This window comes from Agelaius tricolor, unplaced genomic scaffold (assembly GCF_023055355.1).
Source record: "Agelaius tricolor isolate 1412-34295 unplaced genomic scaffold, bAgeTri1.0.p SCAF_4, whole genome shotgun sequence".
NCBI classification, from domain to species: Eukaryota; Metazoa; Chordata; class Aves; order Passeriformes; family Icteridae; genus Agelaius; species Agelaius tricolor.
The window spans coordinates 25,040,370-25,164,065 of record NW_027269264.1 but is presented as its reverse complement, the minus strand read 5'-3'; the positions used below and the strand labels follow the sequence as shown (position 1 = coordinate 25,164,065).

The following is a 123,696-nucleotide window of genomic DNA, read 5'->3' as shown; positions in this document are numbered from 1 at the left end:
CGCAATGCATGTACACAAGATTATGTATTCTGGTCCGTGGTTCAGGGGAAGGAAAAGCAGCAGATCAAGGTTCAAAATCCACTGGTAACAATGAGGGTCTCCCCTAGATTCCATACTTGCTAAACACAAAACTGATGATCTGGAAGTTTCTACTGCTATGTTAGCATGCCATTCATTTCAAATTCACCAGCTCCAGTAAGAAGCAGAGTTTAGGTATCTCATTTTATTAACAGGGACACATGGCTTCCTGTCAGACTGGAGTGTAATGCTGTGAAAACAGAGCTCATCAGTGTTGACCTACCCTAAGTTACAGAATTTATAACTACTAACTCTGTTTCTCCATATAATCTCAAAAAATTCTTCACAGGGTTGCTGCTTACTTCTGTTTAATTGCTCATTTCTGAATTATGTTCTTGTAATCAGAAAAATGATGTTCTTGTAGTCAGAAACAGAGCCACTCACCCCCAGTGCTCAGAACCAGAAGTAAAGTGAACTTAAAAAACCAGGAATGTTAATGAAACTGGTTTCAGATTCATAGCTACTATGCTTCACAATCTAGTAGCGTTTTCTATCAAATTGGCAAGCCTGGGCTGGTAGCTAACATAGCTTTGAACAAGGGCAAATTTTCCTGAGTTCTAACAGGAGTTTCCAGATATTCAGTACCTCTGAAAGGCATGTCCAACTCATATTCAAAATAAAGTTGCCTTAGAAACTGGATTCTAGTTTTCTTAGTGCTTCAATTTTCCCAATTGTAAAATTAAAACGATGAGTTCACTTTGTTATTAACAAATAAATATGAAATGCATTCAGTGATCTCCAGTCGTTGGGAAAGTTTTGATCTGTAGTCCTATATCTTTGTAACTAATCTTTAAGGTCCCTTCTAACCCAAACTATCCTATGATTCTGTGATTTTATGCTCTGCATCTAATCTAGCACTCTTACAGTTTTATCTTACCACTGGAGGGGAAAAAGTTTTCTTAATCTGAGTAAGAAAGTATTTTTTATCTGAACTAATTAACCAAAAGTCCTAATGTAGGAAAAATGTTTGTAGATTTAATTTCAATGGGATAGTGTAAGTCTGATAGTTAAACTGTAAATTTGTGTGAAAACTATATCTTCATTGACTGTACAATCAGTAGGCAAATTTAAGAATACTTCTTTCCTTTTCAAGAGCATGTGGAAAACTCTTTCCCAATCTCTTTGTCTTTGTTTTGCTATATGAGGTTACTTCTTCCTTAGATTTATTGGCAAAGGACTCCCTGAGAGTGTTTCTTAATTTACTTCTGGCAAGATAAGTCTAGCTAAGCTCGCCTTGACAGGTTCAAGGCAGATAACAAGCAACTTGCATGAGGACGTGAGATGATGTTTCTCAATGTTCTGTCATCTGAAGTTCAAGGAAAGCTAGTAAAACAGGCAGATGCTGAAGGTTGTTCTTTGACAGCTTCTGTTTCCTCTTAGAAACCAGAAGAACAGACATCAGCAAATCCACAAAGGTCCAAACTTGCAACAGAAACTGAAATGGAGAAGGAGAAGAAAAGCACTTAGGATAAAAAAATGGTATCTCCATAAACTTAGTTGAGTGTCGCAGATATCTTTTCACTAAAAATCCCTTCTTAGGATTTTTTCCCTTCTGAGGAGCTGAGGCCTCAGAAACAAAATGTAAACAATGGTTATCTGCTGCTGTGGAATGCATCAGGTGGATTTTTGATTGGCCCATCTTGGATGTTTATAATTAAGGGCCAATCAAGGCCGAGATATCTCAGACAGAGTCCAAGAGAGCTGCCTTTTGTTATCATTCTTTTCTATTCTATTCTTGGCTAGCCTTCTGAGAGACAAAACCTTTCCTTCTATTTCTTTTTGGTATAGTTATAATGTAATATATATATATCATAAAATAATAAATCAAGCTTTCTGAACATGGAGTCAACATTCTCGTCTCTTGCCTCATCCAAGAACCCCTGTGAGCACTGTCACAGTTGAGTTTCTGAAAGTGATAGAAATTCAGCATTTATACTATTTTGTTAAATATATTCTGAAGATTAAAAAATCTGGTCCTCTTTCCCACATGCCCACCAGGGTAAGATTCCATCACTCATGAACTTTCAGAATTTGGATAGCTCAGCAATTACCCATCTTAAAGTATCCACTTGTATCAAGTTCACAAATAATTAATGGATAATAATGCCTCATTTGTTATGGAGAGGAGCAGCCATATTTGTTTGAGGGTACAATGACAATATTCTGAAACTTGTACAAAGTTCACTGAAGAGGAGCTGAAAGGCATTTTAGTCAACAAAACCACCAAGTTCTTATTCCTCTGATGCCCTGGCAGGTTAAATGCAGAGACAAAATGGTACAAAGAAATTGAGAAAAAATTGCTACTTTAGCATTTCCCAGGTGTCTCCTCTTCTGTAGATAGAGATGTCAACACCTTCTCAAATCTGCCAATGGAGAGAATTGTGTAATACTCCCCATGTCCATCAAATTACACCTGGTTATTTCAGATAGCTTAAATAACGTTGTTAACTCATCTCACATTGCCTCACATAGGTTAATGAATGAATAATTTACACAAGAAGATCAACCTCTAGATATGAAACCCTTGTAACTTATTAGAGGATAACAATCTGTTCCATCAGCATTGGTGAAATGAAAAGAAGCTGCTTCTCCCCTGTACAATACTGTAATCATGCAGTAAAATCATCACAGAAGAGAACTTGGAAGAATTACATTCTCAGCGAAGTATAATTTCATACATGAATAGTCTCCCAGGATTTAACTTTGAAACAGCTGGAATGAGGACTTAGCACAGTACCTTGACATTCTCTTTGTAAAGTTCTGTAACCAAATGAACAATAGGTGGTGAGCCTATGAAAAACTCTGCAGTTAGACAATGAAACTGTGATCATAAAAGGTTCCAGGACTAAAGTAAAGTCAGCTTGAATTATGTGTACAGAACAAGGTCATTTGTTGGAACTACATCTTCCATTCTTACAAGGGAACATGTAAAGAACAAAGCAGGGTAGAGCACAGAAACGAAGAATGTAATGGAAGGATCAAGACCATCAGGCTCTTTTGTAGAGCTTATTAATGCCAGATGAAACTGAAAATGGACTATTTTGGTGGATTTTTTTTTTTTAATATATCTTTTCTTAGATAATCCTGGCTATTCCTGGAAGGCACATGTGCCTTTGGTACATATGTACCTTTATGCCAGTTACGGACTGGTTCTCCTCTTTGGGCAACAGTTTTTTACAACCAGACTGAAATCTGGTTCCTAATTTTCTGGGTCTGGAGGGACACCTTGCATTGTGCTGACTGTTAGGTATGTTCACAAGCACAGTTTTCTCCCAGGAAACCTATCAGTATGACTGCTTCAAATACCAAAATAAATGTCAAATTTTTACACATTAATTAGTGTAATATATATACTAGTTACTGTGGCAAATAGATTAAAAAGCAGAAGACTGGAGAGGAGTCATTTACAATTGTAAATTGCTCAAATGACTTTGCAACTGGGAATAACTCTGGATAAGCAAAAGTGAAAAGCAGACCAGTGATCCTCTAGCATGGACTGAGTTTAAAAGTGTCTGCATGCCCACTTCTATACCTCTGCCCAGGTATTGCTTTGGGGATACCCCAGTTCACAGGGGTATTATCACAGAAATTAATTCACTCTTTGTGTTCAAGCCACAAGTCCGTGGTTGTTCCCTCTGCCTGCCTGTGTCAGCTCACACACTAATGTATGCCAACGTAAGTACTGTAAGTGCATCCCTCCTCACAGGCTAACCAGGTTGTGAGTTCAAGAAAGTCTGAGCTCCCCATGCTGCACAGGCTGGCCACTCCATAAGGGAGGGGAGCTGGGTGCTGAAGGAGACCCCAGAAGTTTGCCCAGAGCCCAGGACATCAGGCAAGGTCAAGGTCATGAGACAGGGCTGGGGAAAGCCAGCAATATGAGCCAGCAACTCAGAGTTAGGATCAGGCACTGTAAGATTAACAAGTGATCACCTGACAGGACCATAGTGATGAGGAAGGTCCAAGGTCAGGATGGGACATCATCCTGTGCTCAAGGGTCTGGACACAGATTAGCAGGCTAAAGGTCAGGCATGGACAGGACTGTGATGCAGTACTGCCTGTATCTCAGGTAGGATCCAATCACTACACAGCAGCACCTTACGTCAGTTCCCACAGGAAGGTAAGGACTTTCTGCAGTACTGTCTGCAAGGAATGTCTCTTGGAGGGATCTCTCCAAGCTTACCAGAGAGAAGGGATAGTCCTCAATGATTTTGGCTGAGGGAGCCAAACCCCCAGGAGGAGGTCTCAGGGCCCTTTAAACAAGTGAATTTCATAGCTCCAGTAACCAACAACCACTGAGAGGAGAAAAAAAACGTAACTCAAGGGCTGAGAGCTCTTCTTATTTCTGTCAAGCCAACTTCTTGCTCTTTCCAGATTTCTTTGATTTTTTTTTCCTTCTTCTGCCAGATACTTAAGGTTTCTGTATTGAAGTTTAAAAGCAGAAGATGATACAAAGAGAAAGCAGAAATTAATTCTGCTAAGTTACTCCATGCCTGCTAAAAAAGGTAACAGTATGTCTCTTCCTTCAAGAGATTAGGACAATAGATTTATAAATTCACCCCAACTTACTGCTTAGTAAGTAAATAGTGCTAACTGCTCTTTCAAACAAGAATTATGACAGATAAGCACTAACAATTATTTCATTAAATTGCTGCTAGCATCACATAAGAATGAACAATTAGAGACCTCAACAAGTGATTTTTCACTCAAATCCCAGGAAGCAGGCACTGCATCTGAAGGCATGCAAAGAGCCATTTGAATAGCCATGCCCTTCCTAATCCAGCAGTGGGAGAGTTCCAGGGTAACTACTTTCCAAACACCTGCAGACATCTCCCTATAAGGGAGGTATCTCTCTTTAGTGCCTTAAGCAAGTGGAACCTACTTTAAGCTTTACTTACAAAATTATCTCTAGCCTTTTTCTTGATATCTACCAAAAGCCTGTGTTTCTTCAACTTTTCATACTTTGTCACAATCAGGTTTTATCTGCACTAAGCAAGTATACTTTTGGCTTAGTCAGCATTTCTGTTCTAGCTAGGCTGCCTCTAAAAAAACCAGAAGAAAACCCCATATCATGTGGAGTTAAAACCTATTCCTTTATACTAAAAACCTCGGTGTCTTTTTCCTTGACTTTCCTCAGAACAATTCAGCTAATTGTGAAGTATTCTTCTCATATGGAACCACTTTTTCTCAAAGTGAACAATAGTGAGTCAGTGAGTCAGCAGACAACAAGCTTCCTGAGTGAAGTCAGTGGTCCCTATTTCCCCTCAATTTTGTAATGCAGTGGGATGAGTCAGACAGACAGAAAGATTGCCAGACTGCTGTATGTATTTACCAGAATTGCTAAATACTTCATCTTTGACCTTTCCTCTAGTTTCTCTTTCCTTTCTTTTTGTATATTCGTAGTCTTTTGTAGCAAAACCAACACCCTTGATTTTAAAAATAAGGAAAGACAACAGATTCACAAATTAGGGTATCTTCTCCTTTTTTTTTTTACTTGCTCATCCCTCTGATCAGTAACTACATTTACACAAATAGTAAGGACAGATCTAGCCAGGTAGCAGAAATCCATTAATTTATTCCTCTAAATAATTGATGTCAATACCTCACTTTTTGCTAAATCCCGTTATGGCCTATTTATAAAGCTCTCTTTCTGATAAAGCTGCAAAATTATGGAGCTTCTGTCAGAAAACAGACATCATGGCTTCCTTTAGATATATAATATTTCTTATAGCAGCTGAGAAAAAAACGAAGAAAAAGAAAGCCAAAAAAACAAACAAAAAAACCCACCCCAGCTCTGTGCTATTGCTCCATAAGAACTTTGAAATTTTGGAACCACTTACAGTGACATCTGAAAATGTAATCCAAAAGAAAAAATTATAACTTTCCAAAACCACATAATCTTCTCAAATGTATTATACACTATTTAAAGCACAAAACATGGTCCTCCTCATGGAAATTATGCTAATAACATGAAATAATAATGATATTCAGAATGATTTTGCACCAATAATTAATAAAGTGTAGGAAAACTTAATTAGGAGCAAAAGGGCTTTTTAAAATTGTTATTATTAAACAAGCATTTCACTTCTGACAGTCCTAATTCTCAGACTTAAAAAATACATCAGAAACTTGTTATTAACTTCACTAAATTTTGGATTAGATTGCAAGTGATCTGTCTAACATCCCTTAATGAGCAGAAGAGGTTCCAACAGGCACTGAATAAATCTCTCAGAGTTGGAGGCCACTCTTTTATGTCAGTCCTTTTCTGGACAAAAAAAAAAAATCCTACTTTCTTATGTTATTGGCAGATAATGGTTCATTCAGATCTGAATCAAAATACAAAAATAAAGCATCATGCTGTAAAATGGCTCATATTTGTAAGCTCAGCATCAGTATAAACCATGAGAGTACATGCAACTGAATAGCTTTGATGTACTCTGTTCCCTCAGATGGAACAGCCTCACAGTCTTTTATTGCTTTTGTAGAATGACTTCACTTTCATGCTCACTTTCTTATCCCTCTTTCAAAGACAACCCTTATGAACTTACTCAAACTGCTCAGGTTTGTTGGCTTCTAGACAAACTCTAGGGTATTTATATTTGAATAAAAAATGAGTGGGTGTGACCTGTGGACAGTTATGGTCACTAAGTATACAATTCTTAAACCTATTAATCTTCCTCCTTCTTAGCAGCTATGGCTTTATCAGCTTTTCAGCATTTTTCTATTGATAGTCTTAACTCAGTACTAATCTTCCAAGCTTTTCTCACAAAGCTTAAAAGTACATATGTAATTCAATATGAGTAAATTTCTTTCCTTGCTTTTTGATGTAGAATCATAGAACCATTAAGGTTGGAAAAGACCTCCAAGATCATTGAGTCCAACCTTTGACCAAACACCATCATGACAACTAAACCATTTCGCTAAGCAGTATTCCAGTCAGTTCTTAAACACTTCCAGAGATGGTGACTCCACCACCTCTCTGGGCTGCTCATTCCAATGCTTGATAACCCTTTCAGGTAGAAATTCCTTCTTTTGTCTAACCTGAACCTCCTCTGGTGCAACTTAAGGCCTTTTCCCCTTATCCTGTCACCAGCTGCCCTAGGGGAAGGGGCCAATTCCCACCTTGCTACAACCTCCTTTCAGGAAGTCATAGATAGTGATAAAGTCTCCCCTGAGCCTCTTTTCATCCAGGTTTAACAGCTCTAGTTTCCTCAGCTGCTCCCCATAAAATCTGCGCTCCATACCCTTTACCAGCCTCATTGCCCTCCTCTGGACATGCTCCAGCCCCTCAATGTCTGTCCCACAGTGAGTGACAGGCCCAGAACTGGACACAGGATCTGAGGTGCAGCCTCACCAGTGCCAAGCACAGAGGGACAATCCAGGATGCCATTGGCCTTCTTAGCCACTTGGACACAGCTGGCTCATGTTCAGCCGCTGTCCCCAGCACTGCCAGGTCCTTTCCCACTGGGAGGCTTTCTAGGCACACTGCCTCTTCAGCTTGTGGTGTTACATGGGGTTGTTGTGCCCCAAGGGAAAGACCTAGCACCTGGCCTTGTTTAACCTCATTCCACTGGCCTCTTAATTCTGCTTACTGCTGTAACTTCACTTGGATTTCCTCCACCAGTTGTTATTTAATGTACCTCTAAGTCCCTCTGCTAGCAAAATTGTTTAGGTAGTGGATCTATCACAAGCCAAGGCTGTTTGTAAGTAAGCAATTTTAGTTTTATACATATATTTACTAAATTCATATTGGATGTGAGCAATGCATTCATTTTTAAATGGATGTGAGCAATGTCTTCTCATGGACAAACACTTAGCTAACATATTCCTGAATAAATTCCACATCATTTATAAAAGCATTGTCCTATGCTAAATATTTAAAAACAAAAACAGATTTGGGCATTAGAGGTATACTTTAAAAAAAGTATCCATGTCTACTTTAAAAAAAATAGGAACTTAGTGTAGATGTTTGCCATGAATTTTGTGTCACTAAGTTACTGGTGAACTTTTCTGTATTTAAGTGGAATTTATAGTTTCTCAAACTCGTGAGTGTCTTTGACAATCATATGAGCAGGAATAAAGAAGACATCTATACTCTGAAGAATACAGTTTTAAAGCAGACTCTATATTTTTGGTAACTTTCATCTCTATAACTTCATGTAATTTAGAATTTAATTTTTAACTCTATTACTGGATGCAAACAAATATTCTGAAGACCAGAAAAACAAAAACCTTGGGAATACCAAGCTCTTCTAATTCCTTAGTATGTTTGATAATGACTGGATAGAAAATTTCCAATACAGTCTTGAGTATTAGAAAGCATGCTGGTCACTTGGGGGACCCTTTCTCCATTTGAGTGCACCAAGCATTGATTGAACAGAGTTTTTATCATACACACTGATTATATATTCATTAACTATCCCCACTTGCTTGACTTTATTTGACATAATCACACCCCTTTAGTGGAAGTCTTTATCTGATTCTTTGGGATCTATATTCAATGTCCAGTGTCCTTTCTATGTGGCTGTTCCTTGACCTCTGCTTCTGAGTAAGTGCAATATCATTGTTTTGCGCAACTTCTACTTTGCCAGCCAGAGCTGAGCTGGCATCCTGCTTGTGTTTTGCATTACTTCTGTTTGCCTGGGTTACATACTTTATTTATTTCTCCAAACTTGTGCTGTTGTGTTTTACTGTCCTTGATAAGAGCAAATGTTGTTCTGTTCTACTGACCTTAGCAAGTGAGTAAAATGCTGCTCTGTTCTGCTGTCCTTACCATGTTGACCAGCAAATTTCACAGACTTTTCTCAATCTTCAGTTATTGTAACTTGTGGCAGAATGACTGCAAGCTGCCTCACGAGGATCTGCACTATGTGCTGGAGGGGAGTCCAAGGTCTGGAGCCTGGAGTGCCTCTTCCCCCTCCTTCTCCAGTAACCTTGGTGATTGCAGAGCTGTTCCTCTCACATATTCTCTCCCTGTTCTTCTCTACTGCTGTTATTTCTGCTCAATACTACGTTATCACAGAGGCATTATCACCATTGTTGATGGGACTGGCCATGGCCAGTAGCAGGTTCCTCTCAGGGCTGTCTGCCATTGGCTCTGTCAGACATTGAGGAAGCTTCTAGGAGCTTATCAGAGAAGATAAGCTCCCCCTGCAGATCCCCTGCTACCAAAACTTTGCCAGGCAAACCCAGTACTGATACACAGCATAAAACCTGTCACTAACACAAGTCCGATCACAGTTTCATATGAAAGTATGAGATCTGGTGTACAATTCCACATACAACATATGAACTAGATGTACAAGAGTGAAACAGTCATTCTAGAAGAAATTATTTAGAAGTAAGCATACCATGTTGCATAAGACATATAAGAAACCCATAACCATAGTAACATGACAAAAAGTGCTGCCCAGTTCAGCACAAAAATAATAATTGAAGTGAAAACTTAATTCCTGTTAAATTTATACAGATCTGCTGAGTAGTAAGATTAACATACCATATTCTAATTCTAAAAAAATTATGTCATTCTCTGGGTAACTACTCATTTTCATCTAAAAAACATTGTTATTCTTATTAAATACTAAAGGATGGCCAGCCCTAGTCATGTGGCTACTGTGAAAACCCATTCTTAGAGGTCAAGCAACATCAACCTAAACTACACAAAATTCCTCCTGACTTTTCAAGACTCCTTAAACACACTAGATTTTACTAAGACAAGAGGCATGGAGAGACTCTTATAGATTACAAGAGCCCTCAATGAACTGAGACAATTAACCAGGACAGTTTCACTCAGGAGAATCAGTCTCCAAAACAGTGACAACCATCAAAGCTTGCAATTATCTTCTCAGTGAAAACAGTATTAGGTGCTACTACAGCAAGTGATGGGTTATTATTTCTGTCCCTTAAATACCACAGAAATAACATTTTATTTGCTAAAAAAAAAGTGTTTTCTCCTCCATAAAACCAGTTATAAGATTTGCTTCTGCCTTACAAGTATCATCTAGCCAATTTAACAGTATTCTATGGCTTGCAGTTTACAGACTGTTAAAAATGAAAACAATTAATTGAACAAATTAAAAGAATACTGGCTTTTGTGTTTTATATTAGATTTGGAAAGAAACATGTGTCACAACAGAAATTAAAGTTTAGCCTATTAACCACAATTTTAAAAACCTTCTTATGAATACTACATCATTAAAAAAATTACAAAATCTTTAGAGAACCTTATACATAGTGTGAAGGACAGTATGAAGGAACATGCAGGAATTATTCAAAATATCTCAGTGGAATATAAACAAAATAGAATGCAAACAGCAGCTTTGTCTATTTATAATAACCACAAACTTATTTACAGACTTCCAGAAGGAGTAGCTGTAATTTGGAATACTTTTCCTCCTCTTCCTCCAAAAATCACACTATTGCTAACATGTGTAGAATCTCTTGTGTTCCTTCCCTCATTACAAAGAAGAATAAATCCTATAAACCACAAGTTGTTGCCTTCCTCCCTCAGGTCACGACAGCTGCATGCCCTGTTAATTACAAATAAAATTAAGACATTTGCACTCCCGTTTTAATTGTATCTGTGTGTAGCAGCACTCTGCCTAAAGAAAGTCCATGCAACACCAGCAGAACACAACACATTCGAATTATGTTTAAGTATCAGGACCTCCCAGATCACAAATTTTAGCTGGTTTTAAAAATTTTAAAAATTGTCATCAGAAAGATAGGTAATTAGGTATTTAGGGTCCATGTGATAAACAGGACCAGATAACCAGATATTTTAGTGTAGCAATCCAGACATATAAGGAATATGTAAGACACAACCCAGTAAAGTGCTTAAACATTCGTTTAACTTAAAAGCTTGACATAATTAGGGAAGCCTTCATTATGATGATTTTATTGCTGAACTTTTGAAAATTTTCAGCTTTTTAGTAACAAAGCTAGTGTCTGAAATTTCCTGAAAGGAGATTATACAATACTGCCACTCTCTGTCAGGGAGAACTGAAAACACAACAAAACCAAATAGAGGTGGAGACAATTTGATGGAACGAAATCAAATAACTTTCCCGTATAAGAGATTTTTAGCTCCACCTAATGGTCAGAAAGGAAGAGGTTTTTCCATACGCTTCCTATTTGCTACATCACTGTTTGGAGACAAAACTGAATAGGGTGCATCAAAGTAATAAACATAATTCTATCAAAATAACACTATAAGTAGAACTTACAGCAGCAATAAGTGAGAAACACCAGCAATTTTACCTCATGTATTCAACAGCTAATGGATTTTTGTTGTCCTTGTAACTCGATCAATGGCATCATGGTAGTTTCCAAAGAACAGTAAATGCTCTGAGTATTGCTGCATTTGTATATTAAATAATGGGAAAGGCCCTTTGTGTGTAAAGACTGGCAGCACTTGAGTGAACTGCCTGAATTTACACTGGTGAAGACCTTATATCATGCTTTGATTGCTGAAGCTTTGTTCCATACTGTACCAATTACTCATGTAATATGCATTCTCCAGATAAAACCAAAGTCCTTCACACATGCCACTCAAAGATCTCTGCACTAATTCATTAGGTACTTGCAGGTATGGGGTTTTCTTTCACTAGGTACAAACCTGCAGCACAGGCCATCAGATCAATTCAGTGACATCCCGCAGATCAGGTTGGTGGTTGGTTTTTTAATGTAGACATGCAAAAATTCTGTATTTACTCCAGTGGGCGTAACTGAAAACACCTTTTTTCCACATTTTGAGAAAAACAGTGTGAAGGTACCTTAGGCTGGATAAGAAGGATTCTTATACCAAGTAGTCCAGTTTGAATAATCCTATGAACACTGCAATATGTAATAAGCTACAAAAAAATTTCCCAAAGCACCATAAATTACTAAGGCAGTTGTGAAATAAAAGTTTGTCTTTTTTAAAAAAAAAAAAATTCTGTTCTCAGGCTTATAATACTCAAATTATCCATACCTTTACTAATATATACACAGATTACCTTCAATAGTACACCTTTTAGTCCAACGATATGTGCTTCTGGTTCTAGATACTAAGTCACCAAGTATGGGGACTTAGATTTGGTCTTAGCTAAAAATTTTCTATGAAAGACAGGAATACAGCTGAAATGGAAATTCCAAAGAATTTATGTAAAAACATTAAAAAAACCTCAAACAACAACAAAAAAAAAAACCCACCACAACCACAGAGATGAGAGGAAAACCAGCATTAAATAGACAAGAGGAATGAGTAGACCCTAAAAAGTAGATTAACATGTCCTAACAAAATTACATTTAATAGGCCATTAAAGATTCTTAGCTTGCTCAGAATTAAGAAAAAATCTTGCTGTACCTAAATCAGCTACTCCAACTAAATTTTTCTGCAAAATGTCATGTTTAGAAAAACTCAGTAAACTCATAATAGAAATACATGAAATTGTGGAATACACAATACTGATTTCTTATTAAGACACTTGTGATCCAGTTATCCAGATTCTAATCACAGTCAAGCTCCTTTGCCTTTTTTTTTTTTAAATACGGTAAGGAACCCTTCTATTTCTACAGTTTTGCAAATAGGAAAACCTATTTTTTTGGGAAACGTATGTATTTTAGTGTATAAATAAGCAATTTTAGACTTTATGCTACAGTACACAGCTATTCTGAAATTGATTGATATTAATATCCATGCACTAAATTGTTTATATATGCTTGTAATGTAAAACACCAGAGGAATAGCTTCTGCTGCTATACAACAGTATGCAGTTATGAGCCTTTAAAGCTCTATATCAAGTATTAATCACTCTACTGTTTTAAATATAGTCAACATAACAAAAATCATAGCCTAACAGGCCATGCTCCAGTTACATCCACTTGTGCTTGGGCAACATGTTAGCAAGGCTGATTACTTTATCGGGCAATTGTTTTGGAACTAATTCATGTGTTTTTCACCCAGTGCTAACTATATATTTATTATTGCCATTACTCATTCTGTTTGTAAAATAATTTTTGCTTTCAGATAATTTGAGGAAAATCTTGTTTGTATGTGCTTGGATTATCTCCAATTGAAACAAAATTTTCACAGGGCTTTGCAATGTTCCATAGTTATAAACCTTTGGAACAGTTAAATGAAGTCTGAAAACACTGTTCTAGCAGAGAAATATTTTGCTGTTTGAGTACTAGGTTTTTTAGTTAGTCATTAGTAACATAAAATTATAAAAACAATTAACACTTTTGACATGTTTTTATCCTGATATCACACAATGCTACAGAAAATATAAATTTTATAATATTATGATTAGCATAGAGAGATTAAGGAATTCATAAGAGGTAGTTAAAATCCTGGGGGAAGAAGTGGAAATACAGGGCCTTAGTATATTACTTGTGCCTTTGTGATATGCTCTAGATTTTTCTGTTGCCTGAAAAGATATAAATTAACAGCATGCATCTGGAATATATCTGCACATTTTGCCATCAAATGGCACTGATTTGATCATACACCTAGGCTTTCTCTTTGTTATGTGATATGTTACAAATTTAGGAAAGAAGTGGAGAACCGAAACAAAGATTCAGGGGAAAAAAAAAGTACAATGAGCAGTTACTCCTCTGAAAAGAGTGAATACATGCTCCAATACATGAAGCAAAGAGAATACAAACTTCTAAGGTCATGAGTGAAACCACCACCCATGGTAAGCTGCAGAGAACTCTATTTATTTACTTCGGAAAGATGAAAGACTGAGTCACTCCAGAGCCAATGGGTACGGTAGCGTAGGGAGATATCCAACCACATTTCTCACTCATCTGATGCCAGAAATATGTTACAAGGTCATTCCCTCTAGCTTTCTCAAGCAGGAGGTAGAAAACTTGAACAGAGAGACCTCTCGGAATGCTGAAGTCTTTTGTGTTCAAATGACAACACTATTAGCTCAGGAATGAGCTAATAGTGTTGTCATTTGAACACAAAAGACTTCAGCATTCATGTACCTGTTTACCTGCAGAATCCTGCAAGAGAACTTCTGTACTCTGGGACACTCCAATAGGGTCAAATATTCTATTTATGTTGTTCTATTCTATTCTATATTCTACTATGTACAAACCAGCCTCTGTACATAGTCTATTGTCCTATCTCAATTCCCATCCTTTTCCCTATAAGGCACCTAACAGATGAAAAAGAAACCGTGAAAGGAAAAAACAAAATCAAACATACACACCCATTTGCTGTATTTGCATATGCTCTGGAACATGGGACCAAACTCCATTAGTCACACTGAGTGATTATTTTTCCTGTTGAGATAGGGTCTCAGATAAGTGCTTCCAGGATTAAAATCTTAAGAGTGGACTTTACTTAATCCGCTAAGCTTTTAAGTTCACTTACACCAAATGTAAATAGGTTTTTTTATAGAAACCCAAACTGTCTGGATAAGGCAACTCTACCTGCTGCCTCACACATCAAACAGTACTTGCCAGCTTCCACTGTGACTAGAACTACTATGAGTCTCCAACCACTTTTCAAAGGTACTTTCTGAAGAACTCTTTAGGCAGACTGAGTGGCTTGGGAAGGGGGTGCTCTTACCGATGTCTTTGTTTTGCTAGTAAATCAAAGCATTTGTTTTGATGTCTTTGTGACATCCGTGGAGCCACAAAAAATCTAAACCTGAGCTTTTTGGCCTCCTCCATTGGCTTGAAGTTTTTGTGGAGTCACAACCTGAGTTAACAGGTCTCACTCAGATTGCATTAAGACATCTGTCTCTGCAGACACAGAAAACCTAGTCTTCATTAGTATATAGTCAAGGATTCTTGTATAATATCCTTGCTTAATAGGATAAGCAAGGATGTTGTAAAATATTTGTTGTCGTATGTTGTATATGAGGGAGTTTTCCCCCTCATATATATCCTCATGGAGTTGGATGATTGAGGACATACCGCTGTCACTGAGATTATAGAACAAGTGTTAACAGGGAAGAAATTGCTAGAAAAGGGGTAAAGTCAAAGGACAAAGTATTGAGAAAGCTACAGTCAAGCAACAGAGAGACTTGTGGTTAAATCTCAGGAAGAAACACCCCCCCGTATTTACAGTGAGTTAACTAATGCCATGTAGCTCCCAGACACCTGGGCTCTTAGCCAAAGATCCTCACAACAGTAGCTCCCAGCCACATTTCTACTCCCTTCCCAGAAAGCATTTTGTACTCCCCCAGTGTAAGAATTGTTGCTTCTCTAATTCTTAAACAAAAACAGCAATAGAATGATAATGTTTATGTTTTCCTTGACTCCAATTCCTTTTCTCTTGTGTCCTGTTTCTCTTGTGTTCAGCTTTGTAGGATCATGCCCATTTCCAGCAGTATCTCTGAGATTCAACAAGGAGCAAGAAACACCCTATGAATATTGACAAGGTCTAACTTCTATCTTTCTGTTCAGCATAGATAAAATAACAAAGTAATTTGGCTCAGTGTTATGCATTTCCAGTCAGTGCTCAGAGGACCGATTAGATACCAATTGAGTGGACCTATTTTATAAAATAAATGAGCTAAACGTTGGATTTAATCATAGATATTGAAGCCAAGAGAAGTTATTAGCTCATATTGCCTTCTTTAGACTACACATAAATAAACAATGCTGCCCCAAAAAGCATATAGAAATTAAATATCTACCTTTGTTCAGTGGGTTCTATCACTTATTATTACACAGTAAGAAACTATGTCTTATTTCACATCTGAGTTTCATATAATCATAGGATGTCTTGGGTTGGAAGGGACCTTAAAGATCATCTATTTCCAAACACCCTGCAGCAATACATTCCACTAGAACAGGTTGGTCAGAGCTCCGTCCAGCCTGGCCATAAACACTTCTAGGAATGGGGCATCCACATTTTCTCTGGGAAACCTGTGCCAGTGCCTCACCACCCTCACAGTAAAGAATTTCTTCCTAATATCTAATCTAAATCTGCTCTCACTTTGAAGTTGTTCCCCACGTTGTCCTGTCACTAAATGCTCTTGTACCTTTGTGAAGGTACCTACTAATTTCAATCAAGTCAACCCAGATGTTTTGATAAACTGAGCAAGTTTTTTGCTCAAGAAAAAGAGTCTTCTCATTTCCAAGAAGTGAATTTTCTTGGAAAATGAATAAAAAATGAGGTTCTGTTATTAAAACCAGCCATTAAGACCTAAGTAAGTGCCAACAGTTAAGAAGTCAGGTTAGGTAAGTGAGGGACAAAGTGAGTCAGCATAAACTGACCTGAATTTTAAAACAGAATTTGTGTTCAGAGACGTTCCTATTAGGACAGGATCAATTATCTCAGTAATTAAAGGGGGATCAAAAATTACACAAAACACAAATCTGAGTGTACTTAAAAAATTACTGTCTTTTCTGCCTTTTTGCTCATATGGGCTAATCAGTCAGGTTCAACATGCAACAGCATAGAGACCCTTCTGTGAGTATAGAGAAGTGGCTGTTGTATGACAGCTAACCCAGGAACCTGCTGAAAAAATCCAGAACCAAATCTAACAGCAAACAACAGACAGAAACAAGTCCTAGGAAAAATGGGCATTGCAACAAGTTTGCTTTCTGGAACCCCCCTTTTCTATGTGCAGCCAAAACCAAGAAGTATCATGCTCAATACTTTTTAGCTGGAATAACCTCCTTTTTCCAACCACTAAGGACATATGTAAGAAATAATACTTGAGGGAATCCTAAACATTTTGAAAACAATTCTAAGACCTGTTGCCTTCTAAGCTGGACACAGAGAGACTCTAACCAAAAGCTTTTACAAGGAAAGGGAACGTGATAGTTTTCAGAAAAATATACTGAGAAAGCCTTTGGAAGATAAGTATCTCAAAAAATCCTGCCACATTCCATGCAGAAAAGATCAAGATAACCAGATTTTTTAAAATTATTAATTTCAAAGTATTCTCAAATTTAGGCCAGTATTTTAAGCAGCATATATTATTCATTTAAAAATAATTTATATAAAGAAAGGTATCCTTACTCCCCCCTGCTGGTATTCATGAAGACCTTTCCAGCAAGAATAGCTTATCTTAGGTTTTGAGCTCATAACACAGTGACAACTAGCAAAAATTTATAATACTGGATTGAAATACTGACACTTCCAGACAATATGTGGTTTTTCCAACAGACAGGTTTGCTGAAATACAATTGCCAATTACAGGATACATGTTTTAAGCTGAAGCTATATATGACAAAGATTTTATGTTTATCCCATCTCTGTATGTCACTGATTAAATTACTAAAGCCAGAGAGAGCCTGTGAATCTTCAACTCCCACACATATCATACAGTCTGAGCAAATAAAAGTGAAACCAAACCAGCTGCACAATAAGAAAAAACACTCATATTCAGAGCTTTCTGTCTTATATGGAATTGCAGAACACAGCTATAACTGTTCAAGAGTAAACAGTGATCAGATCTTCCACGTATTACAGTGATGGCATTACCTCACAAAATCTTTAACAGATTGCGATCAGCAGAACTCCCCGGGGCAGCAGGCAACCATCCCTTTATTCATTTTCTCTACCCCCTTTATAGACCCAACTCCTACTCCATCTGCCAGTTCCAAAAGCCAGAGAAGATGAAGTGGTCTCTGATGTAATTTCCATAATTCATATAAGTGCAGGCAACCACAGGATTAAAGAATTAAATCTTCCAGCAGTTACGAAGAAATTTTCACTTGCTCTGTCAGAAGTCTGAAAAGGGAAGGTATTTTTATTCCCAAGGACTCAAAATAGACAAATTATTTGCTTCAATGAGTTTGAAGGATCAGGCCTACCTGGAGTATAAATTTGGCAACTGGTGATTAATCAAAGTCAAGGCAGTTTTTGAAAACTATCCAAAACTACATTGAACAGAGGGAGACTTTTTTGCTACTCAGATAGCAGATTTAAACAGAATAAATAACATAAAATTCTTAATTTATTGGTTTTCAGGGTCAGTAACAAGCTGCCTGACACATGCATGATTTAGAGGGTTATGAAAAAAATAACATTGATGCTTAGATTATCTGCTTTGGTTAAAAGACAAAAAGAGTAGAATGGATCCAGAAACTCATGGTTTTCCAGGAAAGAAAACCAACCCACTACTTCTTCAGATCCAAGGATCAGAGCTAACCTCTCTGGGTGAAATAGGTTCGAAACCACATAAATTAGCTGCCTTTCTCTTAACCTCATTTTTCCTTTGGGTATGTGGAATTTAAGGATGGCATGAGCAATACCATGACTAAGCACTACCAAAAGAATGGTCATCTCATTTTTTATGGCAGATACTATTCAGTGACTTTTTAGGATACATTTTTCAATCAAGAATTCAGAAAAAAAATGAATACATTAAAACACCACTTGAGCTTCCTAGTCAGTTATTGAATAAAACCAGAATATTGGAACACCTGATGTCAGAGTTGCTGAGGGGTGGTAGAAAGGAAGACACCTTAGGGTAGAAGCAAACAGAGTACTATAGCATAGTTCCTCTTGGAAGAGACCTACAACAATCATTTAGTCGAACTGCCTGACCACTCCCAGGCTGACTAAAAGCTAAAGTCCTTTATTGATGCCAATATCCTAAACCCTCTCAAACAGTGACAGGCTTAGGGCATTGGCCACTTCTTTAAGAAGTCAGTTCCAGTGTTTGACCACCCTCTTTGTAAAGAAATGCTTTGCGGAGTTCAGTCTAAACCTTCCCTAGTGCTGCTTTGAGTCATTCCCATACATCCCATCACTGGGTCCCAAGTAGAAGAGATCAGCACCTCCCTCTCTACATCTCCTCCTCAGGCAGCTGTTCAGGGCAGTAAGGTCACCCCTCAGCCTCCTCTCCTCCAAGCTAGACAAACCCAGAGTCCTCAGATGCTCCTCACAGGACATTCCTTCCAGCCCTTTCACCAGCTTTCTTTCCCCTCCTCTGGACACATTCAGGGACCTTCCCACCCTTCTCAGAGGGGTGCTGGGGCCCAGCACTGCACACAGGACTCAGGGTGAGGCGCACCAGGTCTGGATCCAGCGGGATGATCCCAGCTGGTGATGCTGTGTCTGCTGCACCCCAGGATGGGGTTTGCCCTCCTGGCTGCCCGGGCACACACTGCTGGCTCACCCTGAGCTGCTGCCCACCAGCACCCCCAGATCCCTTTTGCAGGGCTGCTCTACACACACTCCTCTCCCAGTCTGTACTTGTGTCCAGTGTTCCTCCAGCCCAGGTGCTGAATCTGGTATTTATTCTTGTTAGACATCATGACACTATTATTTCCAATGCTCTGATATATCCAGATTGCTTTGCATCCAAAGAGTCTCCCAAGAGAGTCAATAGCAGCCCCCAATTCAATATACTATATTAATCATCAGCAAATATACTAAATGTGCCTTCAACTCTACCTTCTGATCACAGATAAAAACATCAGTGATCAGAAGGTAGAACAGATCCTAGAATTGAACCCTGAGGAACACCACTGATGAGCTGCTGTCAGCCAGATGTACCCACATTGGCTGCTACCCTTTGAGTTCTGCCCTTCAGCCAATTCTTCATCCGCTGCACTATGAACCCGCTCCTCTTACTGCTGGACGATTTGTCCAGAAGGATGCTTCAAATACAAAAAACCTCATTAAAATACAAAAAACCAGTGTCTACCATCTTCCCTTCACTCAAGGTAAGCTCCTCTGACCTTGTCTATAGCACTACACTTCTCTATCTTTCAGAAAATGTTACAAGCGCTATTTGGTTAAATGAGAGCCACCTATGAAGTGCATAGCCTCATCAGGGTAGGTAGCTGAAATGATCATAGCCATACAAGGATAAGATGAGGTCATTTGGTCTGTTCAGCTTGGAGGAGGCTGAGAACAGTTCTCATCAGAGTCTACAGGTTCCTCGTGAAAGGAAGTGTTGAGGCAGGCTGATCTCCTCTCTGGTGAATAGTGACAGGACCCGAAGGAATGATATGATACTGTGTCAAAGGATGTTTAGGTTGGATATTAGGAAAAGGTTTCTCACCCCGAGTGTAGCTGGGCACAGGAACAGGCTCCCCAAGCCTGCACCAAGCTTGACAGTGTTTAAGAAGCATTTGGACAATGCTCTCAGTTTGATTCTTGGGGCTGTCCTGTATAGGACTAAGAACTGAACCTCGATGCGTCTCTTCCAACACAGAATATTCTGTGATTCGCCAAGTTTCCTTTCTTACTTCTTTTTTCCTGCAACAACCCAACACCTCACCGATGCCGCAGCGGGGAGAGTAGCACCCCCGTATCCCTGCCGGACCGCCCGCCTGAGGGCACATGGGGCCGGCTGCTCGGGGTGTCCGGGCACACGGGGCCGGCTCCTCTGGGTGGCTGCTGCAGGTGCCCGCGCTGCCGCGGGGCGAGCCCCGGCCTCCGGCCGCTCCCGCCGGCGCCCCCTGGCCGCCGGCCGCGCCGCTCCCCTGCCGCGCCGCTCCCCTGCCGTGCCGCTCCCCTGCCCCGTCGCTCCCGGCCCCGCCGCCACCGCCTCCTTTCTGGGCGGGCCCAGGACCCGCCTGTAGGCGTTGGAGGGGGAGAAAGTAACATGGTGGCCGCTTCCTCCCCAAACGGGAGCGGTGACGGGTGCGGCGGCTCCTGAGGCGGCGGCGGGCACGGGGCGAAGCGGCGGGGCGGGGGCGGCGCGGCCGGCGGCGCGCTCGAGGGGCAGGGGCCGGCGGCAGGTGAGCGGCCGCGGCAGGCAGGGAGGGAGGGAGGGGAGGGGAGGAGGCGGCCTGACAGGCGGGAGCGGGGGGAGGCGGGCGAGCCGCCGGGTCCGGCGCCCGCTCCCGCCTCGGGGCGCAGCGCTCGGCGGGGGAGCCCCTCTCCTACTCCCGGCTACACGGCCCCTTCCTTCCCCTCTAATCTGTCCGGAGAAACTCCCCTCCTGGCCGGACAGGCAGGGAGGCTCGGGGTGTTCCCCCGCGCCTACTCGGTCCCTGGGAAGGGCTCTTGCTCTGACCTGCCCCGGCAGAGCTTCTGCGCCGGGGCTCGTCCTTAACCCGCTCTGTGCGGCCAGGGGGCGGAGGCGCTTTCTGGTTTTTTTCACTATAATTATTACCGTGATAATTGTTACTTTCCCTGCTCCCGTCGGGCGCGGCCGCCCCACGGGAGCGCGGGGCTCTCCAGCGGCGCAGGTGGCAGGCGCTGCAGGTGAGTCCCGGGGCAGCTCCCTCCTATATTTCTCCATTTTCCTCTCTCTTTCCATGCCCTGGCTCCTCCCCTAAGCTCCGGCGTCAGCGAGTTTAACCCTTGCGGTGTTCTGTGCCGAACTGGGGATCGTCACCGGCTGTGGGAAGGCTGTTAGGATAACAGGGATCGTCCTGACTGAGTCACACTGGTATTTTGGAAGTTGGTCGTATGAGCGAGAAACGTAAAATACTGAAGATGTGAGAACAAGGAAAAGCTAAATGCATAACTTTTAATCAATCTGTATTATCATCTGAGGATATCTCGTGTGTCATTGCTGCACAGCCAGATAGCCTATGGAGCGGAAAGATCTGGTGATATGCTAGGGCTTTCGTATGATAAACAGTGAAAAAATATTCACAGACGGTTTAAATATGATGTAAGCTGATTAACTGTGCTGATAATGCCAAACACAGTCCTGGAAATTGTTGGTTCTGCAGTCTCAGAAGGGATGCAAAAACTGAACAACATTATATTAATTCTAAGCTTAATGTCAATTCTGTACCAATCTTTTTAACGCTCTTAAGTCCTCTTGTCTTCTTAAGATCAAACTCGTTGCAGACATGGACTGTTGTGCTGCTGTCAAACAATGCCTCTGGCTAACCTTTTATACCTGCGTGAGGGAAGGACAAACAACAAACAGGACATTTCATTTGACTCTTTTTTTTCCCCTCTAAGTTGTGTTAGTGCAACTTCTCTAATATTTTCTTGGCTTCCTATGAAGTTTTTAAACTTGATAGGAGTTTAGGTAAAGTTTAGAAGTTTAGGTAAATTTGAGCCTGCACAATTTTTTATGTTAATAAAAAGAGATATGCTGTTAGTTTTGTTGGCTGTTTCTTCATGTGGACCAAACACTAAGTTAGTAAAAGTTTTTACATCACTCTTTTTAAGCTGGCATGTTAGGAGTTAGGGAGTAAATGTTTTGTTCCTGTGGGAAAAAATAATGGTGGAATGCAAACTACTTCATGTCTGTTTGGGAAATGAAAGATTTTTTATTTGTATTTTTTTTTGAAAAGCAGTCATGACCAGACTTAAGTGATTAACCAGACTACTAACCAGCCATACTAGCATATATATTTCAAATTCTTTGCACAAAGGACACCAACTAAAAATCCGTAACTGATAGGTAGTTTGTGAATGTTTATATTATAGATGTCACTGCAAGTGGTTTTTAAGATTTTTCAATTTTTTTTTAAGAATTAGTTGATACGCTGCTTTTTACCATTCCAGTGGATATGAAATGCTAATAGTGCATGTCTGTCTTGAGCAGTGCAATGAAGTTCAGTAGAAACCAGAAATATAAATATTAGCTTGCCTACATGAGTTCTGACTTCTGTGTTAAAACAGTTACTAGTGCAACTTGACACCAATTGCTGCTAAAGTTTCAATGTTTGAATCTTTAAAAAAAAGAAATCTTACAAGTTAAGATGGGCATTTTCATAAATACTTATGGATAAGTATAATGTTACATCTGACTGTTTATTCTTCGGTTAAGATTGGTCTTTCCATAGCCCAGAGTAAAGTAATGACATCTTTTTGGACCATGTCTTACATATGTTTTCTTATTTGATGACTCTGTGTGTGTGATTTCTTTCTGATCAACTGTTACATGGCTTTCATTAAAAAAAAACAAAGAACAAACAACTGGAGCAAAATTGGAATATTAAATGTTGGTATGTATAGCATCCCTCTGGCTCAACATATATTTAATTCTCATTTGGAGTGATAGTGCTACATATTGTTGAAATACAGTTCTAGAAGTGGTATCTTTTTAAGCTTAGTTCTTCTTTAGGTCTGCATTTGACCAGTGGAGAATTGATTTTGGAATTCAGCCTTGATATGCTCTAAGGAAAAGTGTGTTCAAGTGTTCATCTTGACACGCCATCTGGGTTTGCTTAAAAATACAGTAGGAGGAAAGTCTCAGTAGAATTTGGTGGAAAAGATATATTGAAAAAGTTGTAAGAAGAAGGGAAGATAGTCTCTTGACTATTATGTCTTACTGTTAAGCTTTCAGATAAATTTCCCCTGTAGGTAAATGGCCCCTGTAGGTATAGAGCAGTGTGCATAAAGGCTAGTTTTGTGGCCTCGTGGCCTTCTTACTTGTTTCATGGCCTTCTGACTGAAATAACAACAAAAAGTGCCTGTAACCTCTAAATCAGGTCTATTTGTCTAAGGGTTGCTTGCACTGTCAAAGGCTATCTTTTTCTTCCTCTGCATGCTAGTCATCCCAAGGCAAGGATTGCCCACCAAAGCAGCATACTGCTTTCTTGGAAGATATTCACAGTACTGGAGATCTTGGCATAGGTGACCTGTAAAATAGTGCTTGGGGGTCGTAGTCATAGCTACTAAGTTGTTTCCCATGTGACTTGCCTGGTAGTTGTCCATACTGCTTATTCAGATCTGTAAAATGAAAATCAGTTTGCTGCACTTGCATCATAAGACCTGTTTTCCTCCTGTAGTGCTTCAAACAGTAAACTGAATGTTTTAGGGTTTTTTATTGGCTTTGGAATTTCTGGTTTGCTACAGAAATAATCCCTGTGTTAAAGTTGTTGCCCATGGCTGTACAGAAACGTGAGGCTGCTTCTTTCCCATCTGATAAAAAGGTAGTGTTGTTGGAAATGCTACACCCCTGTAATGATAATGAGAGTGTTTCATTCTGCAAATTTGTGTAGATAAAACTTCACAGTTCTCTGGTCTTAGAAGCAAAGTGACTTAGTTCAAGACAGTTTCTGGAGTGAAACATAGTTTCTGGTGCAGTGTTATTGTTTCATGTTCAGTTAATTCTTGTGCATCTGTCACAAAATGTGAGCGTGTAGAAACTTTATTCTAAAGTTTCAGGAGTACAAGTTCGCTGTGCTCTGCATTCCAAGCTCTGTTTGAGCAGAAAGTTTTGTCTTGGTTAGTATCTCACTTTAGCCCTTTCTTTCTGCTTACAGGCTTTTTGAGGGTATGAATGTAGTCCTGATGTTTACTGTTTGCTTTGGCAGGCAGGAAAATTGAGAAGTTTTCAGAATGACTAAGATTATGATTATGGTCTCTGTTTAATCATGCAACTATTTTCTGTGTTTTCTTCTTTTTTTAACAGCATCTCAGAGTTGTTGATCGAAAGAACAGTAAAAATGTACCCACAGTTTCTTTTTGAATGTTGGCTTGCATGTCATTAAACATTCCATTTGCTTTGTTTCAGTTAAATGCAGTGGGCCAGTTTTGCCTTACTTTGCTTTCATCTTTGCATTTAGTGACACTTCAGTTCCTTTCCTTTATTCTCAAAAAGTCTCTAAAGAGGCTTGATGCTTTTCAAGCAAAAACCAAGAGCCAGTGTTCCTCTGCCTAAAAGATATTAAAAATAGTGTAAATCAAGGATTGATGTGCAAATTAAGTTATTCACTTCTAGCAGCAAAAGCTGAGTTTACAATTGCGAGTGTCCAAAGGCATAGAAGCTTTCATCATCTTGAAATGGAAGTGTTTTCCAGCTGGGAACAAAGGGAAGGTATAGCACATAATCTAACCAATTTTTACCAAAGAGGCAAAACCCTTGATGTTCTTGATTTTTCTCTGAACCAGCTCATTTTGGTGATAGTTTTTGTCTTTATAATTAATTTCAGCCTTTGATCAGTAATGCATAAGCTGAAGTCTCTCTCCTGATGCATTCTTCAGTGCTGCTCTTCTCTTTTGCACACCTCTGTAATGTAGAGGACTTGACTGCTGAAAGCAAGACATTTTTTTTTTCCCTGTTGAGCAACCCAGTGCTGCTGTTCCTGGTGTCAAATAACATGGCTCCAGCCCTCTGTCCATTCTCTGGGGAAGAGGCTATACTCTCAACCAGATAAGAAATCTGACATAGATAGAAGTCTTGTGATTAAAATATCCTCCTGCTTTGTCTACATAATGTGTATATTTTTCTACTTCAAGAAGGCATTAAAGCATGGTTGAAGTTGGGAGAAAGAGAACAGCTACCTATGGGCAGCATATGAAGAAAAAGAAGTTCAAGGACTTAAGTAATGTTTCAGGAAATTAAAGAATTCAAGGCACCTTTGGTTGTTTAGTTAAGTCCTGAAGCTTCTGCAGGATATCCATCTGGGTCTAAGAGAAGGTTATAGAAAGGAAATAAAAAGTAAAATGCTGAGTCACAGCAATTCATTTAGTTACTCTAATCATCAAAAGGGACTATTTCAAAATATGGAAACTGGTGTGGCCAGTTCTCAACAGCTGATCAGTCAGCCATCCTTGGAAATAGAAGCAGCAGCAGCTTGCCTACACTACAGAGTCATACGTACCTGTGCTTTCACAGCTGAGCATGACATTTCATAATAACATTTTAAGTAATTAATGATTCTAATGAGAATGTAAAATTCTGGGTATCTAGCTGGAAGTGGCAGAAAATTGTCTATTTGCAGGTAATATGAGCTTAAGTATGCCGAGGTGTATTTTTTCACAACATAGATAATACATTTTGCAGGGTTCCTTGAAACAAATCCTAAAAAATAAGCTGTGTCCTTGCCAGAGTAAATGCTTTCAAGGAGATGGATAACTTGAGAAATATTTAATGTATGTAAAACATATATGTCTTTTACCTGTTAAGTTGCTAAAGCTGCCAAAGATGTGACTGAAGAGTAATATTGACAGAAGTTAATTTTAGCCCAGGGAGACTCAAGTTTCTACGCTTTCTTCTTCCCCTGTTATCCACCACCTTCTTTTTAGGGGGTAATTCACAATGAAAGCCTAACTTTAGGTGCCCTCAATTACTAGCTGAAGCTCCTCCTCCAGTTCTTGCAGAAGGAATATAGGAAGGCTAACCTTATGAAGTTCAGTTTTCTGAACAGGTACCACATCCATTTAAGAGTAAAATTTGGATTTGGCAGGAGGAGGAAGAGTACAAGTGCTTTTATTATAAGGTTTCAAAGTAATGAAACCACTGTGATGTGGCCTGCTAGTGCCTGGGAGCAGTCTGCCGCTTACAGGTCACATCCAGGTTTGTTTTCAGTTCTGAATATTCAAAGGTCAGTAGGACATAAAAGATAAAACTTTGTAACTGCATAAATGTGTTACTATTTTCTCAAGGTTTTGCTGAAACCAGAAAAAGCAAGTGTGTGTGTCTCTTGTATAATGTTTATTTGATTCAAAGTGAATTCTTGCAGTTAGAATCATCAGTGAAAGACTTAAATTTTTTCTGGCCTTAAATTCTTGCTTAACCTTGGGGATACATGCTTCCTTAGCTTTCTTTTCACTTTTTGTTATGTTTTAGTAGTGAATAAGTAAGTAGTAATTCTCCCTATACAGGACTGTTTATTTTGTTTGTGAATAAAGTACAGACATACCACTAAAGTTTTCCAGTACTAATCAACAATGTATGCAAATGTGGAGCTGTACTGATATTAGAAGATCTCAAGCCATAAGTAAACCAGACTTTGCAAACCAAAAATTTGTTTCGCTAGTGGTGGCGTACTTTCACAGGGACTTATATTGGAATCCTTGTGACTCTGAAGAACAGGATTCTTTTGTGGACTTCTGGCTATGCTAGTACAATTCTAGGAATAAACCAGATGTACCTAACGCACAATAAAGGGAGAAGTATGCCATTCAGCATTGGGTAGACAAAATAGCAAGTTCACCTTTGAAAAAAGGCATGGTGCACACACTTTCTTAAAAGAAACCCATGCTTTCTTGAAAGGCATTTCAAACTCTGATACATATACTTTGCTGCATTTTTGCTTTGAACTTTGTTTGTAGAAATCTACTCGTAAGATAATTATATGTAAATGCCTGAAGTTCTTTTGGACTATGATGACTCATTCACTGTGAATGTAGTGGCTAATGTGACGTTTCAGTTTATTTTAAAGAAAGCAGAACAATTCCTGTTCAAAGACATTTACAGATTTTCTTTTTTCTTCTGTGAGATTTAGAGGTACAGTGTATGCACTATACATCTCAAAGCCTCCTCTTCTTAGGCTTTTTGATCCAGCTGATTCTGCTAGGAATAAAAGATCTTATTTGGTCACAGTCACTCCTCTAATCTTAAACTGTTTTTCTACTTATATTAGTAGCCAGATGATTCACAGATCTGAGGAGGGAAACTGCTTTGATCCTCAAGTGTCTAATTGTCTGTTGTTCCTTTTTAAAATTCTCACCATTAACTAGCATGCTTTCTGGTTTGAATGTCTGAGTTGAACTACTTTGCATTTCAGGTCTCCAGGTTGTTAAGTGTAAAAGTAATGTCACTCCATTTATATTCCTACTCCTCTTGTCTATGTGGAGCATTGATACTGCCCTAGACCTGGCAGAGGTTAAAAAAAAGAGTGTAAAAAATTAAAGTTATCACAGAGAACAGGCTTATGCTCTCTCTTTTGAGCAGGGACTAAAATGATGGTAGCCCATCTCTAGGGTAAATCTTCTGACTTCGCAGCTGTCATCCCACCTGTCCCTTCCAAGAGCCAGCAGGTAAAGCGTACAGTGGAGCAGTATCACTGCAGGAAAATGAGGACATCCTACTGCTGAATACTTGGGAGCGCATTGTGAAGGCTGGGATAGGCGTCTGGTTTTTTGGTGGTTTTGGTTGGTTGGTTTTTGTTTGGGTTTTGGTTTGGTGGGGCAGGGTTTGAGGAGTTTGTTTTGGTGGTTTTGTTGTTTTGGGGCTTGGGGTTTTATTGGTTGGTTTGGGTTTTTTTGTTTTGGTTTTTTTGCAAAGGACGAAATTGTGAATCCCACTCCACCCTGTGCAGAGAAATGAATGTACAGTGTCTCAAACTTTTTGTGCATGCTACAGCAAATGAACATTGGGACTGTGCTGTTCTGTAGGTTGTATGGGATCAAATAATGTAATTTCAAAAAAATTTGGAAAAGTCTGAGATCAGTTCTCTAAGTAAATCAAATTAATTAATTTCTAAATGGTGAAATTGGAAATAGAAATGTCAACAATTGCAAATTGTATTCACGATAGTCATAGCCCACTTTAGGAAAACAGGGTTTTTATTTTAAACATATGACTAAATCAGTTACTAAATCCAGGAATATATTGTGTGCCAAAACGGTAAAAAAACTACAAAAACATAAAAATAAGTGTGAAGAATATTTTAAATATAAAGATAAGGGCATGTGTTAAATTATGACAGAAATGAATGGCATGCTCTTGACAATGATTTGACTTCTTCTACTGCCTAAAATCTGTATAGTTTATCCTAGAAAATCAAGTTCCCTGTAACTATTTTGTCTGAGAATGCTGCAGTCTGTTGAGTAATACAGTATTGGTATTTTGAGTATCATATGATGATATTAAAAGAAGGCTCAAAATAGGTGTAATGTCAGACTTCACATTTATCATGTCTGGTATGTGCTGGGACTTCATGACAGAGAATCTCAAGCTTGCTACCCTTGATAGCTTTTCTTTATGTTTGAGGAAAATATTTATTGGACATATGTCTGTAAGTAGTATAGTGCTGCAGCTTAAGACCAAAAGCATATTCAAAAGAATATTCTAACTGCTTTGGACTTAATTTTAAGACATCTTGGCAAACGAGAGTTTCTTAATGAGGAGTTGGCAAGAGGATTAAAAGACAGACTTCTGAAGTGTTAATAAGCTCCCACCAAGCTTGAAAAGCAGCTGAGGAAGAAAATTTTTCAGTAAGAAAATGCTGAAGCCAAGTGGTTTGAGGCTGGTTGTCATAGGCCAACCAGAAATGGGAATCATAGCTTTTGATAGGCACAGGAAGAGTTCAGTGGGGTGGGGATAGGCTGTGGGGCTCTGACCGTATCGATGGCACAGCCTGGGTTTGGTGTGGGGAAGCTGTCAATGAAGAGACCTACAAAGAAGAAAGATGCCTTCCTGCAGTGATGTGGTCTTTTTTACCAAAAGATAAAAGTGAGGAAAATTGTGTTCTTTAAAACCAGTGAGTGGGTTTTTCACCAAGGTTTTGTAGAGCCCTTAGATGATGGTTTCAAGTGACAAATGAATGATTGTATTGTAGATGGCTAGCAGAAATCTAGTCAAACCATGATTCTTTAATCTGGCAAATCTCTTTTTGTTGACGTTCTGGCAAAGCAATTTCAATATTAATACTTAACTATTTCAATGCTTAGTAAAGAGAGCAATAAGAGAATATCTCTGACTCTTACCACTTACTTGAAGTAACCTCTCAGGTGAATTTGAAGCAACATTCTTTCTTCTCTCCTTTGTCCTCTGAAAACCCAAGTCCTAGTCTCCAGTCACCCCAACCCAAAAAAGGCACCAAAATAACTACAAAAAGCAATCTTGGAGATTTGGGCTCCCAGAAGAAATTTAACCACTGGACTTTTTGTCTCTTGACTTTTTCTTTGCTGTTTTGTTTTTGTTTCAGGCTACTATATTTGGCTTTTTTCCAAAGGAGTTTCCAATTACAGAAAGAGTTCTCTAACAAAGAATGTTTCCAGGGCAGCAGATGTTTCACTCATTACATAATACTGAGCATGGCTAACCTTTAAAGCTTTCCACTGGGGCAGTAAGTGCATTTTATAAAGTACTTTTCTTGCTCTGAGAACTATGTTTTTGTTATTATTTTTGTTGTTAAATTTTCTCTTTTGAGGTATTTTCTTTGCAGTCTTTGGAGTAGTTGCCATCTTCTGTAATGTGAAAGAGCACTTTGGGTATAACACTCATGAAACAAGATTAAAGTGGTTTGTTAAATTTGAGTGTAGCTGGACTGCTTGCTGATTATCATTCTTCCTGTCTCACATATATTCCATTTCTGTTTTCTGTCCTTGGCAATAGAACTTAGTTTGCTGGTACCAAACTTGCCTTCATTGGTTCCAGCTGCTTCTCAAGACTGTGAAGGTCAGTTCAGCATTTGAGTTTTGACTTCACATATCTATAAGTGCTCCAATTTTTATACCATTGGACAACTTTAAATTACTGTTCAATAGGAAAAAGTAAATTGTTGAGTATTAATGTGGTAGAACGATCTGGATGGTCTGGAGTAGGCTTAGATGTAGGGGATTTTTTTGATTTGGTTTTGTTTTCTTGGTGGCCTTTTTTGTTTGTTTGGTTGGTTGGTTTGGTTTGTTTTTGTGGTAATGGGGGAGTTTGTGGGTTTTTTGTTTGGTTTGGTTTTATTCTTTTCCTCAAAAAACTTAAAATTTTTCTGAGGTGCAAATTTTCAGACCTCTGAGTGTCCTGGATTACAGTGTCCATTAACTTCATGATATTTCATGATATTTTCAGCCATTTTTTAATTCATGAGTAGTTATTCAACTTGCTATCACAAAACTCTGCTTCTGAAAGCTTTGTTATGTTTGATACAGGCATTTATATCATCACATTATTGCCCCACTATTTTGTGGGAGTGGGAACTGGTTTTGCTGGCAATCAGGAAAAAAATCAGACTAAAAGCACAGTTCTACTTCTTAAGACAGAACCTTAAATTGTTAGTAGATTGCTTTTCTAGCTAATTTTATTTTTTTTAAATATAAACCTGAAAAATTGTGGCTAGTTTCCTCACTTCCTTTGATAATCTTTGCATACAGGACAAGAAACAAATGAAAAGAAATTTCAAGGTAACGGGGAACAATAATATGTTTTGTTTAAGGCCAAAGGGCTCTCCACTTTTTGTAAAACATGTCTGAAAAGCTGTAAGACTTCTCAGTAACAAAATTGATGCATAAATGGCAAACTGTATATGATTGAGAAAACTAGATATTTATTGCTATGTCATTAGTACTTCTTACAATACTGAATTTGCAGAGTCAGTTTATTTCATCTCCACCTGTTCTTCTTGTGATGTACACTTTTGCATCATCTCCAAGAAAATTGGAAAGGAAGTCTACATTAGAAGAACACAGACACCTGTTTCCCATTATATGAATGCTGTATTTTTTGGCAGCTCTCATGAAAATGTTAGTAACAAATTGCCAAAAAGAGACACCAAATACCTGTCCAGGTTTTTAAAAAAAATTGTTTTCTCTGGTCATTGCAGGAGTAACAGTTAAAGCGTGAAAAACATATTTGCATTTCTCACCTGTGGTGTTCTAGGCTTTGGTGTTTGAGTTCTAACCATGGTAATTTGATGTTAAGATTTATTTATTTAATCAGTTTATATCATACAGGTTTTTTCAGTATTAACTGTATTAAATATGTTTGACATACCAAAAGCTTAATGCAGAAGTGATTTGGTTCTCAAACATTCACAGTCTGCAGAACTCTGCTGCTCTGAGAACTGTTTTCTGTAGAGGTGGAAGGAAAAAAACTCTGCTGTGTCAGATTTTTTCCAGGCTTGGTTGCTTTGCTTCCATGGGAGTTGCTTACCTGAGGTGATTTGCTGTGATACTTCCTACTGTAGTGGCCTGATCAGTTTGGACTGCTTTTGAAAACTTTACCATCAAGCCTGGTTACATGCTTTTTATGCCTGGTTTTTGTGTTCATATGCAGTCAGAAAACAATCTGGTTCACAAAAAGCAACTGCAGAGTCAACTATTTTTTCTTCGCATATGTTCAAATTTGCAACAATTTAGCTATCTGATGCAAAAAGCTGGTCTAGATTATTTTCAGTACCAGACCTTGATACAGGTTATTTTCTGGATGAAGTTCAATTCACTCAATCCTAAGTCATCCTGTAGGAATACTTCATTAAAATGTAATTGTCAAGTTTTTTATCTTTCACCTCGTCCTTTAGTTTATTTTTCCAGTGTTAGAGGCCTCTGTAAGGTAATTACCATGTAGGTTGTAATATATTTCAGTTGTGCAATTATGATATTCTGCAATGTTTACTTTAGAACTGCTAGGAAGGAATGGTCCTGTATTTGCATATTTGCATGTTCAGACCAAAATGCAGGTGACATCCAGCCATTCCTGTTCCACAGCTTGTTGTGTTAAGACAGGCAGAAGGAGAGCTGTTACTCTGATTTTTTTAAAAATTTTTTAAGCTTTCTGATGTTTACATTCCAAACTTTCTCACACACTTTCTGTAAATAACTTATTGTTTTGCATTCTTTTATAAAAAGAAAGTAATTTGATAAACTGTTAGTTTGTCCAGTGTCATTAGAAAAGTAGCACTTTCACCCTCCAATCCACTATCACTTTTAAAAATCTATAAATGTTAAAGTCAAAAAATAAACTTCCCTTTCTTCACCCTAAAAAACCAGTGTGTGCGCTCGTGTTGTTTTGTGTCCTATAATAACAGAGGGCAGTTCATCTCTGAAGTTATTTTTGCAATTCTGATTTTTCTAATCCTCATGTAATTTAGTCAAGTGACTGTAACTGTTACTTTAATAATTTTCATAATAATCTGATAATGCAATCTAAAAAAGAAGGTCTTTAAAAACATTTTTAATAATTTTTTCTCTTGCTGTTGACTGACTGGCTAATAATTTGTGGACTACTTTTTTTTCCTATTTTACTTTTTTATCCTGTTCAGTCCTAATGGTATGCTGGAAGTAATGTTGCCTTACCTTGTTTTTTGTTAAGTTGTGTATATGTGTGTGTGTATATATGGATGCACTTTATGTTCTTACACATTGTAAAATATGCTTCAGAGAACTTACCTATAGATATGTCCCTGTGACTTCCCTGTGTGCTGCAAGTGCCATTTTAAGTGTTTGATAACTTCCTTGCTCAATAATTCCTCCTGAACTCACTTAACTTTTTGGGATAGTTAGTTTATAATATTCCATTCTGTCATAATATTAAGTTCTCTGTAATGTGCATGCAAGGTCTGCTGTGAAAATGAGATGCATAATCTGGAATTGCACACTTATCTGAGTAGAAATGGGTTTGCTTAGAAGTGAGTGTGATATGGACGAGCACAGTGGTGTGAGCAGTAGCAATGAAAGGTATGCTGGAACAGACAAGCAACTGGAGTGCCAGCTGCAGTATGTTCTGGTGACTGTTTGCACTCGCTGTGCAGATTTAAGCCTGTGTGGCTGCATGAGTGTGTTCAAATCATAACTGGATTTTGTGTCTAGAAAAAAACCCCGCCAAACAAAACAGTATATAAAGTTTTGATTGCCAGGTGTAGTGTATAGTTGCATTCCTTACTGCTTTTCAGAGTGAACTCAACTATCAAATTCCTGGTCTTGAAATCTAGTCAAACAGAGACAAAAATTGAGGCAACTAGAATAAGAACAACCATGCAGATTTACTGAATACAGTTAACATTGAGAACCACCTTCACTGTGTTCTATGTGTTGCTGTGGAATACAGCTAGGAAAGAGTAAAAAAAAAAAAGGCCAAAGGAAGCACTATTGTTGATGTATTTGATGTATTTCACTAATGTGAAGTTTTAAAAAACCAAATTCATAATATTAATGCTAAGCACTATATCCAGTAATACAGCCCTTCAGCACTTGTATTTAGATTTGATTTTTATGAGCAGTCTTTGAGACAAAACTTTTTAGTGTCTAAATCCTCAATGCTGATCAAACTTGCTATGTTCAGGCCTTCAGATTCTACTTTCTCTTGCCCCAGGTGATTAAACTTAATTGTTCTGCTTTAGGATCATCTGCTTCTACAAAAATTGGTCTTTTTTGATCATCTGTTTCCTGCCACCAGTTTTGTCATGCTGTTATCTTTACCACTGCTATGAAATGCTACATGGAGATTTTTTTAAGAAGGCCTGTAGGCCTTCTTAATAAGGGGCAACAGTTTTAAACTTAAAGAAGAGGAGTTTAGATTGTATATAGGACGCAGTGGGGCTGGTGAGGTGCAGCTTGCCCAGAGAATCAGGGTATCCAGAACTGTGGATGCCACATCCCTGGAGGTGTTCAAGGGCACTTTGGATGGGGCTGTGAGCAGCCTGGTGTAATGGAAGGTGCTCCTGCTCATGGCAAGGGAGGTTGTAACTAGATGATATATCAGGTTACTGTGCTCCCAACCCAAATAATTTTGTGATTCTGGTATTTCAAATGTGTGCATTAAGGCTTAGTGCAGCTCAGCTGCAGTATCTCTTTGCTGGGTATGATAGTGATTTAACTTCTTCAAGCATGTATTTAAAGGCAATTACAAATCTTGTTTAATTTTTTTTTCTCCTTTCTACTTGAACAGAAAGCTGATATTGTTTATCTCAAGAATTTCTTGTTTCTTAATGTGCCTGTCTGAGGTGTATGTGCATACTATGTAATACTTTTTGTGTGTTTTAAGGCACACTTCCAAATTCACTGATTAAAATAAATTCTGCACTGGTTGTTTTGTTATAAAATAAAGGTTTAGCTGGCATAGATGAAGATTCTTTTATACAAAAGGAAAACACATTGTTCTTCCCATTCCTTCATAAATAGTGCTATTTAATCTCAGTACAAGATAAACATTCTTTGTGAATAAAGAATGAGATATCTCCCTTCTATAGCACTCCAGGGAAAGTTTCTGTATTTTCAGAATCTGTATACCCTTTTGCTCTTCTGATTAATTCATTGGAAATAATAGAGAAGACTTGGTCACATAACTGTATTTCTGTATTGAGGAGTGAGATGCCTGTGGTAATCATTGTGTTGTCTACAAAGTTTTGCCTAGGGCAGTGGTTGTGAAATACAGTAATGCTTCTCTCTTACTCAGATGGTAGCCAATAAGTTTTCCAAGTCTTGCAGATGACCTCGTAATGCACTGTCTTCTATCTATCCAGTAATGTCTTTCTCTCTCAAATTAGTGTAGTAAATTCAGTGTTTTCAGTGAATTTAGGTCAGTTCATTTTAAAAGTAAATGTCAGAGCAGAGTGCATGTACATTTTTTAATTTCTTTACTGCCAATAGCCAAGTATAATTCGCTTGCTAAGTTAAAGAATTGTACGGAAGTCCTGAGTTAATTTTCACATCTACCTTGCTTAAAATTTTAACTGTGGAGGCTGTTGACAAAATAGATGTTTCAACTCCAGTGAATAAAAAGTGCCGAAGTTATTCTTCGGTCTGGAATAAAACCCATTTCCTGTGCAGTCGGGTTACAAAAATATTTCTAGTTATGAAGGAAAGAACTCATCTAAGTTCTTCCATCATCTGTGTATGGATATTTGAAGCTTCCACACAGCAAGTACTTTGTAAGTAGTAGTTTCCACACACATAGCTGTTTGTGGGTGATGTCAGTATGTGAACGAAGATGCAAGTTTAATAAATTGCAATGCCATATGTTAGCCATTAATCGCTTACAGACATTACTACCTTTTCAGGTAGTATAGTGCTTACTGAAGTGGAAATACAAGATTTTAAAGACCGACTTGATTCTGAGTAAAGCTATGCCAGTTAGCCTCCTAAGCCCTGTGCTGGTTTTCTTGAGAGTATATAAGGTTAGCACTCCAGTTAGAAATGAACTGAAAAAGCACCCCTTGATATCCACACACACTCTAGATGTAAGTTTATTTTGTTGGCTTTGTGCATTGAGATAACAGCATTTGCAGCACTACTTTCCAAGAGCTGAAAGAAATAAGCAGTACTCAAGGATTTGCCTGCACATAAGCCTTAAAACCAGCTATTTCTGAATCCAGGTCTCATTCTTACTCTGGAGTGAGTATATATATAGTTTTCCAAGAATGCCGCCTTCTTGTTAGTTGAAGGTGTTATTATTTGTGTGCGAATTATCAGATTGGGTTTCTAACAAACCCTTTCCCTTGGTTGCTTCTGTACACAGTCTAGCAAAGCTTATGCTTCCTTTTCTTTAGGACACTTGTCAAAAACTACATTTAACAGTACCATTTTTTTGTAGACTTTTGCTGACATTTCTAGCCTAATTTTAGAGGATAATTTTGACACTAAATACCTTTTCAGAATTTAACTGAAGCTTTAGAGACTAGTAAAGAACTGAAGCAAATTCTAATGTAATTTTTTTCAAAAATTATAAAAATTATTTTTATAAAAATGGAACCCTTTTCACCAAGGCAATTTCCCTATGAAACCTCTCCTTAAGAAAGGTCAGTGACCTTTGTGAAGAAAATAGCAACTTAACTGTATTTTTGGTAGAACCTTATGAAGAATTATAAAATTGCATTTTGATTGTGAAAAAGATTATGTTCTTAAAGCAGCTAACCTTAAGTGAACTGTGGGAGAGAACACTTTGTCATGTTTCTGGCATTTAACACTGAAAATATGTTGTTTTCTTCAGTGCTGCATATTTTTGCTAAACAAATCTTGTCTTAGGCTAGATGTACTAAGTGCCTTAAAGTGTGGTGTGTGCTGACTGGTTTTGTTTTCCATTTACGAAACTAATTATTGCCCATGGGAATTCCTTTTAGAAGAACATGGCGGGGCGGGGGGGTAGTGTGTTAAAAGTGCATCTTTTATTCTGAATACATTTTTCTTTTTTCCCCCTTCCTTTATTTAAAAAATAAATAAATAATTTTGTTCCTAAACTGCTCACAGCAAACTTTCCTATTGTGGACTATGAATGAATTGGAAACCAAACTTCACTTAAATAGTTTTTTTTCATAACCTATGGACCTTGGAGTTTGCAAATCCTCGAGCACTATTGCTCATGTTCTTAAGATGGAATTCCCAATTTTTGTTTTCAGTTTATTTAGCTTAAAATTAGGTATCTTTGTAGACTTTAAAAATAAGTTATTTCATGGGACTTGTATGCAGACTGTTTTTCCAATACGTCCTGCATTGTCATTGTCCAACCTGAAGATAAGCAGTTTTTAATTTTAGAATTGTTTTTGCATTTAGGTTTTTTCCTGCAAGGAAACACTCTATTGTGTGTTACAATAGAAATCCCAATATTTTCTAAATGTTGAGGTTTTCTCTTAGTCTTGTGGTGTACAGAGCTGTGCTCATAGAATATGGATGGAGGACAGTAGCTTTTGATGTTCTTCTTGGGAAAAGTTGCTTTGATAAAACTTAGAATAGATGGGCTCTTAGAAGAATGTTTGTTTCCCTGTCTATTAAGAAGAGCAGTGTTCATACTTGTTCTTGTGTGAGTCATCACAAAAATAATGGAAAATAATAGTGGATTCATTTTGTTCCCCACAAATCCTGTGGGGTTTTTTCCCTGCAGTTCATAAGGCAGAGTATTTTTGGACTTGGTGAATTCTGCTGTTTCTATTTGTATTGGTGGTTGTCTGCTAATTCTTTGTCTATTTATGTTTCTAAAGCTGTTGCATTAGTGAAGATCACTATGGCTTAATTAAGAGCTATTACTTTCAGGTCTCTTTTGAGTGATCCTGTTTCTTTAAGTCTTTTTGAAACTGGAGAACAGATTCCTGAAGAGCTGAGTTGTAGTGCTTATTTGAAACCTTACTTATCCTTGTGGAAAAGGAACTGTTTTGAGAGACTCAGAACATTTTGAAAAACTTACTAAATGTTGTGCTGACATACAAAGCTTTTGTGCCAAGTATCTCAGCTGAATTGTCTGGTGACTCTGACTTTTGCCTGCCACATATTACACAAAGTTTCTATGAGGTAAAACATAGCCATGGCTAAGAGAAAAGTGTAATGTACACAAGGAGATACAAGCGTATGATCCTTAGCAACTGATTTCTACAGTTTTATTGATCCCCACTGATGAAAATTTAGCAATGGATTCTCTTAATTTGCATTCTAACTTTCCAAATCTTACTATTTACTTTTTCAGGTGCTTTTAAATTTTCCTCCATTTTCCCAGGAAAACTAAGTTCTCCTTTTAAAATATATTTGAGGATAACAGTGCAACTCCAGGAACTTGAGCTGTGATTAAAGATATAAACTCTTATGAGGTTTTTGATGTATGCTGTTATTGTTACTGTTTGGTTTTTTTTCCTGCTCTGTGTGCTAAAAGTAAATGTAGGCCATGATTTTAGTGTCGCATTGAGAGAACATGATACTGAGCTGTGTGAATGTAACCCAGTTAATAAAAGGCTGGAACATTTCAAAAAGGTTTTGGGTAAAAAAAACCAAACAAATGATAGGATGCCAACTGTTCTGCTGTTTTTATCAGCTTTTCCCAGTAATTTGGTATTTTACAGATTGCAAGATATTCTAGTTTAGGACTTTCTTTTAAGAGGAGAAGAGAGTGGATAGTTTATTTCTTTATTTCTTTTTTCTTTATTTATTTTTATGACTCTGCAAGCAATTCCAAGCATTTGAGAGGCAAACTGAAACATTTTAGACTTCACAGTTTTATGATTAATCCAGTGTAAGTCAGTGCTGCTGCCGAAAGGGTCATACTGCTACTGCTTTTGTGCTGACACAGGCAATTGCTGGAGAACTGCTCTCGTTGAACACTAAGTCTCTGCCAGGTTAGCATTCAGTCAGAGCAATTTCTTGTTCCAGTTCATTATGTGGTTGCACAAACTATAGTTCCAGACAGAAGTGAAGGTGGAAACGAGCAGTGGCAGTGTGAGAAGGGACCTTTTAACTGAAGACCAGTTTATAGAGATGAAGTTGAGGCCACTCCCCCTGCATTTCTTGCTGACTTGCTTAGCTGAAAGGCACTTTGTTGCTGATTTCATGCTTTTTATGAAAGTAAAAGTAAACTGAGGCAAGTTTTGTACATAAAGGTTATAGGAGCTTCACAGGTAGCTATGGCTCTGTGATAATTCCTTGTTGTTCAGGAGATGTAGGCACTTGAAGAACAAGGAAATGACGACCTGACAAATTGGATAAACCTTTCATTGTTCTGTTGATATGGCATCTACATGTTTTAGGCATAAGTCCAGTCGTGTAAATAAGCGTCCCTTGGCCTTCTCCTTTGCAAGGGAGCCAAACTCTTCTCTGTCTCTGTATGGATTGCCCTACAAAGCTGTTAGCCAAAGTGTTTAGAGAACATTGTAGTCATAGTGTGAAAAGTAGTATTGAAAAATATTTTAAAGGGTGTAGGTACATCTCCTTTCAAGTTTGAAGGGATTTGAAAAGTTGTTATTTCAGTGTAAGAAAAGAAAAACTGTAGTTGTAATATAGAGGTGCAACAAATTTACATGAAGTTATTTCTCTTCCTCTCCCTACTTTTGTCTCTTGCTACAGTAGCTTGCAATATAGCACTGGGCACAAGTTGCATAATCTTATGCTAAAATTTCTTAGTAAACATGCAGGATGGATAACTGATTTTTACCTCCGATAAGTATTTAGTACCCTTATTATCAAAAGTCTTAGATGCCTTGTGTGCTGTGAAGATCGAAAATACCTTTTGAATATAATGTTAGTAAGAAAGAGCAGGGTAAGAACAGCAGCATAAATCAGGTTGCAGGGAACAATATTATATTGCCTTCACCAAACCACCTTTCTTTCAGCAGAGGCCAATGTTTCTGCAGTTACCAACCTTGGGCATTCTGAATACAAGAAACTTCACAATATTTGTGCACTAATTATTTTGGTGGTAATATCCATGAACCACCACTCCTTGGTAGGTAGGACCTTGGCAGTTATGGCTGTCTTGTTTTCAGAGATGGGAACCAGACTTCCATTACTCATTTGCTTTTTATATGGGATTCCCAAAAATCTGGTGGTGGAAATAAGGAGATCTAGAAGAATGTCATACTTAGCTTTCTGAAGAGGTATAACAGTATTCAGGCTCATTGCTTGACTGCTACTGTTTAAATATGTTTTACTCATCTTATGAAAATCAAAGATGTAATGGGTACTTGAAGTTGTACTTGAGGTAGTTGAGCATAGGCTGTCAGGTAGGTTCCTAATAGAAACTTATGTTTCACTGCTTTAACTTCCTATGCTTAGTGAATATCAGCGCTGTTGAGAGAACAGCTCTTTCCAGATCTGGAATGTGCAGCTGAGCAGTGATGTGTACTTTCTGATCAGCTGATGAAATGTGGGTTTGGATGTGTGATTTTTGTAAATGACTTCCAGATGTTACAGTTGCCAGCTGAGTGTCTCAAGACTGTGCTATTAAGACAAAATGGATGAATTATGCAGAAGATAAAGTGGTGAGCCTGTACTTGGAATTGTTCTCTCTGCATCAGAAAAAAAAAAAAAAAGTAACCTGATTTTGCGGTCATATTGCTCACAAGCAATGGCAGAAAAATATGAATGCTTTCAGACCAGGATACATACATCAACGTATAGCCCATGAAGAGCTTGGTCTAATAGATAACACAAATGAATTTTCTGTGTAGCTGCTGTGTTAAGAGCTTTGAGTTATCCTATATCTCGCTCAAACTTCCTTGTGCTAAAACATTACTGTTGTGGTGCTAGAACTGAAATCTGATTACCTGCAATATCTTTCAGTATCTTTTTTGTGCAGCAAAAGTCAAAGTTTGTTTTGCAGTTTCCATAGAATTTTCATGAGCTCTGTATATAACTCTGTACTTTTCTAGTGGCAAAAATTTTTTTCAAAAGTTCTAAATCCTAATAGTTGTTGAGAGAAGGGTTTAAGTTTGAAAGCAGAGTGTTTGATTTCTCTTTTTCCTTTACCCAGGAAGTATTGACATAACCATGATAGAAGACAAAGGTCCACGAGTGGCTGACTATTTCGTAGTGGCAGGGCTCACTGATACAGACACAGCAACCCTCCTGGACCAAGAAATCAGCCGACATGAAACGAAGTCAACTGGTCCCAAGGCTCCAATTACTGACATCGCTGTGATAATTAAATCAGCTGGCGAAACTGTCCCAGAGGGATATACCTGTGTTGAGGCCACCCCTACAGCCCTCCAAGCCAACTTAAACTATGGAAGTCTAAAGAGTCCTGAACTTTTTCTGTGCTACAAGAGAGGCCGGGACAAACCACCTCTTACTGACATCGGGTGAGATTTCTATTGCAGTTCAGTTCCTCCTTAAATAATGATAAAATCTTATTCTTCATAGATGATGGTGAAAACAGATGTGAGGAAACATCTTAAAAAGTCGTGTTTGAATCTGTATTGCTTACTGTGTGTTTCTGTATCGAATACATTGAACAAAGTGTCAGTCATCTGGTGAATTTCTCTTTTTAAAATTAATGATGATGTTTTAATCTAAAAGATGGGAGAGATGAAGCTGATAAAAATGAGAAATTAAGTTTTCTGCTGCAGTTTTATGAAAGATAATTGAATAACACAGAATTAATTTATAGAAAATATGTATTGTAAATCCAGAAACATTAACATGCTTTATCTGAAAATTATGACTTCAGAAGTCAAAAATTATCACTTTGGAATTCACTTTAATGCTTATGGTGAAAGATATAGCTTAAAAATGTGTAAGGACATTGTAGAGCTACTGGGGGTATAATGAGAAAGAAAGTGGAGCCTGGTTGTGGGGTGCTTTTACAATTATGGCAAAATAAAGAATGTGATTTTTCTCCCTACTTAGTTATTAAATAAATAGTAGGGAGCAAAAGTCATTCTCTCTATATATATATGCTATAATACATTTAGTTATTTTCATTTATAAGCTTAAATGCTTTGGCTTGAAGCCTACATACTCTGTTTTTGACCTACAATGTATGTGCTTACTGACAAACAGTATTCAGTCAGGGGGAGACTGATAGTGAAATCTGAATAATGAAAGCAGCTTCATGGCAAGATAGTTCACACTATAATCACTAGGATTATAGCTCAAGTTGTATAATTAAGCTGGTACGCTCTAACTTGTGTTCATCTTGATCATCTAACCTGCATTCCAGTGGGTGATTTTTAACCTAATCTTTTCCCATGTGTGTGACTGGCACTGTAAGAAGAGACACTACAGTGTGAAGTTACATTTTGACTGATTTTTTAAACTTCATTAAGTTCCTATAGAAGGAAGAATTTCTACAGGGAGTGTTTCCTCAAATGAAAAATCAGTCTTCAGCATGTGCCTTTAAGGAAGCAACTTGGCTAGCGTATGTGTATTTGGTGTCTCCCATGACCTTGGGAGCTTGAATGCTTGGGGTGATTTAGTAAACAAAGTAGGCAAGTAGTTGGCTAAGATGATGGCATTTGGCAAATAGTATTTATTCTGTAATTTGTTGTAGACAGATCAAGTTAGGGTGTTGCACCTAACACATCATGGCAGTCTTTTCTCTCTGAGCAACGATGCATATTCTCCCCCTGCTGTTCCTCCTGCTTTGCAACTATGTTCAAGAGATGGGTAGAGCAATCTTTCAATCTTTTTTTATTCTTTTTTTTTTTTCTCTGATTTCCATTGTGTTCAGATAAAAGCAGAGTTCAGGCAAGAGATGCATGTACAGTCTGAAGGCTAATTTATGCTGTTTTCTATTACTTTATTAAAGAACCAGTGTGAAATAATGTTTTACCTTTGAGCCAGCCTGACATGATGAGTGAACTCAATATGTACAGGGAGAGTACATCCCTTGAAAGGGTGAAATGTGTACTTTTACGTTAGTGTATGTATAAAATTGAGTTATGTCATAGTCGGAGCATTCAAGTGATTCTTGATTAATGTTTTTGTCTCTCTTTGTATTTCTTTCAGTGTTATTTTTAGGGAAAGTAGTTAAACAAATGCTGTTTGGCAAAGAGGGAGATAGGGATATGCTCTACTGTTTGTCTGCCACTGTCCTTGTGTTTGGTATTTCTGTGCCCTCCATCCTCATTCCTTTCCATTTGTCCACTGCTTGTTGAATCAAAGTGTCTGTAAGTTGCTAGAGTGAATTCCTGCTGCAATTACTTGCACACAGTTAGGCCATGTGTCATGCCTTTGGATGTTACATTTTCCAGAATTAATCAGATTAATGAGTTAGAAAAAATATTAGTTGGAAAAATAAAGGTTCATTCCTAGGATAAATGATCTCTAAGATCCTCTTTGCAAATGTAGCTGTAAAATTTAGTATCTTAGGCTTGTGTGTCTATTAAATAATTCAGTTACTGTCATTCTGTTCTTTTCTTCACCAGCTTTTTGCTGGTGTTCCAGAAAAAGACAAGAACTGAGATTTGAGATCTGTTTCGGTTTAGGTGGAGTGAGACTTTCAAAGAAAATCTCACTTCTATGTTTTACACTTCAGTTAGGAATCTGTTAGCGCTCCAGTTTCCTACATGGAAGAAAAACTGGACAGAAAAATGTTTGTTTTAAAGTAGAAGTGGTTTCATAACACTTAGTATAGAAAAGAAAGAATACCAGACTTCTTGCCTGAAGCAGAGGTTCTTGTAATACCAAGTAACGCAAAAGTTAGCTAACTTGCATTATGTAAGTAAAGAAATTCTGATTTTTAAACTTTTAAAAAATTTTAAGTGGTGTTGGAGGCTTTCATTTGCTTAGAGTTTCTGTGCTAAGGACTCTTGTGATTCTATATGCCTGATTTCTGAAAATGTCTGGAGGCATATCAACTGAACAAATTGATGATGATGATGCTCTTTATTAGAGAGGTATTTCAAAAAAGAAAATGAATGCAAATTTCAAGAAGGGTAATAGAAACTGGAAGATGTTCTTAGCAGCCAGCATCTTCAATTGTTCCTTAATCCCACCACTGTGACAACTGCAGCTGGGTGTTTAGAACAGTGTAGGGTAATAATGATGAAACTAGTAACTTGTTTGTTCAGACAAATAATACTAGAGATGGCAGTAGAAGTAAAAGTCTTTTAAAAAAGTCTTTCAGTCTTTTCCCTTTTCTTGATCCACCACTTTTCTGACCTTACAATATTTATATAAATTCCTTTATTTTTCAATACTTGAAAAATGAGAGAGGAAGAGGAGTTATAAAGGTGTATTTTGCCTAAGAACTGTGAGAGACAGGATTGTGTTTGTACCTAGAGAAGGAGTCAAACTCAACAGCAGTCTTAGACAAATGCAATTTACAGAACTCTGACTGTTTTGAAATGGTTTTCCAGAAGCAAAGTTTTTTATGGTTTATGATTTTTAGCGCAACAGCCACAAAGTTGTATTTCCTCTTTGTAAATTCTATTACCTGATGCATTGAAGTACACTTTGAAATCAGTAAAACTGGGTGTGAGAGAACTTCACGTACAATGTCAAACAATCTTACAATAAGATGATAAGATTCTTTTGTTTTTTCTTGCAAAGGACCTAACGTCTAGAGGAAACTGGTTTACATTTTGCTTGAAGTGAAACTGTATTGACATTGATAGAATAATGTAGCAAATAATGTGTACTTAGGATTGAGACCAAACTATAAATGTAAAAAGGCAGGAAACAAGTCTAACTGTGATCAGTAATAATTAATCAAAGGCAGACACTTGGAAGTTGAAACAAGTAGAAGTAAACTTACCTGTCAGGGAGGACACTGTATACACAGGGTGTCATGTGCACTATTTCATGCATTACTTCTGAATGTTTTCTCTGAATCATTAAAACTATTGTTTAATTTGAGTGGTTCATCGGTGGTGGCTTTCTTCTGTTTGCTTGCAGATACAGCATCATACTGTAATTTGCGAACTATGCATGAGGTTAGGAAATGGTTTGGGTTTAATAATACTTCTCTAGTGTACATGTAGACGTGCACGTTGCTTTCATTTTCTTTTTTCTTTTCGTGAGAGGTGATCCCACTGATAAAGTCTTGAACACTTAAAGTAATTTTCTTACAATACTTGTAAACTTATTAAATTGGACTGCTGAAATAGTCTGATTAATGTTGTGCTCCTTCTCATAAGCCAACAGCTGACAAATGTTTCTGGAATAAATTTATAATTTTTATTTTATTTAAAATACATTGAGCTGAAATAAAACTGAACTGAAACTTTTATTGGGGACTGCTCTGTTAGTATTTTCTTCTCATTGATGTAGAAAGTGATGTGAAGGATTCATGTAAACTCCTTATGCACAATGGATGTGGCCTGAGAGCTGCCACCATTGTAGTTGTTTGGGTTCTGTTTTGTTTGAGGCTCTTTAACTTTATGGAGGAGCAAAATAAATGTTTTTCCAGAATTTTACTTAGCTTAGGAGTAGTTCAGGTACACCTACTTTTTCTACAAATATCTTGAACCAGTACGTAGTATATTAACACTGATGTTGTGACTTGGAAATGCTGGTACTGGGCTGGTTCTGAGAGTACACATTGTTTAAAATGTATGAAGTCTGATGGTCAGAGTCTTTACAACTGAAACCATTGCTGAATATTGCTGTCCTCCATGAACTAGTTGAATAAATTGGCAGCCTGGTAGCTACATCAATATAATCCCAACTCATGTGATTTCTTTGCTTTTTTAAAGTATTCTATGACTGTAATTTATGTCTCTTAGCACTACTATGACAAGATGTATTTTTTGTTAAATCATAATAAACAGTAATTTTTGCATATTCCAATTTAATGGTGGAAGTAGTCTTTAAGTAACTTTGGAAGTTTAGTAATTTTTTTAAAAGTTCTGAGGATAGTTGGATATGAAAAAAGACTCTTATTTTAGCTTAGACACATGACTTTCAGAAGTTTTCAAAAATGTACTTAGTACTAGTCTGTCAAACATTTAACCAAAGGTATTTGGGGACAGTAAATATGTATTGCCTGGTTATTTCTTATTTTAACGTTGTGAGGGACTATGAGTGAGAAGCTGGAGATCACAAAGTACAAAGGTTTAATGTGTTACCTTTATCCTATGTCTTGTTATGATAAAAACTGATTTGAAGGTGACAAATACTCTGCACATACTGCAGAGAACCAAGCAAATGGAGCCATTGCGTCTTTGGGTGTGGAACGGGAGATAAAGCTTGCCCTGTAATAGCATGTGTGCATTAGAAATGTTTAGGTGTATGTTTTAACTTCCACATTTTTTCTCACAGTGACTTTCTAATAGCTTTATGTTAGGTAAAGAAACATTATAGCTTATTTAGCTGCTGTGAAGCTGTTAAGGATCTTTTGTTTTTTGCTAAAAATATGATGATCTAAGTTAGTGATCTTGCAAAAAGAAAAGTCATGCACCACAGGAATGTTGTTGTACAGCCACATATAAGATATACAAGATATGTAAGATATATTCTGCTTTCTAGGTGTACAGTCAATTGTACTCACTGTTTCTTCCTTTACTGTGGAACAAAGTATTTGTTTGTCTTCCTGCCTCATTTTCTTAAGCACTGTTATTCAAAGTGTGAATGTCAATTATTACTGGGCTTGGATTGTTTTTTTCTGTAAAAATTCATCTGGGAAGCAGACTTCTGTCCTCTGTTGTGCTTTTCCAAAAATATTTATTTTAAAAAAGCAACCAAACAAACAAAAAACCCCACCCAAACCAAAAAATACTTAACAAAAAACCCAGAAAAAAACAAGTTTTAAAAGACTTAGCAGTAATTTTAGTGATTAAGTTACCCACTGTGTTGTGTGCCAGCAATTTAAAGTGGAATTTGTATTTATTTTTCATTGATAGTGCAGCGTTCCAACTGGTTCTATAACTAAATCCTTTTCAATGTAGCTTGATTTTATTTTTCTGAAACTCTGGTTTGTTCCCACAGAGAGTTCAGTATAGTTTTAAATATTTCTGAGCCGTTTCTTCAACCTCAGGTACTGCATGATGAAAGAGAATATATGACATTCATGATAAAATGTTGCAAGGATGGCATAGGTTGCTAATGGATGGACAGTTTCTCCAAATTCACGTGAGTAACTTCGTATCTGTTTGAATGCTCATGATAATGTTTCCTTCCTGTGCAGAGTTCTCTACGAGGGGAAGGACCGCATAATTTCGGGCTGTGAGGTGATTCAGGCTACTCCGTACGGTCGCTGCGCTAATGTTAACAACAGCTCAGCTTCTTCGCAACGCATCTTCATCACCTACCGAAGGGCCCCTCCGGTGCGACCCCAGAATTCACTGGCAGTGACAGATATCTGTGTTATTGTTACCAGCAAAGGGGAAACCCCTCCTCACACATTCTGTAAAGTGGATAAGAATTTAAATTGTGGTATGGTGAGTATCTGTAAGATTGAATTTCTTCTTTCGTTTTTCTTTTTTAGCCCAACACATATATTTAAAGGAGGAGCTCCTTAAACTCTTCTTAGTACTATTGTAATTGTGTTCTATCACTACATCAGAATTCCTTCATTCTTTATACCATGTATGAGATGTCAGTTTTGTAGGTTTTGTTGCTTTGATTTCATTTCATGTTGAAAATTTCTGTTTCATATTGATTACTTGCTACTTCAGTTTTCATATTCATGTCTAGGTGCTATTTAGGAGTAGTGCGATGAAGTTTTAATTTTTTTTTTTTAATTATCTCTCCCACACCCTTTGGGGATACTGACACTTGGGATGAAGCAGAAATGCTTTTTTCTTAGTTATTCGTTAATGCCTGTGTTACTAATGCATTGTAAAGATGATAATTGCTGCTTAGAGATTCTCAGTGTGCTTTGCTTTAATTGGTTCTCTTTTTTTTTAGTTTGTTTGCATTTAGTTTACTTGCGGTGGAATAAGTGAGTTTTTTTTAATAGTAGAGTATAGGTAGCCAAACTGCAAAAACACTATGTCAATAACCAGTTTATAGAAGTACAATAAAAGCTTCAAATTATGACTTATGATGATTAGAACTTGACTTCCTGTAATGCGTCCCCATAAGACTCTACTTTTAAATAACCAAGGAAACATGAAGGTGGAAATTACTCTGCTTCACTTCTGCCCGTTCTTTTGTTGAAATAGGTCAGAGAGTAATGTGGTTGTGTGTGGTGTGGTTATTTTATGTAAATCCTGTAATGTCTGAAAAATGGGAGAAGGGTGAGTTCTCATTTTTGTCACTTACATGCACTCAGCAGCCAGCTGGTCATTTTATTCTGTAATGTTTTTTGTTAAAATACCTGATTTGTTTGTAAAGGGAGTTTATTCAAATGCTTGATTTCTCTTGCTTGTTGTCATCTTTGCTGGTTCTGAGATGAAACTTGTGTCTTTCAGTGGGGTTCCAGTGTATACCTTTGTTACAAGAAGTCTGTGCCAGCTTCTAACTCTTTAGCATATAAAGCTGGTAAGTAATTTTAGAAGCTGTCTTAACATGTTAACAAAAGCATTCAAATGCCTTGTTAAAATAAAATAATAATTTGAAAAATTTAAGTGCTGTCTGTCAGAATACTGGTCCTGGAGGATGTTGGTTGAAATCAGCTTCTCTAATGCCTCCTTTGCTCACCTTATTTTTTCCCAGGGTAAAAAAAGGTATAACATTTCTCTTTATTATTTTAGTTCTTATCATGACAGGCTTGCTAACTGAGGAGCTTTAGCAAACTTTTGTCCTTGCAAACATTACACATGTAAGAAAAGACTTCATATTTTTTATGTTGGTGATAATGGAGAAGGAGTAATTAAAAACCTGTTCAGGTTTACTTGTATTTCATTCTATGCCTAAACATCTTCTGTTTAATTTGAAAATTTAATGTGTTCCTTTCTTTCAATTTTGCGACTATTTTCTTGTTCTTTATTTGAAGAGAGTGAAAAATATTCTGAATGATAAATGGCAAGTCTGGCATTTAAAAAAATTTTAATGCATTGCTAGTGATTATTTTTTGTTTATGAAGAAGCCCAGAAAAACTTACAGAAGCATTGCTGCTGAGTAGAAGTACACCAAATTCCTTTGAAAGGAGTAAATTATCAAATAGAAGTTGAAAGAATAGATAATGAAGTTGCTGTTTCCCAGGACAAGCAAGATGAGCAGCAATAGTAAACCCAGGGTTGTGTAGATGTAGCTATATTTTGTGGAAAATATATTGCTTGTAATATTTAGGGCCTACAGAGCAAATGTGCTTACTTTTCTTTTTTCTTTGAGGCTTACTTTTCAGATATCCTCAAGAGAACTATGAGTCATTTCCACTGTCAGACTCTGTACCTCTCTTCTGCCTTCCTATGGGAGCTACTATTGAATGCTGGGACCCTCAAACCAAATATCCGCTACCAGTGTTCTCAACATTTGTACTGACCTGCTCTTCAGCGGAAAAGGTATGGCTCCACAACGTGTTCTTGCTTTTATTTCAGATGGCTGTTATGGAGCTAGATAGGGATTATTTCTTCTGTGTTTGAGAAATACATTGTCTAATACTTCCCTTATAAAGTTATATTTCTTAAACCTTCATGTAAGATGAAACTGGACCAAATCAGGAAGCAGCTGAAGAGTACGTGCTGTTTACTGCTATGTAGGTTGAACTATACACATAACAAAACCAAAGCTCACAGCACATGGCTTTCTCTGTTCTTTCACGTGATGGGAATGGAAGTGTAGTCTATATATTAAAGATAATTTAACACAGGAATTAGCAATGTAGCCAATTTTCAATTGGTTACCTTAAAAGACACTTCGATGTGACTTTATATAAGAGGGTTTGTGACTTTCTGTAATAGGGCTCTGTACATATTTCTGCGTGTGAATTGAAAACTAGTTACCAGAAAGCGGGAAGGCAGGGAGAAGAAAAGTGTGCATTGAGAGGTAGTATGTGAAAGACTCTAGTTTGCATGAAGGAATAGATTCAGAACATCTGAATTCTGTATTCTAACATTCAGATTTGTCTGCTGAATCTATATAAGGCCATCAGCATACAAAGGCACCAAAAATGTATTGTGTGACTTAGGTTACAGGCAGGAATGTAGTAGAGGTACTCCTGAAGAAGCAAGGGAGCCTTTGCTTAGGGTTGTTCTCCCAGCTGTTGTTTCAGCTTGCCAATTGTGAATGTGTGTGAACTGTGTAAGGGAGTAAGTGACTGTAATATGTTAGTGGCTCTCTGTATCAGTGTGTGATTGATTAGTTCTCAAATAAACAGCAGTTTGGCTCTGTTGTGGTAACAGCTCAACTTCCACTCTGTCTCACTCCCCTAATAAAAAAAATTACATACTTCTCCATTTCCAAACAGAACAAAACCACATTGCTTCAAAATATTTATACTTCTTTTGCTAGGAGGAATGCAGTAGCTGCTACTGGTTTTCTTTCCTTATTCATTTTTGCTAAGCTTGCCAGAATAACTCAGTTATGAAACACAAATAGATAAGGAGTATGAGAAAATATCTTTTTAAATAAAATGAGGGAAGTCAAAGCTAAAATAGTTTTATTGTTTAGTTTGGTAATGATAGGGGAATTTACAGAACAGAAACATTTCATGAGGGTTTGGGTTTGAGATTTTGGGGATGTTTTTGACCTGGATGATTCATGGATAGGTTTTGTCACAAAATGAAGATTTGTTCCTTCCCTTTCAAGTGAGTATGAATTCTCACTGGTTGAGGAAGGTGCAACAAAAATGAGGAAGAAAGTTCAAGGCATTTTGTTTATAGGGTTGCTTTGTGCATGTTACACAAATAAAGTCATTTCATAAGGTACCAGCAAAAGCACTGTAGTGTGTGCAAACTCCAAAGACTTAAAGGTGCATCAAAAGTTCTGACCCATATTCCTGTTAAATACTGGGCCTGCTTAGCTGTTTTTCTTCATCTTGTAGGTTTACGGTGCTGCTATCCAGTTTTATGAGCCTTATCCCCGGGAGATGCTAACAGAAAAACAGCAATCACAGCTGGGTCTTCTGACAACTGTAGAGAGAAAAGTGATTACTTCCAAGTCCATCAATTCAAACAAATGCATCTGTCTTCTCTCACACTGGCCTTTCTTTGAAGCATTTCGAAAATTTCTCATGTTCATCTACAAGCTCTCTGTCTCTGGACCTCATCCTCTTCCCATTGAAAAGTATGTAAAACATTTTTGAAGTTGCTGTGGGAATGTAGTCAGTAGCTCAAGAAATCATGTGATTTGTGCATGTCACAGTTGTTATAGTTGCTATAGTTGATCCACCATTATGTTTGCACTCTTTAGCTTATGTTGTACTGGTAGAAATTATTGCTGCTTCTGTTTAATAGTACTGGCTCTTGCAGTGCCAGCAAAGCTAACTGGATTTTAGTCTGGGTCATTTTTAGAATATGTCAAGCCTGTTTACCTTTCTTTTAGCTACATCGAGCCCAGAACAGGCTGTGCTGTGATACATGCTACATTTCCAGTCCTGTGTTTTAGCTTAGTAATTGTAAGCTCAGTAATGCTGTACATCAGTGGTGAATATCTATGTTTGTTTCCAAGCATTGCTGCTAATTCATGTCTATGATTATGTGTGCAAACTCTGCAGAGGATGTTTGTCATGATCCTAAAAGTTTGCTGGAAAATGATGTTACATTCAAGTAGGATAGATGTTAAGAAATCCAACAAAATACTTTCTCTTAGCAGAATCTCTTTAGAAACTGGAGAACAGGGTTAGGCTGCCTGGGATTTGAAGTGGCTTCATACTGGCCTAAATGCCAGTATGTTCTTATCTTTTGCTTACATATCTGAAGCTGCCAGTATTAATTTTCAGGCATGCAATTGAGTGAATGAAGCTTCTTCATTTTGGCTTGCATAAACAGGCTCTTGGACTTTTCAAAAGAGTAAAGAAATCTTAAAAGTCTTTCTAAAAAATGCTACCATATTAATTCTAAAATGTAGTTAACATTGTTTTCAGCCCTTCATTACACCCTGGTACTGTTTTGCTAGTATCTTGTCTTCTTTGCAGGCATATATCCCATTTTATGCACAATATACCTTTCCCTTCACCACAAAGGCCGAGGATTCTTGTGCAGGTAAGCAACAATTTTCATTCATTTTAAGCTGCAGCAGCAGCAAACTGCCTCTTTCCTTTGGTTTCTTTCTTTATTTTTTTTACTTGGGTTTGAATACATACCTCCTGGAAGAGAGAGGGAAGGAGGTGGATGGGCTGGCCTTCTCTCACATTGATACAATCCTGGGACAACTTAGCAAAGGAAACAAACTCTTTCATACTTCAGGTGGTGTGGATGGCAGAAGTGTTCTACTTGCACTTTTGAAATATCTGCCATGTATTATGCTTTCATTTTATAGGCACCATTTGCATTACCTCAGTGGTAGGGTTGTTTTCTGTCTTCCCCTCATTTGTCCACCCACTGCTGTGGGGCAGAGGTTAGTCCCCTGGGGTGCTGTCTCTTGTGCTTCTCTGTTTAGTCACCCAGCAGCAGTTACATGCTCAATATGAGTCACAGACGATTTCCTGTAATTCTCAGAATTGTTTCGGTGACTAATACAAGCTCTGTTCACTTAGTGAACCCGAGTCCCAAAGTCACTGTGTCTGTATGCCAGGCAGTTTATGAGACCATGGATATATATTTATATTGAAATGTTAAATTGTATTAATTTTGGGGTTGTTCTTGTCTATCACATATTACTTTATGTGTTTCAGCTTTCTGCCCATGATGCATTAATATTGTCACAACCAGTTTCTACACCATTGCCATTAAGGTATCGTTATTAATGCTTTAAATGTATGCTACTTGAAAAAATCAGAGACAAGCAGGAGTCAGTCATAGAAGAAAGTCAAATATTAGTGCAATATCATGAGGTATTATAAACAGGAAGCTCAATATATGTTTATAATGTTACACAGTCTTGTCTTGACATACATGTGCCCCTTGTGGAGGTATAAGATCACTAATTACCCTGAAAGACAGATGAATTGCCAGATTATTGCAGGAACTCTAAAGGAATAATAAGGCATTTGGAAGGAGAAAAAAACACTCATATTTAAAGATCTTGTGTATTTTCAGAACCAGTGTAGTAAGCAAAATTTAATAGCATAGAGACTGCTATCTTGCTTTTTTCTCCTTTTTGGATCCAAGAGAGACAATAACATCAAGCAGCTCGGTGAAATCCATGTTTGCACAAGTGTGCAAACATTTCGGGAATTCAAGGGTATACCTCCAAATTAGTATTTGTGCTTGAAGGTTGATGCAGTGTCTGTGGATGCTTCCTGCATCTTCAGGGTTAGACCTCCCTATGATTGTGACACATGGTTTTATTTTAACACTTCTGTTCATCTTTGTTTTCAAGTTAAAAACCAAAATCTTCTCCCTTTTTATTCTCTCCACCCATTATCATATAATATTCTAACATTATCATACAATCATATGATTATATGATGATAACATTATCATATAATATTCTTTATGCAGAATCCCATCTTTAATCAGATTTGTTACACAAGCATTTGGATAAAAAATTGCAGCCAGGCACTAAATTGCCAAACACCATGTAAGAATCTTTTTAGGGACAGATTTTACACCCATGTACTCATAGATGTCAGTACAATTCCTAAATGCATACAGTCTCAACAAACTGATTGGAGGCTAAACCGCAGAAAAAAAAAGTATGTCTCCAACAGAATGATGGATTAATTTTGACTCACACGGGAATTTGATACTGTGATTCTAAGATCAAATGGATACTCTAGTTCATGATCCTTGTGTGAGATAACTGATCATATGAAACTGCTGCTGTTATTTTTGTTTGAATTGGCAATTAGCTTTGCTTTGTTGGTGTGACGACAAGATGCCAGTATATGTCTGAGAAGAGAGTGCTGTAAACAACGCAAATTTAGCACTAGCATGGTTTAGTGTATGTTTCTTTAGCAATAGAATTTAAATTTAGGTTTCTTTGGGGTAGTACAAGCCTTAAAATGATGTCATAGCTATTAGTTAGATAGGTAGGTGTTTGATGTGTATTAGCACCATTCAACTAGTTGATCCCAAATACTGACAGTTGTCAGAAAATTTGATAGTAGTGTATTTTTTTTTAAATCTGTAACATTTTTCTTTTCTTCTCCTTTCCCATCCACTCCTTAGTGGAGCAAACTTTAGCACTCTACTCATGAATCTTGGACCAGAAAACTGTGCCACTCTGTTACTCTTTGTATTACTAGAAGGCAAGATCCTCCTCCATTCCCTTAGACCGGCTGTGTTGACAGGAGTTGCTGAAGCTGTAGTAGCTGTAAGTACAAAGTGTTCTCTTACTGCAGTAAGAGAAAGTGATTTAAACATCACAGTTGTAACAAGGCTTTAAGTTAAAATTACTGATGTATTAAATGGTCATAGCAATAGCATTTAGTTCAATTGCTGTATCTAGTAACTCTTAGAAAGACCATGATTTTTGCATAGCTAACTGAGAGTTATACTGTATTAAAGTAACAAACCTGGGGACCTTTTTCTGATAGTGTTACAAAGCTTTTAGTAATTTCATTTCAATGTGCTGCAAGTAACTTCTTGTTTTTTCTTGTACAGTATCTGTTGTCTTTTTTTAATGCATTTATTTAATTTAATTTTTCCTTCAGATGATATTTCCATTTCAGTGGCAATGTCCATATATCCCCCTCTGTCCTTTGTCTCTGGCCACCGTACTCAGTGCACCTCTTCCATTTATTGTTGGAGTTGATTCACGATACTTTGATCTGTACGATCCACCACAGGATATTGTGTGCATTGACTTAGACACAAACATGGTCTACATGTAAGTTCTATGGAGATTTTACATTTTTCTGTAGATGAAGAGATTGCTGAAGTGCTCAGGAGAAAAGATTGTTAAACACTGTTTGATCCAATATGGTTTGTTTCTTACTGTCCCTTTTTTTTTTCTCATTTCTAAAGCTATAAGTAAATTAAAACTTAGTAAGTCAAGGATCAGCACTTCTGCATCACATTTTTATAGGAAGTGTGATCTTGCTATAAATGTAGTAACAATGGTAAGTAACTAGGGAAAGGATTTTCCCCCTGTACTGGGTGCTGCTGAGCCATATGCTGTGTTCTCAAATGCTGTGTTCAGTTCTGAGCACTTCACAAGAAAGACACTGAGGTGTTGGAGCATGTCCAGAGAAGGTGGTGAAGGGTCTGAAGCACAAGGAGTGTGAGGAGCAGATGAGGGATCTGGGGTTGTGTAGTGTGTAGAAAAGGATCCTGAGGAAAACCTTATCACTCCCTACAACTGCCTGAAGGGGGACTGTAGCCAGGTGGAGGTCAGTCTCTTGTCCAGGTAACAAGCAGCAAGACTAAAGGAAATGGCCTCAAATTGCACCACGGGAGCTTTAGATTAGATAGTAGGAAAACTTTATTCACTCATGTTCAGGCTTTGGAATTGACTGCTCAGAGAAGTGGCTGAATCACTAGCCCTAGAGGGTGTTTAAAAGACATATAGATGCATTGCTTGTTTTAGTGGTGGACATGGTTTTGTGGTAGTCATGACAGTGTTATTTAAGTGGTTGGACTTGATCATCTTAAAGCAACCTACATGAACATGAATGCTTCAGGATCTTTCATAGTAACTCTTGACACTATCTTGAACTTGGGCTACTTTATATTAGTGTTCATAAAGAAATTTTTCTGAAATTACAAGGACCATGTTTTTTGTGAGACCAATCAAGCAAAATTTTCTGTCTCACTACATTAATTTGAAAATATTTTAACTTAATTGTTGTATTGTAATATAGTACTTTTCTTAAATTCCTTGAAGTATTCCTTGAACAGTTTCTTTGCACCTTCTTGAGGAGAGGCTAATTCAGAATAATTCTTCTGTGTTTCTATAATGTGAGCACAAATAACAGAAAGGAAAAATTGTTTTTTTCAGTATTTAGTAACTACTTTTCCATTTTTAACTAGAACATAAATAGAAAGATGGATCTAAGCTAGTTCAAGATGAGGGTGATCATCACTAATTCAAGTGCACATCTTTGTGCAAATTTTGCTTTACTTACCATGTAATTTTTTAACTCTTGACTTTTTTTTTTTTACTCACTTGAGTTAGAGTTAGTAATTTGACCTGTGGATCAGTGAAATGCTTACAGGATTTTTACTGTCTCAGAAGGACCCTTCCTCTACTGATGCCAATGTTTCCTTTACATTACTGACATACATTTTTTTGTTAGTAGCATCACAGGAAATGATAAACAATGAAACAAATTGTGTTTGTTTTTTCTGTCTGGTGTTTTTTTCTCCTTCCCCTAAGTCTCCATGAAAAACACTTCAAAAATAATTTTCATCAGTTTATAACAAAGTATTATGCCACCAAGAGAATAATTGTCGGTATTGTGAAAGAAGAATGTATTGAATAAAGTCATGACAGGTAACTTAATCATTTGAAGATATTTGCAGGGAAAAATACCTCAGTATTTTTGTTCATAAGTGGGATGGAAGTTGAGGATTGTGTTGCAGAAAAATAGAGATGAAACCAGGAGAATATGCAGGGAGATAGGGATATCAAGATGCTTTAGGACTGTTAGAAAGACCAAGTACCAACATTACTTGGATTGGTTGTTGAACTAAAAATCTACTAGTGGCTGACCTCTTATGAGGCAGTCAGCTGGAAAGGCTTTCCCACCCTTTCTTTTACTGTCTTATAAGCCCATTTCTCTTTCAATAGTGAATTGATCTCTTCTGGTTTTGCTGCCCATTTTTCATTTATCCTATCTATAGATATTTGACTTTCAGAGGAGTTTGGCATTTGACTTTGGTAAATGTGAGGTATTGGTAGCTGTGTTATAAAGCATTTTTAACCTGGCAATGAGTGTATCTTTCAGTTTTGGAGGTGTGTAGGTAAGCCCAAATCTCCATAAAGCACTTTGTGTTGAAAATAATATAAAATTATGAAAATACCGTGTTATTAGTGAATAAAGATTTTTTTTTTCATTTAATTTTATCCACATCAGTTTCTGGCCCTTTTTAGTTCTATGGCAATGCAGTAGTGCTGGATTTATTTGTTTGGTTGTTTAGGTGTAAAAGCATTTAATAGCACTGTTCCTGACTTAGAAAGACTGCTTAATAGAAAAATCAATTTCTTGAGCAAGTATGCTGCTTTCTTAAGCTATACCAAAAAATACTAAATACCTTTTATTCAAAATAAATAATAAATAAAATACCTAAATATCTAAAATAAAATAATTTAAAAATAAGTAAAAATATCTTTTATTCATTCAGCATCTTCCTTATTATTTTTAATTTTTAATTTTTTTAACTCTCTCTGTGATACTTAATGAGCCTTCAATGTTGGCTAGCCTTTTTAGGGCAAAGATTTGAAAGTTTGTTTTATTTTCTAAGGAGGACTTTTTTCCTGTCACCTTTTGGAATGTTACTACTTATATTGTTTATAGGCATGCCATTATTGTAGGGGAAAAATGGGCAAAGGCATCCAAAAGGATGAAATTTTTTCTTCAACTCCATGAACTTAGTCTTCCTTTCTAAGATATTTCTGTGTTCATGCCAATAAAGCAAATAGTAATGGAACAAGTATTTCACAGATGCAAAGTGCAGAAACAACTAGTCCCAGTATCAGCTTGGGTAGTAATAAGTGGTTAGGTTTCAGGGCAAAGAGGTTTGTTATAGTCTCTCTAACAGCAATTCTCTCCCATCTTTTGCCTTCCAGAAAGAGGCGTAGGAGTTCTTGGGATTTATTTCCTTCTCTTTATTTATATCCAACTGTTAAAGGCGGTCTATTATATCTGTTGCTGTCCTTAAAGAAGATGAGCATCCCTTTAAGCAATTTACCCCACTGCTTAATCAACCACATAATTTTCCAACTGTGAACTGAATTCCCAGCTGTGAACTGAATTCCCAGTCTTTCTAGTACCTGTTAGACTGTGAAGATGGGACTGGGTTGCCATAGACATATAGCAAAGTACCGTATGATCATCAAGTTTTCAGACTGATCTGGCTTCTTTCAGTAACATGTTGTACTCAGAACTGCCTTTATTTGAAGGAGCAGTAGTATGGCAGGTTTATGCACTGCTATAGTCTAGAAATAGACTCTGTATAATACTCACATACAGAAGAGTGTGCTTCAATAATATTGGCAAGGCTGATAAAAAATCTGAAGGAGAAATCATCTATAAAGTCTAAATTAAGTCTGAAGGCAGATCTCCTTGCAGACTGGAGGAAACTCTACTCATTACTCACTTTATACTGTTGTGTATCTGAATAAATAAAATTCTGAGTTATGTCAGTCCCATTTTTTTATTTTTAACAAATAGGTACAGTGACAAGATTTCAAAGTAATTTTAAGGTACTGTCTTCTGTAAATGAAGCGACTTAAAGCTGTTCACAGTATTCTTTTTTATATTGTCTCTATTTTATATGTCCTTTTTTGTCTTTCCTGTGTTTTAGATCAGATGATAAGAAGAACACCAACTGGAAGCAGTTTCCTAAAAAGCCATGTAAAAGTCTTCTCAGCACCTTAAAGAAACTTCACCCACAGCTTGCAGCAGGTGAAATAGATACAATAAGAACTTCTAATTAGTATATAAATGTAATTATTTCCTCCTATCACATGCAGTGTGTTTTTTTTTGTTAGACTCTTTAAATGTGAATTCTTAGAATTGAATCTCTTTTTTTTCCTTTAGTCATGTTCATCTCCAGCCTCTCATCCAGCAGCACCCTCAGGTCCTTGGCAGAGATCTGTTCATCCCCCAGCCTGTGCTGATACTGGGGGTTTCCCTGCCTTAGGGTGCATCATCTTGCACTTGGTCTTGTTAAAACTTATGAGATTTCCATGGGCTCAGTTCCTGAGTTTGTCCAAGTCCCTCTGGATGGCATCCCATTCCTCAGGCATGTCAACAGCATCACTCAGCTTGATGTCATCTTCAAATTTGCTGAGTGTGCACTCGATCCCTTTGTCTGTGTTATTGATAATAAATAACACAGGCCCTGATATGGACCCCTGAGGGACGCCACTGATGTCCATCAGGGCTCTAAACCATTCACCACTAACCTCTGGATGGGACTAACCATTTTCTTATCTATCTAGCAGTCCACCTGTCAAATCCATCTGTCTCCAGTTTAGAGAGAAGATGTTGCGGGGGTCTGTGTCAAAGGCTTTACAAGTTCTAGAGATCTCTAGCCCTTCCCTGGCCCACTGATGTAGTCACTCCATCACAGAGGGTCACTGTGTTGGGCAGGCTGGACTTGCTCTTGGTGAAGCTGTGCTATTGTCTCAAGTCACCTCCCTGCTCTCCCTGTGCCTTAGCACAGCTTCTAGGATGATCTATTCCATGATCTTCCCAGGCAAAGAAAGGGAGGCTGATGGTGTGGTAGTTGCCTGTGTCCAGTGCTTGTGAATATCTTAGATAATGACTTTTCTACCACAATAACAGAGTAGCTAATTTTTGGCAAATGGTTTTGTCAAAAGAAAAATAACGACTGGCTGTATTCAGTCTAATGTCTTTGACAGATAAGAGCAAAGTTCTAACTGATAACAGTTTTCAGGTATTGTTTCTTTCTAACTGAAAATAGATTCTTTCAGGTAAGATGGTTCAGGGTATGTAAAGTTATATTGTTACGGGGAAGGAAACTATGATGACCTCATAGGTGTACCTAAGATACAGAAAATTCATAAATGACAAAAGCAAAAAATGATAATAATTAAGAGATAGGTGTTCCTGCCTTAGTTTTCTATGATTTTTTTTCAAATATCCTTTATTTCATCTGTTAGAAAATCTTAACTTTTACATTTATCAGCAGTGCATATCATTCATTAGGAACTACTTCCTAATTCTGTCTTGAGCATAACCAGTAGTCTCTGTTAAATATTTTTTCTATTTTGGCAATATTATAATAGCTGTGTTGTAATATTTATTTATATTTATGTAGAGGTATTTTATTATTATGAGTGATATTTTTGTTATAAGTGTGGAACTGTTATTTTCAGCAATACCTGCTGCTGGTTTTTTAAGAATGCAAGAGTAAACTCTAGATGTCACTTACTTTTTTCCACCATTTGGTGCACTAAAATGTTAGGATTGATGTTAGAAAAGTAGTTTTAGATGTGTATTCTTCAGGGTGGGAAAAACACAGTGTAACAAATGAGCAGTTTAGGTCACTTAAAGAATCAGTGGCAAAGCTATTGGCAAAAGCAGGTTTCATATGAATTTGCAAAAGTACAACAAAGTTCAGTAGCAAGATTCACTCTATCACTGGTGACGAGCAAAAGAAAAATCAGATTAGAATCAAGGTAGAATGATTTTAACAAAGTCTGGAAATGCAAAGAGGCAAGGGTATAAAAAGCTAGGGGAGACACTTCTGTAGAGTAAAGAGGTCCTCAAGAGTCAGAGAGGACCCACTTGCTTTCTAAATTCCTGATGGAGCCTAGGTGCAGCTGAATCCAAAGTCAGATTTAGACCAAGGGGCCAAATCCAAACTAAGCCCCAGGTTTGTCTAAAGGATTTAGCAGCACTTAGTCCTTGACTGATAAAACGTTTACAAAGTGATTTAAGAAGATGTACTGTAAGCACCACAGTAACTTCATTACAGATCTGAGATGGAAATATTGATACTGTACTTGCCATTGTGTGTTTAAATCCCTTGACACACACGTGCACACAGGCCCAAAGAATTGTATGCAAATGTGTATGTACTTGTTGAAAATTCACTTTGAGTTCAGTGAGATAATCCCATCCCTTGATAACACTCAAGGGGTGACAGGTTGAGCTTTGAGGATTTGGAGATACCCAGTACTGGAGGGGGTAGCCCTGACCCTGTCAGCAGGTTTCAGCAATGGTCCTCAGAGTATGGCATGGCAAACTAGAGAGCTGGTGGGCTCAGAGAGGTCCCACTGAGAATTAGGTGCTGGTGCAGTCATAGCTGCCCAGGAGAGCTAAGCAGGCCTGGCTTAGGACTAATCTTCATTGTGTCACAAAATTAATATCTTCAGTCATCTGTCAGTCTTCATCCTGTGGACTGAAAACTACTGGAATTTTCCTCGAAAGTCCAGTAGTAATAATAATAATAATAATAACAACAACAACAACAACATTCTGTTTAAGCTATGATTCAGTCAAATAGTGTTCCAAGACTTTCCATTAGGCAAGAACTGTTCTTTAGGCAGCAGCAGTTCCTGAGAACAGCCAATGTTTCTGGTGAGCTGAAGGGGACCTTAACTGCTCAGAAGCCATCAATCAAGGCCAAGACCTAGAGAGAATGCCTGAGGAAACTGGAGATTATAAAGCAGCCCAAAAGGAGCTTGGCTGGGGTAGGGAGTGTAAAAAACTACCACACATGGTGCTTTGTGTTTATATTTAAAGACTATATTCAGTTGAGTATGAAGTAACATTAACTGATCTGACATCCTTGTTTTGTGTCACAGACTGCTACATGAGTTAGGAAAATACACTTTTGAGGTAACCTTTAATGTCAACCCATTCAACTGGAAAATAATCACAGGATTTTTAGTGCTTATCACTTATGAACATGGGCAAATAGAAACAAATTTTTGAATGCACTGAATTTTTATTAAAGGCTTGTATGTGTTGCTCATTGCTAGTTCACAGGAAGACTCAAGAAGGCTCTGCAGTGGAAATGACTCCTATAGAGGCAGATTTTTCCTGGCAGAAGAAGATGATAGAACTTGAGATGTTGATCCAGGAAGCATTTCTCCGTTTCATGGCATCTATTTTGAAGGGTTACAGAACATTCCTCAAGCCAATCACACAGGCGCCTTCAAATAAAGCAACTGCTGCTGATTCATTGTTTGATCATCAAGGTGAGGGTGAGGCAAACAAGCTGCTGATAGCATTGGCAGTGTTACTACTTCAGAGCTGAAGAGCTGCATAACTTTAAAAGGTCAAAGTTCCCTTTGGTTGTACAGTTCTTGGCAATATTTAAAATTGCAGTTGTCTAAAGTTAAGCTATTCAGAGTTGATTGGAACACAGATACATACATATAGGACTGCAGGTTTGCACTAGCTCCAGTATTAGAAAAAGCTTTTTTTATTAGCACGATACCCTCTCATCATGGCATATTCTGCAAGGGCATCTCTTGGGAATTGAAAAATATTTCTCAACTTGTATGATGCAAAAATGCTAAAAGCCCAGTAATGAGGAGTGAAGTAATGATCTTGATAGAAATGGAAAAATAGTAGAAAATGGGGTAAAAATCAGAAATATGGCAAGCAATAAATGATAGTTGGCAAATGTCACTTCCCTTATCACTGTTAACTATTCAGATCTGTTCATGGGTCAGACACTACATAAAATGTCACAGGGGTTTTGTCAGTGGTGGTGTTTTGGGTCTTGTTTCTTCTTTTGGGGTTGTTGATTTTTTTAAAATTACTGGATAAGATATTTGAGAAGAGATTTTTAGGTAATCATTTGTAGAGTTTTCAATTTTATCAAGCCCATCACCTTTTAGAATAATGTAAATTTATTTTAGTATTGTTTTAGCTGTTGGATGCTTTTGTACAAGGTCATCTTTTTCTTGCACAATGAATCAACAAACAAAGTGAGAAGGGATTACATGGGTATGACTGGTTGCCAAGGATGAAAAAAAATAGCTATTAAAAATGCTGTTAATTTTAATCTTCCAAATGTAAATAGATATAAGTAGTTGTTAATGATAAAGCAAATACTTATGTATTAGCATCTTTAGTAATTTATATTGATTATTGATTTATGTGATTTATGTTTATTAACTCATTTCATGTATTAATTTCTTATGGAACTTTAACTGGTATTTAGTTTTGTGTTCCCTTTTATTACCAGGATTTTTAAAAAGCAGAGACCGGGCCTATACAAAGTTTTACACGCATCTCACCAAGACGCAGATATTCAGCCGCTTTATTGAAGAGTGCAGTTTTGTGAGCGACAAGGATACTGGCTTGGCATTTTTTGATGACTGCATAGAAAAGGTGAAAAATATACTACTACATAATATTCTTCTGTTCACTTTGTGTTACTGTCCTGTCCTTTAGTTGGGAAGGTACATAACTTCTGCAGGGAGTATTCAAAAGGATTGGAATTCTTGGTGGTTATTGCTTTTTCCTTTCTTTATCTTCTTATGTGATCATAATTCCTGTGTTGTTGGAGAAAATTTTAATTAAAAGCCTGTAGGATTTCAATATATAAGATAATGTGAGTATTACCAGTAGCTGACACTTCAGGAAAATACCATCCATGTCTTCCCATTAAATGTTAATTTCCTCCCTCTAATGTAGAATTGCTACCAGTGGCCATGACCAAAAACGTCATTCTAGTTTTTCCCACAATTTCAACTTTAAACATGCCTAGTGTTTCAGATGTGGTCAGGGCTGGTTTATGTAGTTTTTTCATTACATGCATGATTTAGGAGAAAGATTGCTCCTTTTTTTTTCTTTTTATTTTTTTAATGTAGTTACATCAGTATAGTTTTGGTTGAGATAGGAAATGGAGTTTATAGCTTCATCTTTGAAATTCCAAGTTCCCAATATTAAAGTTACGAGCTATGGAATTGTATTTTTTTTAAGGCATATGTATATGGTTCTTTTGGGAGAATCTTCATATTAATAACAAGTTTTTATAGACTGTGAGTCTTTGATTCAGTATTGATTCTAATTAGGTTAATATTTGTGAATGGACAAAAGAGTTTATTTGCCTTTTATTTTCTCTGCTAAATGTGGGGTATGCATCTAGAGAATACTTTGTTAATAATTTATTACTGCAGGTTGTCATATTGGAAATAGCTGCAAAACAGGAATTTCTCTCAACTAAATAAAATGAAAGCACTTTTCCTTTGATAGATTAAGGGTTTTGTATTCAGTAGATAATGTCAGCAGATTGAAAGTATGCTGATTACTGAATTACTGATTACTGCTGATTCTTCACTGAAGTATTTGAAAAAGAGGTTAATTGCTTCTATAGTAATATGGAAAATCGCAATTTCTTCTTCAATATTTCAGCAAGTGGCACAGGTTTAATATAATTATTTAGGATTTTGATTTTGAGTTGAGAAGAAACTCTTAATCTTTTTTTTCTTTTCCCAGCTCTTTCCAGATAAAGGAACGGAAAAAGGAGAGAAGGTACTTTTGCCCTTGAAAATGTTTAGGAATATCTGATCATGAAATAAAAATGGAAATACAAGGCTGTGGACTTGATATTTGAGTAATTAGAACAAGTATAATTTATATATATCCAGTCACATACAGTGTATATTAAATATATTTTTTACATATTCCAACAGAATTGACATAGTAAAGGACATTTTGTTACAAAGACAAACTCTGTACTTAATGTACAAACTCTGTTTTCAGGTTGATGTAGATTCTGTTGAAGATACACGCTTGATTGAGCTTGATGAGTCACAAAAAAGTGAACACACAGTATTCATAATGCCACCAGAACCACCTGCTGATGATGGACAGGACCGAGTACCAAAATACAGGTACAAGTTAGACAGTCACATAGAGTGAAACTAGGGTGTCTATGATGGTTAGCAGGGCAGATGCTCTGTGCTGGTGCAAGACTTGCCTTAAGACAGTATTCAGAGGAACTCTTTAAAAGATATGAACTGCCCAGAATCTGGTAAGTTTCTGATCCTCTAGAAGTCGGTGTTTTGGGTGTGTATATGTGAGGGCATGTGGAATATGGTATTAATTTTTCAATAACTTCTTGCCACCTTTATAGTAATACTTTTCTGCATGTATTCAGTGTCTTTCTTCCTGTTTGAGCCATTTGTGTGTATTTTGTAGCAAGTGCAGTGCTCTTTGTTCCATGTTGGGAATGATGAAGGGTGGGTTATGATTCTACCAAGTACTATTGATCTGCAGATGATGAACCAAAAGAGCAAAACATGTGCTCCGCTTTTCAGATTTCTTGCATTCAGTCTTTTTCAGCCCTGTGCAAGAAGTGTGGAGTTTCAGACACACTGGGTACAATTTATTTCTTCCTGTCTCTCTTGATCATGGGATCATGAGTGTTCTGGTTTTTGCCGTTGTCCTTGTTAATCACCGTCTGTGCTCCCCTGACCTTCATGACGTGGTTAGCAGTCTGCTTCTTATTTCCATTGTCTTTGGAGGCTTAATGTCCAAGGCATCTTCTTGTAGTATATTTGTGAATAAGGCTGAAAGTATCTTGCTGTTTTATTTTTCTCCTGGTTCTTTATTCTCCTGTTTGTCATTTTTTCCCATATTAGTTGTCTTTGTCTGGCTTTCCTGCTATGAGCAGGTATGTGAACAACTTTTATTTTCTTTTTTTTTTTTTAAATCATCCATGTAGCTATAAAAACTTCCCGCGGCTGGATTTCAAGCTCTTTGACAGGCCACAGGAGCTCAAGCTCTCCTTCAGCAAACACCCAGCTGGAAGCAGCATTTCAAATAGTCCAGCACTCATGGCAAAGAGGACAAAACAGGTCAGAGGAGTCTCACTGTAATCACTGTGTGATCACTGAAAGATACAAATTTTCTTGGTAAAACTGCCACTGCCTGTTTATAGTATAAGTTAGAGGTTTGGTCTCTGTAACTTACAAGTAAAAGAAACAGAAGAGATTAAAAAATTACCATCTGAGATTACAGTTTATTGTCAAATGCATTTTTAAGCTTTAGACTGTAATATAAAATTAAATTGAAATTAATGCTTAGTGTGGGAAAAAAAGATTGATCCTGATGCTAGTTTTTTTTTTTTGCAGAGCATCTTAATAAGAGAATGGTAAAAAGGGATCTTCAGCTGAATGTGTGTCTATTATTATTAAATGCTGAGATGCCAGCATCTGAGTTAGATTTCTAGATTCAAGATCTTATGTCTTTTATCTGATTCTGTGTTTTGTTTCACCTTTACAGGAGATAAAAACAGCACATAAATTAGCCAAGAAATATTATGTAAACCCCTCCCAGTGGGCTAAGTGTCTCTTCAGTCATAGTTACAGCCTATGGTTTATTTGCCTGCCAGCCTATGTCAGAGTTGCACATCCCAAGGTCAAAGCACTGCAACAGGCATATGATGTTCTGATTAAAATGAGGAAAACCGAAGTGGAACTACTAGATGAGGCAAGTGCAAATCAAAAAGCTACTATGATTGTGAAATAGAAGACAAGGTGCAGCGACAGTGTGTTTTGCTGACACCACCAGGTTAAGCATACTTATGGTTAGACCTGTGTTTAAAGCCACCTTAAAATCATCTCAAGTCAGCTTAACTACAGCAACTGGAAATTAAGTCCCTTTTTTTTATCCCCAGTGTAGTGTGTGCTGGGTCAACTACTCCAACTCAGTGTTGCTAGTCTTCTCACAGATGACTTCCAGAAGGAAGTTACTGAATATCCCTGGTTTTTATTGCACTTTAATTAGTGCTTTGCAGCCTTACTGCACTGAAGGGATGATGGGTTTGTGTGCAGCATACAATTCTTTCAGTAGTAGCCCCAGGCACAAAGCAGCAAGTTGTCATGCTTTTCATGTGGGCACGTTATCTCCTTTATTTCTCTAATAGCAGACCTGACTAGAAAAAGAAAAAATTGACATGGTCAACAGTGTGACTGTTGATGTTATTTCAGTTTCTGTGACTTGCTCTTTAATTTTTGCTCCCTCTTCTGGCTGTAGCATGTTATGGACTAACTAGTTGTTCTTAGTTTTTCCTTTTACATGTGTAAAAGTTGGAAATCAGGAAAGAGCCTAAGACACTTCAAAATTCTTGTCTTTAGTCCATTTACACATTTCTGTATCTTGTCAGGTCTGTTACAGAGTAGTAATGCAGCTCTGTGGACTGTGGGGTCAGCCTGTTCAGGCTGTGAGAGTTCTTTTTGAAATGAAAAATGCTGGAATACAGCCAAATGCCATCACCTATGGTTATTACAATAAGGTAAGGGTCCAGTGCCTTTTGCAGTTGTCACTCCCAATGTCCGGTAGCATGTTTTTAAGGTTGTTTCTTGCAGCTCTTCACTTGGATTTGCTGATTCTGTTACTCAAGCCATCCTTTTGGACATGCTTACAGAATGACTGAATCTACACTAAATGGTTCTACAATATTAAATTTACATTCCCGTGCTATTTGGCTAACCAAAAATTCTATTGAAATACAGATTTACACTGTTTCCATTTGCAAATTTTGGAACCATCTAGTCCTTCCATGTCCAATAAATCTATTCTAAGGTGTATTCTTTAAGATAGCAAGATCCAAAATGGATGAAGGCTGGAATTAGGCTAGTTGAAGTAGCCTCCCTCTCTTTCCTTGCTTCCAGTTCCTGATGACACTTCATGGTAAACTATATAATGGAAAAAGAAAGGAGATGTTACTATGGTCTTCTGTTGCTATCAAAATATGTAGATAAGAACAAAACCCACCTTGTTTAATTAAAGTAATTTTGATCCGTTGTCTGTTATACTCAACTATTTTGTACTGACCTGTGGGATAAAAGGGAAGAGCTCATAAAAATTGAGGTATTTGTCCTACTTCACATGGTTGGTAGCAAAATGCTTTTTTTTATTGGTGGCAGGGGTGAAGCTTCTCACCATACTGTGTTTTTTTAATGTAACTTCCTTACTGTGTTTTGTTATTGCAAAAATGTCTCTTTCTACAGGCGGTTTTAGAGTCTTCTTGGCCTAGTGGTAACCGCAGTGGCATATTCCTGTGGACAAAGGTACGAAATGTAGTTCATGGCACAGTGCAGTTTAGGCAGTGCCTGAAGAAATCAATGAAGATCCCACAAGTGCCTGTGATACCAGGTAATAAGTTAGTTGAAATAGATTTATTTCTGGTGAACAAGGGCATAACGTATTTTCAGAGGGATTGCAGCTAACATTGTGACTTTTGAAAGTGGAAAATCTGTCCTTCAATGTATAAAAATTGATATTTGCCAACTTGATGCTTATAACAGAATTAGAATGTCTTTTGCATACTGAAGGATTAATTATCTTGATTTCTGTTGCCAGAATTTCATACTCTTATTTGATATGTGTGAGCAGAAGTGTTTACTGTTCTCTGAAGAGGTTAGATTTATTTAAAAATCTGAACAATTAAGTTCTCTCTTACTAACCAGCTCTTGTTCATGTCTTTAGCTCTGCGGAGTCCCACGGGTGGAACTGATGGGGACATGGTGAGCCATGGTAGCGTGGATAGTTCTAATGATGCTAACAGTGGGGAGCACACCCTCTTCGTCAGTGACTTAGTCAGGCTTGATTCCGTTGATAATCACTCTAGCACAGGTACTAGATTTACTAGATTCTGCTGGGTTTACTACTAACAGTTCCCCAAAAGGCTAAATTTTCTAGTGTCCTGTTGATTTCCCCTTTACAACTACTGCTTTCCCTTCTTGAGGCTGTAGAGCAGTGTGGAGTTAACTTGCATAAAAAAAGTACACTTTTGTTGCACACTATTGTTGAACATTTCTCCTTTACTGCACATCATGCTTTAATTCAGAATGTACCATAGCAGAAATACTGTTATATGAAAAGAAATGTTTTACTGTGGTCTCACATACCCTGCTTTTTGTGCTAACCTTCAGAAAAGGAATGAAGCCTCTGACATAATGAGGCTGTTTAATTTTTGCATGCTGTCATTTATTCACAGAAGTGGTAGTCCATGTCAGTAAAATCTTTCTGTGAAAAGAGTGATGTTTGGTGAGGTGATTAGAAGGAAACACTTGAAAATGTTTTTCCTTGATAATATCTCAGAAAGGTCTAATTAGCATTCATGGAATTAGTATGTTATGTTAGGTTATGGTAAAACTATGCTTTTAAACACCGTATTCAAGTGTCTTAATAGTAGTGGCTAAACTTTGAAATAAATACAGAAATTGTCAGAACCTTGGCATACAAGTTTTAGGAGACACTATGGGAATGGAAAGGCAGGTGATAAGCTGGAGGAAAACATTAAACATAGTGTGCACTCCTCCTGACAAACTGAAGTAAAAAGAGTGCACAGGAAGTTAATCATTTGGGATGGCCAGACAAAATGCATGGTTCTTCTTATCTGCTCTAGTACTGATCACATCCTACCTGTGCAGTTTCAACTAAACTCCCTTTCTATGTGTACTTCAAAACTTAATGCACAAAATTATTCTTGCACACTCTTCGTGTTTTTAATATCTTGAGCCCTTCTGTAAAGAGAACTTTGAGTCTGATCTCTGTGCTTCATCTGATATGTCTGCCTAGATTACTGAACTTCCCTTCTCTCTGCTCTTTGTTGCTCTGCTTTTTGCTCTTTGCTGTCTCTTGGGTGCCGCATTTGTCCTTGGCTATCACGGTGTGGGGTGCAGACTTATGGTGTGAAGCCTTGGATGCACGTGTGCATTATTTCTACCCTTGAATGTTACTCCTGCAGGTAATTCACCCATTTATTGAAGGGGTATTGACACTTCTGCTCAAGGCAGGGATACTAACATTACTGAAAATCTGACAGAGAAAAAATAAGCACCTGAGAATGTCAGAATTTAATTTTCTATATAAAAAGTTTTTAATATAGTAGCCAAATGTATTAATTGATGGCTGCTCAAATTTTTAATTCTTTTTAACAGAGTTGTTATTTGTTGGTAAAATAAATAGCAGTGATATGTATGGTAGATGAATGGTATCTGTCACTCAAGTTTTATGGAGCTTCCTAACACCTTTCACATTCAATAACTTACTTTGATCTTTTTTGTTGCAGTAATGAGTGCTAATAGGTACTCTGAAGTATATGAACAATCCAGTTTAACATGTTGCTGTGAAATGTGTCCATGTAGTATTTTTGTCTTTTTGCACATGCAGCAGCACTTCAGATAAATAATAACAGAGAAAAGAGACTTTCTGTATTTTTTTTCATGTGACAGACTTCTTTGATTACTGTAAACTTTTGGGTTTTTAGTGAGTTACAGCTGGCAAGTTTAACTGGTATAGCATTTTTAAAAAATGTTTGTAGTTTTACTTTTTTTCCTATTACAATTTATAATTTGGCATACAGTGCAAAGATATAGCACAGTTTATAGTACAGGTTTTTTCCAGGGCTGTATTCACTGTTAGAAGCTTGCTCAATTATGGCTGTGCTTGTCTAAATTTCTTTTGTTAATGCATTTGAGAATTTAGCTTACCCAGCAGTTAAATATTTCATGCTAATGTTATAGGAAAGGAATGAGAGCAGATACAGTGCATTAAAAATAGTTAGTCACCATAGTGCTTCTCGGCGAATCACTCATATTTAGTATAATTAGAAAAGTAAATTTGGATTATTATAGCCGAATTATCTCTGGTGTTATCATCACTGAGTTGAGAAGGTCTTTCCAGAAATGAGACATTTTGGAGATCTTAATGTGAACTTTTCTGGAGAGATAACATATGAAACAAATAAATTTCAGATCCTTTATTTTCTTATTGAAAACAAATTTAGGAAGGGAGAATGAGCTTGAAGCATGTGTTTGCATTTCTTGTAACAGGTGGTCAATCAGACCAGGGTTACAGATCCAAGGATGAACTCTTGAGAGATGGTGAGGATAGTCTTCCTGCAACTGAAACTCAAGTAAAGAAAGATATTTCTTCTAACCTTGAGGACTTAATAGGAGGTTAAGTATGCGTGTTTCATGTTGGTGAAGGCTTTTGGTAATAAATGTGTTTCATGCATTAGAATGTCACAAATACCCAGTGTATTGAATTAATAATATTCCAATGCTCAGAATACGGTAGATTTCATATAGTTATTTTACTTCTTTGTCCTAAATTATAGTAGTGGAATGTATAGGTAGAAATAGCCTTTTATTGGATTAACTTAATATAGATGGAAAAAATGGACAAATGTTGGGTATGCAGTAATTTACATTCCATTTCCCTCATTTATCTGTTTGAAATCTTGATAATTTTTTTAGCTGTACCTGTTGACCTAATGAAAGATGCTAATTTTTCTTACAAACTCTTCCCAGTTATAGACAGCCTTAGGGTCATCTCCTGTCTTCTGTTCAAATTTTGCCCTTAGTTTTTCTGTATTTTGTTGTTTCCCTTACTGAATTTGTTTCATATCTGAGTTATGAGATCTGTTATGTGAGTTAGGGCTTTTAAAAGCTCTCATTAAACAAATTGCCCTGCATGAAAATCTGTGAACTACTGTTCTTATTCTGCTTTGGTTAGTTGAAAAAAATACCGTGGGGAGAAACAGCAAATGCTATAACCCTGTGAACAGCTAAGCACTCTCTGCATAATGCTGGCAGCTGTAACCTTTCTGGGTATTGGTTCCAGGAAATGCTCAGTACCTAGTAGGACTGATCCTTTAGTTTGTTATTACATAAGGTGACAGTTGGAGTTTATATTTTATGTACCAGTGCAAATAATTAGTAAGTTAAATCTTAACTTTATATATCCATATCTATCTATCTCCTAATGTTCACATTCTCTTTCTTGCAGAGATTTCTACAGAAAAATCTTATGAAAAGCAACAGCTGAATATAGAAACTCCAAGTCCAGCTGATCCACCTGCTTGGGGTAACAGTATTGTGAAAGTTCCATCAGGCATTTTTGATAGCAGTGGAAGGAAGAGCAGTGATGGTGAGTCACTGGGTGAAACAGAGCTTGCTAAAGTCCTGATCTTGTTGTGCTGTAGTGTTTTGCAATCTATTTTGTATTTTAAAAGAAATAAAACTTTGAAGGTGCAGATGTCTTGCACAATGTTTGTTTTCCACCGTTATCCTGTGCAGGTAACATAGAAGGAACCTCTAGATTCTAAGGTTGAAAATCACTGTTCTGTAGACTGAAATCAAGATTTTCCCTGCCCTGCACTGAGAGTGTTTCAGTAATATAGTAGGAAACAAAGAGAAATAGTGTGTCCAGTCTTGATTTTGGTTTCTAAACCTTGCTGATCTTGGACAAGTCTGTCTCTATTCCTGCAGCTTACATTGCTGTTCTGTAATGCAGGAACAATGTGTGTTGTCTTTGTGCAATACAAAATTTATTTACTTATCTCAAGAGTTGTGATGAAAAAGATTTCTGGATATATAAAAGCCAAATCTTGGGGATCAATTATTTTTTTTTCTGCCTTTGTGTCTGTTTTTGACTAAGACAAGGTAGTCCAGCTTCAGTGTAGCTTGATAGCACAGAATGGAGTCACAGGTAAGAAGTTTCTTGAAACATATTGGCAATTATGAGAACTGATGGCTAGCCGAGAAGCAGCATTGATGTGAGACTCAAACATTCTCCAGCAGGTGGATGTGGTACAACAGGTCTTCTCTTGAGGTCCTAATATAGTAGAATTTCCATACTTATGAAGATTTTAACTTTGCTAACACAGATATCTAGGTAGTAAATATTCCCAATTACCCATAGGAAATAGGAACATTTATAAGATTAGTTTATGGCTTCCACATGCTAAACTTAATTAGTATTTTCTAAATACACATCTGTGTCATAAATTAAATAATGCATCTGTGTTGGCCAGACACACTTTATACTTTTTTTCAGAACCAGAATGAACTATGGTGTTTGGTGTTTAAATCTTGAATGTAGCTCTTGGGAGGGAAAAACCAAAACCAACCAGAGTAACTTTTACTTAAAATTGTAGTTTCCTTTAGTTCATGGATGTAGTACTTACTCCCTGTGTGTTGGCACAGGGAAAGGACACAGAAGCCATAAACAGCTTTGATTCCAAAGAGTAAGTGGCTTTTGATATGCAGGATGTCTTTGCAGTGAAATAACATATTCATGCTAGTGTAACTTCTTAATGGATATATTGGAACTGTAGTACTCCCAGTGTTCTCTATGTAAGGAGATTAAGGAGATTTCACATGGTTTCAGGAAATAAGCATTTTTGGTGGCTATGGACACCATATTATTAATGCATTTTCTCTTTCAGAAACAGTTTCTAGCCCACTGTTCATAACTCAGGATTCAGTCGAAGATACAGTCTTTGGTAATGTTTCTCCTAAGAAGACAAGTGAAAAAAGACAGAAGAGACAAAAACTGTTTTCAGAGAGAAGCTGCAGTTTCAGTAGTGAAAGCAGAGCTGGAATGCTGCTGAAAAAAGGCAGCTTGGACTTGCATTCTAAAGAAATAGCAATAATGATGGGAGCAGATGCCAAGATCTTAACAGCAGCTTTATCTGGGACCAAAACTTCACCTAAATCCCACAGCTTTGAAAATATCACTGACCAGCAGGTTTCTGGCATAAGTGACACTTGGAGTGGTGTGACTCAGAGTGATTGGGATCTAGATCATAGGTCTTCACCAGTGCTGGAAGAACCTGGGGAAGGACAGGAAGATCTTGAGAATGGAAGAGATGCAAACATGACTGCTGTAGAAGACATAAATCTTGAGCAGTCAGCTGAGTCTAAAAACCAGAAACCTGAATCCAAAGATGCAACTGCTAAAAGAAATAGCTTTTATGGAGTGGTTAAGCCTATTGAAAGGGAAGATGTTGAAGTAGGCTTGGACCCTCTGTCTTTGCTAGCTACTGACAGCACACAACCAGGTTATCCAGAACCTGGGGAAAAGTTGATGTCACCAGTTGCAGCACGTAATTTGGCAGATGAAATAGAGAGCTATATGAATTTGAAGAACCCCTTGGGTAGCAAGTTTCCCAGCATGGAACTGCACAAGCCAGATAAGGAAGCAGAAGCTTCTGGTACACTTGGTCACTCCCAAGAACGAAGGTCAAGCCTGCCCTTGGATCCCCTCCTGCCATCCTCCAAGTGTTATGAAAGTCGAAGAAGTCCTTCTGTCTGCAGATCCAAAACATTCACTGTACGATCAAAGCAACAAACTCACCCACAAGTTCAAAAGGAGCGGTCGTCATCTTTGACAGGACTGGCTCGTTCTTCCCCGCATGGCTCATTGGGAACTGTTGTAACAACTTTATCCAGTCTGAAGTTAGACAATATACTGTCTGGACCAAAAATTGATGTTTTGAAATCAGGCATGAAGCAGGCTGCCAATGTGGCCAGTAAGATGTGGGGAGTGGTAACATCAGCATATAGTTACTCAGATGATGAGGTAAGTGTTTTTCAGTATGAAAAATTCGGGGACACAAAGTTAGAGGGCTAACTTCTATGTCCAGAAGATTGCTTCTCTAGGTGGTTTTACTTTTTAATTAAGTATTGACTTTTATTAGTTAATAAAAACTACACTTCATCTATGGTGTTTTTCCTTGCCATTAAAAAACCCTCACTTTTCAGACAAAAGGAAATTAGATGGTCTCAATGCAATAAGTTTTAGCTTTTTGTTCTCAACAAAAATCTCCCATTTCTTTATTAATCTTTTTATTTATGTGTAAAGAAACCGAACCAAGAAACCCCGGTAAGTACAAATTTATGTCACCTTAAATGATGCCATACTGCCCTGTCATACTTTAGAAAACTAGGTTGTGAAAATAATTTACAAACCCAGGAAGTCAGATTGGTGAGGGTCAAAGTTGAAAGTAATAAGGTACAGCCTGAGATCTAGTAAATTTACTTATCAGGAATTTGGAAATTCTGTGACTAACAGAGTGTTTTTCAGAGTAAAGCATTTCACATACTAATGACAAGAATGAAAGAAGATATTAAGAGATTAATATTGTAACTTCCTCTTTTTTTTGTGATGTCTTGGTATTGTGCCTTCAAATGATGTGTCTGCATCATTTTTCCTGTTTCTCTGTAATGAATAAATTTATATCACTATTGTTTTGTCACTCAGTTTGTCAGTTTTTCAATATCCTCTTGCTTTGTCCAGTGTCTGCACTTCTTGAGGCTACATAGATTAATCTTACATCTGATAATTTTTGTTACAACGAGATTTATCTTAATCTGCTAGTTTAATTATTTATTCTTTAGGATAAAGATGGAAGTGGAGGTACTCAAAAATGCTACTTTTTCTTCTTGCATTAAAGGAAGAAAGCCATCGACCAGACTATAACTTCCCTGTGGGCTTTGATGATAGTATTTTGGGAGATAATCTGTCATCAAGAACTGGAGTCTCAGGCCTACTTACAAATGAGCTTGCACAAAGCACTACTAGTCTTGGTAGTAGCAGCAGTGGTGGAGATGTAGGAAGACAGCATTGCAGTGCAGGTGAGATGATTTGGTTTTATTTTCCTCTGATAATTTGATTATAATACAACAAACAGGGAAAACTGTTGTGTATGAAATCACTCAAAACAATGGAAGCTATGACAATGTGAACTATTTCAAGCCCTTAAGAGTATTAAAAGCAAGTTTTTACTTTCATTCTATACTGTTCTCTTGCAGTAGCAAGTAGCTAATGCTTCTCTCTTTGTTGAATGTATAAAAAGCTGATACAATATGCAGGAGTTTAACCATAAAATACTTCCTGTGTATGTGATAGGAAGATTGCTAACTAATTATAGCAAGAAACACCTGCTCATTCATGTAAACTCATGAAAGTATTAATAGTGAAATATTAGTACAGAAAAGCTGAGCAGTTTGGCAACTGCAAATAGTTGCATAACTAACAGAGACAGATCATTTGAGGGAGGAAAAAAGCAAGCCAACCAAAACCAAATCAACAGAACAGCCCTGTAGTTCATGCGCACAAAAAACCTAAAGCAATACACTCTAAAAGTTATCCATCTTTACCATGGAATAGGAACTGTTGGATATATACTTGGTCTGAACTTAAGTAGGTAAATCGTTGACGACTGTGAGCCTGTTGCAAACCTTCCTTCCCTCCTCCCTGCCAGATGTAAAGCTGGAATAAATAAATCTCGTAATTTTCAGTTCAGATTTAATTCAGGTAGATTTGATTCTTATTTTGAGAAAAAAGATGTGTTTCTGAACCTGCTGTGGTGTTGGTTTAGGTCTCTTTGTAATACAATACTTCAGTGATGCAAATATGGTAAAGCTGTCTGCTTTACAGAGAGAGAGAAATATCAAGAGAGGAAGAACTGTCTTGCATAGTGGAGATAAAGTGCCCCCATATCACAAAATCTTGACAAAATGTCTTCTAGTTCCAGTTAGTTAGGAGGCTTATTAGAGCTAACTATAAAGAGTGGCAGCTAACAGGATATGCAAAATTTGTTCACAAACATAATCTTGAGCTGAAAAAACACAGGAGACTTCTTTATGATGAGAGGATACTGGTGGTGATTTCTTTTCTTTAGAAAAATTTGGGCTTGTAAAAAAATAATTCTGATAATTTTGCCTTTTAGGAGTGATCCCATCCATTTCCTTCTGGTGAATGTATTCCAACTCCTTTTCCCCTTGTCCTGGACAAGGTTCATAATCATAAAATCTAGCATTACCAATACAAAAATATTTGGTTTAGTGCAGTGTTAAAAGTGGAAAATCTAAGTGCAGTAATGGCATTTTTGGTATCATACGCCTCACCTGGTGCTGTCCTTACATTTGCTGTTTACATATGGATGTATTATTCAAGAAATCATGGCTAGTCAACTTTTTAGAGTTGGTCAATATACATTGAGCAGTCTTACTGCTCTTTACCAGTCTATTTTTTCTTTGTGTTTTTCTTTTACTAATCTGTGATATATTGTGTTAGAAAAATAATGTAGAAATGTTAATCGTGAACATTATCTATATTGTGATTGTAATGTCAGCAAGATACTCATATCTTTGGAGATCTTTTGGAACAATTTTCTTGCCTTGGTTTAACAGAAGTTATTTTCTTTGGGAATGGATTAATTATTCTTTGCTTGAAAACAAAACTCAAATGACTCTTTCTGTACAGGTGAAGTTTCATTCCCAAAAAGTATGAAACTTCTAGATTCTGAGAAATCAGAGCACAGCTCTTCACATAATACTAGTTTATCCAGCATTTTCCAGAACTATGCAATGGAGGTAAGATTAATAAACTTATAGATGAAAGCTATAATTAGTTAATAGTACTGTATGCATTGATTACCTGTTTAGTTGCATTGTGGTTGGTTTTTTCAAAACATTTTTTCCTTGTTTCTACTGCAGAGATGCTTAATACTTGTAACTTGGAGTGTGACAGCTTTAAAAAAGAAGAGTGTCTTAAATATTTTATGCATCCATCATATATATAGAGAAAAATTGTTGAGGGAAAGGTAAAAACTTGAAATGAAGGAAAATTACAGGTGAACAGGAGCTTTTGTGGGGTTTTAGATTTTATTTTCCTTATGGAAATTGTGTTACTAAATCATTGTGATGAGTTGACAGCAGCCAGCACCAAGGCCCTCACACAGGTATTTGCTTAATCCCCTTTAAATGGGGGACAGAATGGAAAGGGCAAAAGAAAAAAAGCTTGAGAGTTGAGATAAAGACAATTTAATACATGAATTCTGGGGGAAAAAATAAAAAAGAGGGAGACACAATCAAAAGAAAATAGTAATGCAGAGATCAGTCAGCACCCTGACACCTCAAGGAAGGGCTACCTTGGAAAACACAGAGTTTTATCTCTGAACTTGATGTTACACAGTATCATTTGGTCAGCTGAGGCCAGCTGTCCTGTCTGTGTCCTGTCACAGCCTGCTGGCTGAGTTGTGCATATAATGAAAAATGTCCATGATGATGTACAAAGCCCTATGCAGCAATAACTAAAATATTGGAATGTTATAAGTTAACATGGAGCTGGTTACCAGACTGAAACACAGGACTACAGAGAATACTAACAAGAAAATTAACTCTATCCCAGCCAAATTAAATTATGTTTTAGTATGGGTTTCTTTTTCATTTATTACATGCAGATACTTTCAGATTTCAGATACATAGGCAATGATCACTGTATTTGCCTTGGTTGCTTTTCTCTCAGCTGTAGTGTTATTTTGCTAGATCCTGGTTAATTTTCATTTATGTTTGGTGTTCTGGACATCTAGGCTTGTCAAGCTTCTGCACTGCATTATATCAAGGGTATAGCAAACTAAAAAATTTCATTATAATGAATATTTATTAGCTCTAAAATTTATTAGAAGCTGTGTTTGAGGCTGGTGTTTGGGGTTTTTTTCACCCATCTGACTGAAACAATGAAGTAAGGGGATAGAGTAAGGTATATAGTCCATTCTCCAGTTAGTACAGGATTAATTTTACCATTTTTCTCCAGTTCTCCATCTAGCTTAGTGGTGAGACTTCTATTAGGTAAAGACACAACATTCTGATTTTCCACTTGTACTGGGTTTGCATGGCAAGGATTGGGTAGCAGAAGAGCTGCCAGAACTTTCCCCCATGTCCGACAGAGCCAATGCCAGCCAGCTCCAGACTGGACTCCCCACTGGCCAAGGCAGTGACAGTGGCAGCAATGCTGGGATAGTGTGTTTGAGAAGGGGAAAAGAATGCTGTGCAACAGCAGCTGCAGGAGAGGAGTGAAAACACGTGACAGGAAATCCCTCTGCAGATACCCAGGTCAGTGCAGAAGGAGGGATAGGAGGTGCTCCAGGCACCAGGGCAGAGATTCCCTGCAGCCTGTGGTGCAGACCACAGCGAGACAGCTGTGCCCCTGCAGCCATGTGCGCCGTGCTGGAGCAGGTGGGTGCCCAAAGGAAGCTAACCCTATAGATTATATATAGATTATATAGATTATAATCCGGGCAGCACCTTGACCTCATGGGGAGAGGAGCCCGGGCTGGAGCGTGTTTGCTGGCAGGACTTGTGACCCTGCAGGAGATCCATGCTGGAGCAACTAGTAAAGAGCTGAAGCCCATGGGAAGGGCTTACCCTAGAGAAGTTTGTGTTAGGACTATGTCCTGTGGGAGGGACCCCATGCTGGAGCAGGGGAAGAGTGTGAGGAGGAAGGAGTGTCAGAAAAACATGGGATGAACTGACCACAATCCCCTTTCCCCATTTCCATGTGCCATTTCAAAGAAGAAGGTGGAGAAGTCAGAAATTAAAGTGAAGCCTGGGAAGAAGGGAGGGGTAGCAGGAATGTGTTTTAAAATTTGAGATAATTTCTCATTAACCTACTTGAACTTTTAATTGGTAGAAAATTAAATTAATTTCCCCTAGTTTCCCTTATTGTGACAGTAATCGCTGAGTGATCTCCTTGTCTCTATTATGACTCAAGAGCCTTTTGTCATATTTTTCTTCCCCTGTTCACTTGAATAGGGAGATTGCTAGAGTGGCTTTGGTGAGCGCCTGGCATCCGGCCAGGGCAGACACACCACACTATTATAAAGGTTTCTTCTGTGTTTGATTGGTTTTGTGGGATTTCTTTGCTCTTTTGGATAAGTAGACATGCATTTACTTATACAATTCAAAACAATTTGTATATGCTGAAGTCTTCATAGAAGCAAGCAATTGCAAATGCTAAATTAGTGGCCTTTTGGGGTAATGCTTTTTCCATGTCAGAAATAAATTACTTATATCTTTATTTCATAGGTAAAAGTTAATGTGGATGAGATAATTCTGAGTATGGTGGGAAAGAAGTGATGAACTCATTTCTCCCCACTGGCCTTCTGGTACCTGTTAAACTTCTAGGGGTACTAAGCCTATAGAAATTGTAAAAGAGCCCTGATAATGTTAATTCTTTGCTGTTCCAGGTCTTGATGTCAAGCTGCTCTCAATGTAGAGCTTGTGATGCTTTGGTTTATGATGAAGAAATCATGGCTGGGTGGACAGCAGATGACTCAAACCTGAACACTACCTGCCCTTTTTGTAAAAGTACCTTCCTACCTTTGCTTAATGTTGAATTTAAAGACCTTCGTGGCTCTGCAAGGTCAGTGCATTTTAGCAATACTCAATTTCTGCCTTTGTACCTGTGCATGGTTATATTTTTTCACAAGAGGATCTTTGATATGTTTCCCCATCTAGATGTTAGCAAGAATGTTACTGCCTATTCGATAGTTGTGATTGTACTGAAGGAAATTATAATTTGTGTAAACTATTGAGCTGCATTGTTAAACAGCCAAAACCCAAAGAACTGGTTGCCTTTTTATCACTTTTTGTTTCATATTTTCTTTTTAAGCGTAACTGTATGGAAGCTTTAAGTCAGTTTTCATTTTGTTTTGATGTTAAAACAAAGCCTATGGACTTTATAAAAGCATAGGAAGAGGTTTTAAAATCTGTCAGCAAAGAATTTTTCCCAGACCAAAGTTGTTAGGAGCATTCAGTTCCCGATGCTCTACCTTATTGTTTCTGCAGTTCAAGCTTCTCTGCTTGCTGTTTTTAACCTCTTTTAGTTGCACTATGAAAAATAGAACTTAATTTTAAGTTCCAGTTCTCACTGTAGTGGTTATTGCTAAGAAACAGAAGTTCCACTGTTCTCTAATGAAGAAATTGAACACCTGTATTAAATGTAGAGTATGTACTTCAGAGACTTAGCAAAGCAAGACATATTTGTGTTGTCATGTGCTTAGAATGGTGTATGATCGTGTAGTCTGTAATGTCACATTACAGTAAGCAGCCATTTTCAGTGATGTGTCACCTATTAATACACTATTGCTGATTTGAAGCCATGACAAACTGAGTTCACTTGTAATGGTTTATGTCCAGTGTAGGATGTCTTCTTTTGCAGATCAAATCTCTCTATGTGTTAATTTACTCTGCCTGTATAAGTTGCAGGGGTAGGAACAGGATGAAATTTATTGTGTGTTGTCAAGCTTTTTAATGTTGTGTTTCCTTCTTTTGCTACTTCTGAAAAGTGAATGTAGAAAATAATAAGTTTATGATTTTATGCTTATATCTTTACCTTTGTATTTTTCTCCCTCCCATTCATGTTGTAACTTCAGCTTTTTCCTGAAGCAAAGTACCTCAGGAGATAGTTTACAGAGTGGCACCCTTCCATTAACCACAGATCCTCTGGAGCAGAAACTGTTGACCAGTCCAGCTGTTGCTGACTTGATCAGTTTTTCAGATCACCTGCAGTCCAGCCACACCATAGCTGAAGAATCCAGCTCTGCAGCTGAGCAGGGGTAGGTAAAACAAGATTGTTAGTTCTGTCAGAAATGCATCAGTACTTCCACACTTATAGGGGTAAGGTTGGCTTTTATACCAAATGTGGTGAAGTACAGTTGTAACTTGATGATCATCTCTTTCTCATTTTCTGCATGTTTTAAGCATGCTTTTATCAGTTTGAAGTAAACTCATTCCACCAAGTGAGTAGCTTCTAGAGATACAGCTATAGAAATGAATCTTCATGTCCACGTGCTGTTGATCAATAGGTAAAACCTCTACTCAGTGTAGTTAAAACCCAATCACCCTGTAAACTCACACAGAAATTCAAGCATTGCTTCTCCTTTCCTTGTATGTACGATTTAACAATAAGGACACCGCACTATGGGAAAAAATAAGTCCATTTGCTGGAATACTTTGCTTGAGAGAAAGTTCAGGGACCACTCAAGACATGTGCTGAGTATTCTATGTCAAACAAAACCTATGTAAAACTGAAACTCTGAAAAACAATATCACTTTTGAAACAGTTTGATGAAAAAAAGCATTAAGGGGAAGGTGTCATGTTGGATGAGGGAAGAACTAAAATAATTCCGCAATGAATTGTGACCTTTTTACTGGGATGGTTACCTTTTGTTGTAATTGTTTGGAATTTTTTTAAATCATCACATTTGAAATTCTGGAGTATTAGTGCCTCAGAGTAATGAGCTAATGCCTGTGTCAGACAACTAAAACTTTAATCAATGCGATAGTAGTTAGTCTTAATACACTAAACATTAAAGGTGGTACTGCTTATGTTAACATCTTTATATTGTGACAATGTATTTTTAACTAAAGTAAAATTTAGAACCAAAAGTCACTGCTAAATAATCTCTTTGCTCCCTACAGATTATCTGGAAGCAGACACTTCCTGTTTCACTTTGTTTTTTCTTCTGTACTGTAGTTGAAGCTGTAATTTTATCCATTATAATTAAAAGGTGCACAGAACGAATATTCCCAGATCTGCAAATTTCTTGATTGCCTGCATTAAATCTGAAAAGTCTGACTTTACTTAAATTAGCTTGCTCAATGAGTTTGACACAATTTTTTTATTATTACTTTGGCATGCAATTTTAAAATTACTTTCTGCTATACTGTTGTTCTGTTTATGTCAGGACATAAAGGGAAGAGGAAGTAAAGGTGAGCATAGTCAAAAGGAGATAATCTTCACAGATTGGCAAAACTGTGGACTGCTTTTTTTTTAAAGCAAGGTAAAGTTATACAAGAGCAATGGTTTCTGTACAGAACTGCAGTGTTTTCAGATTCATATCTTAAGTTATACCTAGCTGCTTTTCTGAAGGGATGTTTATACTGCTCTGAGGCGCATTTTGTTCTGTGTTCCCTAAACAATGGAACAAATGGGAAAATACAATTTCATATTAATAGAGAAAATTGGTTTGGGATCCTGGCAGCCTTCCTCTGCTTCCTTCCTGTTGCCATAGAAATGCTGAACTATTAGCATATTTTCTTCTAAAATTCATACAGCGATTTGGCAGAAGAACAGACTACAGATCCCACCACCATGACCGCACATGCCAGTAATCCACCAAAAAGGGGTGTGTCCTTGACTCGGAGCCACAGTGTGGGAGGTCCACTGCAAAACATTGATCTCTCCCAGAGACCGTCTCATGGCATTTCAACAGTTAGTCTTCCCAATAGTTTGCAGGAGGCTGTGGTAAGTCTAGAAGCTGCATCTGCAGTTGAGAGAAAAATATTGAAGACAATGAATGTAATAATATTCTACCAGTAGCATTCCTGTCCATTTGCAGACTGGGAATGACCAAGCATATTTTCACCTTCTTACAACTGAAAAAAGTCTTAATTCAGTTAATCTAAAATTGCTTTTCCAATACTTTGTCAAACAAACAGTTCTACTTGATTTGAAATGTTCTCTCAAACAGAATGAAGCTAGTCTTGGTCTTTCTGAAACTGGAAGTTCAGCAGTAAAGCAATGCCAACAGCTGACTGAACACAGTAGTGCAACACATGGCAAGATGGAAAGTTAGTTCCATTTCTGTGCATTTACTTACACTCCTACAGTATATTCTGTTAGGCTTACCTGTGGACTGGATGGGAGAAGGTGAGAGGCAGTATTGAGACTCCTACCTTTCTTGTGAAACAAAGTGTTTCTCCTCTCTCTTGATACTTGTTATTTTCCAGAGGCTGCCTTAACATGTGAAGTCACGATTCAGTTCCACAGCTCATGTAATTACTGACATTTCTCTTCACTTTCCACTGCTGCAGGCTTGGTACTGGCTACCAGCTTAGATAGCTTAAAACTGCACAGTTGGGAACAAGTTCTAACAAATTAGCATTTTTTTTCTTGCTCACATAATAGGAAAAGGATAGTGAACATAGGTGATTGTTGTTTAAAATTAAGAACTCTCCAGCAGTAAAAACTGGTGATGCTGTTAGAGTTATTGTGCATTCAGTAGCTCCAGAGCTTCTGCCAAGTGTCAAAAGAAACTCTGCAATGGAGGTTTTCAGGGCAAGTAGTTCTGAAAAGTATTTCTGGAAGAAAAATCTTCTTTGGTTTCGTAAAAGCAAAATCAAAAGCAAAACCAAACAACCTCCGCCCCCCCCCCCCCCCCCCAAACAAACAAACAAAACCAATTTTTTTTCTGCATGTTCTGTTTTTAGGATCCTTTAATAAAACAACAGAACCCTGCCCCTGTATCTGTACCCTACTTGAGCCCTTTGGTACTGCGTAAGGAGCTTGAATCACTCCTGGAGAATGAGGGAGAGCAAGTAATTCATACATCCAAATTCATCAATCAACACCCCATAATCTTCTGGAACCTAGTCTGGTATTTCCAACGGTTGGATCTGCCCAGCAACTTACCTGGACTCATTCTGACATCCGAGCACTGCAATGAGGGCGTGCAGGTAAATGGCATCCTTGTGTTAGATCGGCAGGTATTAAAGTGAGCAACGCTGGGGGCTGGGTTCAAAACAACTGCCTAAATAATTCCTGAACAGCTGAATACAAGTTCTTGGGTTTTTATCATACAAGTAGATAGGTTTGTTTCCCACAAGGATTCCTGAAGGGAGATGTGTGAAGCAGCCTTCAAATTCTAGTCAAGATGGTCTCTACTGAAAAGCCAGAGAGTAAGATTCATTGAAGAATAGGAAACAAGATGTGTCTGCAAAGACCTCAAAAACTGTAATATATTGCAGTACACAGAGTGAGTTACACACTTGAGTTTATAATCTTTAAAGTCACTGGATAATATTTTTTGTTCTCTTCCAAGAATAGGTTTTGCTATTCAAACTCCGAGTTTCATTACTACATGACTAGAACAAAAGAATGTAGAACAGATCTATCTTTTGAGTATTTTGCCTTTCTAATTTAAAGGAGTAGATTGAAACCTATATCATTTTTATGAGTAGGTACAAATTGAAATTAAATATGTATTTGTATCTGGTGCGTGCCAAAAAAGTAGTATTTTCCTATATACTTGTACACATTTCAACTTTAAATTCTTTCCCTCAATTTTCAAAAAAACACCCACCTAGAACTGAGAAAAACTTTCCAAGAAATTAAGTTGAAGACAATACTAAGGAAATCTAAAGCATCCTGGAAAACTGCAATGCATTAACAGGGAAAACAGCAAGATGGGACATAATATCATGTAATTATTATGTAAATAGACACACTAAGTGATAAGTTTTTCTTGCCTGGTAATTCTTATTGTATTAGTAATTCCAGAGGCACTTAATTTTATAAAATAATTACATAAGTGTTGTTTTGACCACCATATATTTTTAATGGAAATAAATAGTTCATATTTGTATACATATGAAGATTCTTTCTGCTTTTTGGGAAGGCCAATATGTAGACATGCATACCAAAATGTTTATCAGGTCAGAAAATATTGCAATATGGTATGAGTAGTAGTACAGATCAAGTACTGTGTCTGGTGCAGTAGATATTTCCAGATACATACTCAAAAATATTTTCTTCAGATGCCTGTAGAAAACTAAATGCTCTTCATACATTAGGATAAACTATAAAAGATAATTAAATGCCGAAGTACTTATGACTGCTCTGGTTGAGTGCAGTTTACTGTAGGGGATAACATCTGCTCCTGTTTGTTAGATTCAAGTTAAATAAAGTTAACCTTCTTTGTTCACAACAATAGTAAAAGGGCAGGAGTTTTAAATACCATAACACTGTACTGGTGTTTTTAAAATGTATTGCCTTTCCTCATGTGTTTTTAGCTTCCTTTGACATCTCTTGCTCAAGATAGCAAGCTAGTATACATCCATCTTCTATGGGACAATATCAACCTCCACCAAGAGCCGGGGGAGCCCCTATATATATCTTGGAGAAATCTCAGTAAGTAAAACAAATGCTACAGAAAACAGAGGAAGAAGAGACTATGGAAAGAAACCATTGGTTTATAGTGGCTGAAGTGTACACAGCCTGTCAATTTGCAGTATCTTTTTTAGTATCTGAATCATATGCAATCCCTTAGGTACTTCACGTAGTCTGGATATCAAATTAGTTGTGAAAATAAGTTTGATCTGCTCATCACCCGTCATACACTTACAAGAGGAGAGGAATTGCTGATTGCTCTAGACGTGGTGCTAAATAACTCTCACTTGATTTGAACGCCTTAAGTTCCACTTCAGTTTCACTGCATTATCTGGTAATAGCTATGCAGGCATGTACAAGAAGGCTGTGTTACAAAAAAGTACCTTTTACTGCTTTAAATGAATGAAACATTACCATTCCCTTTAAAGGTACATTTGGCACGCCTTCTGACTGTCACAAAGTAAGACAGAAGAAAGCCTCATCCAGCATAAAAACAGGCAGACTGTTTATAAGAACTTAAGGACTTCCTTACTTCCGATCATCAGAAAACTTTCTAATTCCATCTTTTAACTTTTAAAAACTATGTCATGTGCTAATTTTGGTTCTAAGGAATTAAAAGGTGTTTATTGAAAAATGTCCTTAAAATATTAAGAGACTGATCAGAAAATTACAGTCAAGAGCACAGAACATGTGTTATTTCCCTCAGATTCTACAAAGCATATTGATGTAACCACAGTAGATGAAAAGCACCCCCAAATAATCTAGCCATGAATGAAATGCATAAATATATATATATAGTTTACAAATATAAATATGTATATATATTGTTTACATATATAAATATGTATATATATATATAGTTTTTATATATATATATATGTATGTATGTATATGTATGTGTATATGTATGTAAACAAAGGAGCAAAGGGCCTGTTTGAGATGTGGAAGAAAAATAGACAGGCCATATAGCAGTATCATAAAATATTCTGAAAACACAAAATTACATTTGTAAGTATTGTGTATGTCAATTTGATGCAAACATCATGTCGATGTGGTGAAGATTACTAGACTTGGTCTGCAGTTCATTTACACACCATGTACTCACTGCCTAATCTGTAAATTTACTTCTTTGCCAGTACATGGACTTACTATTCCTTCATGAGTCACTGTCTTCTAGAAAATAATAGTTCAGTGTTATTCTGAGTGTGGCATTTTAAGTGACAAATCACGATGGTAAATGTCTTGGTCATTTTCTTTCCTGTTTGATTTGACTGTGCATTTTCTATTTCAATATATATCCCAAAGCTATCAGTTAATTGTAGGTGGCTTTTAAGAAGGGCTTTGATAAGAAAAGTTTCCTTGCTAAGAAAAGTGACACTTCTATTTCTTTTCCTTGTGTAAAAATAATCTTCTTGCAGTGAACCTGATTTTTAAGTACAGAAATAAAACTGAGCTAATCAACCATCACAGGCAACATCTGATGCTGGGTACTCTTCAGTCTCAAGTATTCTCTGTCATGTTGGACCTCTTGCACATGGATACTTGATGCATCCTGTAACTTCTGGATAAAGTTACTTCTGAGTGAAGACTATAGGCAGACAAGGTCCTTGCATTGTAACAAATTTCTCTAGATTGAGTAGAGGTTCTCTATGTGTATCTCACCTTTGGAAATACTTCTGCTTATTAAAGTGAAAAAAAAATCTTTACTGCTGTAATAGTCTGTACGTTTCCACTTCCCAGATTCTTCTGAAAAGAAACCCTCCACACTGGCAGAAGATCAGCAGGCAACAAACACATTGTTAGAGAGCATCAAACTAAGTATTCAACACAATGATGTTATGAAGCCAATCAACCTCCTCCTAGAGAAAGTTAAGCCAGATGTGAAACGACAGAGGTGAGGGCATAATCTCTTCTTAGTTTCTCCCCACTAAAATTTAAATAAGATCAGACTGTGTAAATTTCATAGTGATGATTTTATAAAGACCTCTGGGGAAGATTCCGTTTCGTTTGTGTCCACCAAAAACTATGTGTATTTTTTTTACACCTGTGTTTTATGAACAGATGCACTCTATATGCAGATGCAAAGTTCATCCAGATCAAATGGATGAATGTGATACTTTAATAAAAATGGACATTTTGCAATGAGTGAGAAAAATGCAGGTATGAATTACACAGATTTTGATGTTGCTCCAGATCTAGCAAATTGATAAATGCAAGTGTCCTGTTGCAGTGTGTGGAATATTCTTCCTAGTTATATCTTCTGAAATTCTAGCAATCTGGAGTACTGGCTATGAAAAGTGGATGCAGCGTGAGTCTCAAAGAGAGGAAGATGTGTAAATAATTCTTGTATTTTGTAACCTGCACTGCATTTCAAGGAAGGCTTTATACAAAAGCAGAGACTCTGAAGTAAATTACAGTCGATACAAGATGTGTTTGAAGTTTGTCATACTAAGTCATCTTTGTTTCTGTGTTTTGTAGTTACTAAAAAGAAACAGAAAATGCTCTGCTCAGAGAAGCATCTTTGTGACTTCCACAAGGGGAAAAAATAATATCTGATTATTTAATGATACCTATGCCTGAGATTGACCATGACATTCTGAAACAAAAAACAAAAGTATGGATGATCTGAAAGAAATCCATACCCATACATTGCTTCATGGTCAGGCAGAAATTAATTAATAATAAAAAAAGTGGTAGTTAATTTAATATTTCTTGTTTATTAGGCATTTCTGTGGCCTAATAGGGCCACAAATAGAGGATTTTTTTGTAGAAAATGTAACTACTAGGGTTTGGGAGTAATGTGGCTTTCTGCATCAAGTAAAAGTATTCAGGCATTAAAAAACCTTAAGCTAGTAGTCATGTAGATTGGTCACTTTTTTCACAAGCAAGGTTAACAGAACAGTTGTAGAAGCTACATAATGGAAGTCTTCAATATTGACTTTGGAAACAGGATAGTTGATGCTTTCATTAACTCAGCCTTCAAAATATTCCCCTAGGAGTTTTTACAGGGAAATTCTTTTCCTGTCTCTGGTGTCTCTTGGAAGAGAAAACATTGACATTGGTAAGTAAAAAAATACTGCGAAATGCATAGTCCCTGTGGATATTTTACGTGAAAGCTAGTGTATAAAATCTTTTTCTAATATTCAGTTGTGTTTTAGTGAAAATTACTGCACTGTCTGTGTTTTGTTGTTGCTTTTATGTAAATATAATTCAGATGGAACCATTAATTTTGACTTTGTTTGAAACCAGTAATGAGTTACTTTAAACAAAGAGTATTTGAAGAGCTTGAAATTGTAATTCTTCATGTCTGAAAGCTTGTTCCAGTCTTGTCCATCTTTCTCTGCCCCACATATCAGACCTAACACCTGATATCAGACCTGACACCTGTTACCTAAACACCTGATTTCCCACCCTCTACTGATCTCTTCTATCCTGTCTTCTATTTGCTACTACACAGTCAGTGACTCCCTTATGGAATGTAATAGGGGAACTACACTGGGAACAGGCAAATGGAACTTCAGGAAAGAAGCAATGGGCATCCACAGTGGTGTGTTGTGGTGCCACATCATCTTATGGGGATGCTTTTCAGGTCCTCTGAGAAGGTCCATTTTGAAAAAAAAAAAAGAAAATCAGCATCTAGTTAATGAAGATAACTTTGTTATTATATAAAAATCGCCAAAAGCATTTTATAGGAATAGTCATGGGAATTGTACAGTGTTTCTTAAATAATTTCAATTGTGCTTTTTCTATTTCAGAGGTCTTTGATAGTGAATACAGACTTGCACTTAAAAAACTACCAGAGGAAATTCTTGAAAAGCTGCAGAGAATAGATGTTGCACCAAGCAGCAGGGTTGAGTGTTGCAGGAAGTGGTTTGGAGCACCTTTAATATAAAAACAAAGAAGACACACCATACTTCAGAGAGACAAAAGCAGAGCTGAACAAACCCAAGAGCATGGTGACATATACATTTTGAGTCTCAAAAGGTGTTAATTAAGCAATTTGTCAAATCAGTTTCATTGAACTGCAACATATATTCTTCTCATTCATCTCATCAAATTGTAAAATTTGTCAAAATGTTTTAAAATTATGAGTTTATTTCAGTGATTGATCTACTTTTCTCCTATATATATTCTTTAATTTCCTCAAAGTTTTCCTCCACGATATCAAGTTGTTCAAAAAGCTGATGATGAAACAGCAGTCTATAGTTGGTGACTTTCTTAAGGGCCACCAATATTGGTATATTTGAATGAAGTATTTTCCAGGGCTCAGATTCCTCAATGCTTCTTTAAAATGACCTTTACCTAGAGAAGAGTACTTTTATTAATGTGTGGTATGGTTGTATGAATGTAAATATTTGAAAGCTTGGATTGGAAGCTGCAATGCAGTTGCTTTCATCAGATAGTACATTACATTTCATCAGACAGTACATTAAATTGCTACCATTCTCCTGACTCTTGTCTCAGTCAGTATTCTGAATTACTTTTGCTGACCTTTTCAAAGTGTCTATCTACAGCTGTGAGAAAACAGAGACTTACACTCAACTTTCCTGTAGTCTCTATCTGATAAACTATAAGGTTGTGTAAATGTACTGGCTGCTCTCTCCAAAGAAGGATAAGCTTCTACACAAAGCAGCTCAGAAATGGATGGCATTCTAAAAATTATGTAGGAAGCTCAAATGGTATTAGAATACACACAAGAGTTGTCAACAGATACTGCCTGAAAAAAAAAATTATGCTTTATACTATTTGCATGTGTGTTTAAGAGGTGTCCTCCTCAAATTCTTTATCACCCTCTCCCTTGGTTTTATACTAGCCTGTGGGTTAATTATTTTGCACTGATAGTCCAGATTCAATATTTCAATTAAGATGTATTTATAAATGTGGTCTTCAAGGTGTATATTAGCAGAAATGAAGTGCTTATGTGTATGATCTGAAAAGATGTATCCATCTTTTGTGTTGCTTCTAGTAGATAAGACACTTCCTCAGCTCACATATTTAATTGACTACAGTAGTAGTAGTCTTGGCAAGGAGAGCCTGGATACTGGTCAACAGTGTAAGTGTTTCTGTTACTTGAAGAATATGATAAGATTTATTCCAGGTTTTTGCTGAAAGTTAGTGGTATGGCTTTTACAATGGAATAATTCATAGAGAAAAAAATATATTTGTAGCATGTAAAAGGAGCATAGCTTAAAATACTAATTGCATCTGGGTATGAATGTATTTACTTGATACTACTTTTAAAACTTTTCATTCTTCAGAATGATGAGGGATGAAGATCTGTCTGGAACAATTTTTTCTATGAAACAATAAAACCAACGTTTTTATCATAAGGTGAAACAAGGGAGTTGCACTATATATGACAAAATATATTTACATCATAGACTGATGCCTTATATTTTGTCTACAAGTGCTGATCCTAAGTTAATATGGGGATATTACCTGGACAGATTCTCTCCCGATAAAACTGTTGTGCTTTCTCAACAACTAAAAGCAAGAAAGCACACAATGATTTTTTTTTTATTCTTTGGGTTGATGCACAGTTGCTTGCTGATGTCTGACCTACATCACAATTAAAGAACAGCCCTTGATTCTTCATCTTTTCCTCTCTTCTCCAGTTACATAATTGACATGGTTCCATCCTTCTAAAATACAAGTCTATCTAAAGCATTGATCCAAACAACTTAATATTTTTACAAATCAAAGCCAGCAATTTTTTCTGTGTAACTCTATGCATTATTTTTCAACAGCTACACAAAGACCATTATTTTTGAGTATTAAAGAGACAAACCATGTGATTATGTGATGCAACTTGCAAGCAATCAAGTTTTAGTCACTTTAGTCACTTTTAAATTCTCCCAACTCATTAGATGACAAGGAAAATCTGTCTAGTGAGTGCTGTTTTAGATACATGACCTCCAAACAGTTTTAAAACATAGTAAATAATATTATTATGAACTAGTTTCTGGAAACACATCATCTTCATTTCCAAACAACTTTCTCATCTGTTGCTGAAAATATAGACTAATAAAGGAGTAGTGTTGTAAAGACAGCAAAGCAGATTGTGTCACAACGTCTAGTGTTGATTGTTAAACCTTTCCCAGCTATATACACTAAACAAACAAAAAACCCCAACAAAAGTAAAGCCAGAGGAGAAAAAATCAGCTACAGAATTCGACTTGCTTTGATTTGCTCTTGCATATTGGCATTTTTGTACACTACAAATTAAGTGCTATTCTTGGTGTAGGCACCTGGATTTCAGAGTGGTAGAAGTCCTGCATGTAGCTACTTGAAATCTTGAATCTGCATATTGGAATTGATTCTTTAATATAGAATAAAAAAAGGAAAATCTTCTCCTTTCTAAAGGGAGTTCTTAATGCTTAGGTTCTAGAGTAGCTAACTAATCAGTTGGTTTTTTAATATAATCCATAACTCAGATGAAAAGGGACATATCTGAAAACAATTTGTTTTCATCTAGGATGCTTTTTTTTGAGGGGGGAAGTAAGTTTCACAAAATCTGGCCAAAAACAACCAGGGAAAAATTTCAAATGTTTTTTGTGAGTGCATTGCAAACACTTTTGTTCTTCTGAAAATTAGGCACTAAAGACACACTTCTGCAATTTAGTTGACAGGATGAACTTCTTGGACTACATGGGGATGACTTAGTGACATACAAATGCTTCTAACTTGTTTGACACCCAACTCCTAGGAATCAAAATTTATCTGAATCCATCATTATACATTACTGATCTGAGCAAAGTGTTGTGAAGGACGGATGAGGATAAGCTAGATTTTGGTTCTGTTTTTCTGTCAATATAAACAGAATGAGTAGCATTTTGCTCACTTGGGAAATGCTTGCCGCCACATACTCTTTCTAGTACCTCAACAGCCAGTGTTCAGGAGATGATTCTTCTGTCTATATATTTTGTAATTCCCACGTAGAGGCTGAGGAAAACATTTGCAGATCAGTCAGCAAGAACGTTAAAACATGCAATGTGTGGACAAAATGAGGGTGTAGAGCAACTTGGTAACAGAAGTGGATGCAAACAATGAATTTCAGGTATGCCCAAGAAATTAGAAAGTTTGTACTGGAAGAACAATTATCAGAGAAGCTTCCTTTAATTGTTTCCATAAGGATGTTGAACTGCAGCCAGTTGTGCTAAAATACTATCTTGCACCTTTCACCCAGCTTTAAATCAGTTACATATACAGCTTGTGAGCTCACAGGCGAAGAGCTGGGTTTTTTGTGGAATTAAAACAACCAATGAGGTCTTAAATGTTTAAAATCAGGATTCTTAAGTTAAAAAGATTTTCTTATCAATTACATTCTGGCACATCACCAAAACCTGACAACTTTGAAAACCTTTTAGGCCTAGGAGGCTGATGTGGCTGCAGTGTTGGTGCAGTAATTGGCACCAGCTTTTGTATGTTACTAGAAGCATCTGTATGTTACTTATAATCATATCCTGTCTTCAAATTTTATGTAACTTAAATTTAGACAATACAAGTTTAGACAATACAATTGTAATGGAAAATACTTTATTTACTTTATGCGTTTCAAACTAAATCAATTTTGCAAGTAACTTAGTCTTGTTCCTGGTGGACTTTCACATTGGTTAAGCTCAAGCTACATTGCACTTGTGAATGAGTAATATTCTATTTTAACTGTGAATTAATGGCTTTTTGTATTGCTGCAGCTAAAAGAATATACCTTTCATTGAGTTTACTGCTTTCCTTGAATAACTGCAACATAGGGGATATTTTTAAAATGTATATTAAATTAGATAATAGAAATTATATTTTTAAAACAAATTGTTAAAATGTAAGGAACTGAAGAATCCACTCAGTCGTTTTTTCTTCTTAATTCAGCAATTATTTCAATACAGATAACTCCTATTTTATTTACAGTAAGCAGGTAATCTTATTCACATAATTGTATATTTCAACAAAAGGGTTCTTTTTTTCTTTCAGCTAATAAAATTCTTAAAATGCATACTGTATATCCACTTTTCACTATGTATCATTTTAAAAACAAACACCCTTTTAACTTGTAAGAGTTGAAACTGAATGATTGAATTGGATTCCAGTTCTGTAGTCTCCTGTGCTGTATATTGTGGTGCATACATGAGAGGATCGGATGGCGTTTTTATTTGTTCTTTCAGTCTGCATCAACCAATGGTGCAAATAAAAGGGATAGTTTGCTGTTGTTTAGAAGCACATTAAACTCCTATTAGGAGCTTAAAATAAACTATATTGTAACAAGGATGAAATGATGTAGTGTGAATAAATTATGAATCTCTTAAGTGAGCTGGGAAGCTTAATGCAATAAAATTTGCACTGGTTTAGAGACTGTTTTGAACTGTTGAAAAATGGCATCCATTTACTGTGCTTTGATTAACAATTGTTTCTCTGTAATATTTTTGTACATTTGACAAAAAATGAGTTTTAAAGGGCACTCTATATCCTAAATTCTGTATAGATATTCTAGACTAAGAAACAATTTTTAATGTTGTTCCCAAAATAAAATATATATGCATCCTGTGTAAAAATGTGCCATTGTTCAGCTTTTTTCACCTCTGGAATTCAAATGAGTGACAGAATTTAATCTTTAAGTGTAAATTCAGCCTATCATTCAGCAAAAGACTTTTGACTGTCTTTTTGGGTAATTATTTCACAGTACATCAGTGGCTTCTGAATGATGGGAAAGGGCAGAGGCATGGGAGAGGGAAATAAAAAATGGGACTCACCTGTGGAGATGTGTCTTCTAGAGAGTATGGATGGCTCTGTGGCACCTTCAGCAAGCACTGTGCAGCAGTAGAGGTAAGAACAGGTGAAAAACAGGCTCAGACAATCTGTGAAGCTCTTGTTTGTAGGAAAAGCATGGCCTCTGGCTTCCTGAGGATAGCTGGTGCTCTCTGCAGCATATTTGTGGCTTTACTTGGGAGAACACTTCCCAGGAGTTCTGGTTTCTTAGTGGCTCCGTAATGGGATCACAGAGTGATGCTTTCACCTGATGCATCCTAGCTTGTCAAAACATTGGTGGACCTCTTGACTCATAACATAGTTGCGGGTTACATGTAGTTTCCAGGGGGGTTTTTTTGAGTTTGTTTTGTTTTGGGTTTTTATGGGGCAGAGATAGGAGTGAGGCTGAGATGAAATTTAAGTAGTAGAAATTGCCAGTGCCTCAGGCCTTCACAACTTTCAAACCCCCTCATGTATGGCAGTGAGCTCATTCTGACAGAAACAATAATACAAGACCCTAAAAGCCTTTCTTGGCTGATGAGACTGATGTGCATAGCACATATTGATAGCTTGTGGAGCAGATTCATAATAAGCCCATATTTCCAGACTTATTTTTAGATAGAGAGCTGAGGAACAGTTAGTCTTTTGGATTTGTGTATCTTGCAAGCATCACACTGATTTTCCCTGTTTTCCTCTGCTTTTGTCACTGCTGACTTTTCAATATTGCTGCTTGCTAAGGATGTTACCCTGTCTTAGCATTTCTTACCTTTCATGTGGCCTGTTGAGGGAGGAGACAGAAAAGAGGAAGAATGCTGTGCAGGAACAAATGCTTCTATTTGAGGAATCCCCAAAGAAGCATGAACACAGGGTTTGAAGCTGTAGAGAGAAAGGAACTGCTACTTCCTCTGTCAGAATGTGGTGGGAAATTTGAGGGAATGTGATGGTAAAATAGCAGAAGGTGCTTGCTTAAGGAAGCTCTGATGCTTCATGTGTTCAGAACAACCTTGAGTGCGAGTTCCCTGCTAATAATGATAGTTACTTCCATCTCTGTAAAGACAAACTTCTATTGTCTGCAAAGAAAAGGAAGAGCCAATTAACTTGACAGGCTGGAAAACTGATAGAGTCCACAAGTAATCTGAAAGGTTTTGCCTCTGTGTAGGAATAATCACATGTGCCAGAGCAGCTGAGCAGGAAAGGCCTTGTGTTCCTGGTGGGCATCAACTGACCCTGAGACAGCCCTAAAAAATGCCCAGACTTGACCAATCCCTGTCCTGCTTCAGCAGGTGTTTGCACATTACTGTTTTCCAGAGTTGCCTGGAGGAGACTCAGTGGTTCCATGGAGTTGGGTGGCAGACAGAAGAAGTCTGGGGAAGAACAGGGGCTCACTTCACCTAGTTACGAGAGTAGCTCAGAAGGATGTTCCAACACTTTGTTTAGTTTTCTTCAAGATGCTTTCCTTTGCCATTTTTTCCTCATTTGTTTTCTGTGTCACGCTGTCTAAATTCAGACCTTGCTGGTTGAAAGTAATTATGTACGTCAATGGTGTTTGTATTCCATTCCTTTGGTTGCAAAGAGGTGAAATGGCGACTGGTCAGGTTCTGACCAGGGTGCATTACTTGCCCTGAAACTTAAGGTGTGTCTGAGTTTGCAGCCAAGCTTCAGACGTGCAGAAAGTCTGCCATTAAAGAGCAGAAATCCTGTTGAAACTGCTAAGACATGCAAGGAAAAGCTGCAGTTCCCAGATAGCACTTGGCATTGTATTTAGTATCACAGGTTTTGAACTGCTGTTAAGCAGTTAAGGGACTATTGCAGCTGCTGGACTTGTGGTTTTATTGCAGTTCCTACTGCACAGGGGCAGAGAAAACATGCTCCTTCTTCATTAGCCTCTTTTGGATTGACCATTTGAGTCATCCATGGCCTAAAGCCATGGTCAAAGAAGTTGACTGGGAAAACTCAGTGTGAGTTTATCAAAGGCAAATCGTGCCAGGCTAAATTGCTAAGTGCTACAGAAAAGTAGCATGTCAAGAGAGAGCAGTATTGTTCAGCTGGACCTTGGCAAAGCATTTGACGCTGTTTCCCGTAGCTGCCTCCTACATAAATGTCAAGCATAGACCGGATGGGGGTGATCTGTGAGGTGGGCAGGACTCATCTCATAGGTGATCAGCTTGTTTTACTGAGGTTGGCAGCCTGTCCCAAGTGGGGCCCCCTAAGGATCAGTACTGGGCTCCAAGTTGTAACATCTGCATGAATGATCTGGATGATGGGACCAAAAGCACCCTCACCACGTTTGCTGTGTCACTAACTGATGTCAGTTGAGGAGGACACAGGGGCAAGGAGAACCACCTTTCACAGACCTGAACAGGCCAGACCAGATGATCTTTCAAGGTCCCTTCAAGCCAGGATTGTTCTTTGAGTCTGCAAGTCATGCCTAATTTGGACCTGAAAGCCTAAAACTGCAGAAGGAAGCAACAGATGATGTACTAAGGCAGTTCCAGGAAATGAGTGAGGGAGAAGAGTGCAGAAAGGATTTTTTTGCTACTAGTGATAAGGCCATGTATGTGTGTGTGACAAGGCCACACATCCTCAAAGCTTGATAAGAATAGCCAGGACTCCACTGACCTTTTTCACACAATCATACAACTGTGTACGTTTGCAGTGCTTCAGAGGAAGACGCAATCACAGCCTATATAGCAGGACAGGTCATACAGAATAGCCTATAGAACTCTACTTAGTAGTAGCCTGTTCAAAACATTCCTGTTCTTGTCCAGGACATGCCTCAGTGCTTGTACACCCTGACCAGAGTACCTCTTAACTGTGTGCAAGTATATTTTACTAGGATTAAGAAGCTAGGCATTTTTCCCTTCGGCAGATCGTAAAATTCTTAGCATTGTGAATTTAGTGAGTGTTACTCTCTTCCCACATTTTCTCAGTATTAATTTTTGCAGCTGAGTGACTAATGTGGAGTAAAAGCTTCACTTTTTATTTAGTGAAGCTCAGGTTTAACAGGGCCTATGGATCTTCACGATTAAACTGTGGGCAATGAACATGGTCTCCATAAAAAAAATACATTGTAAAATGGTACCTTTTAAAATTTTATTGACCTAGCCAGCATTATTTAACTCATGCATAACCACAATTACCATTCCTCTTAACCTTTTCTGATTAGTTGTCCTTCAGTAACAGTCTCAGTTCAGCTGTGAAAAGATGGCTTTAAGCTTGGTAACTGCTTTAGCAAAATCTCTTGGTCCAAGGTTCCACTGTACCTAAGTGCTTCATGGCAAATTCTGCCCGTCAGAGACGGGTATCCCAGTATCCTAAATTAAATTTCAAGGACCACAGGTTTGATCCTTCCATGCCCCTCATGTACGGGCAGCAGATCTTGTCTTCTGCAACTTTTGAGTTAGCTAGTCCAGATTTTTCATCTGATGCATTAAAATCTGCTTCTAGCCTGGTGAGGCCCTAACTCAGAAGAGCCTTGCCACACACACAGGAATAAAAACCATCCCAACTTCATAGGTTGTAATGAAGCCTGATTTACTAGAAACAGAAGCAGCATCTCAACAAAAATAGAAGTGGATCCATATTACTATTTCAAGAACTAAGACAATTGATTTAGCTGCAGATCATTGTAGCATCCAACACACGTATTTTTGAGTCAAATTCCCATTATCCTCACCCAGTATATAAGGGCTACTGGAGTTTCTAATCCCCAAGTCAAATTTTCAAGTCAAAACTTTAAAAAGTGCCTTCTCATGCTCAGTATTAATTTCAAGAGTAATGCCCCAATTCCTACAGAATCACAAACATCTCACATTTGCAGTACCCCAAAAGGATCAGAGAGGAACACCAGGGTTCCTCAAAGGACTACCCACCACTAAAGCTTTTGACTAAGCATCATCCAGACATGCCCAGAACTCTGGCAGGTTTATGGCCATTTCCTGGGGAACCAGTTCCAGTGAGCATCTGAACTGCACTTAATTCTGCCAAGAATCAGCTGAAGGTGTTAAGTTTTACCAATGTTATACTCAGTATCAAAGTGAGTGACACAATCTTTTCGTAAGAGAACTGCATCAAGATCATGGTGTGTGGTTCTAGTTTGGTGTGCATGATGCAGTAGTCTGAACTCCTGTTTAAGAAATTGCCAGTAACAACATGTACTACAAAGTCTCATACTGAAAGTTCACCACCAAAGCAGTTTATTAGTTATTAAATGTAAGTCTTTTTAGTACTGTGCACAACATCTTTACTTCTGACTTGATTCAGACTTGGATGTAGAAGCTCTCAAAGAAGAAAGCCGGCGCCTCTTGGCAATCTGCTCCTGGCGTTTCTCCTTGGCTTCCTGAAAGGCATGAAGTATGGAGATGTTACACATCATCAAGCACTTCAAAACATATACCAAGGAACAACCAGGGAAAATGCAGTTTGAAGGAATGAATTCTGTAACTCAGTATCGCTAAATAATTTCCCTTCTACAGCTCAGAATTCTGCCAAGTATCCAAACCAGCACAGACCTGTGTCTTTGCACCATATGCAAACACCCAAAACTATGTTACACTGCACACCAAAATATGTCACTGTGCATGCCCAAAATTTTAGTTAAGAAACTGATGTAGAGTTTTCAACACACCAAAGGTGCAGCTCTCTGTTTCTATCTGGAAGTAATGAAATTCAGGAAGCACTACTGTACTGCTTTCAGTACTGCTTCAGCAGTCACTGCAGTTTTAGGAGCAAGGGCAAACACACGTTAACAAACACCTTCTTGCCAACTTATCCTCCATCAAGATCAAGCACTGAATCTCATTTCTCCACACTATCACTCAAATGCTTGGGCATCTTGAGGTTAAACCAGAATTCATTTGAACTAAAATAGCTATGGAAAAAAATATCCTCGGAGGCCATAACTGATTATTTACTTCATCTCTCGAATTAGTGAGCCTGGTTAATTTCTATTTTCTATGACAGAAACATAAAAATATTCCAAAACCCCAACTGACTAGCTATGTTTATACTCATATTTGGGCACTTACATTCAAAATGAGCAGGTGCAGAGCAGCCGTAGGCATAGGGCTAGTTTGCCATACAGTCCAGTTTTCCAAATCCCTTGATTCTGGAGCTGTATTCCACACACCTGAGCTAAAATGGCAAACCTACCTTCATCCTCTTGGCCAACAGCTTCGCGTACTCGGCAGCTTCCTCCTTGTTCTTCTGAGTGCGCTGCTTCTTCAGGGCAATACGCCGGCGCTTGTGCTGCAGCACTCGAGGAGTCACCAGCCGCTGGATCTTGGGAGCCTTTGTTCGGGGCTTCTTGCCTAAAAACCATTAGGGATGAGCCAAAGTGGCCCAGTACCTTCCAAAGGGGCCACAGGCCTCATCCAGCCAACTTTAGAGTAAGTCTGATTTACGATTACAGTAAATCGATTTAGAGTACTACATATGACAGCGACTATACAAAGTTTAGCACCTTCACAAATTTTACAGGAAAAATTATCAATTATCACTAGACACAGCATTAACAACATACTGTCTTAATGCTTGTGATTTGTTATTAGAAATGAAGTGAGAATTCCTAGCTTCTCAGCAGACCTGTCTCCTTTAACTCCCCCTAGACCTAGATTTTTTAGTAATAAAGGACTCCATTACATAGCTTTCAGAACAAGCCTTTTTTCTGGCATTAGAAAGACATCTACAATTTTATTTAGGGGTTTGACATTGTTTATCCCAGAAAACAGATCAACTGCGCACAATGGGCAAACACACTACCACACACATCTGTAACATGAAATTTCACTAAGCCATCCTGACAGACTTTAACAGTCATACACCACAGTCTGATGCCCACCAGAATTATATTCTTTAATTGATAAAACCATTTCCTATGATGTTTTTCTTTCCCCTACAAACTTTCACAGTACTCAAGTCTAATCATACTCTTCTAAAAATCCACTTTTTTCCCCCCAGTCAAAAGCAAAAACCCCAAAATTAAAATCTTACACTGCAATACAGAGGCAGTAAGGAAAGGAGTGCCCTGCCAGTAAGACCTCATTTTAGACTGCCTTCCACGAGCAGAGGGGGAAAAAAAATCTTAGCATTTTCTCTCTACACTGCCTTTCCCCTCCACTATAGAAGTTTTATCAACATTCCACCTTGTATTTAACTTTCTTTCATTAGCAACTACTTTTGGTTATAATTAGAAACGCTAGCAAAAATTACTCCAGAGTCTATCAAACTTTTATGAACAAACCATGACAAAACGTGGCAGAAGGGTGAAGGAAATGAGGCAACCAAGAAACTACTTTTTTTCCACAAGTTACGGCTGACAAAGTTTAAATATAGTGAGTGTCAACTTCCCAGATGCACTACTACCTGTGCTTTGTCCAGTGCAGTGGGCTGGACAGCTCGGCAGTGATCACAGAAACCCAGAGAGCTGTTCTAGTGGGAGCTCTTACCCTCTTTGTTCAGAGGCTTCCTCACAACATACTGGCGAACATCATCTTCCTTAGAGAGGTTGAACAGCTTGCGGATCCTGCTGGCCCTCTTGGGACCGAGACGACGGGGCACAGTTGTGTCAGTCAGCCCAGGAATGTCCTTTTCACCTTTGGGAATGTAGGTTTAAACATGCCAATTACTACACTACTGAGCACCAGGTTCAGAAGCAAAACCCTACATTTAAAATATGCAAGAATTCAAGGTAATGCTAGGTAATCTTTGGGGTTCAGCTGCCAGTAGCACCATCCCAGCCACCCTTAGCTCCTTTGACATGATCAGATTTCTACAGCAACAAGAAGTGCTTCAGTAACCAGTTTTAGCATTACAAGAATGCAATGCTCTGAGGACTGCTAAGACGCATTCATGCTCTGAAACTGGAACTGCCATGTCAATTCCACACAGCTTACCAACCACTATCAAGCAGGCTCCTTCCAGGTGTCTATGTCTACCTATGTACTGGCTGTTCCACTCAGACTCTTACCCTTTTTCACTATGACCAAGTTCAGGACACTCAGGTTCGCATCAACGATGCAGCCACGGACAGACTTGCGCTTCCTCTCGCCGGTTCTCCTGGGGCGGTAGCAGGAATGGCCCTTGCTGAGCAGAAGGCGGACACGTCCATGCGTCAGGACACCCTGCTTCATGGGGAAGCCTTGCTTGTCATTGCCACCGCTTATCCGGACAACGTATCCCTGTGACAGGAACACTTCTGAGTTACTCACATCCTCATTCCCTCAAGCAGCAGATACCAGAGCAGACTGCACGGAACAATGGAGCAGCATGTCCGTGATTCAGCTGGAATCACTGCTACTGGTAGTGCCCACAACTTCAACCAACACCTCTGGAACAGTTCAGCAATTTTACTCAAAAAATGTAAAAAAATACCTCTGTATACCAGAACTTACAGTTAGTGTGATCCGTATCACTTTGAAGTTTTGTTGGAAAGTAATAGCACAAAACCTCTCACCATTATTGTCTAGCTTTTCTGGAACTGTGAGCTTAAATAAAGACAGTTGTCTTCACAAACTGAAAACACAGGAGTGTCTAGAGTAGTGATATACAGGAAAAAAGTTTGATCACTTTCCTTGTGAAGATGGCAGCAGAAAAGATCACATCCCTAAAGTTCAGCTGCACAGTCCATATTAGCACTCATTATTCCAAGCCCGTCCACCAGGCCAAACATGTTTTTTCTCATACATTAGCAGCAGTTTAAACAAAGTCAATTCTGAACAACCAGCAGTTTTATACTGCAAATTTAACTTGTCCTGAATATCAAGAGACAGCACTCAAATGAAGATCAATAAGCTACTGTGAAGGGGAGCTGTGAGAGAGAAGAAACGCTAACCACAAGGTTTTTAAAACAAACCCCCCCTACTCAGGTAAAGTACTGGGAGAGACTAGCCTAACCAGCAAGTTCAGTACAAACACAGCAAGAGAACCTCTTAACTTGACCACCAAATCATACACATACTAGCTGACAAGTGCATACTGGAGAAATTTTGTATTTTAAGCTCCTCAAATACAACTCTTACACATTCTTCTGCACTACTTACCTTCCACTCCTCACCAAGGGAATCAGCCAGCACTTCCGTGGCCATTCGTTTTTCATAAAATGTCCTGAGCTTACGCTCATCATCTACTTCAATGAGCTTCTGGCAGCCAGTAGCCGGAAAAGAGATGTTGAGCTAACAAATAAAAAACAAAAAACAAAAAAATCCGGTTGAAACTTCTGAGAAAGATTTTAACAAAAATTAGAATCCACCTGATGGTTAGAGCTTGGCATTTCAAAGTTGAGATTCCCCAGCTGCTTACACAAATGCTCACCAGAAAAACCTGGGAGTCACCACCACACTTGGGAGAGCCAAGGCGAGGAGGTCCATGTTCGGCCGCACTGGGCTATACAACTCCTTCAGTCGCAACAGATTTTATTTTAGCTAGAGATCGATCAGAGAATGCGAGCAGCAGAAACTTGTGCTCCCTTCTTCCTACAAACCCCTCACAGCACACGCCGCATTAAGACACGCGCAAGTCACTGCAAGGGACCAGCACCTGCTCGTACCTCCCAGGAGCCGCTACAGAGCGCAGCGCTGCACGGCCGCCTGCCGCCACTGCCTCGGGCACAGCGCGCACGGCACCTCCCTACCAAGCCCTACAACCGACTGCACAGGCCTCTCACCCGCAAAACTCCCTCCGAGTCAAGCGGCTGCTCCGGAAGCCCGGCGCTCCGCAACCCCGCGGCAGCACAGCCCCGGCCAAGGAAATGGGGCCCGCAAGCAATCCACTCCCATCCGCCCCGCAGCTGCGCTCCAGCCCCATCGCCAGGGACCATCGGCCACCAAGAGCGGCTCTGCGGGCAGCGACGCCACCATTTACGGCGGGGAAGCCCAAGCGCCCCGACCCGAGCGCGACCCCGGCCCAGTGCGGCCTCACCTTCATCCTGCTCACGTCTCGACGCCGCGGGAAAAGGCCGCACTTCCGCCCGCACTTCTTACATACACCCAGAAACTCTCGCGAGAGCAGTACCGCCCGCGCCCCACGTGACTGGAGCTGACCAATGCCGAGCGAGGCCTTTACGACAAGGGCGGGGCCAGGAGGAGCGGTCGGGGGCGCGGCCTCGGTGCGTGGCCAGGCCCCGGCGCTGCCGCGCGCCCGATTCCGGGCAATTGGCTCCTGCTCGGGCCAGGCCCGGGCCTGTCACTGGCTCCTTGAGGCGCCGCTCGCCAGGGAGAAAGCGTTCCTCAGGAGCGGCCAAGGGGAGAGCAGGCAGGCGCTTTGGGGCTGGGAGCACTGGCACCTGTAAAAAGAAGCGCCATCAATACGCGACTCACTGGCTTTCGGGGAAGGCGCGTTGTTTGCGCGGTATGAGCGCCTCCCGCCCAGATGGGCTTCCCGGTTCCCTGCCGGCCGTGTCCCGCACTTCCTGCGCACGGGAGCAGGAGCGTGCGGGGAGCGGCCACTCCTCTCCATCGCAAGGCTGGAACTGACCCTGTGTCCTTTGTCCAGTTCTGGCCTCCGCAGCACGAAAGAGACAAGGAGCTACTGCGGAGGATGGTCAGGGGTCTGGAGCATCTCTCTTAGATGGAGAGACTCTGGGAGGTGGGACTGTTTGGTCTGGAGAAGACAGAGAGGATCTCATCAATACATAGGAAAATCTCAAATGTGGGTGCCAAGAAGATGGCGCCAGACAAATTTCAGTAGTGCCCGGTGGCACAGCATAATGTCCCTAAACTAAAACACGGGAAGTTTCACCTTAACATGAAGAATTTCTTTACACTGAGGGTGGCAGAGCACTGGAACGGCTGCCTGGGGAGGTTGTGGAGTCTCCCTCTGTGGAGACACTCAAAACCCACCTGGACGTGTTCCTGTGTCACCTGCTTCAGGTGATCCTGCCTTGGCAGAGAGGTTGGACTGGATCCTCTCCAGAGATCCATTCCACACATAACAATTCTGTGATTCTGTGTGAGATATCTCTAAGCGTACAAGGGCGGCGGGCATGCTGCCCACGCCTGTGGAGCAGCTGGCTGCTCAAAGCCGGCAGGGAGCGGGGAACTGGCGCTCGCACCGCCCGGCACCTTCGGGACAGGCTCGGGAAAGCCAAGCGGAACGGGGCCCCGCTACCTCTGCCCGCGGAGGGCCGGCCCGGGCCCGCCCCGCCCCGCCCCGCCCCGCCCCGCCCCGCCCCTTGCGCGGGCGGCGGAGAGGCGCGGGCGGCAGCGCGGTCACCGCCCCGCGGCGCTGCCGGGCACGGCAGGGCAGGGCCGGAGCGGCGGCCGGGCGGGCGCGATGGGCGCGTTGCTGTGGTGGGACCCGCTGCGGGCCGGCAGCTCGGAGGTGGACTGGTGTGAGGACAACTACACCATCGTGCCTGCCATCGCCGAGTTCTACAACACGGTGGGTGGCGGTGGCGGTGCCCGGCGGAGCGGGAGCGGCGGCTGCCTGGGCGCCGGGGGCTGCGGGTGGGCGAGCGTGCGGCGGCGGGCAGGACCCGCTGCAGCCCGGGGCGCTCCTGCTGTCTGCCTGCTCCGTCTCCTGTGGAGTTTTCGTGGGATTGTAGCATGCCCTTCTATGGCTTTCGATTTCTTTTTCTTCTCCGGTCGCTGGCATGCCTAAAATTAAGGAAATTTTTCCTAGTTTTTCAGGTATACGGGGAGATTTTCTAGTCATGCTACTCCCGGTAAGTAGTGTGTAGCAGGCCCTGTCCTTGTCTTTGTCGAGACTTGTGGTGGCCAAGCACCAAGTTTTTGGTGCTAGATTGCCCTGGTCTATCACCCATTTACGCAAACAGGTGTCAGCGCCTTGATGGGCATGCATAGCAGTGATGGGTCAAGATTAAAAAGTACCTTGGTGTTTGGAGGCAAAACTGGGTTTCTCCCAGACATGTTTGACTCCAAGAAGGCAAAGGTTTCATGGAGAGTTTGCCTTTAGGTTGCAGGATGAAGTCAGGAGTGGATTTTTGGAAGCAGCGGAGATACCTGTTTCAGAGAGCAACTGAAGTATGGAAGGGAGGAAAGAGGAATAATGTCATTGTTGCTTCTTTCCAGTTAGTCATAGTTTCCCCCCAAGTCCTCTCACACCTTCCCAATACCTCTCAGCTGCTGGAGAGAACTTACAAAAACAGCCAGAGCAACAGAGCCAGATTGCCCTTTACCACATACCTTGGAAAGGGAGAAGTGCTCCTGACATCCTGTTGATGTAAAGAATGGCAGTGACAGATCCACTAGAATAAGATAATCCATTGGGCTTTTGGGTGGTTTGCCCTTCCATGAGAATCACAGGGGCAAACCTGCAAATGCAGTCTGTTTTCTGTTCTTTAGGAGGTAGTGTGTGCACAAATGAGGAGCTGGAGCTTCTGCTTTGTCTCTTTTATACTTTAAAGTGGGCAGTGGTTTTTTTCCCCCCCAAATTCCATCCTTGTTTGAACTCTGTTTCCCTTTCAAGCCATGTCTCTTTGACTGCCAACACAGTGGAAGAAGTAGGTGTCTGGCTTCCCTGGATGGAGTGTGTATCCCAGGAGGTTCTGGACATGCAGAGCAAGTAATTCCATGGTGCAGTGTGTACATTGCTAGCTTGTTTTCTTCTTGTACTTAGCTGCTAAAGTCCTATAGATCGTGGCTGGTCCATGCCACTGAAGAATTTTGAGGGTGTGTGAGGGAAACTGTCGGCTTTTTTTGTGTGTCTGATGTCACTGTGCAAGAACCAAAAACAAAGGGAGGAAAAGGTCAGGATAAACAAGATATTGAATACAGCAAATGTGTTTTGTAGCCAGCTATGCAGGGGGATGGGTATCCTTCTACTGTATGCGCTGGTTCAGTCTGGGGTAGAGTGAATTTTCCTTATAGGCCCTGGTATGGGGGTATGTTTTGTGCTGGAAACAGGGTTGGTGACTCAGGCATGTTTTCATTACTTCTGAGCAGGGCTTACTCAGGCCTTTTCTGCTCCTCACCTCACCCAACTAGCAAGGGGGCTGGGGGTGCAGAAAGCATTTGGAGGGGACACAGCTGGGACAGCTGATTCCAACTGACTAGTTGGATTTCTCAGGCCATATGGCATCATGATCAGCATGTAGAGCTGGAAGAAGGAGAAGGAAGCAGTTGGGGCCTTTAGGCCATTTGTCTTTGCAAATCACTGTTATGTCTGATAGGGGCCCTACTTTGCTGGGGATGGAGAACACCTGCCTATCCATGGGGAGTGCTGAATGAATTCCTTATTTCGCTTTGTTTGTGTGAAGAGTTTCTATTTTCTCTATTGGACTGTTCTTATCTCAACCCCCACAAGTTTTTTCACATTTACTCTTCTGATTTTCTCCACCGTCCTGCTCTGAAGGGAGTGAACAAGCAGCTGGGCAGTCCATAGTTGCTGGGTGGGATTAAATCACAACACTGTACTGAGCTGATTAGCAGTAGTATAGAAGCTTACCAAAGTGCTAGAAGTTGCACTTTTGTGTCCAGATGAATAACTGAGGCTTCAGACAGGTGGACAGACACAGAAGAAAGTTTGCCCTGGAGCCTGCTGTGTTGTGGCAGCTGTGTACAAATCAGTAAGCTGTATGCTGAAAGAGGAGGAGAACAAGAGGCAGTGTTGAGAGTAGTCATGTTTAGGCTCTCTTCAGCAATACCAAGTTATTGTTATGGCTTGATTTCTCTTTTAGCAACTTCTGAAAATTAAAACAGTGAGTTGCAGTGGATTGATGGGATTGTGCAACTGTGTCCTCAAAAAACCAGATGCTTACAGGACAGTTATGGCCCTACTCTAAAAAGTACCTTAGGTGGCGCCTAAATTATATTCCTTCTAGGGTGGGTTTGTTCTGACTGATTCAAACTCCCTCGAAGTTCCAGGAAGCTCTCTTCAGCAGACCTGAATCTGGCATCTGGGTCATTAAGCTTTAGATTAAAACCTTGCTAATCCGTATTTTAAAATGCCATGGCTGAGGTCAGAGTTGTGGTTGAGGTCTCATGCAATATTCATGTAAGCACAAACTGGAACAGCTTATCTGCTACTTATGTATTTTTTTAAAAATTAATTATGTATTCTGGTGGGGCTTAAACAGAAAACAAAAAGCATTCAACAGAATTAAATCTGTAGGAGAAAACTGTTTGGAAGTTTTGTATAAATTGATCAAACTAATTTTTTAAAACATACACAAGGTAGACTTAACATGATTTTTGTCTAGCTTAAGTGAGGCCACAAAACGCTCTGTAGCTCAAATTGAAGGAATAGTTATAAAAACAGTACATTTTTTTCTTTTTTTTCCTTCTGAAATGAATAAAGTAATGTGTTCTGATGCAGTGTAACCCTACTCCACACCATAACAAAAGTCTCCAAATGATCAAAACAATTTTCTCTGTCAAGAGGTATTTACAAAGTAAAAGATACTGCTTATGTTTTAAATACCTGAAAACAGTATTTTTTCCTGGGAGAGTCAGTATCTAGCAATTCAATATGTTGCATTTAGTTATGCTTGTAATTTCCATTTACTGAGGGAATTGCGAGGGTTTTATTCTTCTTCTTTTGCTCCCTGGTGGCATGGAAATAAAAGTTCTAAAAAGTTACGAGGTAGTCTTAAGAGTGTGAGAGTATTTGTACTCTCCCCTTTTTTTTACCACAGAAGAGTTTTAGTGTATGTGAATGTCATGTTTAGGTACCAGGATGTGGAGGATACACACCCTCTGATGTTACTGGCAGGTGCTTTAGTCCAGTTTTGCTTTCTGCTCAGAAGGACATGGTGCAGTAGGTTTTTCTGTGGTAGTTGAATTCTGCAGCTGCTCTCTGGGAGATGTAATCAATAGTGACAAATACACGAGGACTGCAGGAAACATCTGTGTCAAGACAGTGGCCAGATGTGACTGAAGTTGTATGATATCATGATCTAAGCAAGCCTATTCTTGCTGTCCTATAGGCTTATGTCCTGAATTTCTATTATATAATTAATTAGCTGAAAATTAAAACTAAAGGTCCAGAATTGTATGAAGCCAAAAGAATGGACTGTTACTGCAGGACTGCTTGCCTGTTTTTCTTAACTGTAACATCTAATCATTGCCTTTTGCAGATGCCAAAGGAAATCTTCTGGACTACTGATGTAAATTTTTGCACTTACTGTAATTATCAAAGTATTTGAATTGTACATTACCAAATCATGGAGGCCAATTATGTATTAATATTAAAAAATGCACATGCAGTGTACTTTCTGAAGCCATACTTTAATATTTTTTAGTACTACAATTATATCAGCTTCTGAGATGTTAGGAAATCCTCCTGATGACCACTGCAAAGAGTACAAGTCATGCTCAGGCTCCAGTTTGCAAGGGATTTCTTGCGTTTGCAGGCAGGACCTTAGCATGAGTGGGAGTTCATTCCCAGAGGAGCACTACCATAGCACAGAACTGCTCCCTTGTTGGCTAATCACTTGCATAAATCTACATTGCTACAGCTGTGGTAAGTAGATCTAGCGTGTCCTTCATCATCTTGTTCCTAGGTGGAATAAGGACTTTCTAGCCAAATTTTGATAGACTGTGATTGCTTGTTCTGATTTTGTTTGCTGGTCAGTTTCAGCTGTAGAGATGGAAAAGTTTACTTCCAAACCACTTGGTTTATAACCACCTATTTTCGCCCCTTGACACCTCCCTTCAGCCTGACTGTGTGTAAAAGCCTAAAATGCATAGGGCACTCCCAGGCCCCAGAGGACTCACTCATATTCCATCATCCCTGCTGTCACTGTAAATGCTTCCTACCTGCTTTGGAGTGAGGAAAGTCTTCCTGTTCTCTGTATGTGCCAGGACATCATGCACTGTGATCCTGGTCCATGACTGTATTCCCAACTTTGCTGACAGTCTTTGCTGCATGGAGACTGGGTGGGGTGTTTTGTGAATGAAAGTTTCTCAGGTGAACCTGTTTTGTTGAATGTGTAGGTTGCTTTACATGAGTTTAAACAACTTGATCTGCCTCTTAAAATCTTTTCTCAGACTGTGTTAAGAGGTTGACAACAGTAGCTGAATGAAAAAATTCCTATGTTATTCTTTAACTAGTTCTCCAATAAATTTTCATTATTGTTGGCACAAGTTTGTAACCTGTGAAGAGGCAATCTGTCCCAAAGGAATGTTGTTGACCCAGCATTATTTTCTACATCATCTTCAAAGCAGTTTTGTCATGGGTGATATTCTCTTGTGCTTGGGCTCAGCAGGCAAACATGAGAAACCTGAGGCTGGAGACTCCTCCTGTCCTTTGGCCCATTGTGAAGCAGCAATAGAGTCTTTTCATAACTGCTCAATTACTGTTCCATGGCTGGCTCTCAGCACTGGCAGCTCCTGGAAGAACCAAGTGATCACTACTACAATGACAGTTCCTGCTAATTGATAGTAAACTGTTTCCAGTATTTACAGAATCATGCTTTAGATTGTTTGTAAGCAAGAAAAACCAGAAAACATGTCTCTATTCAAATCAAGCGTATTAAATTTAAAAATTAGACCACCTAGCAGTGGTCCTAATTATAGCCTTTCCACCTTTCTATAACTAGTTTTCAGTCATGTTCTGTAGTGGAGAACCAAGGGAAAAAATTGAAGTATAAAAGGACTTAAAGCTCCAGGCTCTCTTTACCCTGTACAAAAAGGGTTCTAACTCTTAGCCTAGTGTTGCATTTCAGACCTTCCAGACAATAACTATTGCTCAATAAATTGACTTCCACAAAGCTTGTCTAGCTCTGTCTTGTGTCAGTACTTCTAGTGCTTTTTCCATTCTAGGCTTGATAGCCAGTGAGAGGACAGGTCACTGGTCCTCAATAGCTTGATCTTGTATGCTTTCTGAATTGCCACAGTCTTGAATGTAGATTCTCAATGAAACTCCTTTGGGAGCTGACTTGACTTGTGACTTGAATAGCCACATCTTACCTTGCTGAAAGTTTTTATACTGTTACTAATTTAATGATGTTAAACAAAATAAATCAATGCTTTTGCAAAAACAGCTCAGCATAGGCAGAAATGGAGGGTCATAATTTTTTGAACTGGGGCTTCACTGAATGACAAAATGTTATTATAGAAAGCCTAAAGATATTTAAGATTTGTTTATTTTCTGTCTTTGTGAGACTGTTTGGTTTTTTTTTCCTAGATAAGCAACATCTTGTTTTTCATTTTACCACCCATATGTATGTGCTTGTTCCGTCAATACGCAATCTGCTTCAACAGTGGAATATATTTAATATGGATTCTGCTAGTCGTGGTTGGTAAGTTGATTACTCTGTATTTGCCAACTCATGTGTGAACTGAGAGAGGACATCAGTTTTTCCTACTTATACTTGACTGTTTTTTAAAACAAAGCAGTCCTGACGTCTATGGAAGAATTTGCTTGTATTTGCTTAAAGCCAAAGCGGCCATAATTTCTGGAGGGAAAATGCCTTTTGCAAACTGAGGTTGATGGGAAATTTGACCATAGTTCTGTTCCCTTCCAATCCTTCCTGCATACTTTTTTTTTTCCTTGTGTTTGGGTTTACTCTGCAACAGTGCTGACCCTCATTGCTTAAATAAGAGCTGAAATGCCAGTGCAACTTAGGAGAGGAATAGGGTTTGTACTGAGAAGGCCCAGAGATGTAGATGTGGGATTCTGAAGTTTGTTCATTCCTGGAGGCACTTCAAGGGGATAATCTGAACCCTCTGGGGTAGTGTGACACTTTCCACCTGTAAATCAGTATCATGGGTAGAGAGTATCCATAATACTGCTGCTTTTTCTCTTTTCTTACCCATTCTTGTGCTATTGAGGAAATTCCAAAGCAGCATTTGGCATTTATTTCTTAATTGGTTTTGCTTTATACTTTTCCATGTGGTGTTTCTTCAGGCACATCTTTTCTAGTAGGAGCTGACATTTTTAGCTGCTACTTTTGTAATCTACTTTTGTAATGTACTTTTGTTCATGATTAGCAAGAGTATGATAGCTTGGATTGCCTCTTAATAAAGTTGGTGTTTTTTCTAACCTTTTGTAGACCATTTCCTGTAGCTACCATTTCCTGTGAAGTTCCGAGCATGAGCAGGGTGTTTCAGTCTATTCCAGTACTGCAGCTGTTCATAATACTGTCTCTTGATTCATTCGTCCAGGAATTGGATCTGTTTATTTTCATGCTACCCTCAGTTTCTTGGGCCAGATGCTGGATGAGCTGGCTATTCTCTGGGTTCTGATGTGTGCTCTTGCCATGTGGTTCCCTAGGAGATACCTGCCCAGAGTTTTTCGCAATGACAGGTAATCGTACAATGATACATGTGCACTTTCATGTTTTTTGAACTTCCTGTGCTAACACTTAAATCTGCACGTAATTGCACCAAGTTATCAGTCTTACCACTGTCACTGCTATTTTTTCTCTCTCCATTGTCTTCCAGTTGCTTGTATCTCATTCAGCCCATTTTGTTAAAAATTCCTGAGTCAGCAGTTGCTGGTAGTGGGATTTGTTTCCTGTAACTTCAGGTGATTAGATGAGATAACATGCCTCTAGAAATGTCTGTTCTTGTTGATTCTAGGGAGACTTTTATGATGAGTAGTTTATATAGCTTACAGCTAACGTAGGAGAAGCCATCATTTACTTCTTCCTTTTGTATATCCTGAAGGATATATACAAGTGAACCTATGGAAGTTGGCTGAATGTTCATCTGAATTTTTAAAATGGTGATTAAGAATGCTGTTTTGATATTGAAAGGCTGAGTTTTTCTTTAGAAACCTATTGTTGTAAAGGGATTTTTTTCTTTTTCTTGCAGGTATAAGAAAATACTTTATAGCCAGTTTAAACCATTTGGTTGTGGTTTGCCCCTCCCCCACAATAAAACCATTGTGTTGCTCTTTTATGCAGTAAAGAAGTTGAGGTAATGGAGAGGCTTGAATTGCAGCATCAGTGTTGTTCTCTCTGAAGATTGCTAAGACTGTTGCCTTTTGCCTTCTTACAGTGTTACTCTCTGCCCGAATTTTTTATTTGTTTGTTTGATTGTTGGGGGTTTTGGTTGGTTGGTTTATTCTTGACAATATGCCAGATTAGAAGTTGCTAATGCATGGAGAGAAGTTTGGTGCCTAGACTGACCATACCTCAAAATAGTTTGCACTGGGTACAGTGTACCTATAATTACTGTATACAGCCTATGTGCATGGCCCACTTCTCTTCAACATCATCATAAATGACTTGGACTTTGACACAAGACTAAGTAAGTTTCATGACCACACTAAATTGGGAGGAGCTGTTAAATTCCTAGAGGGCAGAGAGGCCTCAACAAATGACAGCAATCACCAACCAGGTGAAGTTCAGCAAGAGAGAAGTTCAGCAAGCTGGATTCTGAGATGGGGCAATCCTGGATGTATGGACAGACTGGGAATGAAATGCTGTAAGCAGTGCCATGGAAAGGGACCTGGAGGTCCTGGTTGATGGCAAGTTGAACATGGGTCAGCAGTGCCCTGGCAGCCAGGAGGGCCAACCCTGCCCTGGGGTGCATCAGGCACAGCATGGCCAGCTGGGCAAGGGAGGGGATTGTCCTGCTCTGCTCTGAGCTGGGGCAGCCTCACCTCCAGTGCTGGGGGCTGGTTTGGACACTGCAATATAAGAAAAACATTAAAATATTAGAGAGCATCCAAAGGAAGGTAACAAGGATGGTGAAGGGCCTTGAGGGGAAGCTGTGTGAGAAGTGGCTGAAGTCACTTGGTTCGTTCAGTTCGGTGAAGACAAGATTGAGGGGAGACTTCACTGTAGTCTTCAACATCCTAGTGAGGGAAAGAGAAGGGGCAGGAGCCAGTCCGCCTTCTGTGGTGACCTGTGACAGGACCTGAGGGAATGGCCTGGAGCTGAGTCAGGGGAGGTTTAGGTGGAATATCAGGAAAAGGTTTTTCACTCCAGAGAGTGATTGGGCACTGGAACAGCTCCCGAGGGAAGTGGTCACAGCACCAGCCTGACAGTTCAAGAAGCGTTTGGACAGTGCTCTCAGGCATATGGTGGGACTCTTGGGGATGGTGCTGTGCAGGGCTAGGAACTGGAGGTGTTATCCTGCTGGGTGCCTTCCAACTCAGCATCTTCTATGATTCTATGTGGCTTTTTTGCATTGGTGTAAATTTAGTCCTTCTGCATATTACAGTATAATATTATTACAGAACATCATCAACTTAACAAGCTTTAGTGGTATCTTTGTTTATGGTGTGACTCTTAGATGTTCAGTCCAAGTGAAGAATTCAGAGTCCTAAATTTATGTGTAATTTATGTAAACTCTGTAAATGAGCTCTCAGATGCCTAGAGGTTACATTTTGCCAATTAGTGTCTTCTGATATTGCAGGGTAGGTTCACAGTATGGACAAGGACGGTAAACTATTGGTTTGTAAAGGAATAACAACACTTTTGGGGTAAAATACTGTTTCTGTTTAACTTTGTGTTAAAATTGTAAATACTGATATGAAAGATCCTATCATATCCTTTCACTTCTCAGAGAATGTGTCAAAACAGTTACTTTTTAGGGAAGGTCTTGATTCCTTTCTGAAGTATGCAGACACTCTGGGCAACAAACCTGTGCTGGTTTGAAGGCAAACCAGCCAAAGAAATTAACTCCACACAAACATGTTGTGAGGGATTCCAAGTAAGAATTACAATTTAATAGGAAAAATTTGCAATAAAGGCAATAGTACAGCAACACTGGCTTAAACTGACAAAGTCAGAGTATGACCCTGTTGGTCAGGGTGGTGATAGCTGTCCCATTGGAGTGAGGGATGTGATCCTGTCGAAGCAGTGATCCTGTAGAAAGGTCTGGTTCTTCTTTGGAGGTCCAGTGGTGGTCATTGAGAGCTCTTGTCCACTGGGAATCCTGTGGTGGTATCGTGGTGTCCCAGGTCCCAGATTATATACAGGTAGGAATGTTAAGTTCCTCCCCTCAGAGTGGATATCTTACAATGGGATGATGTAATTCTGTGGCTCATTCTGGGGAGTCCTTGATGGTCCATGAGCGGAGATGACTCTGCTTTAGGCTGAGTGTGCATTGGGCAGCTGTTGGAAGCAACTGACCATTAACAGCTCATCAGAAGGTGCTATTGGTGGTGATAGAATGCATACTTTACATTATAACCCAAGACAAAGCCCTAACCTAGAACAGGTTTGGTTAATACTTTCAAGTTTTTTGCTTTGCCTGACTAATCCTCTAGTATTATGTGTATTGTGTGCTCACAGCTGTACTGTTCACTTTGATCATCCTCATCACACTTTGAATTTTCACTGCTGAAAATGTTATCTAAGATGATCAATTTGTGATGTATTTATTCATTGAGACATTCATGTCAAATCAGAACTTCCTACTTAAATAGCTTGTTGCTTTCCAGCAGAATGAAAAACTTTAAAGCAAAATGCAAATGAAATGAGCCTAGCACTTGTGGCCATGGAATGGTACTGTACAAATATATTGAGACCCTACTTCAAACATAGAAGGCCATCTTTGGACAGCAATTTTAAAGAGCTGTGAGCCAATAGTTAAAAGGCAGGGTGGTGATCCTCTTTCTCAGCCATAGACTGGAAGTGGGTTGTTTGAAGTGCAGACCTGGAGTTTAAACAACAGTTAACATATATTTAATTTAAAAGTTGTCAGGCTGTCTATGTAGGGTGCAATAGTGATTTCATATTTGCTAAGAATATACCAGATCTTGGTTTTGTAAAAAAGTCGGGGAATTTCTCACCTACTGTTGAATTTGATTAAGGAAATGTTCCAATTTAGCATGTAAGTTTTAGTATCTTTGAAGGCTCTAAAGAGATAAAGGAAAGTTAAGTGTACTGTGACATAGCTGTAGAAGTTGAGGCATTAACAATAAGAAAATACCCTAAAAAACCATGTTAAGAGCCTGAAGAATGATGAGACAGAACATTTTCAAAGAAGTACAGTGCTATGCACAGAGGTGGACCTCAGTTTTGTTACCTTATTTTAATAATGTTGAAATTTCTGAGTTTAGTAATTTAAAGTTTTGAATTAAAAGAAGTTTTTCTGCTCATATAAACTCTACTCAGGAGCCGATTTAAAGCTGCTGTGGGTGTCCTGTCTGGAGTTACCACCTGCCTGGCCTTCATTAAGCCTGCCATTAACAACATCTCGCTAATGACGCTGGGAGTTCCCTGCACAGCTTTGCTCATTGCTGAACTGAAGAGGTAAGTGCAACTCTCCAGAATGCAGGCAGCATTGCCTTCTCAGATCCTTAGGACACTGTGAGATGATATACTATATATGGCTTCAGTGCATGTCACAGCAGATCAGAAATGCTTCTACCACAAACAAGAGCAAATCTGGTATAAATATTCTTGGCAGTTTAGACATTTTTTTGACAAGGATTTCTTTCCCCTAGGACTTTATAGTAGGTCAGATATTTTGTGTGTGTTCTTGCAACATACCTCTTGCTGTAACCTAATTTAACTCAAATTTGTTTATTCATTGGGAAATTAGGGCCTGGGTTTTGTTTTATCAACAGCATTTTTACTATATATTCTGCATAAGGGTGAGGTGATGGCATGGTTGCAGTCTGGATGCTAGTGGGAGCAAGGCCCAAGCACATGTGGAAGATATTCCAACTCCCAAAGTTGTACTGTAAGTCTTGCATGACTTTGTCATCTGATATGAATAATGTGATGGAGTCAGAGTTACAAAGAGAAGGTTAATCACTACATTTTGGAGGATAGGTGTCAGTCAAGGCTGTAGAAATCATAAAACCAGAATGCAAATAGAGAAGAACCCGAGACTGATTTCCACATTTTAGAGAGTTGTTCTGTTACAGTGATACCAGCAGCTGTCCAGAGACCTTTTTTTCCACTGTGAAAAGGACCAGAGTACTAGCATTTGAACTTGGTTTTTTTCACCTCTTCTCCACTGTCTGAGAAAAATTTTACAACTTACAGTTGCATAGGTCCATCAAAACGAGTTAGAACAAAATGTCTTCATTCTAATTGTGTCTGTTAGAATAGAGACTTTCCTGTTTGCTACGTTACCCTGTAATGATCTGCCACTGCTATACGATGGAAGCCTCTCCAAACAATGTTTTGTAAAGGTGTTCATGAGTCGTTTCTCTTTAGGCATCCTTCTGTGTATTTCTGTGGTCAAAGACACTTGGAAACAGCACACAGGTTAGTTGTGGACAAGGTCAGTAGTGGAACAATATTGGTGATGTCTCATTTTGATGATGGCACAAAGAACTACTGACAGGGCAAAGGGACATCTGGTTGTGGCACGGGATAATCTGTGAATTCTCTGTCAGTTCCGTATCAGTTTTCCAGGCATGAGCTCCTGAGAAACTTGAAAGGACAAGTTAGTGTCTCCTAAGTTTGAGTACTGTTGTTTCACATCCAGGAATTGGTATGCCTATAGGTATTTGTTTTTTTAAACTCTTTCTGCAGGGTCATTGTCTTGGTTTGGGAGGAAATCTAGCATCACAAAGCCACCCCAGGACAGTCATATATTACTAAAATGTCTGGAGTTTCCTGGTCATGTTTTTTTTAGGGAGAAAATTAAGGACAGAGATAGACCTTCTTTTCCAATTGGTGAATAAAAAGGGACGAGAAGTGACATAGGGCCTTCTCTGGCTGTGCATTGGAATGGTTTAATACCACTGATATTTGTGGATGTATTTGTAAGTGCAAAAGACAAATAAAAAGATTTTCTTTTAAGCTATGCTGATCCTTTTGAAATTTAAAGGGTTACATTCTTGTAAACTGGGAGGTAAGGAGTCAACTCATCCCCTTCTGCAGGAGGAAAATGAATCTAACCATTATTTAAAAGATTTGCTATTTTTCCATTCTATGCTACCATAGCCAGGAGGGGACTTCACATCTAAGTCTGGTGGACTGCAGTGGAAATTTTTCTGTGAAATAGGTATTTGGGGAAGAAAAGTTGCTTCTGTTCCATGCTGAAGTTTTTGGTATTTTAGGCCAAAACTCCTTGTTGTTTTTCCTATTCTAGGCTGTGTCAATTTTCTACAGAATTCTGGGGAATCAAAACTACTGAGTTTTCAAACGAAAATTTTTTGCTTTATGTTTGTCTTTGATGAGAAGATAATATTGTCGCAAAAGAGCATTAAGTTCTTAGATGTGGGCCTGGTAAGGTCGAGCGTGTGGCTGGGAAGTATTGTGGGTAGGAGGTGATCAAAAGACCGAAAGGTAGTCAAGTGTCCTTGAAAGACAAAGAAATTGTTAAACTTTATTCTCATTTCTGTCACAACAAGTTCGTTCCTGTGTATCTAAAAAGAAAAAGTTGTACTAGAAGATGATATCAGTGGAAAGGTGGTTGTGTATCCTTTGATTTGCCTACTCCGAGCCATTGAGATTGTAATGTCATCAAATTAGTAACTATTTAGGGAGATAATGTCTTCCATGTGCAGATGGTGGCTAGAATATTGTTGCTCAGCTGACTTCTGAGTAGTGAAGATTTACTGTAGTTTCTGGTCTGACCATTATTATTTGATTCTTCTACTAGAAATCTTCTCTGGGGGGAGCCTTGCTTCATTATTGCTGGTTTCTTTATTCCCTTGACTGAAAGGTTAAGCTAGTTAAAAGTTTAAATATTCCTTAGGATAGAAAGGGAGATATCTGTGTAAAATTCAATTAAACAACATTGCACTGGTTTGAAGAAAAGCTGGAATGCTTTTTTGCAGATTTCAAGATATCAGAAGATAATGCTGCTGAAAGTGTATATTTAAGTGTCCCTTAAATAGCAAATGACTGGATCTCACAAGTGTTTGCAGAAATATTGAAATTTGAATAACTGTTTTGTTAAGCAGAGAACATTGTGCAGTGTAGATGAAAGGGAAATGGAAGCGGAAGATTTGTGGGATCCATTATCTTTCAGAATAGAGTAGGATAGGATCAGGGCAGCATGAATGTGTCTTTTAGACCCTCAGCTAACAAGTTCTGTTTTAGTTCTTATCAGTGTCCATGTCTGTTGAGAAATAAAAGAAAGGCTACATGTCCAGGTGCTCTTTGCATTACATCTCTTCATTGTAGTAGAAGCAGTCTCCTGCTTCCTCAGCAAGCATGTCCTCACCCATCTGAAGCACAGTTACTGCAGAAACTGAAAACTCCATGATGGGTGATCTCAGAAAACCCAGGAGTATTACAGAGATCAGCAGGCTGTGCTCTTCTCGTTGTGATCTTTCCACCTTAAGGTAGTCCTTTGCAGAACACTCTACAATATTGTCTTAAGTTTATAAAAGTAATTTGCAGTATGTGATGGTGGTACTGAGCAAACCTGTCTTTACAGTCTGTACTTTTGCTATGGCTGATCTTGTACTGGGTGAGTAAGTCTCCAGTTTTCCTTTGCAGCCTTGAATTCTTTGAACCACGCAGGTTAATTGCCTTTTCCTCTTGGAATTCAGGTAGTCAGGTCCTGACTAAAAGACCTTAAGGTTGAGGCCAAACCTCTTATCCCTCTTAACCCTCAAACCCTCTTAAAAGACATGCAGTTGCATGTGTTTATCTCCTTCAGATATGTCCAGGAAACCCTCATTCTCAATACACACACCCTTTCCTTTGTCAGAACACACAAGTACTCCACCTCAGTAGTCTAGTTTTATCCATCAGATAAACAAAATTGATTCATGTGCCTATCTGCTTAGGTTCATGGTTTAATGCTGTTAGGAACAGTAGTACCTCTCACTGAAGAATATAAATGCCTTAGCATTAACAGAAGTCTTTATACAGTAACAAATATGAGCAAATCTGAGCATTTGCTGCATGGCTGGTGGTTAATGAACAGCATATGTAGCTAATCACTAGTTACACCCCTTCTTAGGTATAGGAATAGTGTGATGTTTGCTGACCATTGATACACTGGTATTTAAGACAATAATGTGTCTTAAAACACAGCTACTGATAAAAAGGTTTGTATTGTTACATCATCTCTGCCTTGCATCAGAGCCAGACTGTAAATGAAGATAATCTTTTAAGTACATTTATGGTGGAATCATTTTAGTGATGCATGTCTGACATTGTTTTATAAATGTTTATTTATGTTTTTCTCCTTAGGTGTGAAAACCTGCGTGTATACAAACTGGGTCTCTTTTCAGGTCTTTGGTGGATGCTAGCTCTTTTCTGCTGGATCAGTGACAAAGCGTTTTGTGAGATCTGGTCCTCATTTAACTTTCCCTATTTGCACTGTGTATGGTAAGTGGTGTGTATAAAGTCCAGAATTTGATTCAAATGTGATCCATTCTCACCACATTACCATTTTGTGCTACTTGTGGCTATTTCTGGTTAGCTCTAGACAGAATACATAGTAAGATTTTATAAGCCCAGAACAAGTCTTGTGCTATTCAGGGTGGCAGATTTAGGCCTGGTCGTATTTTTAAGCCACTACGTTCGTTAATTGTAACTGAATTCCTTGCCATACTGGTTACTAAAAACCATAGCTGTGACTATGAAAACTTAAACTGCCATTGATAATGATGGTAATCCTCATGATGAATGAGGATTAGTGATTAATTAATGATGGTGAAGTGGAGAGGTGGTAAAGGGCTTTGATGCCTTTTCTCTTTTACCACCCAGCAAATCATGGTTACTTACTTGAGGTGCCATATCTCAGCATTTCTGCACAAATATAACAGGTGCAGAGAAGCCAAAAAACTGGAGCCTGTTTAGACCAGGGATAAACTACAGTTTTTTGGTTTTCTTTTCCAAATATTCTTTGCCTCCATGCAAAGGACAGACAACAATCCTATGGGGGGCTTGTGAGAAGATGCTGAAGGACTGACTGATTTTAAAGTATGGTGATACAGTTGATTACTGAATTTATGTTACTGATTATTTTTTTCTTTCCTTTTCTTTGTCCTATCTTGGTGTGTGGGTGGCTATTCTCAGGCACATTTTGATTTGCCTTGCGGCATATCTAGGATGTGTCTGCTTTGCTTACTTTGATGCTGCCTCTGAGATCCCTGAGCAGGGCCCTGTCATAAAGTTCTGGCCCAGTGAAAGGTGGGCATTCATTGGAGTTCCCTACGTCACCCTCCTCTGCGCACACAAAAGAACATCTGTGAAGATTACATGAACTTGGAGGCCATGGAATGGGGATGGATTTTCAGCTTATATTCCAGCACAGACAATATTTATAAAATGATAAATGACTAGTGTTGTATTTTCTTTTCTTCCTGAGATAGGCAGCACTTCAAGTGTCATAGGAAGAGGAGGGAAGTGTGTTCATTCCTCTCTGAAGAAGAGAGAGGAAGCCAGGAGCATGGGGGCACTTGAACACTAAAGTAACAAAATGGCTTCTTTGTTTTTTGCACTGTGTTTTTGATGTAGAATTTCTCTTGATAAAAGCTCTTTTCAAATACCAGGGTCAAAGAATGATCTTTTTATAGTAGGTCCCCTTTGGTGCTTGATCCACTTCTTTTGTAACTTCCTTTGCGAAAGAAGGCAGTCCAAGATGCCTACATGCCATCCTGTGTCCTTCTTAGCTCTGATTTTGCTGCGCTTACACTTGGCCACAAGAGTGTGCTCGAAGCCCATGCTATTCCCAGCCTGGTGCACCCCAGGCTGTGTGGAAACCAGGCTGTGCATCACTTTGGATCACAGAATACATGGTTGCTTCCTCAAGTACAGCAGGATATGAGTGTTTGCAGCTGGATTACTATGTAAGTGCAATTAGGCAGTGTAAATGCAGAGGGAGCTAACAGAAGTCCCTAAAACTATGTAGAAGTTTGAGGATTTTATTGTATTTTCCACTGTCCTGTGAATACTTGTATGCTGCATATTTATATTTCCTTCTTGCAGAAATGTCACAGAATCCCTCTCTACCTCTTGAGACATGTTTGGTCTTGAATTTGGCATTGAAGTGCTCACAGAAGTGTGAACATTACCTTCAGTATGATCTCAGGTCAGCATTGACTGACAGTGTGATTAAACTATAAAAACTCCTAGATTGCTAGATGCACATCTAATTTAAGAGCTGACTTCTCACCAATGCATTGCAAGTGATGTCAAAAATAGTCCAGAGCTCTGCTAGTTATACTTGGGAAAAAAGTAGATAACTGCTTAAAAGCCAAGCTGAAGACCTAGATTTCAGTGAGCAGTGAGATGTAATATTGAATCTTGCATTCTTGCAAAAGATTCAGATTTTCCAGGTTTTTTCAGTCCATTTTGTAAAGATAGGGGGTGTCTAGGTCCATTTAGTTTTAAGATTATTAACTTAAAATAATCTTAAGTGTTGAGGTTCAGGAATGACTGTAGGAAAGACTGTAGGTCTTGCAAGCAATTAATACAAGGCCTGTTTAAAAAAATGGTGCGAAGTTAGGCATGTTTTTCAAGTATGAGCAATTGTAGCTGCTAATAGCTGCAGTTTTGGAGAAAAAAGGGTCTACTCACATTCCTCAGAACTCTGATATCAAAACTCTTAAGTGGGTTAAGGCTTTGAATGTACACTTTCATTAATGTGTTATTTCCTTTTTTAGTATTAGACCATGAAATATGGTTTTCTCTTCTGTTTACACGTCTTACGTTGTACTTGTTTTTTATCAATGCAAAAATGTACTCTATACTGTGTCATCTTTATGAAAGTTGCTTTTAGCAAGAACTTTGGGCTGAATTAATTTTCAAGCATTTTGAAACCTTTAAAACTTTTGTATTAAAATTTATGCTTAGAAAGCATAGAAGTAAGGTATATGCTGATACTCTTGAAGCAAATTGTTAGTGGGAGATAAGACTTTTTCATGAGACCTTCAAAATAGATGAGTAGACTACTGTCAGATGACTGCAAAATCATAAAAGCAGCATAAATTTTTTCTAATGGAACAGTTTATATTTATACCACTTAGTAGTAGATTTGAAACATCTTTTTTTTGACATATGGTGATACAATTTTTGTATGAAACCTGTTTATAAAAATGTATGTAGTGATGTTTGTTACTCTTTGAAACACAGCTATTTTTTCCTTTTCCTTCCTCTCCCCCATTTAAGAAATGCTCAGCTTCAAACACTTCTCAGGTATCAAAAGTTCTATTATTAGATCCTTATACAGGTAGGATGCTGGCTGGAACCCAGCTAAGTTTTCTGATGCCTAACATGGTCCTACTTTGAGTAAGACTTTTTGATAGTGTTTGCTAAATTATTATGTTATAAGTGAGTTATTTTCAGTATTGCTTGGGTACCTAATAACTGCAGACATAGTGTACGATTCAAAAAATTGGAGCCTTTCTACTTAATATTTTGCTTGAAAGCAACCTCTGACTCAAAGGGCTCTAGTTAATCTGCTATCAGTTGCTGTCTTCTACTCTGCAGAGTCTGACTACTCACAAAGAAGTAATTTTGTAATTTAAAAAAATCTCAGTAGGGCATTCAGCTATTGAAGAAGTAAATAAATGCAGATAACAGGCCAAGAATAATCGTCCGTATTTTTATTATCTAGTTATTTTACCCTTTATGGGAGATTTTGTGAACAAAGGTCACTATGTGTTGTTCAAAGTTTCACTGTAGAACTGGTTGGAGTATTTTTCTGTAGCAGCAGCTCACCACTTTTAGATTTAGCTATCACACTTTACAATTAATTAGTATTAGCATATATAACTGAAATTATATAACTACACTTATTTTAAAAAATAAAAAACATGCAATTTTTACAAGATTCACAATTTTACAGATTGCACCTACACAATAATATTAGTACTCAAAGAAGTATATGATTGACATACAGAAGGGTTTGTGCACTGGATTGTACAGATTGATAGAGAATGCACAAGGAGCTGTATTACATTGCAGTATAAAGTGATTTGTATGCACCTGCAGGTTTTAAAGGCCCAGAATGTTTTCTTTCCATGCCAGCAGGAAGTGAGTTAGTTCCTGGTGTTTAGCTTCAGTTGGTATTTTAGTCTATTTAGTGGGATGTAATGCTGTGTTGAGTGTATTGTAAATATTGACATATGATATCCATCATTCCTTTAATGTTGAACTTAAGTTTTTTTACAAAAGGATGTTAGTTTTCAGTGGTAGCAAACACCCAATTCGCAGTCATTAACAACTCAAGAAGTACTGTGTAAGGACTGGTGTAGGATTGGGGGTTTCTCCCGTCTCCATTTAAGTCTGTATACTAAATGTTTGTGGAAAACATGTAATACTTTGCAACATTAAACTGTATTTGGAGCAAATATTATTTGCTTTTTCAGGCATCATGTTTGTGGAGAAGAATGCAGCTGCCAGTATAATGCCTTGAACTATAAGGATAATTGTTTCCTTACAGTTATCAGCAATTCTGACTCAGTGAGGAAGGGGGAGACTACATTAGATTGAAGATCATTAATTGGTGAGATAGTGATTAGTTTGTGTATCAAACTGGTTTTTGCAGCTAGTACAAATATTTGAAAACTGCAAGCCTGTGAATCAATGAAGACAAGTAGCAATAAATGGTTAAAAATGAGTGGCCTGTATTTCCACAAATTGACAAAACTGGGTCAGAGTGTGTACATCTGGGAGAACAAAGCGAGGCTCTTTAATGCTACCTAAGATTGCACTTTGAATTTAAGAGAGTGAGATTGTGGCTACATAGTAGCCTTGCACCTCCCTTCCCCTCCTGCTTCCCTTTTACCATGGTTCCTCTCACATCATTTAAAAGACCATTTTTGAGACACTCATGGTCCTCATAAGCAATTATAATCAAGATAGAAATAACTGTTGTGTGAAAGCATAGCTGTAATTCAAGAATGTTACTCACTCAGAATTAATGTCTGTGGCTGCTAAAAATTCAAAAACAGCTGGTGGGTTGGTTCATACATTGTTGTGTCACTCAGTCTGCTCTTATGTGGAATTTATGGACATGGTTTCCCATGGAGACAAGAGGAACATCATCATACCACTACAATTCCCTGATAGCTTCAGAGCTCCGTGCTTATTTTGTCCAAATCTGACAAAGGCAAGAGCCTTGCAGGTAATTTTCTACTAACTGTGCAAAAGATCATCAGGTAAAAAAGCCAGGCCTCTGAGACAAGCTATTGTTAAAATAATAGACAATTTACCCAGTAAGGAAATCTAAGCAGTGCTCAGGTTCTGGATTCGCTTTTCCTGTGGTTTGTACCAGCTACAGCATCTGGAGCTCCTTATATATGGAAGGAATTTCACATGCTTCTGTTCCAGAGATAGAGGAATTACTTTCTTGTGTAACACACAGAGATCATAATTTTCCTCCAAACTTATAAGGGAGAAACTCCCCCAAGAGGTTGGTTGGCAATGTCTTGTATTGCTGTGCTCCAGGCTGTCAGTTAAACACAGTGCAAGCTGAGAAAGACTGCAGTTTGAAGGAGGTGACTTCCATGTCACAAACTCAGGAACCATAAAAACCTGTTTGTAAACTTCCAGCATGTAGTGAGGAGATGAGTAGGTGTTGGTTAAAAACAAGTTGTGTCTACCTAATTTAGTTTTCTTCTACAACGGGGTATTTTCTGTCCATGTGGCTATAGAAGAAACGGAACTGTTAGATTTTGACACATAAGC

At 38.4% G+C, this 123,696-nt stretch overlaps 3 protein-coding genes and 1 long non-coding RNA gene across 9 annotated transcripts; 2 read left to right on the top strand and 2 right to left on the bottom strand.

The window, feature by feature from the left end:
• Positions 1 to 20,567: 20,567 nt before the first annotated feature.
• DENND4C (DENN domain containing 4C) lies at positions 20,568 to 93,088 on the top strand. Of its 5 annotated transcripts, none has more exons than XM_071424943.1 (33): positions 20,568 to 20,727; positions 40,512 to 40,839; positions 46,608 to 46,860; positions 47,836 to 47,905; positions 48,698 to 48,867; positions 50,349 to 50,590; positions 51,441 to 51,507; positions 52,140 to 52,198; positions 53,578 to 53,722; positions 54,063 to 54,238; positions 57,877 to 57,977; positions 61,028 to 61,246; positions 62,245 to 62,390; positions 63,501 to 63,536; positions 63,768 to 63,898; positions 64,732 to 64,864; positions 65,292 to 65,498; positions 66,175 to 66,303; positions 67,022 to 67,166; positions 67,500 to 67,646; positions 69,851 to 69,976; positions 70,809 to 70,949; positions 72,256 to 73,385; positions 74,260 to 74,440; positions 76,074 to 76,183; positions 78,838 to 79,013; positions 80,026 to 80,208; positions 81,710 to 81,899; positions 82,865 to 83,110; positions 84,446 to 84,563; positions 86,283 to 86,436; positions 87,539 to 87,603; positions 88,298 to 93,088. In XM_071424943.1, exons 2-33 carry the CDS (start codon positions 40,529 to 40,531, stop codon positions 88,432 to 88,434), a joined length of 5,844 nt encoding a protein of 1,947 aa, XP_071281044.1. In that variant the 5' UTR covers positions 20,568 to 20,727; positions 40,512 to 40,528; the 3' UTR covers positions 88,435 to 93,088. The 5 variants fall into 5 exon arrangements, with proteins under 5 accessions (XP_071281044.1, XP_071281040.1, XP_071281043.1 ...); XM_071424939.1 differs by having other exon boundaries at positions 72,250 to 73,385; XM_071424942.1 differs by lacking the exon at positions 20,568 to 20,727 and adding an exon at positions 21,175 to 21,196 and having other exon boundaries at positions 72,250 to 73,385.
• A 4,366-nt stretch (positions 93,089 to 97,454) lies between these two features.
• Positions 97,455 to 102,322, bottom strand: RPS6 (ribosomal protein S6). The gene is made up of 6 exons (XM_071424937.1): positions 102,198 to 102,322; positions 101,321 to 101,452; positions 100,249 to 100,459; positions 99,728 to 99,874; positions 98,433 to 98,590; positions 97,455 to 97,620 (listed from the first exon to the last, which is right to left on the bottom strand). The coding sequence occupies exons 1-6, from the start codon at positions 102,201 to 102,203 to the stop codon at positions 97,525 to 97,527; spliced, it is 750 nt and encodes a 249-aa protein (XP_071281038.1). The 5' UTR covers positions 102,204 to 102,322; the 3' UTR covers positions 97,455 to 97,524.
• Positions 102,323 to 102,334: 12 nt separating this feature from the next.
• LOC139589006 (uncharacterized) lies at positions 102,335 to 103,349 on the bottom strand. Its single transcript, XR_011678898.1, has 3 exons — positions 103,118 to 103,349; positions 102,753 to 102,878; positions 102,335 to 102,561 (listed from the first exon to the last, which is right to left on the bottom strand). It is a non-coding gene; the product is annotated as an uncharacterized lncRNA (long non-coding RNA).
• An 82-nt stretch (positions 103,350 to 103,431) lies between these two features.
• On the top strand, positions 103,432 to 122,362 carry ACER2 (alkaline ceramidase 2). 2 transcript variants are annotated; one of them, XM_071424935.1, is made up of 6 exons: positions 103,432 to 103,658; positions 109,365 to 109,479; positions 110,345 to 110,486; positions 114,253 to 114,390; positions 118,249 to 118,386; positions 119,080 to 122,362. In XM_071424935.1, the coding sequence occupies exons 1-6, from the start codon at positions 103,551 to 103,553 to the stop codon at positions 119,264 to 119,266; spliced, it is 828 nt and encodes a 275-aa protein (XP_071281036.1). In that variant the 5' UTR covers positions 103,432 to 103,550; the 3' UTR covers positions 119,267 to 122,362. The 2 variants fall into 2 exon arrangements, with proteins under 2 accessions (XP_071281036.1, XP_071281037.1); XM_071424936.1 differs by lacking the exon at positions 103,432 to 103,658 and adding an exon at positions 103,953 to 107,699.
• Positions 122,363 to 123,696: the final 1,334 nt, after the last annotated feature.

Coding starts and splice junctions, on each gene's coding strand:
- DENND4C (XM_071424939.1), top strand. CDS start 40,529: ATGATAGAAGACAAAGGTCCACGAGTGGCTGACTATTTCGTAGTGGCA. Junction 47,906..48,697: donor CTCTTTAGCATATAAAGCTG/GTAAGTAATTTT, acceptor TTTTTCTTTGAG/GCTTACTTTTCAGATATCCT. Junction 57,978..61,027: donor TCACCCACAGCTTGCAGCAG/GTGAAATAGATA, acceptor GCTCATTGCTAG/TTCACAGGAAGACTCAAGAA.
- RPS6 (XM_071424937.1), bottom strand. Junction 100,460..101,320: donor CCCTTGGTGAGGAGTGGAAG/GTAAGTAGTGCA, acceptor TTCCTGTCACAG/GGATACGTTGTCCGGATAAG. Junction 98,591..99,727: donor GAAGCCTCTGAACAAAGAGG/GTAAGAGCTCCC, acceptor AATGGTTTTTAG/GCAAGAAGCCCCGAACAAAG.
- ACER2 (XM_071424935.1), top strand. CDS start 103,551: ATGGGCGCGTTGCTGTGGTGGGACCCGCTGCGGGCCGGCAGCTCGGAG. Junction 109,480..110,344: donor GATTCTGCTAGTCGTGGTTG/GTAAGTTGATTA, acceptor TCATTCGTCCAG/GAATTGGATCTGTTTATTTT. Junction 114,391..118,248: donor CTCATTGCTGAACTGAAGAG/GTAAGTGCAACT, acceptor TTTTCTCCTTAG/GTGTGAAAACCTGCGTGTAT.